Raw genomic sequence first — 144,179 nt, 5'->3', positions numbered from 1 at the left:
CAGTACAGCACAAGTGGACAAGATCAGTTGAATAATTTAAAGTAAAAAAACGCTTTTTTAAATGACTGAATCCTGACTGCAGGCGCTCCATACTGAAGCCAAAACAAGGCTTTATCTTGCGATCCGACTCCTGGTTCAAAGCTGCATACTTCAGACAAAACCCAGATACATGCCAACATACCAGGGGATATCCTGCATCTGACAAGACTGACACTTGCACTCAAAAATACTCTGCGGCATTAAAGTACTCGCTGTAATAGAATTAGCCAACGGTGTAGTTGAAAGCACCTGACACACGAGATAAGGACGGAAACATCCGTCAGCGTAATTTAATTTAAGGTTTAATGTGCTACATCTCCTGGAAGATTGAAAACACATGTGAGAGTTAACACGCTCAGGAAAGCCTTTGTCAATCGGTTCATCATCAGCCTATAAAAACTTCGGGCTTTGTCGACTCGAGTCACCTCAGTGCGCTTTCATTTTGTGCCTCAGGTTTAAATCAATTTGTAAGCCCGGCTGTTACCATCTGTTTTCTGAGTGATGGATTTTCTTCTTTTTTTTTTCATCTTGAAGCAAAATCAACAACAGATACATTCCATGTGTCTCATCCTGCACACCTGGAATGTGAAGTGTAACGCACCACGAGCGAGTAAAGTGCAAATATGAATTCACCCTATGATACTCAACTTTTATATTTATTATTTTTTACTGTTGTATGTACAGTACGTTCAAAGTCCACTTAATGTCATAGTTGTAATAGGTATTTGTACATATTGGTACTGCAAAATATATCACTCATACTAAGAGGGAGGTTAAGAGAGAGAAAATTACTTTTGTTCTTCCACTTTTTGAAGTTGAAGCCGTAAGTCTGTGACTGCAATGCTATCGCACAAAACATGAGGCTTACATTTAATCAAATAAGCTTAAATTAACTTAATAAATCAATAACAACGGTTGCTGTGCTCAGCCAACGGCGGCTCGTCTCTGCAGCCACCCCCGTCACTGGTCTCCCGGGGGAAAAGGGAAGAGCGTGTCACAACAGATCAGCCATTTGTTAAAAGTCAGAGTCACACGCTAATGGCAACAATGTGTGTTTTTTCTCTCCCAGCAGACGCCTTGGCAGCCGATAGCCACATGCGCTCTGCCTCATACCCTGCAATTTTCCAAGGATAACTGGGAAGGCTGTTTCCACGCAAGGGTCACACATAAACACAGGGGCATCATTTGATCGCCGTGAGCGGGTTCAGGAGCAGTTCAAGGGAGAAGCAGGGCGTCATTTTCATAATTAGTCGTGTTCCAAAGTGCTGACGCTGTTTGCCGTGATGGAGGCTTTTGGTTCTGAGCTCTGTCCTTATTCCACTCTGCCTGAATGAGAGCAGGTTGGACCAGTTTCTGTTGCTTCTGTCTGCAGGTGATAGATGTGCTTAAATGAGATGGCAAATTTAATTAAATAAACCATAAAAAGTCTGTTTTCATTCATTTGCTTTCACCATGACAACATCTATTTGTCATTACTCAACTTTGGTCTGGACTGAAATCAACAACATTTTAATTTATTGCTGAGTTACTTTTTTCTTTCATGGTTCCCTGAGGCTGAACTCCAATGACGCTGCATCATCAGTTCTTTGGGTTTAGTTCTAATTAGCAAGTGTTAGCATGCAACACATAAACCAAGGTTGTAAAATGATATGACGCATACCAACATGTTAACATTGTCATCAGTAGCGTGCTGACATAAGCATTGACCTCACTGGACCACTGCATGTACAGCAGCATCCCAGAGCTGCTAGCTTGGTTGTAGACTTTCAGATCATAACTTAGTAAGTTAATCAGTTTTAATCACGTTAGCCAGGTTATTTCTGAAATCTTTTACGCTGCATTTGGCCTTAATTGTGGATAACATTCAGACAGAAATCACAGTCCGAATCGGACTCCATTCTACACTTATGATCAAATACAAGGCACATGGAATCTGATCCATGATCAGCTCAAGAACAACTAAATTGCACCTTCTCAAAGTTCAGAAATTCTGCTAAAGCACAGAAGATAAGTTTTCTGGCCTTCTTTGATATTTTCTGGAGGAACATTATCACCTCTTCCTGGACTGGAGGAAGGACGGCCCTGATTGCATGTAGCCTGCGATTGCAGTTGGATTGTTGATTCGGCCAACAAGATCAGAACAATGAAGCTAATTGTAAATGATTGGGCCTTAAAAAAATCCCATCTGGGTTTCATCTGGATACAAGAGCCTTGAAATGGCAAGTGTAAATGGAGCGTTAGTGTTGTTTACCCCAACAAATCAGTTGCTACCTTGACTCTACGAATCACCCTAAGGTGCTCTGTGGTCTTTATTTCTTTATTGGTGGCAGGGTGAAGAGGACAAAGGGGCGGGAAGGTGCCTCTCTGTCTGTCAGATGTTTTATTCATCCTCCATCTTACATCCAGATGGAAGAAGTTTGTTACGCAGCCTGTCCTACAAATTCTTAAGACGTGGGTTCAGGGTTGGACACGGAGCGGAGGAAATCGAGGGTTATTAGACAGACACCGACCATGGAAAGATATCTCTCTTTTGAGACAGCAGAACAGACTGTGAGAAAGTCGTAAGACAGACAGGGGTTGATACATTTCCTTTCTGGACACGTGAATGCATAACTTCGCTTCACGTAAAGATTTAGGAGAAAGTGTAGGGTCTGGTTAAGGATTTTTTCCGTGCTTCCTTCTCTTCTGTTGCATGTGCAGTAGAAGACAACAAATCACAAGGGAGGCAAGAGGGGAAGCTAAAGGGAGGGCGGAGAGGTTCAGGGTGCTGAGACAGGATGGAGAGGTTACTGCGACCGGGGGGAGCAAAGGGCAGGGAAGGTAGACAACAGTGAGAAAGTGGAGGGAGAGAAGTACGAAGTGGATGGGAGGGGGAAAAAAAGAGGAAGGGGGTTTCCTTCAAGTATCTGGGACAGATTATCCTTGGAAGGCAATCAATCTTCCCCAGGATTTGGACGACTGCAGGAGGGGGCTAATGCACACACACAAACACACACACACACACGGATCACCCCTCTTAACCTTGTCTGTCTCTCTACTTTAATCTCTATCTCCTTCCAACCCACCGCCACCGCCACCTCTCCTCTCCCTCTCAAAAAGTTTAAAGCCAATGGTGGATAATAGTGTTGTTGCTCAAAGTGTTTTTGAACCCGGGGTCCCCCTTCAAGACATATGGCTGCAATTTCGAAAAAATATCGGGGAGCGAGCAGCAGACGGGGGGAGAGAGACAGACAATGTGGTGGGGTTCAGGGCTCTTACTTCTTTGCCATGAGGGTGCATTTAGCCGTGTAAAGAGAATTGCTGGAGCCACGTGAGCGACGAGAAACAAAGATGGTCCGGCGTCTGCAGATGGTCGAGTCACAGTCCTGCATCGTGTCACAGCTCAGGCCTAAATAAACTGTGGCATCCTGGCTGGGATTCTCCGCAAATTTGTAACTCGGCACAAACAGAGAACTGGTTCATCTTCTTGTCTGCCTTTGTTTCTCCTTGACGACTGCTTGTCTTCGTATCTAATGTCAAGAGGCCATGTGTGAATACATTATGTCCATCTAATCAGTTTACAAGCCATGATAACATAAATACATTAATATAATTCAATCAAAGCAGCAGCAGCCGCAGTAAGACGTGGGCCGACAGAGGTCGACTTGTCAAATACTGGATCAAATCATCTCAAGGTGAAAATAACCTGATTACCAGCACTTAATGAAAATCTAATCTTGAATTTGTGCTTAATAAAAATCCTTCAGATGCAGGTATTAGTGTGAGTTAAATAAAAATTGGATTAAATTGATTTCATGTCCACTTTTGTTCTTTGAAAAGGTGGAAAAGTTTGTACTCCCATCTCAGGAAGTTGTATCAGGTGTGTACAAGCCCAAAAGAACAATCCCTGCATGTAAAATTAAGACGTTCATCCAACACAAGCAGCATCTGTTTGGTTTCAGGTGAGAAAATGAGAGGGGGTTGAACATGCTCCTCAGCATACACAACAATCCTCAGCTCAGTTTACAGACCCACTAACTCCAGAGACTTAAATAAGCCGTCATGCAAAGAGAAGCAGCCAATCAGGAGGAAGGTGGTGATAAGCAGAAGGTGGATCAGATGAACTCATTAAGTGAACGAGTGTGAACGAGAGGAGACCCTTGAAACTATATCAATATTTATCGCATTATAGATTTTAATCAATAGCAATATGACAAAGTGATTTATTGTGTTTTGAGCAAAGTCAGGAGTTATAACAGTACATGTTTCTTACTCATATTGGTAAAATAGTTTTCTGATTGTCAAGAATAGTTTTAAAACACAACTCAGGAGAACAAACGGCTTTTAAATTTAAAAGAAATGATAATGATAATTATCAATATCGATTGAAGCTCAAATAGGTATCATACACATACATATACACATCATCACAGATTGAATAATACAGTAAACTGTGGTTTGATCTGTTGACAACAATTCTGTTTCAGTCATTTCTGAAACAATGTCAATCTCAATTGTGATAATTGTGTTACTGTTGTTTTGTGCTCTCCTGGGGACTGTGATCTCGATCTTTAATGTGAGCGACGATCTTCAGGTGGATGAGTTTTCCTGCAGTGCATTTTCACACGTTAAAAACAGCCTCTATCCCCGAAGAGCGGACTCGTGGTTGAGAGGCCGGGCCAGATCGTGCTCCACACTAAATTAAAGCCATGGATGGTGAGTTGAAGGATTCGATTTCTCTCTTCTTGCTGTGTCAGTGTGATTGATTCCCAGAGAGAGAATTTGGCAGGATCCAGCGGACAACAAATCCTTTCAGTGGGCTCACCTCCGAGTGGTGTGTGTTCGGTTCCTGCAGAGAGAGGCAGACGACGCATTTAGTGGCACAAGTTGGAGAAAGAGTTTAGCAGGAGAAATTCTTCGAGCACGATCCCAGTGGTGAGATCACTGCGAGCATCCATATAATATTTTTACCTCATTATTTCTTCCTGTTATGATGAGTGTCTTCAACAGGGAGACTCACACATGCACATATGGACACACACACACACACACATGCACACACACAGATGCAATCACTATGTCTGTTCAGTTGCCAACGCTAAGTGCCCTGAATCTGCAAGATCTCTATCAAATTTGCAGACTACAGAGAGCAATTTCTTAGTGTGATTGTACATGCACGTGTGTGTGTGTGTGTGTGTGTGTGTGTGTGTGTGTGTGTGTGTGTGTGTGTGTTGGTGTGTGTCCTATGAGCCGCAGTCTGTGTTCACTCAGCTCGGACCTCTGCCACAGCATTTGTTAGCATTTCTTTGTACTCAGCCTTAAGACAAACATCTCTTGGCAGATCACATGCTCTCTCTCTCTCTGACACACACACACACACACGCTGCGGTCTCCTGTCCTTGATTGATAAGACGTCTGCTGAGATCTATCTGATCATTTCAACATGCTTGTGTTGACTGTGGCTTCGCCGCCGCTTTAACTCTCCCTTCTTGTGTTTCTTTTCTGGTCTTCTCTTCTGCATCCCCCCATCTTTTGGTGTCTGTCACTCGGAGAAAAATTGGGCCGTTGATTGAGCTCGTTTCTTGTTCTCCAGCTTGCAGGAAATATTTATCCTGTGAACTCTCGGCTCTCTGGCCGGCTGCAGAAGTTGGGACATGTGAGAAATGAAGCTCCCTCCATCGATGCTCTCACTGCAGGTCACTTTGTCCGGGAGACGCCCAAGATATAAATATTTATAGGACAAACGCAAAGTTGCACAGGCTTGCATTTGGTGTGAGGCCTAATGAAGAAACTGGCAGTTTAGCAAGGATTTGTTTTAGTCAGCGGTCACTGTACCATTCATTTACATTCTGATTGTTTGTGGATTAAAAAATACAAAACCTTATTGAAGAACTTTCATGTTCCTCAAGTTTTCTTCAGACAGACTGTGGAGACCACGACTGCATGTAAAGTTAACGCTAAGACAGATGGTGGACTGGAATTAAAAGGGTTTAGAGTTGATGCATCACATTTCAACACAATCCCAGCCAGGTTTCTACAATTTAAATATATTTGTTATCATTTCTTTAAGCAAATCTGTGTTTCAAACCACTAGTAGCGCTGTGGAGCAATGTTTTTAATTGTTTAACTAGTTGAAGAAGAGTATATAATATAAAGTAGTTTAAGCATAAATATGATAAAGTAGACATTTTATGTTTATAATGCTTAATGTATAATGTATCTCCAGCTCCACTCAGATCCACAAATACATGCTGTGTTTAAGTACTGCTGGTAGACTGGGACATCTGGGCCTTCTTTGAATTCATGTGTAATTTCAAAGTGGAGCAGATGTTTTTTAAATAGACAAAATATAGCTCCTAAACCCGCCGATCAGAACATAAACATTTACTAACTTTAGACTCAATACAGTAGCTTATAACTGTAAATATATGGCTTCACAAAAATTTTGCGAGATGGTGGTTGTGGTCGATGGCAGAGAAGAAAACAAACCAACACCTAGCAGCTGTGAGAACGAATCATTTTGTGTATTTTAACAAACAGCCACATTTTGAGTTACCTTTTGCCCCCCCCCCGTTAAAACTGTCATCTCATCAGTCACGTAGATGTCTTCGCGACGCTCTCTGTTTGTCTGACCTCTCTCCCTGTCACTCAGCTTGTCAGTACAGTTGTTAACCACCGCCACTCTTTATTTTTTTTCTCCGACACGTCAAGCTCGACCAAGGCACAGCAGAAAGACAACAGACAACAGACAGACGGACGGAGGGGGGGACTGGTTTTGGCCCGTCTGCCTGTCGGGTTTGGCGGGGGGGGGGGGTTGTTTAAAGTGGACTCTTGGCAACGCCATGAATCATACGCTGCTGCCTTGATAGATGTTTGAGGAATATGCCCCATGGCCTCTGCAGTCTCCAATCCCCGGGCCTTCCCCTGTTTCCCCCCCGACGACTCCTCTCAGCTCCTCTCCAGTGATATAATGACAAGCCCTCTAATGTGACTCCCTCTTCCTCTTTCATCAGTCTAAACTCATTCCTCCATGACAGACAGACTGCAGGGATCCCCATGAAAAGAGGCCCTGAGTGTATATAAATATGTATATTTTTTTTTTTTTTTTTGTGTGAGTGTATTCAATCTGGACTCCCCCCTCCTTCATATCCTGGTGAGCCCAAAAACTATTTCTCTCCATCCTCATAAATCCGCCAGAGAGCGAGACGCTGGACAATATTTCAGTGACAGACACAATAACCATGTAGCAGCAGGACTGTGTCCTAATGACGGATACTATCATTGATGTTAATGGTTGTGAAGATATGAAAAAACGTTTTCATTCCTCAGCTTTGCGACTTCAAAGCTCTCCTCGTGATAAATCAGAAAATAACTTATTCACTCCCTGCGTTTGTGAGAGTGTGTTTGGTCTTCACAAAGACAGAGAGGTGAAAACATATGAATGCTGCAAAAAACAATTGCAATAAGTCTCTAAGCAGCTTCTCTCTCGGCTGATATACGAGGTACAAATAAAGGCCTATACCTGCAAAGTAAATATGATGCTGTGTCTGTCTTTTTTGCGATTAGCAATTCAACAAGATATTAATTCTGACTTTTATAGAGAACCCATAGACTGAATGTCAAGAGAGTTTGTGTTGATAAGAGCTGATGATGGTGTCAGGTGTAAACATGATCACATGATCTTACATGGGGATTTGTTGCTGTTGTGAGACCGTCTGTGCAGAGAACCTCCCGCTGTGCTGCGCATGTGTGAAAGGCAAAGTCTGGGTAAACTCCGGACCCAATTATCCAGACTTAACACGCAGGTAATGTCTGCAAACGGCTTTGGATTCCTCCTCTGGGGATCATGAATGTCTGCAGAAAAACTTATAGCACTCCACTTAAGGTTTTTTTTATGCAAAATGTTGTAGCTGTTGCCGCAAAGGTTTGTACTCAATTACCATAATAAAGCCATTTAAAATCTGCCTCATCACCAGTGGAGTACTTTTTTACGAGCTGTACGGTGCTGTTTGTATTCTCTTGGTCCAAGCAAACTCGTTTCCCTCTAAACAGATACAGGAACAATGGAAACTGTGAAGCGCACATGAATCTCCCACGGCTCACCGGAATGCATCTGATGTGAAAAACACGAAGTCGTTGGTGTGCAGCGGAAAAGGAGACAGACACTTTGGAAAAATATGCGACGCGATATTAAACAAAGCCATATAGTCAGCTTTGAATGAGGAAAAACATTTTCACGGCCTCGTTTAAATGTCACGTTGCGGCCCCGGCCACAGTTTGTCATCCGACTGAAGCCTGCGACTGTCCCGCTCAATTCATTTCATGTCGCTAAATCCTTTTTCCACTTTGTCTTGTGGTTTTTCCTCCTTCGCTCACATCTGTCGTTTTTTTTCCTCTTGTATCTTTTTCTTTCCTCCTCCTCAAGTGCTACAAAGGAGTCGTGACCCTTCTGTCCACACCCATATTATTAAAGCAGCTCTGGCAATGACATTGACCCCGTCTATGAGGCTGTACGCAGCTCATCACGAGGGAGGGGAACTGCTGAGTAAGCACAATGACATTTCCTCCAGCTGAGTCCAAGATCAACAGATCTGCACTGTGATCAGCCCCGTGACGTCGACAATATAAATCGGTCTTCTAGCTGGGTGGCCTTTAAGACGCAGGAACCAAAAGACAGAAGTCTGTGTTTCAGTCAAATATCACGGACGAGACTTTAAATCTCCAAAACCTGATTTTGAGATCAAAGATTCTTCCCTCGAGACATTTTTCTGCGATGTCATACCGATACAGATTATCTCACTCGGGCACGGCGACTCCATCGCTCTTCGCCTCTCATTAGGTAGACAGACCGACCTTTGACCCCTGTCTGCTGACCCGCTCCAAGGGTTGTGTGTCTGGGGTGTAACGGTGAGCCAACAAGCGCCATGAGAGTGAGACAGTTCGCATCTGAAGTGTCTGGAAGAGGGATTTGTTCCTTTTTTCACCCCACTAGGGTTTCTCATTTTTGCACTTATGGTAGCGAGGGGGAAGGGGCTCAATTTTCCTCCCATCTCATATTCCAAATAGATAGCTCTGTGTGTGTGTGAGAGTGTGTGTGTGTGTGTTTGTGTGTACGTGCCTGGTGTCCTTGTTCCTCAAGGTCTGATAATCCACTTGTCAACTGACAGTACACTTGTGAGTGTGTGGTCGTGGTGAAAAGACTGCTGCGTCTGAGTCTGTGTGTGTGTGTATGTGTGATGTGTGACATTCCTGCCATACCAGACGATCACGCAGATTAGGAGAGAGATGGTCTGTGTGCGTGTGTGTTTGTGAGAGAGAGAGAGAGAGAGAGAGAGAGAACAAGAGAGTGGCGAAAGTAATATCAAACAAGAGGAGGGAGAGTGAGATCAACTATGTAAAGTCACAAATTCATTCCCTGCAGTCCTGTTTCCTGTTCCTTTTCTAAAAATGATAGTAAATATGTGCAAATGTAGAAAGAAAAAACGTGATATATTAAATCCTGAAAGGGAGGAAGTCTGTTTCAATGTCAGGTTATATGGCGCTCCATAAAAAAACACTCTTACCATAGTAGAGACCGGGCTAAAGTACTTTTAAACCGACATGGAGCTTGTTCACTGGTTTTGGAGTCGTCTCTTTTTATAACTCTTGAATGAGCAAATGACACAGTGTAGAGAAAATAGAGCTTTGGGCTCATAAAGGCCGACATGTTGTCAGGTCATGAAAGCTGCTGCTTTCAGGCATGAACTGGAGTCCAGACAGTTTCCTGAAATAGTCAATTGCTTAGAAAGAGATTTTCGGGAACTTCTACTGCAGATTATAATGTCCAAAATAAGTGAGCAGATATGAAAATAGTTCAATAAATTTCACAGCTAGCCAAGGGGCATGTTGATGATGCTTCTATCACGTGACCTGCGAAACTGGAAGAAGGATAATTGCGCCGACAAAGACTTGAAAAGATCGAGAGCTTTTGGCCAAAACCAATGTCACATGTACTGTTAACAGAAACACAGTGGAATTAAACATCATGTCCTGCCGCCCACCTGCTCTAACCGGGCGCCACCTGTCGCTCGAATGTTCCGCATGTTTTCATGTTGATGTGAACGCGTCACACTCGAACAATCTCCTGCTGCGTTCTCCATATATGAAAAGGTAAAAACATTTCAGTCTCATCTCAGTTCATGTCTGAAAATGGCAAAAAAAATTTAAGTAGAAATGAAGTTCTGCAGATTTGTCAAGCTTAGGAATTAGATCTAAATATCAGTTTTTGTGTTATGTCACTATCCATCTGATCTGCAGCACTTTATTCGGTTGCTCTATAATTTTCGAAAAAGAAAAAAAGCTCCATCCTCAAATCGCTCTGTGCTCCTTAAAATTCGCAGGATACTCGTTGTTAATCTCCTCAAGCTGTCGGCTGAAGAGCGAACGCATCTTAAACCAATTATGGGCCTCGGCTTCATTAAAACAAACTTGTGTGTGAAAGGACAAATGAGCATAACCCTGCTTTAAGCCAAGGTGTTGCCAGGCAACCTGCCGGTAGGCCTCATGTGAGTGGAGGAAACCGGATCCTCAAACACCGGAGAAAACACACTTAGTCGTTTCGTGTCTGTTTTGTAACTTAAGCCAGGGATGCAAACGCACACATGCACACACAGCACTCTCAGTGGTCAGATTTATGACATCCTCCGGCATAACAAAGACGAATGGTCGTGCATAGTTATGTGAATAGGAAGATGAATGGTGAGGCTGTAAAGTGCACGGAGAGAGCACAGCTGACATTGTACGTCTCACCCGGCCGGGCTGCGTGCCTGCCGCCATGTTCCATGGATCAGATTCTGTTTTTCTGTTGTACCACTATCAGTCTGAAGGAACCTGCAATGTTTATGGTGCGGCGTTTTCACCGCCTCATTTCTTCCAGACTGTTTTCTCTCTTTTGTGCATCGTGACCTTTTGATGATGAATTTGACGGGGATGAAGTTTCAAAGTGAAGTCAAATCACGAAGCCTGAGTTCGTGGACAATTCGAACGCGTTAATCAGTCGGCTCCACTTTCATGATCCAGCAGGTTCGTGTCCTCAGCCGTATCGTCCGCATCTTCCGTTCCCCATAACAAACAACTCTGCATTGATTTAAAGTGCTCTCGGGTATCCAGCTCACTTTTTACGGCTCCGTCTTGTAAATACCACATCCTCCTCCCATTGGACGGATAACCGCCTCTTAAATCAAAGCAATAAAAAGTCTTCTTTCCTGCATTTTTCATTTAAATTTTCCCTTTCTCCCGTCAATGTCTTTCTCCTCTCCTGGTCCAGATCGCCTCGTCTTCATCCACCTACCTCCTCTGTCTGAATTCATTTCGCACACAAAGCCAGAGAGTTTCTGGACAGAAAAGTAACGCTCTCACAGCCGACTGAAGGGGAGAAATACAGCCCTTCCAAAGAGTTCTGCAGTGAGCCTCTCCGCACTTACTCAGAAAGCCAGCAGGAGGTCTGGGCCCATGTGAAAAAACATTTTCACAGCGCTTTTCTAAAAGTCGTGAAAAAACACGGACACAGTGGTCGCCCGAATGGATCCTTATTAACTTATGTGTTCCAGTGGAGCCAGGAGTTTGTGGTAGGACGACCCCAAGTGAGACGACTACAGGAATCTCTACTCAGTGCCAAAGTTTTTGGGTTTTCTCGGGGAAACGTTCTCATTCTTGATTGTTCTGACAGTCCAAACACTTCAGATCGGCACAAAAAAAGGAGTTATGTATGATATAGTGTTATGAATATAGCTCCACTCAGACACAGGGCAAATCAAAGTGGTTTAAAGCCAAGAAACAAAAAAACAAGAGGCAGCTGGTGGCCACAAGGCTGGACTTCATCTTCCCACTGCAAGCAACACCAACGCTTGTTCAGCGAATGTCCATTCACATCCTTTTGATGAGTGACCGGGGGAAACTCAGCCAATGTGTGGAACATTAACAAGCTTGTTAGTGCGGAAAAAAACAGGATGTACAAACTGAACTTTTCATGATAATCACCCGTCGGCAGCCGGTTCGATTTTAGACCTTTTCTTTTATATTTGTCTCTGGATCGTTCAGCTGGAGGAAAACAGTTAGGGAAATTTATTGAAGCCATTCGGGACGGCAGAAAACAATGTTACTGATATTAAAATGGAGAGGGCACTATTGAGATTATAAACATCTTAACCATTTTTTTTCAGTTCGAACTCTCATAATCTTCAATGGTTTTAAGAAGTGAATGTGGCTCTTGAAGAACTAGTGATCCTTCTGGCAAAATACACTCATCTATTTCCTTTCTGGAATGTATGAAGATCCTATCACTATGATGTCTGTCCCAGAAATGTGTGGCTCATAGACTTTATCGAAATATGGACAACGTGTATTCACTTCCTCCCACTATCCAGACATAAAGCCAAAATATCCCAAAAATGTACACCAAGTTGCATTTAGAGCCGAAGCAGTAGCGATTGGCAGATGGAGTAGTGGTAGCAAGGTCCTGCCTGAATATGCACTTGACCAATCGAGAGTCAATCTCCGCTGTCAATCATTAATTTTCATCTTTAAAAAAAAAAAAAATGTACTTTTAGTTTTTAGTATGCGAAACCAAAAAATAAACACGCAGCTAAGGACACAAATCGGCCTCTCACCCTGGACATTTTACTATCCTGTACACACATTGTAATGAGATTGAGCACTTGTGGAGGGCCAGTGTCCTCAGGCTTTTCTGAGTCCGTGTGAGTGATGTACTGTGGTGGTGAAAAGGCCTGCCACAGAGATAGCATCAGCCCTACCTGCAGACTTATTATACAGCCCATCCCAGTCCATTAGTCCTTTATCTCTCTCTGTCTCTCAGTCTTTTCCCTCTACGCCTCTGCTTCGCATTAATCATTTTTATATGGTGGATAATTTGTACGCCTCCACCTATTTGACTCTGCCTCTCTCATCGTCAGCTCCCTCTTCCTCCATCCCGAGTATCAAACCAGACATTTCTCACTCGGGTAACTACTCAGACGTAATTGTATTCCTGCTATTTCCCACTTAGCTCCCACTCGATTATTTCAAAAGTTATCACGAGGCATGTCCGACCTTTTTCATAATTTAGCAGCAATGTGGCTGACTCGTACAAATTGCAGCTGATAATTCAAATCCAGGGAGTTGATACCCTTGGGTGCTGCTTTTTCTTTCCTGAATCACATTAACTCAGACGTTATTCAGCTCGTATTCAAAACGTATATTTAATGAAATATGCGACGATCAATAGCAAATGGGGTGACTTTCAAATTGTTCACATGACCTGGCTGAGGTTGGGCAGCCTATAATTCAATGGAGAGGGAGTTGCTGGACGTCCCCTATCACCGAATCAGAGAGATAATGGCCACATTAGCAGCCTCTCAGAGACGGAGGAGACACAGCTCTGCATTTGTCTGGAATGTGGCACAAATAACCCAGATAAGACGAAGAAGGCCTGGACAAGACACAAAGAGAGCTACGGCTACGCACTAATCATATCTTTGTCTTTTCTTTTGGGTTTCTTTCCCACACGACCATCCTCATTTTTCTCCTCCTCCCGGCCTCTCCAAGACGTCTGCCCTTTTTACCTCCTCCGTGAGTTTTGTGTCTTAGTTCAGCTGCGACAGAGCCGTGTCACACTGAATTATATATTAATATATTACAATATTACAAGATATTAGTAATTTAAAAAAAATTGAAATCATAATATTAAATTTATTACATTTATGAATTAACTTGTGTGAGAACCATGAGTTCGACACGTTCTGGATCCAAAATCTTGAATACAAATCTCATGTTTTCAAAAGAAGGTACAAAAGCCCTTTGGATATCACATAACCCATGTTAACCTGACAGACAACCACTAACAAACATTTCCTTCTTATTCCAAATCCTTGTGGATTATTACAAAATAATGATTTATTTTTGAGAAATGCACTGAATTTGTCTTTGAGGGGGCTCAGAATATTCCTGTCTCTGCGAGCAAGTGGCAAGTCCGTTGCGTGTTAGAATCATGCAACGGACACAATTTAATTTATAATGTTACACCTTTTTTCTCTAAATATATTTTTTGTGTATGTCTGTGTGTGTGCATACATGTTAAAGCACATGAACTTGTGTGTCTGTGCCCACAGCTTGAGTCTGCACACTTTGTTGGGGGGAAAACATAAGTAAATCCTGGCTAAGCAGACCACATCCTCTTCATCCTAAAGCCCTGCAGGTAATGAGTCCGGGCTGGTGTTACCTCTTAAAGCGGCAACAGGAGATGACATGGGCAAATAAGATTCCCTGGCAACCAGCCCTTCCTACTACCTAAAGACATTTTTCTGGCTGATGGTGCAAAAAGAATCGCTAAATTGGAGCGACTGGGTTTTTATTCGCATTTTACTGTTCAGCATATTAACTTGTGGTATTATTCCAGCCAGTTAACCTGTATATTAACCAATGGGAACGTTTTGTATAAAAGTTTTCTGTTACAGTATTTTATTGTTTGCTTGGGGAGAAATCCCCCCCAGTGGACTTTGTAATGGGAAACAGAGGTACGTGTGTGTGTGTGTGTGTGTGATCACAGATGTTAAAATCCTTGTCATCATATTCGGCATCAGAAGTTGGGGGGGGGGATCAGAAACGCACATTAAAAAACATCCTGAGGGGAACACAAATTCAAAAACATTCATGGGAATCCATCCTGATGAGGGGAGCTTTAAATCAAAGCGACAGATGTCAGCCTCACGGTGGTGCTGCAAGAGCAATCTGTGTCTCACCAATCACAGGAGAGCCTATTACAGACAGTAGGTACAGACATGTTCAGGGGTTTGCCTTTCACATATGAGGATTGCAGCAGGAGATTGTCCATGTCCGATGTGTTCAGGACAACAGGCGTGGAATATTCAGGCGTGGGGGGGCATCTTGGTAGCGACGTGCACATTCTCAGCACAGTAACATCATGCTAACTCAAACCCAGTCAACATAGCTCTATGCATTGAAAAGTCAAACAAATGTCCATTGTCCCAAACGACCAAACTCTTCAAACAAAGGCATCATTTTTCCCCGGGTGCAGTGCTTGCAAACTTCAAGAACTGCGTCATTCGAATATTTGACGGAATAACACTATTTTGTTTCAGAGCGACCACATCCTCTCTGTCCGCGGCGGCCTGTGTCCCATCCCCTCGGTTTGATTTCTCGCTGTTTGTCTTCAGCTTAGCGGTACGACACTCCGTCCACATCCTGTCTTTGAAGCCCGGGGAGGGAGGGAGAAAGAGAAAAAAACACAGAGAAAAGGACATGCATGTGTTGTTTGGTTCTCGTGCATGTGCGCTGGAACCGAGACACTGTCCATCTTCGACATCGTCTGGGTTCGCGCCAGGGACCTGTCAAAATGAAAGCTTCGAACACATCATCGAGGTATGCGATGCCTCTCCGAGCGCCAAGTTCGTCCGATGGAAAAACGCTCCAGAGCCAGCATCACGGTTCCGATTAATGTTGTTTATGGCGCAGCACGACGCAGGTATCCCATCGTGGCTGACATTTCACATTAGGACTGTAAGTAAGTAATGCCAGAGTGGAATACTTGTTGAGATGAGTATTTTTTTTGTGTGTGTGGCAACAGAGATGCCAACTGAGGACAAGGCAGCGGGGAGGAGAGCGGTGCAGAGGAGCGCTGGCTGTTAGCGGACATAATGGAAACCAGGCCCTGCTGGGTCGAGAGGTAATTAAACTGCACAGCACAATGGCGTCACCACTTGTAAAGTCTTCAAGAGCAGTTTCTACCTCCTTACTCGTCCTAACATTCCTGTGTATCTGTAAAAAGGGATTAGATTGAGTGTGGGGACAGAGTGCATGCGTGGAAAAAGAAGCGTAATGCCCAGGAAGTCCCTGGATAAAGATTAATGTCCTAAGGTTCACGAAAAACGCACATAAGTGCTTCGACCACTTTTGCTGTTGTTTCAATTTTCCCATTTTCTAGTTTCTTGTCGATGGTCATTATCGTCCTCACGAGAACCCCTCGAACACACACGTCAACTGCAGAACCGTAAAGAATGAGACTTTTCAATGCCAAGAATTTATTTGTGTTATTGAACCAACAGAATCCCTGCCAGCACAGATTGGTTCCGCATGAAACTTACTGTTTTTCATATTTTCTCGTCAGACAGACTCATAAATGTGTTTAATGTTCTTGCATTTTAGTTTTTTTGCAGCAGAGCCCAGCAAATGGACGTCTTGCAAAGCGTGTCAGCATCCAACATCCAGTTGTGTTCAGGGGGGGGGGGGGGCTCCTCCAGCAGTGTAACACTTTACTGGGTGTCGTAACAGCTCAGATTTACGACATTCGCGAACATTCTCAAGCACAAAACATCTCAGAAATCCCCGTGTTTTACATTTAGATTCACGCTGCAATATCCTGAGAAGAAGAGGGACTTCGGACATTTTAGTTCATTGTTCATTCCTTTGATTTCCCTTATATCATACTTTAAGAAAACAGTCATATTAAATCATTTGACGCTTATTCCTAAACTGTAAACTTAAGGGACTTGACTTAACTAACTAAACTACCACGTGCTTACACTTTTGACTCGGTGTTAAGCTGCATCATGCTTCCCTCGGATGAAACTGACACCCAATACCAGTGTTCCCACTGATTAAACCGTATCACTTCCACTTTTCTCCCTCACACACACACACTCGCACGGTCAACGCGAGGGGCCTGCATTGCACCCAGAGGCTCCGGTGTGTATGTGTAAGCCAATCACCCCAGGGTGGGTGTCAGGGTTCAGGGGGCATCGGAGGGGTGCGGGTCACGACCTGGCGTGTCACGCTCTAATTGTGATTGTCACGTTGATGGAGAGGAACGAGACTGGAAAATTAGCAAGCTAACATAAATTTTAACGATAGGTACGAGGAGCTGGGCATGTGTGCGTCTGGTTGTGCGTGTTTGAGCGTGCGTGTGTGTGTGTGTGAGAGATAGAGAGAGAGAGAGAGAGAGTTTGTGTGCACAGGGGCGGAGAAGAGTGAGTTATTTCGTCCCCGGGCAAACGGAAACCATTGTTTAAGCCACAACTCTTGTCTCCTAAGTGTTTGCTGTTGTGGGAATGCTGCGGTTTTTCAGAGTCACAGAACGAGAACACAGATTGACGCTAACAGAAACAGACTTGGAGTGAGGAGCACAGCAAGGCAGATGGAGGGAAGTGGACAGCGAGAGAGGAAGAAGTGCAGAGAGGGGAGAAAAATATGAGAACAACGCTTACAGAATGAGAGAGAGAAAGACAAAGAGCCTGAAAGAATTTGCCTGCAAACCAGAGCCGGAAACTAAATAAACCAGAATTGCTCAAACCTCCAACAAGGCCCAACAGTCTTCTTCTTCTTCTTAAACCACATTTAAATGCACTAGATCTGCACCAAATTGTACAAACTCACAAACATGTGTCCCTTAAAAGGCCTGATTTCAATGTCTCCACAGAAGTGATGGCCAGTGGCCGGAAGCACCAAATTTCCTCAAATTTGGTGCAAATGTTCACTTCAAGAATACACTGGAAGTTGGTGGTCTGAGGTCAAGGTCTCTGGGATTTCATGTATTTTGTGAATGTGATATATATGGAATGTATATTAGGAACAAAACACTAACACTCGGACTCAGGGATGAACTGATTCAAATATTTAGGTCAAAGGTCAAGGTTACTGGGCCCTCACAGTGAATGTGTTAACTAAGGAATGCTTCCTGAGAAACCTTTAAAATTTGGCACAAATCAGTTAATGCATGAGTCTGAGTGGTCGAAGGTCACGAGGGTGTCACATGTTTTTGACCTCTTGAATATGATATTTTCAGTCTCCCAATTTTCACCAGTTCTCATTCGGACTCCAAAATGATTTGATTCGATTTCAAAGATCATTAGTCTGCAAAATATGTTTGTAAAAAATGTATGAGGCTTACAACCACCGAGTGATATGTCTACTTTTCATCAAGTTTATTCTCTGAAAATGTTAAAGAACGTGAACAAAGATTCCCGGACACAAACATTGTAATAATACCACCAGGTTGTATCCGTCCAGTAGCTTTTGCGTAATCCTTCTGGGATAGGAGATGCTCAAATGAAAACATAAACTCCCGGGCTGAGGTAACTACAGTCTGCGAGAGAAATGAGTGACAGATATCATAAAACAAAGAGGGGGGTCCGCATGCAACAAAGGGCAGAGAGACTACCCAGTAGAAAAGGTGAAAGGAAAGTTCACAGGTCAAGCTGCAGAAGACACAACGACAAGAGAGTGATGGATCCTCCCAGGCGTGTCGCTCTCTCCCTGCAGTCTTTCCATCTCCACCTCGGGCTGTGCGTCTCCCCGGGCCTGCTCGCCGCTGGAATTTACAGACCAATGGGCCCGCTAATAAAACACATGTGGACCTGCAGAGGAATGGGGAGGGACGGCGGCCTGAGAACAGCCCCCTCTCTGTGTCCGAGCACTTACATATGTGCGTGTACCTGCGGCGGACTCCAACACATTGACCTGCTTGTAAACATGGCCACCGCACATTCGGCTCTTGTTTGTGATTCCTTCATCTATAACTGCTGCTGCCTTTGTTTCCAGTAACCTAGTGAATCTCTGAGTTTGATGGCACTCCTATTTCAATCGGCACCAAAGTGTTTCAGCTGGACCTCCACAGGACATTGTTCTCTCTTGAGCCACATGTCTAGATTTACAGATTAAGGTGATTTGTACCTCGGCCAAGGAGGACATGAGAAACCCTCACATTTTAGGTATAAACTCTCTCTTCTAGTGTGCTTGTTCTTTTTCTTTGTTTTTGCGATTGCAGACTTGAGGCAGGAAAAGTTACATGCAACCATACATAATCTTGGAATGTACATACACCTCATACTTTACAACCCCTCTGTGATCCCCAGACCTACTACTGAGTCTAAAGACATTTAAAAATATACATAATGGGATCCATTAAAACCATATATTCTAAATTTGTGGATGTGGATGTAACTGATTCTTATTCAGGCAGAGCATGAATACTAAACACACATGAAGCTCTTCCTTATTCATTCACAAACCCACGTCTCACCGTCTACCCTCCACTAATCCGTACATGTGGGAGACCCATGTCTTGGCACTTTTTTTTTCTCTTTGTCCTGTCATATTAGTTTTCCTCTCTCCTGTGATTCATCCCCCAGCTGTCCACAAAACATGTCCTCGCTGGGCAGATGCACTCAAGTCTAATCCCCCGTGTAGAAGAGCCCGCAATTAAATATTTCATATACTTGTCTCCAGAGGAGTGTGCATCTGTGTGTCGCTCACGGAGGAACAGGGAGGGCGCTCATGTCTGTGTCATGTGTGCGATATGGGCTTCAAGCGGAGGGAGATCCCGCTTCCAACTGGGGCCCTTCTGAGTTTTTGCGAGACTCCAGGGGGCCGAGTAGACGGAGGGAGTCGGAGAGCGCTGTCACCAGAACGTCTCCAGCTCAGCCCCTCTGCTCGTTAATCTGCGGGTCCTCAGAGACGTGTGTCCGTGTTACAGGAAGAGATCTCAGCCGCCAGAGTTATCCGTGTGTCCAACCTGGATTATTCACAGGGATTTGGGAAGAGTATTATCTTCAGTGGGAGAATTTGACTTGATATTTTATTAACCACAAGTCCAGGTTTGACGGTTTTGTGTAGAAGTTTTAAAATAAAGTAGCAGTGAAAACAGTGACCCCCCATTTATAGAACGGCTCAGGTTCCAGATGTAGATATTTAGCGACAACTACGCTGACCTAAATATACTTGTGACGTCTTTGTACCTTGGACACTTTTCATGACTCACGGCTCTTTGAGAAACTCTCTGACAGCAGCCTCAAAGAACCTCGATCTGCTCCGACACTGATGTACGACCTATCGCAACTTACATAACTAGCGAAGGTGTAAACAAAAAGGAGGCGGCGCAGACGGGGCCAGAGAAAACAACAACTCCTCCATTGTCTCTCAAGCTGTCCCACATCGTATGGACTCGTACAGACGGGGGGGGGGGGGGGGGGGGGGGCATGGGCGCCACGAAGGGTCAAATTAAGGCCAAGGCTCGGTCTGTATATTATTAGTATGAGGGCAGATAATGATGGAGGGACGGGGAGGGGGTGTCTGGTGATTAGAGAGACGGCCTTACTGTATACGCAGGAGTTTTGAGCGAAGTCATTTTAGATTAAAGTAAGTGGAAATGTCGAACAACCTGAAAAATATTGGATGAGGTGTTAAAAACGTGGCACATCAGCTAAAGTCGGCCGCAGCATCGCAGAGTAATATAGGATATTGAGGGTTGGCGGTGGAGGAGGGGGGGGGGTTACCAGTAATTGTACAGTATAATGTCTTATCAGATGGAGGAGGGGTCTGGATGGGTCCTCGCCCGCTGGCTGCACATTTTCTTTGTCTAATCTGGGGTTGTGAGGGAAAACAATGCTCCTCTATATAGGACACAGAGATGGACCTATACATTCATTTATCGCCATTAGTGGAAATGAATGACTGGAGAAAGCCTGAGTAATTCATGCTCCAGACATATATCAGGAATTTAGAAAACTCCCAGACCGACTGTAGAAATGACAGTCATTTAGAAAAGACGGGGTTTTACATTTTCGTCCTTGGTGGATTCCTCATCATGACACAAACCTGCTCTGTGGGGCCCAGCAGATTTAGGTCTGGGGTTCCGGGCTCTTTTACGTCTTTGACCCACCGTGTCTGACAGCTAAGCTCCAGGGACTCATAGGAGATCTTCCCTGTGCGTGTAAAAAGGAAATGGGTTTTAAGTTCAAGAAACTTCCCCCTCCTCGTGGAAGAGTTATTGACTGTGCCCACTTATTTTTAGTGTTTACCCCTTAAAACATTTATGGTTCTCATTGAGACTAAAAGCAGTTTATCAGATTGACAGTCACCACAGCCGCATCAGAAAGGGCTCTGAACCCTTTCATGACGCCTTTTTTGTATTTTCACATAACAGCTTCCCATTTTGATGTTCTAATGTAATAGTTATAAAATCATGTTCTTTGTAAATTGATCCTTAAAGTGTGTAGAGTTGAAAGTTGAAACATCCTCAACGAAAGGCCTGGAACTTCCTAATGTCTAACTTGCATTTTGAATCAAATATTAATTATATCAATGTGTCAAAATGTCATGCAATGCTATTTTAACATTTGTTTTCAGTTTTCACATTAAACTGAAGGGATTAGAAATGCTATTTTCTCATTAAGTAAACAGTAAAAATACATATATTCCTTAAAATATACTCTTAAAAGGTAAACTAAATATCCCCTTCTCTTGTTAACTCCTTTTCACTAAACAGTCTCAACCAATTTTCCAACTGAACAGCTCAACCTTTCTTACTTTTCTCTATTCTAAATGAGTTATAGGTCCGTGTCCGAATAGGACAGCATCTGAGTTGTTCTTAAAATAATTAATTGTGCAAGGTTTGTATCACAGAGTCATGGGAACATCAGGGTTGTGTGTGTGTGCATGTGCGTGTGTCATGGGCCGGGCTTGTGTACATGCAGTTTTACATAAACCTATAATTGCTTTCACATCTCTGATCGCTGCCGCCGGCCTGTTCCTCCCGGGTCCTGTTGCCAAAGCGTCAATAAGCAACACAAACACACTGTAACACGCATAATTGATCGGTGTCCATGAGGAGTCATCACCCTGGTGATCTCGATCGGACATCATCATCATCTTATGTCATAACTGTGTCATTCCTGTGCTTTAATTACAACCGCCTCTACGTGATTGGATGTTCCTGTCTCTTATACTCCCAGGTGCAGGGCTGCAGGAGGGCGGCCGACATGGTCCAGGTCATTTTTGTCATTTCCAATAAAGCAAGATTCAGTTATTTTCGGCCTTTGTCACACAGGACATGGTAATGAGATGACTAATCCGTACCGCTGAGGCCGGTGAACCCGTCACAAATGATTTGTACGGAGGCCACTGTGGTCAGACGAGTCCGTGCATTATCTCAATGCGAGATGTCTATTCCAGGAAACGAGGTCAAAAGCAATAAAAGAAAAATGTATTCTTGAATTTTTAATGTCATTAGATATCAAATGGCATTAACCCAGGGGCCCGTCAGTGCTTAGTCAGCACGATAAATCAGGAAGGATAAGAAACATAGGAAACGTCCTCCGTGTCTCTCGTGTGCAGGAATCACTCATTTTAATAACAGCAGGTGTGTATTTCGGCATAAATCACATTATATCTGCGAAGAATATCTATGGCCTGAGGATAGTGGAGTGAAACTGTGACACACGCTGAATGAAGCATGGTAAGATAAACCATCATTGCTACAGGTGCACGTGTATTTCAACATGTCAGGGGATGAGTGAAGCTGCCGTTTGACAGTAACAAGCTGACGCTGATGGGCTTTTCGCTTCAGGACCAAGGAAAAGTCAGGCAGAGTTCAGACACGTCTGTCTGTTTCGCTGGCTGCGCGTCTCGCTCGGAGATGATCGATGTGTTTTCCCTGCATAATGACGAAACCCCGGTGGAGTCTTGCAGGAAAGGGCACGGCCGAGAGTGAGCGGCCCCACTGTGGTGGAGTTTTGGCATTCGAGTGCCACTAAGGTCGCACAAATGGAAAAGGTCAGGAGAGCTCACCGGAATGTGAAGCGGATACAGTCGTTAAGAAAAATTCTGTCCGTCTCCATAAAAGGAGGAATTACCAAAACCAACAACAGGGCTTAAAATCTGTCCAGTCGTCTTTGGCTTTGTTGTGAAGCTTTGATTTGTTTGAGGTGAATTATACATATTAAAAAGAAAATACAAGAACAAAGGCAATTTTTGTATATTTCTCCCGATCAGTTCCCCCTCGGACCAGACTAATAATTAGTATCTGAAGAGGAAGTAAATGTCAACACATCCCCCGGGACTCCAGGAATAGATGAAGCTGCTGAGCTGGGGACGCAAACAACATGACGTGATATTGACCTTTTGCCAATTACACAATGTGATTATCTGGCTGTTGTAACAGCAGCAAGCGGGAGCAGCGAGAGTATAATAACGTGGTAGAGAAAAGAATACACTCACAGATACCCGACTGACTATGATACCTCTTATACACCAAAATCTGTGGGTATGTATGTGTGTATATATATAGATATCTATATATGTCATCCTGTTGTCCTCCTGAGTGGATCGATTGGTCTTATTGTGCTCATGGTGATATTATCTAACCTCAAAGAACATGTGACTGGATGGATTCAGCTGATGAGGACACAGTGTTGCTAATGGAAAAGCTTGCAATATAGCAAATTCTACATTGGAGATGCTTTAAAGGAAAAGTGTGAATTTATCATCCGAGCAACAAAGTACGGTGGACATTACAGAAGATCGCTTCTTTCCCAACCTTGGACAATTTCATGAAATTATCCTGAGCTTTTCCCACGAGCCCCCAAGCAAAATATCAGGAAAATGTCAGAGTGGGCCCATGTGAGAATACAACAGGAAAATGAAAAACCCTCCCTCTATTCTGTTGTTTCTTCAGCAATCATCATTCAACATCACTATAATGACTTTCACTTGATGTACGTCATGTAGATTAGCCCCTTTCACAATCCTGGATGAACAACACCATGAAATCAGGAGCGTCAACTTTCCTCTAATCCCCAGCCCTGATTTCCCAGGTTACTCATTTAAGAAATCCAGCTCATGCGGCACCTTTACTTTGTTGCTTATGGAGATGAAAGGACACTGTGATTTCATATTGTCATCCAATTAATACATTTTCCTGAAAGCGACTAAATTACTCACGCTGGTGTTGACCCATATTTCTGGTGGGAAAACTGCAGACGCTCCTGTTTGTGCTACAGGAGTAACAACATCACAACAGCTCAGGTCTTTGTGCGTTCCTGCCCTCCGATTAATCACTCAACGTACAGGGGATCCACATAACGGACAGCAGCCTTAATCCTGAATACACAGATTATAAAACAAAGGGCCGACTAATCCCGGGGCGCTGCCGAATCTGGAGCGTCACTTGTTAGTGTGCAGCAGCTCTTTGTGTTAATGAGCGGCACTGTACACCACTTTCTCGGATCTGCTCCACGTCAGCCACATTACACACAATGACTCTATTAATGTGGTTGACGTTGGCTGACGCACCGTCGGGCTGCAAGTTGATATCATCCGCAGCTTCCTTATAATTAACCTGTTTGATTTAAAAATGCTTTCTGAATAAATATGCTTGATGTGATAGATGTGCGGTTAACGCCGGTTTTCCAGCCCAGAAGACGTCGGAGTAGCTTCAGGTCATCGGGTGTAAAACAGGCCTGTTAGTCTCTGGGCTCTTATATTGACGTTGAGCTTTGAGCTACAGGGGGTCGCTCCACTTTAATGAACACTGCTGCAACAGCCGGCCGTTACACACATAGAGACATACATAGCATGCACACAAAAGACAGCATACATGGGCCATGCACAAAGAGAAAAGTCCATGTGAGCGTGCACAGAGTCACAGTCTATCAAACAATCAGGGTTAATCAAGCTCGCATGATTCCACCCCCCCTTCACTTGCTGTAGTCGTTGAGGGTCCTCGTCTTGCCCTCTACCATTTTCATGAGGCTTTGCGCTTTAAACAATTAGCTGCTTCTCTTACTTTTCTCATACATCGTCAACTTACCCCCCCGGTTACATTTGCTACGCACGTCTCGTAAAGACGTTTACTGCAAGTGTGGCCAATTTATCCCTTGAAACTCTGAGTATATTTAGCACAATGGGTTCTTGTTTTCTGAAAAGCTGCGTGGACAAAAGATGGATTCTCCTTTCTAGCTGGCAACCGTCAACTTTATCAGATGATATCGCCACTACGAGTTAATTACGCTAACAATAGCATAGTAAGTTGGATAATAAATGGGGGTTGCCTTCTATTGGACACTATGTCCCTTTGCTACATATCCATTCCAGGTAAAACAGCAATTGTTCCAGACATCAAAATTTGCATTCTCATATGATAATATGCTGGTTAGTCCGAGCATTATACATAGGATAAGGAAATGTGAGACCATTTCATGATACCGTTAGCTGGTTTTTCAGATAAGCTTACATAATCGAAAATTTTAACCTATTACTGCACAAAAGAATACGATAAGAAACCGAAAGCCATGGAAATAAGGCTAGGATAAACTGGCATAGAGTTCAAATTTAGTAAGCTAGTTTACTGGCCAGTGTTTCACTGCCTACAAGGGAAACCAAATCTTCTTGATCGCCCCCTGGTGGCCGGCTCCATTGTAGTTAATGGCCAAATTTAAGCGTCAGGAGGAAAAGTTTAGTAAATGTTGACAGATCTTTTCAATATTCCAGGATATTGCTTAGTGTTGCTTAGGTATTATCAGAGGATGCCTTCCTTCCTTTTAAGTTGTGCCAGCTGACAGAACATGACATTAAAGTGTGGAGCTGCAGGGGGCAAAAAGATACAGGCCGCACCTTATGGTCATTTTCCTCCCTCCTTTCTATATCTAACCCCCCCTATCCCGGCTTGTAGAGTGGCTGTGCTGCTACAGTATATGGGCCGTGTGCTTGGCCCAACATTGGATCCATTGTGAATCAATGGGGTGTGAGTAACAAGCCTGGGCTTTCTGTAGGACACAGCTGAGCATTAAGTGATGATCTGCAGTAAACAAAGGATCAGAGTGTGTGAAGGACAAACTGTGGAGGAGTGGAGCGATCACAACATACAGTGGGCAGGTCAAAGACAAGAGGATTACACACACAAACCACTCTTCATCAACATCTTCTTATCGAAGAGCGCTTTTTGATTAAACCTGTGTCAAACGGGTAGCATTGACAAATTGCATTATTTAGCTTATCCAGGGCTCGGATTTCAATTCAATTCAGAGAGGCTGAAGGTTGTCAGGCAGTCTGAACCAGCATGTGTTTTGGTGTTTTCTGCCCCCACTGCCTAAGTCAACAGAAATCGGGGCCAGTAAGTCAATGAATAGTGTCTTTATTCCACTCGGATTGGCTGCAGCTTCGACTCCAAATATGTCTCCTAGGTGGTCTCGGTCTGAGCTCAGACTGGAGCAGAAATGAATTACTCAGTGATACCTTGTGCTTTTATTAAAAAATGCCAAGATTAGCTATGCATAAAAACTTGTTTCGGGTTGCCTCGAAAAAAAGCAGATTTGGAGGGAGCTCAGTAACAACATTAGGGGGCTGTGATGCGATTACCAGACTCTTGGTCGGAGCATAAATGCGACTCTTAAAAAAGCAGCAGACGTACGATTGTGACACTTCTTGGTCACAATTGGTTTAAGTGGCGGAGGTGTCGGAGCTGTAGGGCACTTAATCAGTCATGATGTATGGTCCTCTGCTGGAATGGGAGCTGTTTGGCAGGAAATGCACATCCATCAAACCACCAGCCAACCCATTTAGAGTCCGACAGAACACTTTAAGCGGTGCATAATTTGATTGACTTTTGCAATAGGAGTGTTTCCAAACCAAATTTGGAATGATGGCCTTTAAGTAGCCATCCTTTGTTTATCTGTATTTTTGACAGTTGAAGGTCATTTAAAAAGGAGTCCATTTAAAGCCGCACTGCCGGTCGAGGTATAAATCTTAATGTTAATCGTAATGCAGGAAATTTCAGTCCTGGTCAATTACTGCTTAATTACTGTAATAACAGCAGTGAACAAACATTGAGGCGCTACCGCTGATGTTAACTGATGTTTCTCTTTCCAGTGCAAACCATAGACCGTGTATAAAGATGGACGACATGACAGCTCCACAAACGTGAAGCCAAAGCGTCTCCACCTGCTGGCCGGCTTCAGTATAGGCGTGAAACCCCACCTCCCCCATGTTAATTGGTGGGACATGGACCAAACTAAAAAGTAAAATACTCATTTCCTGTGGCTGCTACACAATAAAAAGATCCATGTTTACAGATTTGTGTCACTAGTAGTAATTAATACATCCCAAACACAGTAGTGTTATTCAGTAATCAGGCTGCTAAATAATTCTTAAAAAAATTGACTTGTTCTGAATTACTTGTGCTTATAGACAAACTAAAAGTAGAGCAGTAATGATAACTCCACCAAAACTGATATTTAATATACAAAGAGATAATTACTGCATAAAAATCAACTAATTGCTATCTTAGAATTAAACTTGTAAAAAATAAAACTGTATTGTAATAATGTTTAAATATCACTTAAAGTGCATTACTTTAACAACAATTCCTTTACTTTTAAATTAAAAACCAACAAGAGCTCCAGTGTTTTCTTAAGTGTTGGAGGGAAACCTTTAAATCTCTTCTTCTTCTGAGAACTGTGGACAAGAAAAACAGGAAAGTGCGACCTCCGTAATTTCTGTCATTTCTGTGCTGCTCCAAATCATTTCAGAGGCGTTTAACGTTAACACACGTGACCTTGCGAATGTTTTTTTTTTTTGGTTGTGGTGGACTGAGGTCAGGTCTGTGTCGCGTCCCCGGGCTAATAGCGGGCTAAATGAGCCGGCTGAGTTGCAGAGAGGCCAAGAGTCCGTCCAAAGAGCTGATTAATTAGCACACCCGCTCTCTCACAATGCAATTTATGCAATTAATAAATCTGTTGAGACGAATCAGATTATGTTTTTTCCCCCCCTCCTCGGTTGGGCTGTCAAGTTCGATGCCGTGTCCAAACGGTTGAGTCAAGCCTGTAGGTCTGGTGTGTCGCCACTGGTTCTCCTGAGGACGGCTGACCTTTGACCCCGTGGTAGCCTTGAGGTTACCATGCGTTGACCCCGGCAGTTACAAGGGTGCATTCCCACTGAGTTGGGTTGAAGGCCTGCAATCCCCCAAGGCCACGTACACAAACATATGTGCGCACATTCACGAGCAACACATGCGGCCGCATTTTAAATACCTGCCGAGCTCCACATCTCCGCAGCTGCTGAGTCGGCGAAAAACAAAAACGGCCTCGTTTCAATAATCAAGTTTGACTTTGAAGGTTTTTCTTTCTTTTTTTTCCTGTGAACATTAAATTTCCCCCAGAGTCACAAAGTCTGGCACGGCTTTATTAATTAGCGCAATGAGCAGCAAGTGATTTACAACCAGTCTTTGGTGTCAGAGTTTAGAGTTGTGGCAATAGGTATCATTAGTGTGCGAGACGCTCTAAGTAGTGGCCATATACACATAATGAAAGCTTTCATTAGGAATCAGGGAGGGTTTGGTTGTGCAAGTTGTGTGTCAGCGTGCGTGTCCCTCCGTGTTGTGGCAGTGGGACACACACCCGAGAATGCGTGCATGCACTTGTTCCTTTGTGCGTTTCTCTTTAACACCAGGGTCCGTTTATTTGGCAACAAGCAACAGGTTTCATCAAACCATGGCGACGTGCACACAGTTCTCTCTCTCTCTCTTTCTGTCCTTCCATCTTATCATCTCACCGGATCGTCCCGTCCCAGCATCACCTTCACTCACCATACCTCTTCTGTGGAAGCTCAGAGTGAAAGCACTGTATCACAAGGCGCCCGTCTGCCTCACCCCACATCACCTGTTCGGCTCATGTACTTAAGTACTTACATTTTGTTATAGACTCAAACTGCCATCAACTGATTCATGGTCGCACGCTTGCCGTGTGAGGCAGATACACAATACTCTGGGAAGCAGGTTAATCATTTATAATGACTTTACAGGTAGCCAGGGGAAGTGCGGTGTGTTACTTTTTTTCTGATGTGATGCAATTGTGTTGATTAATTTGCAGAAGATGTTTTTATTCCACCCTTTGCTTTCATCATCTCTGCATTCAGCTTAGGTGATAAAGATTGTGATTCATACTACTTCTAGATCATTTAATTATCACCTGAGTTTGAATTTAACTTTCTTAAACTTAAGTTTATAATTTAAGGTTTTGGTTAATGCGTATAGTTATGACTGTGTATACCTTATAGTGCTTCTAATCTATTGGCACTATTTCCGTATTAATTTTATATACTATATAAACAAATACTCCAAAACATTATTGAACTAAATCCACAAAACCAGAGAAGCACATTTTTCTACGTTGCAAATACCTGAAATATAATTGGAATCTTTACAATCAATTGCCTTTGCCAAAATATCAGATTTGGCATAGTTATCTATGGACCCCAAAATACTACTCTGGAGTAAATCCCAGGGATAATTCGTGGAGGCCATTGTCAGTCTTGCCATGGTCTAGAACAAATATCTCATAGCTATTGGATATATTGCCATGAGGAAATTTTGTGCAAATATTCATGATCCCCAAAGGACCAATATTCTAAAGTTTAGTGGTCCCCTGACATTGTTTGATGTAATGTTATAAATTAACATGAATTCATTTGGTTCGAGTAGGACCCCCTCCTTCTATCAACAAATCTCATGTACGTTTTAATATCTTTTACAGGCCACCTGCCTCCTGACTCAAAATCCAACCACCTTCTCACGACACCTCCTTTGTAAGATGTGAATTTATTCAGCACCATCACACAGACGTGTTGGTATCAGTGCTGCTTTCGCTGCCTGTGGATCAAACTACACGACAAGTTTCAGAAAAAAACTCTCCAACGCCCACTGCGCCAATGCAAAGCGGCCAAATAACTACAGACCACAGCAGTTCATCATTAACACTGCGAGTCTCTCCGGGTGGGTGTGTGTGTGTGTGTGTGTGTGTGTGTGTGTGTGTGTGAGTGTAGACAGTGGGATCTGTAACCTTATGTAACGTGTGGAGCTATATCCTGTAGGTTTGTCATCTGTTTGTAAATTAATCATTAAGTACTGTCGCTGCACTGAACCATCACTGGACTCCCTATTTTTTCAAGCTGTGCTTCAAGCTGCTTCTTTTTCATGATACTAACGCCTGTGTTTAGGTATAAAAAGGAGATGTCGACATATTGGATGATTCTCTTTATCCATCATTTCGTCTTGCTGACTGTATTTTTAATGGATGGGCAGGAAGAGCTGTTTGGAAATGTAGAACCTCACTTGCTGATCGGGTTTTCATGGTCACATCGCAGCCGGTGCTACTCAGTTACATGATAAAAATACAATTTTCAAACTAAAACGTAGGCGTACGGATATAGCCTGCAATGCTACTGCCCTGATTTTACTGTATCGTGCACTCACTGTGAGCCAAACTTTTCACCAGCTCTCAAGGGAAACAACCAAAATTAGACATAAAAGATGCCGGGGATTGACTCGCGTTTGGGACAAAATTAAGAGTTATCCACAGGGGCATCTTCTGATGCCTTCAGTCCCCGGGGACTCATTGATCTCAGCAGCAGGCTTCATCTCAATTCCTGTCTTCCCTGCTGCTGCATGCAGATGGTTGTGCTCCTTAAAAAAAGCACCTTTATTAGAGAGGAAGATTTGAGCTGAGGTAAAAATATATTCTTCTTCTTCCTCCTTCTCTCTCCATCAGAGTACACTCACACAGACTCCGTGGGAGTTGGCTGCCGTGTCGGCTCGATACGCACGGTGCCAAGCCGGCAGCCTGGTGCAGCAGCGACTGTGAGTCATAGCTCGCAAGAACACAGCAAGGAGCCATGGCACCCAGTCATTAACAACACACACGTATGCATGTACGCACAGACGCCACAGGGGTTCCGGGCAGAAGGATGAAACCAGGTGCGGGGCAGATGCAGAAGATTCACAGATTCAAGTTAGAATCAGTGTGGATGAGTTTGGCTTCTCTCTGTCTTTTTTGTGGGTTTGTATATTCTGTCTCTTTTCTCTGTTAGTATCCATTTTTTCTTCATCCAAACCCAGCGAAAACAAACAAATAACCGTTTGCAGAACAGGGCATTAGGAATCTTCGTGATCGCTTTGTTTACTTAAAAGGTGAAGATGCGATGTGCTCGGTTGCAGAAATCTATGGTGGTGTTCGTCACACGTAAAAGGCCCACGTCAGCATTCATAGATTGCGTTAAAAGCCCCTATTAATGATCTACAGACATGATAAAATGGAATAGATGATGATTGTTCTCCTGTACTCGGGCAGCCTGTAAAATGTGAGCTGTGGTTGAGCAGAGCACGACACGACCCTGGTGGCTACATGCCTCATTGGACTCTAATGTAGCATGAGGCGCTGCAGCACCATTCACACTTAGAGGAGGTGGACTTATCACACATGAAGAACCTCTGCACCAAGTCAGACAATCAGACGTTTTCACTTGGAATCCACGCTATTATTTTGAAGATCGAGTTGAAGACTTTGCTTAATTTGTTCGGATGTTTTTGATATTGATTGTGGATCAAAGGAAACTGTGCTCCGTAGTGGTCCACGCTTTTAAAAAATACAATTAGCAAAGGCAGAGCGAGCAGGAGGCAGGACATGACACACACTGCAGAAATATCACGTTTTAGTCATCGACAATGACATCGGCCCATATTTTCTTTTCATTTACCATTAGTAACTATCACTTAAGTTGAACCAATCAAAATGTTGTACTTCAAACACTATTAAAGATGTGGTCACCAGTGTCCTGTAACAAAGATTTACCATATGCATCCTCCCATTGGTCGATAAAGTCACGTAGTTTAACAATTTTAGATTCTGATCGGGTGAAATAAAATGATCCGCTAATATGCAGAGTCATAATAATACGTTTTTTTGATGTTTTTATGTTCCTTGTGCTGCCGAGACAAGGTCCTAAACAACACAAGGGTTCCCAGAGGTGGCATCATCACTTCCAGATAATTTGAGTGGGAATGCGCTGTGGGACTGTAGGTGATGAAATGAGATTGTTCCCTCTCTCTCCAGCTCTCTTGCTCTAGTGCACACAAACACACAAACACACACACACACACACACGCACACACACACACACACCTGAGCCCATCGGTGAGTGTGTTATTCTATCCCCAGCAGCAGCAGCCCCAGGAGAGCTCGGGCAGGTATAGCGTTACATCACTGACACACTTTACCATTAGCAACAGCTCATTAGAGTAAACCGGCGCCGCTCTGCCCACTAATCACTGTTGGAGAGGTTCTGCCGAGACGCTGTTACTTCACTGAAAGTTGAGCTGCCAGTGTTGTTGCCTTGTGAAACTGTGCTAAGATCAAGTTAAGTGTTTTCTGTTGAGGAAACCAGAGAAAAGACGACAATAAATCAGCATGTTGCACATCTGAATTCAACACTCAAGGAGAGAGAGTAGATATCAAAAACACTTTGTGATTTCAATGTAAACAAATATTGCATAAACTAGTCCCGGTCTTATTTACAGAGAATCCCGTAGAATAACCAGGTTTCATATTTTTATTTGAAACTGCACTAGAATTGCACCAGAATCCGTGGATTGTTGTCTGAGATATCAACAAAAATGTTGGAAAAACACATCCACCCCCTGGTCCGGATCTGCACCAAATTTTAAAGGAAGTTGGCAGGTGCAGGCAAACAAACCAAAAGTCCAAACTCAGAAACAATCAGCAAAAGTGTAGCAGGAGAAATGTACATTTAATGTACACACAGAGGGAGGCTGGGTAACAGCCTCAGGTACAACACATGAGGAAGGTGCAGACAATCACAGGAGGAAAAATCTGCTAAAGAAACACAAGGAAAGAAGCTGCAAAGAACTAACAAATTAAGATAGATATAACCCCCCCCCCAAAAAAAAAAACAGTCAAAACAAGATTGATTCGAGTTCAAATACTCAACACAACACATAACAAATACAAGATGCCAAATAGGAGTGCACCACTGTAAAAAAAGGTTCCAACCTTGTCTGTGGGAGGGTAATGTTGTGATTGTAGTTATTTCTTCATATTTGTTGTTGTGTCTCGTGATTTGCTGTTATGATTTGTTGTTGTGTGTTTTGTTGTTTGTCGTGTTTTGTTATTTGCAAACGCAAATCAAATCAAATTATGAGACAATTTAAAGTACTGATATATTTATTCCTCTTCAGTATTGTGTATAAGTATCTAAAAACACATGGAATATATGGACATTGGTCTCTGCACAGCTGCTGAATAAATGAAAATAGTGTTTGAATATGGAATGCGTATTTATACAGCTTATATACATAAACTAAATGTATAGTATTCTATAAATCATATTTGCACACCATCCTGGCAACCCTCTGCCAAGTGTTCCAGTGTTTGCTTGCTTTAATCCGTTATTTGTTGATGTGTCCGTCCATTGGATCTCCAATGCAAAACACATCCTTGTCCATTTACGACACGTACAAGTGAAGGGATTCAGGGCCAGATTACGAGGGTGTCCGGACTTGGCAGAGTCAGCGCTGCTTTCAATACTTCCGAGAGATGGATGAGAGACGACAAGAGGGGAGGGCGGGAGACAGAATGATAGATGGACCGGCCGCAGAGGAGGCATACTCGGTGGACGTGAGCCAAGAGCTTTGTCTGCAGGGGCAACAGGGAGGGATCCGGTCCTCCTCTGGAGAGCTCCAGCCCCTCCTCATGACCCTGTACGTCCCACTTGTATCTCTCCCATTCCTCATGCCCCCCCCCCCCCACCCCACCACCACACACACATTTTTCCTTCACTTTTTATATCTCTCCCCCTCCCCTGATATTCCTCCATCTGTCTCCGCTCTCTCCTTCCTTCTCGCCGCTCTCCTCCCTCTCTGCTCAGCTCCTTCACAGAGGTGACGACAGAACTTCCCGGGCACGTGTTGCACAGACGGAACCTCCGGAGCCTCTAGACACACACCAACACACACCAACACACACCAACACACACACATGCTCAGCCGTGCACAGACACAGGACACATGTTGAATGGATTCATTCAACATCCCCAGACCGACCTGGGCTGATAGAACATATAGTGAAGTCAGTGGCCAGTCAACATGTAATACAGAAAGATTCCTTCATGAGTTGCTGTCACATCCTATTGCCCCTAGATGTAGTGATACATAAATACAAGTGTTCCTATAGTAGAGAGGCCTTCAAACTCAAATCCAGACTAATCCCTGTTAAACAAAGCAACATTTTCTTCCCGCTTGGAGTCTGCTTGATCTTCCAGTGTCTGCATGGGTTTTCTCCAGCTTCCTCCCACCGGCCCGAGACATAAAGATTGGGGTTTAAGTTCATATGAGACTCTGAAACGACCATAGGTGTGAATGTGAATGGCTGTTTGTCTCACTGGTGACCTGTCCAGGTTGTACCACCACCTCTCACCCTATGTCAGCTTGGAATGGCTTCCCCCCCCTCCCCCCCGAAACCCTCACAGAATGTCATGTCAGTCTCCTTTATATTTTTGCACATTTGTGTTTATGTACAAACGTTTTTTTCTTATTTACAATTAGTTTTTTATTTGCTCTTACAATCATTCAGTGCCATTGCAATTTACTTATGACATTTTATACAAACCACTAAAGTGAAAAGGTGTATATAAAGTACATGCTTAGGATATTTGTATTCTCTTGTTTATCTCATTCTGACCTGCCTGCTGCTGTAACAGCTGAATTCCCCTGATGTGTGGATCAATAAAGTTCTATCTCATTTTATAAGCGCTACCGATAATGGATGGATAGATGCTCCCTTGTTGGGAATAAAATTTGGATTGACACCACTGTAATATCTTTCTCAGGCTTTTCTAACTTTGCAGGGCTCTTACAAAAAAAACACACCAGAGGAAAGAAAAACTGGAAAAAGCATAATATGTCTCCTTTAAATGATTACCAGTAAAAACGTTTTTTCGATGGAAGCTCCCATAATGAAGCCAGGTAATGAACGCTAACACCATCATCTGGTTTTGAGCTTATTTCTTCCTTCCTGATTTTCCCTGATTAATGGAACTTGGAGAGCACAGGATCCCATGTGTAAAGATGATCATGCAGATGAAGAAATAATACTCGTCGATGTTTTTTTCTTCTCTATCTGGATTATGTCTTGTAAGTGTGCTTTCTCTGGCAGTAAGCACCAGCAGATTCCGAGCATTAGACGTCGAAACCATGGCTTTGAACACCACACGGCCACTGGAAAAGTCCTGGACTTTCGAATACTTTTGCTGTCCTATAGGGCGGCTGATATCGGATATGCAAATGCATTTTAAACAAAATTTGGAAAGGATGGCAGTCTCTTGAGTAATCCAATCTGCCGAGCAAAAGACATAAAGCAGGGAAGGATGCGTCAAGCTAACTCAGTGAACTCTAAGAATTAAATCAATATGATTTGGGGCAGGACTCCGTGAAATTGCCAGATACATCTTTGTTGCCAGAAAGTGGTTTGTTTCTTCTCAAAGAAAAATAATGGCCGTATTATCAGGCCGGAATCTACGCTTGTTCTGTGTCTCGAAGCTCGTGGGAGCCTGAGTTTCTGCAGGACCAGGTTGATGCACATTTCCCTGGGTGTACTTGATAGGAAGCCATAAAACACAGCATACCATCACCACTGTATTTATCATAACCTATATGTTATGAGGGCCGGATCACTGTGTGTATACGTTCCGTGCATATATCATCTGAAAACCAAACACAGCGAGGAGTTTCAGTGAGGGCGTGCTGCTGAGAGCGCTGAAGGGAACGTCCGTGTGCCTGACATGTGTTTCTCGTTGGGTTTCAATTGAGTTCCAATTGCCAATCCGAGCCAGGTTCTCACCTCCAAAGCCTCCGGGCTTATGTGCGAAGGGAGATGTGAGACAAATATGGAAAAATAGATTCATCTCGTGTTGCAGGGGCCGCTCGATGAGAAGTGGAGTGAGCGTAATGGTTCGGACCACATACCTATATGAATGACAGCCAACAGGGGGTGTGGAAGGAGAACCGTTTTTTGGACCTTGTGGAATATTTTGTGAGATACACTTGTCAGCAGTGAATATAAAGCTTTGAATAAATGGAAAGCTAATGCAGGCAGCAGGTTAACTTAGCACAGGCTAAACCATTGGTTTCCCACCTTCAGAGGCTGAGAAAGGTCCATGCACCCCCACCCCACAATTTGTATTAGTAATTCGCAAATAATTCAGGGAAGAAACTTATAAAAAGCATGCAAGTTATATTATTTTTAGGTATAATTTAATAATATTTTCCCGTTGTTTTGAATGCATCTGCCTGCATGATCCCTGCTGCGTTCTTCATGTACATTATCACAAAAGCCCCCAGAAAGTTTTCTAAAAAGCTGTATTTCCCAAAATAGCATCTTTCCTTCACGTCAAATGAGGCATTCCAAATGACAGCTACTCTTGAGCCTCGACTCACATCGCGAAATTAATACAAATAAGGTAAATTCGGCAACTTGGACCAAATGATAGAACTGACTTCAGGCTGATAACATATAGTTTTGTATAGTGGTTTATAATCAAACATTTCTTAAGCTAGAGGAAGACACCAGGTCGTCCGGGACATCTCAGTTAAGGAAACTTCAGAAGAACGTTTCTCATTGAGTATTTTCCCAATATTTTATCTGTCTTTGACAAGCGCTGGTCTGGGGTCTGAAGGGAGGCTTGGATTTTTTTGGCTCCACCTGTAACAGCGGCAGGAAAATTCATTTCTGGACTGTCAAAGACATTTGTTCTCTGTGACCTCCCAAGGCGAGAGTGCAGGCCGAGGTCTTTCCTTTCCTTTCCTTGATCCTTCATTCTCCTCTCCTTTGCTTTCACACTCCCTCTGATCTCCACTCCTGCTCTCGGTTGACATACCCCCTGGATTTTGTCTGTGTGTGTCCCTACGTGTGTGTGTGTGTGTTGAGAGAAATTCCTCAGTATGGTCCAGGAGCTCCATGTTGTCACACACTTCCTCCCTGGGGCCGAAACCCTGAGGAGGAGGAGGAGGAGGAGGAGGAGGAGGAGGAGGAGGAAGAGGGAGTTTGCTTGCTATTTGAAATATTTTCAAAAAATGCACAAAAAAGACAGGTTTAGGCGAAACCTTTGTTCATGCAGAGGACATAAAATTCAACAAGAACTTCTGGTGAGCTTGATGAATGTTAAAGATGTCAGGCCGCTTTCTTTATTAGACTGAAACATACCATTAAGGCCCCCCCAGCTCGACCCCATGTCGTTCTATCTACGTGTGTGTGTGTGTGTGTGTTTGTGCGCATCGTGCCTAAATGCCCGATGTTTGCTTTTTAGCTTGCCTCAGTAAGCTCTCAGCCAAAAGGCTCATTTGTTTAACCCCCACTCACTCGCGGACCCACAGAGTCGAGTTTGTGTTCATATGAGCTCCTTCTCGTAAACCGTGTCGAAACAAATAAATGACACAGGAGTGAGTTTGCGTTTGAAACGGCTATCATTCACTCATTCACTCCTCAGAGCAAACACGCCTCACATTCAATCTACCTACAGTTTAGTTTTGGCAAAGCCCAAAGGACCAAGTGACGGAATTACATGATGTCAGATTATGATTCGGGTTGGAGGCTGCACAGCTTTTAATGAAACCAACGTTGCATCGGTTTTTAAATGCACTTCTTTGTTTTACAGCTTCGGAGTTGATCGTGTTTGGTGGTCTTTGGGTCAACACAGGCTTAAAGATTACACAGCGTCGTATAAGACAGGTTGAGCATTAACTCGGAGAATGAGGTACTCACTTTAAGATCTATATACAGAGAAGTTAATGGCCAGACCTATATATGGTCACAGGGCTGATCCTGGCACAAGCATGACTCACCGGAGGTAGATGGCAGATATGAACCTGCCATTTGGTGCCGATATCAGGCGGCATTTTCCTCACCTCCCGCTTCCTGTTTTCAAAATGCCCTCCACACTCATCAACAACAACCTCCGAGTTAGCAACCGACACTGTGGAAGTGGCAAGTTTTGACGCAGGTTTAGATCGTGCGATCGCATGTTTGACATACATCTTCAGTGGCACTTTCTTTATAAAGAATCAGCCTCTGTAATGAAAGAGATCACCTGCCCATGTGCAAATGCTCCATCAAAACAAGTTCCCTCCCCCCAGCACTGTGTTACAGGGGCCCCCGTGTTGCTGCAAACTTGGCTTCGCTCCGCCTGAGCCGATTGTGATTGGTTTGAAGAAATAGGGACATGAGTTTTTTTTCCTCCACCCTTTGCTGAATGATAATGGGTGAAGCTGCACCATTGTGCAGCCTAACATAGAGCTTTAGAGATACTGCAGGTCAGGCCATGGGAGACTAGGCAAGGGACTTTTAGAATTGAAGTTGTTAACACTTTGGAAACTCACCCAGATAATCACTGAATAGATCAATAAAATATCATACACAATAACTGTGTACGATATTTTACTTACACAGAGCACATGCTTAGTCAATCGACATTAACGTTTACTCACACGACTGATTATTCAGCATCCACTGGACGTTTCACCACATGTGAGGATCCAAAGCCTAAATCTTGAGTTACAGGACGAACAATGCTGCTGCTGCTGAGTTTGGGATTTCAATGCCTCGCAGTACAGTCCTGAGGGGGAAACTGCACTCCACTTACACCGTCCTACATTATAGATGTGGTTGGTTGGTTTGTGTGTGCTGGGTTTTGTGCTTGTTTGCGCCTTTGTTTGCTAGTTGGTTAGTTAGAGGGTTGGTTGGTTGGTGTGTTGGGTTGGTTGGTTGAACAAACAATAGGTAAAGTATTTACCCACTTGAGATTTACAAAGTGGAACAAATGGAACACAATCAAGGACAGTGGTATAAATGTGGACTATGATGGTAAAACCAACAGCTTTGCCAATCACACAATGAAAAAAGGACAAAAGTAGGAAATCCATGAAATAATAACAGTCATAAATATTAACTATCTAGTTTTTTCGCAGCAGCAGCAGATTTTTTGGCCCATGAAACTCTGATCCAAAACCAGATGTTTAACAGCAATCTCAAATGAATCTGTTAATTTGCGATAAAATGTTGCAGACATGCTCGACATGTATGCCGCCTTTCCTAAGGGGCTGCCGCTAAATCCCTCATGTAAGTCAGGTGACTTGACACGCTCAGTAATTGTGTTCAGGCGACATGGTGACCTCCATCTACTCAAGCAGAGCTCAACAACCACCTGACCTAATATGGTCAAACACTCGAGAGGTAAAGCACCCGGCTCTCAGGGGTTCAAGTCCCTGACGAAGTGCCCAGGTATGCCAGGTATGGTAACTGAACTGCTGGAGGTCCTGTGCAGGTTGGTAGTGCGTGTGTGACTAGGTGTGCCCTGAGCAGTGAACAGTACATCCCCTCTGTGGGATTAACATTTAACCAGTGCGCTCATTTGCTGTTAAGCACCTGTCTGCAATAACACCGCACCAGTGAGTCAGGAAGCTGTTAGTTTCTGTATGTGTACGTGTGCGTGTGCATGTGCATATGTGTGTCTCTGCAGGGGGGGAAACCAACTGTTGATCTACTTCATTCAACAATTACCACTCAGAGGTGGCAGGAATTCCAGAAATGAGAAAAGTCTGTGTTCCAGTCCTTCCACTCGAAGCCATTTCCTCTCATAAAAATACCTGAATTAGTTTAATTAGTCGGCTAAGCCGTTCTCGTGTCATACCCCGTCTCACCCTGGAAAGTCCACTTGTCATATTGAGTTGTGTGCTCCTGCTTAAAAATGAATTATTTGGGGCATTTTGGGCATGCAGGCAGGTTATAGGTGCTGGGCTTAGTGACACCTGGACAGGACACCTGGCTTTATACAGGAAACGTACTGTTTGTAAAAAGTTTGAATAAGACATTTTTATCATCACTTTTTTTACTTCGTTTTTTTGCTAAGAGTTAAATGAGCAGCTTGATACCACTCTCTTGTCCGTCCAGTCAATTTAAACAACTGCTATGAAGCTGCTTAATAACACTCTTTTCTGCTAATTTCTCCTTAATGGGATTAATAAAGGATTATCTTATCCGCTGATCAATTTATAAAGTGCAACAACTAGCCAAGCTCCGTCACAACCAGTGTGAAAAAATACTTTGAAATACAAAAGTCTTTTCTCGACTCCAGTAAAAAAATCTTTCCATCAAGAACGAGACATCTTTGCCTCTTATAGTATGCGGTCACAATAGAATTCGAAAAATGTCCTTGTTTAGCCAAGGGAGATCCTTCCAGTAAGTGTAACCGAAGCTCCCCTGACTCGGGTGAACTGCATCTGATGACAGCGTAGTGATAACAGTGCACCCCCCCCCCCCCCCCCCCCCCACAATCCCCCCGACCCGTTCTGCCTGTGGCTACAACGGAGATGACACAGGTAGATAGACAAATGAGGGGGGGGGGGGGGGGTTTGAAAAACAACATAGATTACAGGTAGATAAACGTGAAGAGTGACAGCGACCGGCCAGACGTGCATGGAGCTGTTGTGAAATCCTCTTATCTGGATTTGTAAAAAAGAACATTTGCTTTTGTCTTAGGAGAAAAGACTTTTGTTTTTCAGCAAGACAGATGAAGAGGAGGATTCAGTTCCCTGTCTCCTCCAGATGATGTTTTGAGGACGAGCGGACCAGTAAGAAACGCAGCCCGACTCGATTCCCACACCGTGATTGACAGTTTTCCTTTAGGCCAAAATCTGGAACCACTTACCTCATTCTAAGAGGGGGTTGGAGGTTTTAGAGATGGGTTATACCGGGTCAAAGTGAGGAGGGGCCTGGTGGGTAATGAAACCAATTTGTTTTCCTGCATATTGCTTAAAGATATCAAATTATTTTCCCAGCGATCTGAATTGTAAATGGTATTCCAGGCTTTTTATCGCCAGATATCTGGTTTTGAAGCTATTTGTCAGTCCAGCTCAACTTGATCTCCCCCGTCCGACAGTTTCACAGGGTTAAATGTCACTTAAATGCAAAATTCATTAGTCACGATTACGACACGCTCTGAGGTTATCCAGTTTTTTTAATGACTGGATATCACCTTTCTGACCAGGCCTGAAATCATAAGCCGTGTTTTTAAGGTTTCGCTCTGACTGCTGTCAAATATATTATCTCCCGGACCAAGTTAACGTTTCCACATTAAAGTTAATCACCAAACATGTGCAGAGAAGAGAGAAAAATCATAACTTTTATTTCCCGATCCCGTAAATTCCTGGGAATGCTAACCAGGCCACGTCAGGACAGCTGAGCCTGGAGCTCAGGTGAGATGCTCTTCCAACAACCTGATCGGCCGATAGGGAGATAGCGGTCTAAGCCATTCATCGCCCATGTTATTTTAACTACCGCCACAAAGCGCGCAGTCCCACATCAATCTGGATTGTTTTCAAAGCAGTGTTCCAAAAAGAAAAGGAGAAGAGGAGGAGAAATGGCAGTGATAAAGGACAGGATCAGAGACGGACAAAACGCTGCGCCCCAGCTCCGACACTTTTCATCCGCCGCGCCGCATTTCCACGCACCAGAAGGTGCCAGGATTTACCGACCCAGAGGGCCCCCCCCCCCCCTCTTTTGTGCTCTCCACGCTGTGCTGATCCTCGTTTCCTCTCCGGCCGCATGTGTCGGCCTATAGGTTTACCTTTTTATACCCCGCTCCCTGTGTCTGCTGTAAATAGGCTTAATGTTACAGATGACTGTGTGCGAGCACAAAGAGCCGGGGCCACGCACAAAGGCCGACTCTATTTTGCGTGGAGGCGAAGGGAACAGGTGGAAAGAGAACGACAGGGACACTGAAGACGATAAGGTTTCCCGTTGGAAGGTTCAGCAGCTATGTGTGTTATTCATGTGGGTGGATGCATATGAATGTGACTGTAGACAAAAGCTGCTCAGGTGAAATTGTTTTTGCACGAATGAAACAAAAACTGTAGAAACTATAGCACTGCACATTTTTAGGGTTTGGTGAGCTATAGCCATGTTACGATGACAGTAACTTTCCCCTAGAACAAGAAGCATTTGCAGGAACTTCTTGAGTTTTTGAGTCTCCACCGCTCAGACCAGGGCCTACGACTAGACCTATATTATATATTTTTTTACTTGTGTAATTTCCTTTTTCGCAAATGATGGTGAACACAATATCCCATGATCCCATGCAGCTTGTCGACATCACAGTCCAAGTTATTTGTTATTGTTTTGATTGAGACACCCCTAGTGGCCAAAGTTATGTATTGCACATTTAAGATCTAGGTAAATCTTTTTCAATCCAAAAATGTGCCCTGCTCAGGGATATAACTTTATGAAAGTATCAGTACCTTTAGGATGGCTAAATGTACCTGATTGGTTTTAGCTTTTTATTTAAGCTGCCATTTTTAAAAACCTGTAGCTGCGTATGCCATGTTTCAATCGTTCTCGACATATCAACAATTTGGAGCTGCAGAAGAAAGCCTATGACGGATGGACCGGTGATGAAATCCAGGCCCTGATGAGTATTTTTCCTGAGAAGGATTATTCACAGGGAATTGGAAACAGCGGTGTGTGGTGATAAAGTTTATTATTTGAAGATATCCTCTAAGTCTGAACTGAAGCGTACTGTCCTGCTGACGAACAGCGCCAATGCCTCTGGATAAGAGCGTAGCTGCAGAGACGAGGGTGTGTAATGCAGGTTGTAAATCAAGCTGTCAGAGCAGCAGCCAGCCGGGTGAACGAGGGCGTCCGTGGGTCCCTCGCTGTGTGGGCCGGCTGGCTGGCAGGGACAATAAGCCATACTGTTTGACCTGCTGGATCTGTCCCACTGCCAGGTTCACGGACATTCAAACGAGCTCTCTCTCCCCTCCCCTGACTTCACAGCCCAGGCTGAAAATTCAATCCGAGCACTCTGCCCCACAAATCAGGGACTTTTGAACATTTTGAAACCTTATATTTCTGGACACAGATCCACGTCTGTGTCGAAAAGAGTTAAACATTTGACGGGCAAGGACGAAAAATAGTGGAATGGGTTAGGTGTTTGGTTCTTGTTTGTGCTGCCAGGGGGGGTCGTCTTTCAAACTATGACACCAACTTTGTGATAGATCGGGTGCTTGCTCCTGATTTGGTCCTCCGTTTGACCTTCATCGGGATCATGCTTTAACATGGAGCTCTATTGCTATTACATTGTTTTCAGACATGAAAATTGGGGACAGACTTTTTCCTGAGGTTGGCCCTCCACACATGAAGAATGCAGCAGGAGATTGGCTGGGTCACACGTGTTCACAACAGCAGGAACATTTCTGAAACATTCAGCCGAAGGGTGGCACTTGGACAGATCAAGCATGGGGCAGGACAAGTGTTATAAATTCCGATGTGGAAAGCACAGTGTCGGAGCAGACTGGCATCGCCAAAAGTCCTCGAAACTCATTCAGTTTCAGAATCTCCTTTCATTTCAGGGAACTGTCTATACTGATGCTCTTACAGAATATGGTGGATGTGGTGAAGATGACTCTTTAGCCTCTTCCTACTCCTCTTTAGGAAGCACAGACAAATTATATATTTTGATCAGCCGCCAACAATAGTGGGTGGGGGAGTGAAGGGGTTAACGTCAGTAGCTTGTTGTTGAACCTAAACCTCTGTCATTCCTTTTCAGAGAAAGCAGCAGGCGAGCGTCTGACACTCGCTCAATTGCACACTGATTAATGACCCATTGAGTCTGCGAGTAGAAAGGAAGCCGCTCTGGATTATTGAAATACTAGACATAGCTACACAGGTTCATGTGTCAGGCAGCGCTTGGAATAACACACGGTGCAGTAAATAACACCTTCACACATCCTGACCAAGTGTCAAGTTTGGAGTTTCAGCACGGACGCCACTGTGTGTGGCGCACGGCTGCATCCACGCCTGTCACACACGCCACCAAGAGGAGCGTTCAGCCGCCACCTTCATAACCTTCATAAATCAGATCACACGGCCCATGTAAAAACCCTTGTGTATAATTTATAGAGAGGTAAACCCAAAGGAACTTTTACTGCTGTATTGTGATGGGCGTCTCAGTAGCACAGTCCCTGATGAGTTTACAGTCACTTTATTACACTTAATGGTATTTTAACACAGATTCTGATGAGAGCACATATCTTTTGGACTAGTAGACTATGTATTCTCGTCAGGGGTGGATCCAGAGGCAGGGCCATGGGGGGGCAATGGCCCCAGATAGAATCTTTATGGCCCCTAAAGTGCCCCTGTCCTGACAGGGGTCACTTACAATACAAACTAAAATGTCACAATTTGCGGATCATTGTTATATTTCCCAAGCTTTTTGGAAGTACACAATGCACTTTTGAACTTCGCTTAAAGTAAAATATGTTTGTCGAGGAGAAATACCACACCGGCGACAATCCACAGGTGTAGTAGTCTCTGATTGGTGGAGATCGCTGATACCATGGAAATGTTCATCACAACCACAAACTACACTGCAACACTTCCTTGACTCCAAGGTTTAAATTCAAGAGGAAATGGTTCATGGGTTGTTTAGTTCCTTCACTCTTAAAATAAGTATGTACACAGTCTTGCAACTTTGTCTTTGTTTTGGTCAAGTTCCACGCTTAGAGCTCTTTTAATTAGTATTTTATGAAACTTCAATGGAGAAAAATTATGGGAAACTTACTTCTGGAACCAGAGACGTTGTTAGGTGGGAGGCGACTTTTGTCTCCATAAAACTAACAGCAAATGACTTAAATGTGCACCTTACTGAATCAGGAATTGGGCATGGATGTTGGATTCGGCCCTAAATTGCGGGCCCCTTTATGACCCCTGATTTAGAAAGATCCTCGATCAGCCACTGCTTTTTAGTCATGCCTCCATAAAACTCATGGGGTGGATGTATATAAAATTCACTGTAGTGAGCAGAGGGGGAGGCCTGTGTGTTTGTGTGTGTGTGTAGGGGAGGGAGGGAGTGAGGGGGGGCGACTTTGAGTTTAAGCCAATAGGCGCACAGCAGCGCTAATGTGATTTCTGCGACGCTTTAACTTGGTGCCAGAGCTGCGCAGCGCTCAGCCCTGAAGTTCGTCCCATCGCTGCGTTTGTCTGTCCGCGATCATGCACTGAAATCCCTCCTGTCCATCCAGTGAGGTGCGTGTCGTGTTTGCTGGATGTCTCTTCCTCCACCACCGCTACAGTCGTGATTATATTTTTGGATAAACGGAATTATTCGAGTATCCTACTCCTGGATCAAGTTGTGTCCTCTGAGAGGTGAGTGCTCCGGGTCTGGCACAGGGCTGCTCCTCTTGTTTTCTGTAGAAATGTTCCAACCTTGCGCTTCAACTCCATGAAGCTGTTTGTGCGGAATACATTTGTGATTTAGAAAAAGAAAACTTTGTGTAGAGAGGCTTGTTTGCCTGAATCTTTTTTGGAACATTCCTGCGTCAGAAAAGGGAAATAGTTCGTCTCTCCTCGAGTTTAAGGGCAGACACAGAGAAACGAGAAGACGAGAGGTGGTTGAGACTCGAAGACACGTTTTCCCTGAAGGAGAAGAGTGAAAAAAGGGAATCTGTGGCTGCGTCCGGGGGGAATGTGTTTGCGCGCTCTTGTGCGTAAAGACGCACTTAATGGGGGGTTGCATTTTGGTCTCCAGATGTGTGGACTCAGCTGTTGCTTGTCACTCAGGTGGTCTCCCCCCTCTCTTTTCTCTCTCTCTCACTCTCTTTTACGATCTCCTCAGAATCACATCAGCGTTGACAGACCACAGCCCCAGATCCTCAGAAAACATTAGAGAGCGAAGCCACATCCCTTCAGCCACACAGAACTAAAGCGTTCTCTCATATTCAAATCACACTGAAGATTTAAATCCACATTTAAAAACAGGTGTAACTTTTTTTTCTTCAGTTGCATGCCTTTTATTGGCATCTTTGTGCACAAGTAGTTTGTAAATTAGTTTTTAAAAAAGGGCCCAAGATGAAAGTTAGACACTGATCATGAGCCCTGTACATGATGACGTTTTACAGTGAAGTGGGATCTGTACTGAAGCCAGTGGTGGCACCTAGCGGTTGGGGAAGTTGGTGGAGATGCTGCAGTGAGTGAGAGCTGCAGCCTTTGGGATCTTGTTGTGTTGTGGCTATTTCTTTTATTGTTGTTGTAAATACTCAAAAGTATCCGAGGTCAGAGTTATTTAAAATAAATAATACATCTTTAGCATTTTAACAACATTTATTCAATCTAAACTTAGCTCAAACTAAACATGTCTATGCTGAGGTTGTATTAAAGCAATCAAAGACTGCAGGGCAGTTTTTGCTGATCCAGGATCAGTGCAGCCAGAGATCAGGTGACATGAGGTGTGTTCCCCCTCAGTGGGAGGCCAGACTGCGCTGGGGGTATACATGCTGCAATGCTAAGCCTTTGTTAATGAGTATGTATATGTGTGTGTGTCTGTGTGTGGTACAGAGTGGAAGTGCTTATGTTACTTTGCTTACACACATGTGTGTTCTTAAGTGCATCTGCATTACCGACTCTGCTTGTGGTAATGCATTTGTGTGTTTGTGTGTGTGTGTGTGTGTGTGTGATAGGTGTTTGGGCTCTAGAGTTAAGCTGATGTTAATTGGTCAGCCATTTGGACCACATGGGAGAATCAAGTCAGGCAGTAGCTGAGGTGATCGGTATGTTTGACGTCAACAGTAACACGTGTGCAACAGTAATAAATTAAAGAACTAGTTCAACGTGGACATTTATATAGAAGAAGATTGATGCCACTCTTGTGTCTTGGCTTATTTTATATACCCCAGACATTTTCCCGAAATATTCCTCAAGGGCTGTATGTGAGAACGCAAATTTTCGACAGACAGGTGCAGTGTAAAAATTTGCCAACATGACTGATTGCCAATTTTGTCCAAATTTGGTTTCCGCAGTAATCATGTCCTGCATCCTGCATGTTCAGATTTTCGGGGGGGGGGGTAGGCAGAACAAATGCAAACCAGTGTGTAAAGTTAGTTTTAAACACGTTAAAGTGAAAATGATGAAGACTCAACCTTTCGGGTTTCTGGACTGGACATGTAGCGTCACAGAATTTTGAGTCTGGCTTTGGTAGAAGAAGAGGATGATGGATCATGACTTTCTGCTTCATATCTTTCCTTTCTTTGTTTATGGTTGATTTCTAAACCGACAGACACATTTCTCGCTATCTTTCGATTGCACTTCTTCGTGGGTTCTCATGTGCAGCCCAGATTCTCGTCCTCCAGCAGGGGTTTGAGTGCCAGAGAGGAAATCCAGCCTGGAGATTGTTTTGATATTGTTGGACTCTCTCCTGGAAAACCTTTTTTCTGCTTCAGCGACCAACGGTGCTCTAGATTGAGAGCCTCTGGCCTCGCCACTTAAACACCTCATATGATCACTGCAGTGAAACTGTTGTTGAAAACTCAATCCAAAAAGGAGATTAACCGGGTTTAAAATAGCATGAGGACTAATTTTGCAACTTTTTAATGGGAAGCTTAAATCCTGGTTTGCTAAATTTAATGTCTCTGTCCCTCTCAATAATGAATACACAGCAGGGGCGTCTCTAGGGACGGGGCCAGGGGGCACTGGCCCTAGCTGAAATCTGATTAACTCCCAAAGTGCCTCAGTCCTCTCTTTAATCTTTAAAAGTAAATGTCACTTACTAACAATTTGTTTCTAAATTTTTACGTTTAGATGTGTGGCTTTGAATCAAAGCTATAGAGGAATGTGTTAATGTGAACCTTAGTGAATCAAGAAGTGTGCATGGATGTGGACATATAATTGGGCCCTTTGTAAACTATGGCCCCTTTATGGCACTTCATACAGAAAAATCCAAGACCTGCCACTGATTTACAGTGTTTTAGAGCATTTTCACAAATTTACAGTCCATAAAATCATAACCATAAACTAATGGTGTATACATGTGGGATTGTTTGCTGCTGGCTGATTCTGGATCAGTGGGGGTCCTGCAGTATTTGCAGATATCTTGTGTTTGAGTTGGAGCAAAGATTTGGCAGCAGAATAAATAAATGGAACTAATAAGAAACATAAACATTAATGTGACGTGTGTGTGTGTGTGTGTGTGTGTGTGTGTGTGTGTAAAAACAGAAAGCCAAGTCAACACTGTTATGTCTGTACGGCTCAGACCAGCCTGTGCACACACAGGCAAGTTTGTGCTGTCAAACTGGAATAAATCGAGTGTGGGGTTGCGTGAGTGGTTCCAAACCATAGGAAACACACCCTCACACACACAAACACACACATATGATTACACACACTCACATTTGCTTGCCAAGCAGCCATCCCCTGTAGTTGTGCTTGTGTGAGGGGCCAAAAAGTGAAGTGCCAGTCGCTGAACAGAAGAATCGGTGCACAATGAAAAACAGAACATTTCTTGGAAGAACAGACATGTAATAATTATAGATTTAGACTGGAACCACCCGGTTCTTCCAGCTATCAGGTGCATCATCCAAATCCTTAGTTTATATAGTTTGGATAAAAACACTAGGTATGTACAAAAATATATAAGCAAACCTTTGTTTTTTTCCCCCATTCAGTGAAACAGAATAAATATATGTATATACACACACACATATACATATGCTGTACACAATCAAATTGTGAAGTAATAAAATATAAAGTCAAAAACAACGTTACAGACAAAATAAAAATAAACTTATTTATATAGCACCTTTATGAACAGAGTAATGACTCAAGAGGTTAATTAATAATGAAAATAACCATTAGCTGCAGCCCTGCATTGAAATATTTTGGGCTTTTTCAATACGTGTCAAGGTAAAGTGAGTTTTTTGGTCATGTGATTTATTTCTGAAAGAAATATTGCTCTATAAATGGTGAAAGAGAAGCTTATATTGCTTATAAATGTGTGGCGGCTCACAGTAACCACAAACCATGGCTGTGCCGAGGGGGTGAAGCGTGCAGTGTGTGAATGTGTGTGTGTGTTAAGGGACAGGGGGGCAGACCCTTGATGTGCGAACGCTAATCGTGATCCTTAAGCTCATTGAGTGGTTTCAGAGCGAAGCCTCCGGGCCGCACTGGCTCCACAAGCCTGGTATTATGGTCAGCTTGTGGGGAGGAAAAGTAATACAGGGCTTAGGCAGACTATCAGACACTGAGTAATGGACTCCGGGAGGGAGCTGCACTCCTGTTTCTGTGTCAAAACTTGCCGCTGAAATCAAGTCGCCCGCAGCACTCTGCTCGGCGATGCAAAGAGCGAGGTGTTGTTGAAAGTTCCCAACTCGTGCCTGCAAGTGAGAGTCAATTTGGCACCAACTTAATTACCCATACACACAGCTCTATTTGATGATGAATAAAGCCACACACATACACACACACACATCTGCCCAGACACTGCCAGTCGCCAGCCACGGCAGCGATGGAGACATTAAAGGCGACGATTATTAGATGATAATAATTAAAAGGCTTTAAAGCTCAAGGAAAGGTAAACAGTATAGATAGAAGCACGGCAGTCTGGTATAGGAAGACAGGAACAAACCACATAATTACTCCCAGTCAAATGACCACCCTGAGGCACAACACAAATGATAGCCTTCAGTTTTGTTTTTGATTGGGTAAAACATAAAAGGTCTCCATAACAGATTTGGGGCTTTTCTCGGGTTCAACATCACTCAGATTATTGCCGGAGTGATGTGAAAACCTCCGACGTCCACTTCTCGTGATTGTGTCTCACAGTTTCGATGCTTTCAGATGTGCACTGTAGTCTGGAGGTTTTCCAGACATATTCCAGAGGGGTGGTATCTGAGAAAGTGAATGTCCGGGTCAGCTGCTATGGGCATTTTCTAGAATTATTGTTATCTGCTGCCTCCTGCATGTTCCTGACATTTTCCATATCTAAAAATGTATTTTACTGTTTGGTGGGTTCGTGTTTTCTCTCCAAACCTCTAAACCGACGAGAGAACATTATAATGCAACCTCTGCCTTGGTATCTGTTGATAGTGAAAATCTGACATTTTTATGGCATGCAATCGAGAGTGAGATCAAAACACAGCCTCCTTCCATGAAAGCAGTTTGACTTGCAGCTGTTTGCATCATATAAATTTAGAAAAATTTCCCTTTTAAAATGTAAGCAATGTCTACTCATTTTGATAGAAAGCTGTTATCGAGACATCAGGGGGGGAAATGTAGCTTCATTTAAAGAGCGATTAAAATGCAATTGTTCATAAATACTCCAAAGTGAATGTATGTAGGGGGAACTTCTTTATATGCGAGTCTGGGATCAGGATTTTCTATGAATGCCTCAGGAAAACATGACTTGGCTTCAGTCCTCTCGTCCTAAATTGGTCTCATGTGGTCTCATGTGTTGGACATTGTGTTCCGGAGGCCGAGACCAACTCCTGAGCCCAACGTCTCAACTCTAATCAGAGACAGTCTTCTCCTCTTGCCTTCCTTTCCCTCCTTATCCCTTTGGGAAACTCAGATCCCGCTATGATGCCGTGAAGAAGACCTCTCGTTATTTAGGCTTTGCTGGTTCACACTGGAGCAGAGCTGGAATAATGCTGGTGATGTTAGATAGTGTGGCGGCTTTCTAGAATCAGAGTCGCGATGTGTAACACAACACCGTCGGCTTCTGATCTGCCATGCCAAGCTCTCTCTGACTCTACCTCCGCTGCCGGCGTAGAGCTGGAACAATGCGACATCCATTCAGTGGTTGTACTTTTCGTACAGAACGGCGAGGCAGAATAAAGACCCGACATTACAGCTTTGAACAGGTATTATAAAGGGTCGTCTTTTGCCGTTTCACCTCACATGGCACAGGATGCTCTCATAAATCTGTCTTTTCCTTTGACTAATCACTGTCTGTTAAAACAGAAGCAGATGAGACACAGATTATTTTTTTTAGTTTTGTGAAAATATAGGTAATACTGTTTGAAAAGGAAATATCTACACTGAAACGTATATTTAAACTTCCCCCAAAACCTTGGCTGCTGGGTGGTCGTCTGTCTCTGCAGAGGTCTCTGAGGGACATGGCCTATCTGTCACTGTATCTGCGTGTTGTCCCAGAGGAACACCAGGCTCTTAATCCATCCAGGGGGGGAAACGGCTCGAGCCAATCTGATGCCAAACCGGAGTCAGGAAATTGCCTGTTATGATAAACACTGTATAAGTGAGGGTGGGGGGAATTACAGGATTTTCACCAAATTCGCTAAAAGTTTCACATTCACTTGGGCTTGAGAACTCGTGTCCTCGGTAGAAATTTGTCATTGAAGTTGCAATAATCACTATTAGAGTAACAGTAGATGAAATGACTAATATCGTTCAAGCAGACTCAATCCGTGGTTATTATGTTCAAACCAGACGTTCCTGGACATTAAACGTCTCTTCAAAGGGAAACCTGCACTTTTACAAGAGGTACACCATCTTTTAATAATCTTTTCCTCCTTAAACAAGCTTCCGACTCGTGGCGAGTAATCAAGCGGCGGCGTATCCCTCAGCCGGGACGACTTCATCTCCCTGAGAGGGAGGATGTAACAGATACGCACCACAGTGATTAGCTGATGAAAGCTCGGGGCTTCCCGGCTGCTCTTTGCAAAACCAATACAAACAGTGATTTGACTGTTGTATGGGTTTCAGGCCTGTGAGATTCATCCATTCCTCTTTTTTTCCCTGCCTGTGAAAGTGAGCTTAAATTGCCACTTGCATTAATGAGCTAGTAAATAAATGTCTTTTGTGTTTACTCTAATGACCTCGAAAGCCAGACAGTAAACCGGGGGGGCTTAAGCGCTCATTATCTCCAACCAGCCACCCGTGAAATCCAACATGTGCGGGGTATGTTTGTGTGTTTTTCATCGAATCGCACATGTTTTTGTTTATTCGATACTGCATACGTCTTTTTAGGAGTGTGTGAATGGGAGTGCACTCCCATCAGAGAAGAAAAACTCTCAGGAATCCCCCTCAGGGATGCTCAGACATCTGGTTGTGGACGGGCAGCTTATATCGCCGAGTAATATGTCCAGTTAAGCCCCTCGAGAGCCGCCGCCATGCACATCATTACAACCCTCCTCTGGCTTTGCCTGGAACTTCACTGAAACCCTATCGTTTGGTTCAGATGAGTATAAATACGCTGTATATCCTTTTTTATACTACTTCCTCCCCGGGTCCGTCTCCCATCTGTTGTAGATTAGCGTCCAGTGTGTGTTTAGAGAGCTGAGCTTGTCGCCCGAGCAGGACTGATAGCAAACCCAGAAGGTTTTAGTCAGCACTGTCAGGTAGGTCTGAATTAACAGAGAGGCCAACTGAGGTTACGGCTGAAAACAAAGGGCGAGGGGACGGGAGACGGACAGCTGAGAGGGTGAGGCGGGCCCCTCGGGCAGCTCAGAAAACCAAACGGTTCGTCTGTTTACCCGTGAACCTCGGGCCCGCTACTCGAGGGTCGGTGTGGAATGCCAACAGCGGCTGCCCGGCCAAATTCAACCACTGGTCTGTGGGAGAGGAGGAGGACAAACACCCCGCAAACATGGCCACTTTCCCTGTGATAGGGGAGCTTATTTAAGTGCAGAGCTCAAAGCGGCTTTCATATAACACGTAGCCTCGATATCTGGCGCCCTCGTGGCATCCAAACCCGCCACCAGAATGCTTCTGCGGCCGTGCTGAGCTCAGCTGATATGACTCAGCTGTTCTTATCTGTCTTTCCTCGAAATCTCCCTCAATCGCTGGCTCAGTATCCCATATGAAGCTAAACAAGAAAAAAAGCACCTTGGGAATGTGCTGTGGAACTAAAGGATATATGGTTTCACACACACACACACACACACCCTCCTATGACACTGTGCTGCCTTGAGAACTGTGCCGGCCAATCGAGGCCAAGCCGCAGCTCGAGTGTGACAAGTGCTCAAGGCTGCAATCTCGGTCCGATGCTCTGTTCCAAGCTTGTGTTGTGTTTTCAGCGCTAAATTATGGGAAAGTGATGGAAAGTGAGGGTGCTGGTTGTGTAGTACACAGCAGGTGTGTGTTTGTGTGTGTGTGTGTGTGCTTGTCTTGTCAGTTCCGCTTGACTGATGTGCCATCCCTCCAGGATCCTGTCATTAAGCCGCTGTGTACACAACCCCAATCCGTGGCCTACATTTATCTCCTATACAAATTCATGAGGGGATTCACACACACATGCACACACACAAACACACACACAATTTCCCAAGGATATTGTGATGCAACCTGCCTGCTCATCTTGCCTCATTATATTGTCATATTTGGCTTCTCTTCCAATTTGCTTGTATGCTAAAATGAAGTTAGACTGGCATAGCCCTTCTGTTTCTCTTGGCCTGAGATATGTGGCACCCTGTAAATCAGCAACATTGACACATCGATCATACGCCTCTTTATTTGGAATGGGAGCAGCCTCAGTGCCAACCTTTAATTTCCTGTTAACAAGAACAAGAGAAACTGGTTTCTCATCTTTTATGTTGTCTTTTGGGAACATGCATGCACTCACAATTACAGTACAACTTACTTTTTCATTAACAAGCAACTATTACATTTTACTTTTCGTCTTTAATTTCGTCTATTTCACTTTAATGGCTTCACAGCAGTGTCCCAGTCGGGACCCTTGTGAATACATTACCATTCATGTGAAGCTGAAACTGCAGTGATGCATACGTTTTCCTCAACAAGAAACGAGACGTCCTGGTTCTTGATATTTTTCCTGTTTCACTCGTAAATATCTGCCTCTTTCTCTTCTGTCGAGGATCATCTTGAAGCACACACTGTGAGACAAGGTGATCGCAGCAGGCCGGGTTCTTATTACCAAGCTTCAAACAAACACACACACACACACACACACACACAGAAACCCACACAGCTTTCACAGCGGTGGTTACAGTGACCTCTGGCTTTTATTAAAGAAGGAATGCATCACTTAACAATATCAAATTAATGTTGGATGGGATGCACAAGACTTTCTCTCTCACACACACACACACACACACACACACACACACACACACACACACACACACACACACACACACACACACACACACACACACACACACACACACACACACACACACACACACAAATGACAAAGGGGTCCTATTGTTCCCTAATAGCTATTATAGTTTTACAGCAGTGTTTCTCACTTATATTCCAGTTCCTTGATAAGAGTTTGAGAATCCCTGCAGCTCCAAAGCACTGTCACACTGTTGGGAGTAGAGACAAAGTCAGTTCTCTCATCATTGAAAGCAAAGACAATGGAGGCTCACCTATGATGCCTGGCAAAGCATAAAAATAAAAATCATGAATAAATGTGCACATCCATGGTCTGTATGTGCTGGACAGAAATCTAAAACACGGCAGGAAGAACACTGTGTACGGTGGATACTTCCTTTTAGGTGTTGTGCTGTTTATTAACGCCACATTCCTGAGAAAGTCTGGTCTGAGGGAAAGAGTGAGACTTGACATGTCATCTGTTACAGTATAAATAATATATAAATCTAGAATTGGCACTCAGACAAGCGAATAATTCAACCAAGGCCCATCAGTCCCGTTAAATTCAACCAAACAGCATGAAATTGCATTTTAAATCAAGAATTGTGAATTATTCAATGAGAAATGGGTCGAAAAAACACTCTCACTGGATCTCCCCCTTTGTCCAGAGCTGCATTAATATTTAATGGGTTCTTTCTCGACTGATTTCCCATTTTGCCAGCAAGCTCTGAAGAAATGTTTTTTGTAGTTGTTGCATAACCTTGTTTCAAATAGACAAGAGTGAAAATATAAAATCTTCTTGGGGGAGGTAATAAATTAATCTCACCATAGGAGCAGTGCATGTTCTAACAAAAAAAAAGAATCATACATGGCTCGAGAGAAGCTGTGTGTGCACTCAATAGTTTAATTAAACAGTTTGTATGCAAGCAGACTTTGTCTTGGCAAAGCGTTGTAGCCTACGGGTACATTGAGGCCTTGTATGAAGTCAGATTCAGGTAATGACATGTAGTAAGCGGTTGAAGCACGGTCGACTCTGCCAAATCGTGAAAAGTAATGACTATAATAATGAGGATCTAACTTCTAGGAAGTAGAAGGGAAGGATCTTCGATGTTTTTGACAACCCCATTTAGCCCTGAAACAGCATAATACCTCAACAGTCTCCAATCAGCCTGTGAGCGGTGAAGGGATTTACATTAAATCCTCCTGAATGTTAGAATAATTGGCGACATGCGCAGGGATACAGTCAGGAAAAGTAGCGTAAATTAAGATTGACAGATACATATGTACAGTTTAACAGTAGCTGCAGTGAGGCAGCTATTAACCTGGAAGATAATGAGTATCTTTATTGATCTTCTGATCAAGGCCATATCTAAAGTTTTCCCGCCTTGTCAAGGGGTACTTCTATCAAGAAAGAAAATTCAAGTTCAAACATTTATTCCAAACTGTAATAACCCTTTTTAAGCTTTACCTACAGTCTCAAAGCGCATCAGACTATGTGACACGATCCAGAAGAGGGCACTCACTGTCACCTTCACCTAATGCGTGACACAGATTTCAAGTCTTGTCAAATGATTTATTTTGGAAAAATCGACAGCTCTATCTTGCGGATGTTGAGATATTTAACTTTTGACCTGCTGGTGGTGCTAGGTGAAGAGGCGGCCCAAAGTCCGGCCCAAAGTTACGGACCGGCTAGATTGCCCTCCTCAAAAGTCGTCATTAAAAATTCACTTCCCACTCTGTTACTTGAAAATGGTGGAAGTAGAGGTCTGAACAAGAAGCTTCTCAAGCCAACCACTAATAAAACTCCAATCCCTAGTTACCTGACAATTTCCTGAATTTTATAGAGCTTTTATTGGCGGTCCTATTGTCCCAGAGGTGTGCAGGTAACACCCGGCGGTGGTTAACAAATCTCAGCTAAGGGTTTTATGACCAGAAACCTAAATCACACTCCACTTGGGAGTGTCAGGGAATATTAACACTGAGCTGGTGAGGCCACAGAATGGGACTGCCACCGATCTGATATGCGGCAGCCAGTCGAACTGGTGGGCCTTGTTGGCGATGGCTAAAGATCCATTTCCTGCTGTGAATAGCTGCTGAGAGGCGTCTGTCTGAGTGAATGGGGCTGAATCATAATGGATGTGAATTGAGACGTGGATCTAAGGACTTTATGTTAAGCAACTTTGACTGACATGGCTTGTCTGGCCTGTGTCAGTGGAACTTAGCTGATTTAAAACAAGTCATGACATGAATTTATCAAGGCTGCTTAGCATAGAGGGTTTAGATAAACTAACAACAAACCAGTTCCTATGACAAAAGGCCATGCAAAGAACTAAAAATGTAAAATATCTACTGTAAAGTCTTCATTAGTTTCACTTTAAAAGTTTTAAAATACCCCATGGATGATTTATGAGCTCATCAGCTTCGGTTCAACAGTTTTAACCATGGTACAGAACTTTTTTCAGGATTACTCAGAGAGTAGAGAGGTCTCGGTTTTAAAGTATCACTGTCAACCGGTGTCAGATCCGGTTCCCTGAAACCTTTTTGATGGCAGAATTGTTGGGGTATGCATCCGACAACTTTGGTGACTTTCAAATGCATCCACCTGTCTTTAAGGTTCGTTGAGTCTTCATGTTATTTCTTCCATCATGTGTGCAACCAAGTCCAACTCTGTGAAGCCTTAGTGTGCACTGTTACCCCCATTTGTATGATTTGTGGCCTTTGAGTGGCTTTTTGGAAAAGTTACACATTGCTCTTAGCATTGACCTGGTGATTTTTCTTACAAACTTGCATCACGTATACTGTCCCTGTTGGTTAGAATAGATATTTTCACAATATTGTATATCATTATTTTTGCACTAAGTATTACTTCTACTTCTGTTTGAGTTTGCCTTTTATGTCAAACTGCCCCCTCAACAAGTTTGGACATGTCAGTGTCCTTGTTGATTTCCGTTTCAATCAACCAAAAGGACGTCTCCCCCCTGATATTTGCATTCTAAGGGAGCAGTTAAAGTCCCTTCTTGCCTCCTGGGGATGAAACAGTGTCGCTCGTCATGTCGGGTGTGAACTACTTCAAGAAATTAAAATAAAGCACATCACTGATGGATAAGAGCAGGTTTCCTCAGAAGAAACGGCCAAAATAACAGTTGAGTTCTGTTCCAAGGAGAAGTGAGTCTGTGCCTGTGTGCGTGTGTGTGTGTATGTAGTATATAGTCTTTGGTATAGTAGTAGATCTTGGCTGAACATTAGTTCAAAGCTTTTTGCCTCCATTGAAAGAAAAGTCATGATCTAAAGGTTTCAGTCTAAATAACATTGGACTTTCCTAAGTCTAGGGATAGACTGATATTTGTTGGGCAGTTATTGTCCTTTTACTGGATTAATTCTAGCATTTCTGGATGTTAATGAAACTGTGCATTTGTTCTATGTGCGCATCATGTGTTTGTATTTGTAAGGACGAGGGTATTAAAGGTCACTGCATAAACCTGCCATTAGTTAGCTCTCGCTCTTCAGCCTCAGACATGTGAATGAGACCAGAATATCATTCATTCAGAACATTTCTGATAGCTTGTCAGGGGTCTGATATATCACGCTTTTGCCACATTATCGCTACGATCCATTAAAGCTGATGCTTTTATTGTGAAATGAGGAAGCTGCAGGGTAATCACATCACAGCGTGATCTCATACAGAAATCAATATGAACGTTTTTCCTGTGGCAGAAAGGGCTGGCATCATTATGTTCTTTTGCTTTAATAGATACTAACTGACACCTATTAACAAAACCCCAAAAGAATTTGCTCCGTGTGCACCCTCTCCCTTTTATTTCTGAGAGGAAGCAGAAGAGACAGCAAGGTCAGCCGTTCTCTTGTGTTTTCCAACGAGCTGGGGGTCTTTGGCCACAGGCCCAGGCCCGGTCTGAAGGGCTGGTATCTGCCTATTGTCTGGGGGTAAAGCCACTCATCCTCGGACATGTCCCCTATTCACACAAGAGCATTCCTCACCCGCTCATTGTTATTTGAATTAAGTTCTTGTCTGTCGCTTGAACTCCTTCCTCCTAAAATAGGATCTCCAGAGCTTTTGAAATGTATATCCAGATTAATATCTCAGGAAACTCAATGCACGTCTTTCGGAGGGGTGAAACGCAAAGTGGCTTTTGCAGAGCGGCGCCAAGACCCCTGGAAAACTTGAGTGCTTTTCTGAAAGGTCTACCCGCCGACTGGACTGCCAATCTCGTCTCTCTCAATTTCAAATATGCGTCGGCTTGCCAGGAAAGGAAGGCCGCGTTGGCAGAGCACATAAGACTCATCTATCTGCACACAGGGAATCTTTCACTCCATCTCGATCCTCCTCTTCGTGGTAGTTAGCGGACTAAGACGTGTCTCATTCGTAACAGTTAATTTGGCGTGTGACAAGCAGGACCGGTTGCCCCTCGCTGCAAGTCACTTTGTGGGGTTGTCAGGGGAGAGGACGTCTTTGTCTGCCGGACAATTGAGCAAACTCATTTGTCATTTTAGACCTTTTTAAATGAAGCCGTTCCTGGTGACAGATGATGCACAACTTCTCCAAATCAATCACATCGGACTTCCTCTGAAATACCCATTGGATTCGTAGTTTTCATGTCCATCTACTGGTTTTTATTAGTGTAGCTTTTTTATCTGCAAAACGATAAACATTTTTCATCATGAGGGATATGTCTCAAAAAGACTTCTCATTTTAAGTTTTGCTGCATTGTCATGGGTTTCCTGAAGTGAAGTGCTCACAAAAACGCGTGACAATGATCTGCAGCAACCCCCCCCCCCCCCCCCCCGGTGCTCATTCAGATCTCCCAAAATAGGAAGGGTTGAGGTGTGGGGTGGGGGGTTGGATGTTGGAATCAGTGAGAAAACATGTCTCCTGCGTGAGAAATTTCCTGAGATGGATGAGGTTGACTCAGGAAGAAGCACGGTCAATATTTAACCAGTAAGACACCCAGCGAGACACAAGGAGTTCAGTTTTACAACGATAAATCATTAGCTGCTTTTAAATGATCTAATGCAGCCATTTTCTGATGTTTTAATATGTCGGAAAACAAAGACTGAAATCTTTGTTTTAACCATGGATCATATGACAGGTGGAAGATCGTCAACCCCATGCTATTCCTTAGCTCAACTTTAAAGAGCTCTGTATCATCGCAGCCCCGTAAACCTAAAGTATACCACATGAAGCTAGTAACAATCAGATTAGGAAGCAGAGACAACAAGACACTGGTGTGACAAATTTTGGACCAGGTTTAGGTAATCAGGACGATCAGGAAGTGAAAAAACCTGAAACAAGATATTAGTTTAGAAAAAAAACAGGAAATGAGCCAAAAAAACATAAAGAATAAAGAGTTAACTTGACTAAAGTGAATTGAACTTGAATTATTTTTACATTTTGCACTTTACCAGAGGTCTCGCATAAAAAGTTACAGACATTTGCATTTTCTGATTCAGGGAAATTACATACTTCAGTGCATAATTGAAAGCAGCTATATCGTCCATATCAGAATGGACAGACCTCTAGTTTTCATTGTGTAAAATTTTGTACACAAACTGTTTTGTTGTTGTGATAATTGTGCTGCTGGGCTAAAAACATTTTCATTATCCGGCACATGATCTAATTTGCAGCTGAGTACAAATTAATTTCGACCTCAGCTCAATTAGATGAGCTGCATGAGACCGGATGACCCCAGGATCCATTTAACGACAGAGAGAATGTGTTGCAGTGTGCAGACACTCGTTTCATAAATAGAAAGTTTGACTTGGAGGTAGATAAAGAGCAGAGTGGAGCTGACCAGAATAAAACTGCCTCTTTTTTCTTTTTAACGCTGCCTTAAAAAAAAAAGTGGAATGCCAACTCTTCTTTTCTTTTTTTTCTGCTGCAGGTAGAAAGGAAAGTGAATTGAATGTTGCGTGATAAAAACAGTGGTCTGGCTTGCAGTACAAAACAAATCCGGAGGAAGACAGAGAGATGTAACGAAAGAAAAACAAAGAGAAAAGAGCTTGAGAGACGATTGGATATGTCATATGGCTTTCAGGGGTCCTGCAGCCAAGTTTAGGGGCGGAGGGTGGTGCTGGTAAAGGGGCTAGGTGTCACTCTGGCGGAGGAAGGGGGGTGAGATAGAGAGGGGAGGGGTGTTAAGGCTGTGTTTGTGTGTGTGTGCCTGAAGTGCAGGGCGATTTGCTCTGGAGGGGGAAGAATGAGGGAGGGGCCGACAGCTTGGCTGCCCCGAGAGCTGCACACACACTGATCCACTCACTCTCCCACACACTCACAGGGATCAGAGACACTGCAGATAGAGACGTCACCTCGCCGCCCTCCCTCCTTGCTCTTTGGTCCTTCAAAGTTTTGGACGGCTAAATGAGTTGTTGAGAGAGGACACCACCCACCCCCAACTTCACCACAGCTGACTTTCAGAAAGCCTGAGACATTAGGGGGGTGAGGGACACGTCCAGACTGAGCGGGACCTGGATCTGATTAGAGCTTGGACCGGCTGAGCTTGATGCTGCAGACATGTAAGCTCGGCGGGACAAGGACATTTTTCGGAAGCGGATGAGAGCTTTATGTAGAGGTGGAACCAGAGATGCTTTTCCTTGAGGTAAGAGGGACACGGTTGTGAATACTTCTTGAAACCCAGATAGGTTGTGGGAGATTTTCTTGGTTAAATTATTTGAGAAAGAGCTGAAGAGACTTGAGCTTGGCTGAGAGTTGATCCTGTATGTGTGTACTGCTTTATTAGTGCAACATGCTTGAGTGATTGTCTTCCATCTTGTGTTTTTGTGCATGGACAACAGTGAAGGGACTGTGTGTGTATGTGTGTGTGTGCAGGTGGTCCCATGCCAGCTGTGTTAAATCCCCCCGTGCAGCCCCTGACACCCATTTGGCCTTAAAATAACACTCCAGCAGTCAAGGAGCAATGACCTCGGCCTTTGAACTCCACAATTTAAAGGGTTTTTAAAGTAAATCCCACGATGTTGAAGAAAAATATACTTTTTTTAACCATTATTAGTTCCAATAAGCTCTCAGTATCTCCATATCTGTCAACATCTGGTTACTAAAGCTGTAATGCACCAGTTTTAATAAATATCTGCTTATAGAGAGAACATGATACACTTTGGCACAGTCTGTAAATTAGGATGTATTCCTTTAGTTTGCCTGAGGTTGTATTCATTTGAAAATAATATGTGCTGGACTAATCCCTCAGTGACGGAGACCTGCTTAGAAAGTGACAGTAGAGCAGGAAAGGACACACACGGTTGAACGTCTGTTTCCCCCAAAAAGGTTTCTCTTTTTAACCCCTCCGGCCTCAACCTGTCACATCTCCGTCGTGTGTGAAGTCTGGAGCAGGAATGGGTGGACATTTTGTTTTTGTTTTTCCACAAAGAACACCTTTGTGTTATTGCCAGGAGGTGACATGGTGAAATGTGAGTTGCTGCGTGTGTTGGCTCAGGAATCTGTAGTCACCGTTTACCCATTACTTGTGGGATGAGAGGCCGGAGATGTGAGGGAAGGTGGCGGAGAGAAATCCTCAAATGCCCGACGCCAAACTGATTCGATTAGTCATTTAATCGATTAGCGATGGTTTGGAATATTTTTAGCTTCTCTAAATGGAGGATTTGCTGCTTTCATTTTCTCACGCTCAGTAGTAACCTGGATATCTTTGCTCGGTCAAAACAAGTCTACAGAACATTTCGGACATTTCTTGTGTGTTGATTATTTGTGTAAATAATTGCCAGATTAATTGGTAATGGAAAATAAGGAGTTATTTCAATAACTCAGCCAGATTCAAAGTTTCAAAGATGTTGGATTGGACAAGGAATCATCACCTTTAATTCAACCAGTCTGGTTGTGGCCATCTTGTCAAAGGTGGTGTGGTTAATTATATTCATGCTTTTGATGAAGCTGTGTGGCCCAATGCTTCAGACGTCACACGTTCCTATTAACATATGTCATGCGTAAATTTAGCCGTAAACCAAACTTCCAGCCATGTTAGCTAAAACATCAAAGGAAACATTAATGGCTGCCTACTCCTAAATGCCAAGCTCTGCAAAAAAATGTCTTGTGAACAAACACTTTAATGTAATAAAAAAGAAAAGAGAAGTACAGCGGTGGATGGCAGTGATGCAACTTGACGTTGGTAGCCACCCGCGAATTAACAGAACGAAGAAAAAGAATATAGAGAAATCTATTAATTGCACCACTTACTGGTCTTGACTAGGTTCGTTGAGATAAAGCAGAGTAGGCAGAGAAAAGACTCTGAGTGATAACATTATCTGTCCCACCATAAAACCTGATAGATTAGTCACGGAAGAACAAAGCAGCAGTCAAATACCCTTTTGTCCCATGATAAGAGCTTTGGTGTTTGAATCTTACAGATTAGAAATGCTGTTAAAAAGTCTGTGTTGTGAAGCCCTGGGCTCCTTTCAACTGTATGCTAATCCGAATGCTAATATTTCCCCCTTACTTGTTACTGCGGTTTGACTGTGTGCTGAGGTGTCGGAAGCCCGGAGGGCGAGCTGTGCAGACAGGAGTTGACATTTCTGAGAAGATGGGGTTTCACTCCTGCAGCGTTTGGGTTGCAATTTCAGTTGCAGCTGACCTTTGACCCTCCCCAGCTAGAAAACCCTGACTTCAGGGTTTAGATACGTCGTCGGGTTTTTCAGAAAGGAAAAAGGTCGACAAGCACAAAGTACAGTAAACTAGGGTATCGATTTATGACTTACAGAAGTGTCAAAGTACTGATATAGACATACCGTGGACTTTTGTTTTTCATTGCGATCTTATTTTATCTGATAATGACTGTTCAAAAATGATTAAAGGGAAGGTGGGGTCAGTTAAAAAAAAAAGGATTCTTACAGGCACAGGATGTATTATGGGTCTTGACAGAACCTATCAAATTTTGGTGCGGCGCCGGATCAGTGGGAGGATCCTTGAATTCTTTCCCCCACTTTTTTACACATGGCGAAAAAAGGCAATTTCTCAGAGAATAACTCATTGATCCTGACGGACAAAACCCTTAAAACCGATTATTATATCCTCGGGAGGGTCTTGGTATATAATAAAAAGTCAAGCATAAAATTTAGCCCAACTTCTGCCATTTTCACACAGACCCCAAGTAACTGATTATCACCTGGAACAAGCAACATGTTATAAATACATTGAACTGACTGCTCTCGAGTCAAAGATATAATGATGAGTCAATGGACGTAATAAAGACCCTAATGTCCCTGATAGTTCTGCTTTTCAAGTCCTTGGGTTTGCAATGACCCCTGTGGGAGGTTTCAGTTTGTTTTCACCAAACAAGTTATTCTGGTGCCAATTTACACGTCAAAAGACCCAGAGGCAAAACACAAGTGGCTTTTTCAACGCCTTGCGACCAAAGCGCAGATATCAGGCCAAGGGGGCTCAGAAGAACATGGCCACCGAGATAAGAGGGCTACTGCTGCAGGCGGGAGAGGCGCTCCGCAACGGGACGAGTTAATCCCCGTTCATGTTACAGTTCAACTCTTATCAGCTTGTAAAAGTTTGAAATGCTGAAGAAAGGCTCTGGTCTGAGTGGATGAAGACAGTTTAGTAGATTTTGACTTTCTGCATGTTGCCGCCATGTTACACACCCTTCAGTGCTTTGTAGCTTAGTGGATCAGACCAACTGATATTTCTGCTGCATCCGTTTTGAGTCAAACCATGATTTTTAAAAGAACTGCCTGAATTTACTAGATGTACCTTCTTTCATATGACCCATTTGTAGAAATGCAGACGTTTAAAGCGTCATCTTCTTGTGTCATTCACAAAAGACAAGATCAGTGCATTCAAGACTGCCTTGGCCTGGTGGTCGTCTGTATTAGGTGCATCATGCTGGAAAAAGTCTTGTGTGGATTTTCCAGTATTTCTCATCCGAGTTTGTGTGACATGCCCTTTGAAGATGGACAAACACTGCTTTTGGGCTCTTTATCAAGTATGATAACGGATAAACAAAGAAAGTAAAACACAGAGCCATACATGGGATGGAAAATCATATTAGTTATTTCTTGAATGTGACACAGTAGGCTGGGATTGTGAAAGGATGGGAGAGGTGGAAAGAGTTTGTCTTTTTCTTCCCTTTTTATCATGATCCTTCAACCTCCAAGTCATTGCTGGGACAAAAACTATTATCTTGTTGAGAAATACAGGGATTAAAGTAAATGAGGAGGTGTTTACAGTAAGTGCAAGTTAACTAAGTAGGTAACCTCGAGCTTTGGGCACAATTATGAAAATGAATCAAGCAAACAGAGGAGGAGGAGAAGAAGAAGTTGGGCTCTGTAACTGCCTTTCCTAAATCCCCTTTCTTTTACATTTACAGCGCTCAAGTGAGATGAATCTGGAGCGCAGTGAGAGAGGGGAGCGTCTTCCTCCTCCCCGAGGACTGGACATGGAGGCCCGTGCTGGTGGAAAGATGGGGAAGATATCTGTGGGCTTCCAGAGGAGCTCCACCTCCGACGACGACTCCGGGTGTGCGCTGGAGGAGTATGCGTGGGTGCCACCAGGACTCCGGCCTGAGCAGGTCAGAACCTTGACGTGTTATACTTGAACTTATCAGTATAGATAGAAAATTATACCCTTCATCTCTCACAGAATGAGGGTATACACCGGTATGCTACTAGCATGGGATTTTAAGTATACATACACGTTGTTTAAGTCACTTTAGCAGTAGTACTGAAGCTGGCTATGTTTTTTACAGACATTCAAAGATACACATGTTCAGCTGATCTTCATTCAGACATAGAATTATCACTAAGCTTTAATACAAGCAGTCTGTGATGTAGGTAGTTATACTCATACTTTAGATGAGGCTGTGTGGCCTCGAACATCACATGTTGTCGGTTCAAACATGAAAAGGAAAGACGAGAGATCGCTTCTTCCAATTCCAACAGTTTTGCATACTTTCCCTCACCACATTTTAAAAGATTTGGTACACATGACAACTAGTTTAATTTGATCCAAGTTTCTGTTTCTGCTGTCAGGGGAAATCAGCCTCGGCAAATATTGACACTTCCAGTCTCACGCCTGTCTCTTGTGTGTGCAGAGATTTCACACTCAGGCGCCTGTGACTGAATGGAGATTGATATGTTTGGCCCACAGTGTCACATGAGGACAGACTCTCCTCTCCTCTTTGGACTTTGCCCCTCCTCCAGCTTTTCTGACAACACTGTTGCAGACAACATGTCTCACTTAAGCCCCTTTTCCACCTGTCAAAAAAACCCACTAACACCTACTAATATCTGGCTTTGGTCTGTAATGGGAATTGGTCCAACGGTTTCACTCCGGGGTCAAATGAGTCTACAGTAGACAGAGGTTTTTTGAAATGCACTCTTTCTAGCATTGAACTTTTAAATGATCTAAAACCATTGTCACAGGTCACCGAGGTGCTTTCCTCTTTGGTATTTCCTGGTAAAAACCCTGTGTATACTTGCTAATTTGGGTTCTTTGGGTCTAACTGAACATACTTCCTTCGTCTGTAGCATGAGAAACATTTCACATTATTCTGGAAACTACTGATTTCACCGTCTGCTGGAGTTCATTCCTACTCTTCTTCCGTCCGCAGGTCCAAATGTATTTTTCCTGTCTGCCAGAGGACAGGGTGCCGTACGTCAACAGCCCCGGAGAGAAGCACAGGATTCGACAGCTCCTCTACCAGCTGCCGCCGCACGACAATGAGGTAGAGGTAATGAGGGCGAGGCGGTGACAGGGTATCGGGGGAAAAATCCTGATGTGAAAAAACTTTTTTAACCAGGATTCCTTAGGTGGTTTGTTTAGTTCAAAACGTCTCTGGTATTAAACCAAAATGTTCCCGTAGTCATAGTAAATATTGCACACTATACTTAAAGTTGTTAGTGCATTGAATAAATGAGTTCTGGGATCAGCGTTGCATCATAATGGCAAGAATTTAACTTTAACGGTAATTAGCCCCAACTAAACTAAAGCCAGCAGCTGAGTAAAGCCTGGACAATCTCCGCCGCCTTTTCTAGTAAAACTAAAACAATGGCCGCATTCTCTCAACTGCTTGACTAAAAACTGAAAGAGAAACCTCCTGTGACAGTAAAGCACATGCCTGCCTCTTCTGTATTATGGCTTTATGGTGTGTAAACCAGCACTGCTCCTTTCACATCTGTGTTAATAGAGTTTACATTGGGAGCTACGGCCGAGGGGTTATCACCAGAGAAGAGGGTCGGTGGGGGGGGCTTCTGTCTGACGGAGGTGGTCTCGGAAGACACACAATGGACATACAGAGACACAAACACACACATTGTTTTTATGATGTTTGTCGGCAGGCCTTGTGGTTGAGGAAACACAGTGCCGCAGGATTCCTTGCATAACAGTGGTTAGCAGGGATAATGTGTGTCTGTGTCTGTGTCATCGTTTACTGTTGTTTAGAGAACAACCGAGCTGGTTGCGAGGACAGTGTTGCTCTTTAATCCGTGGCCGTCATCACCAAACACAGATGAAGGGGTTGCGCCATCCGTTCCGACGCAGCCTCAAGCGAAATTAGCTCTAATGAACACCCTTCTCCAGCCATACATGCGTGATACACAAGGATGAAAGCTTAAACCATCAGCAGTAATGGCTGCATGTTTTTAAGGCCCATATTGACTCGTCCACCTTTTATCTGTAAATTTACGTCTTTCTTTTCTGTTTGTCAACTCTTTTCTTTGACCAGGTGCGTTATTGCCATACTCTGACAGAGGAGGAGAAAAGGGAGCTCCACATGTTCAGTGCCCAGAGGAAGAGGGAGGCACTGGGGAGAGGAACACCCAAGATCCTGCCCCGAGCTCTGCAACACACCCGCTGTGAACATGTAAGTCCCACACATGGATCCCTTGGAGCGCACATACACTCAGACACACGCACACACACAAACACCACTTGCGTCATTCAGCTCTCATATAGCCATAAAGTAAGCAACCGGTGGGTCTGAAGTTATTTATATCACAAAGCAGCTAACACACACCGCCCAATCCCAACGCGAGGAAGCCCGAGGCGCAACCCTGATTGGCTAATGCAACGGTTTTAATCACGGACATAAACGTCCTCATTAGGGCGAGAGAGGAAGCGGGGGAAATTGGGGAGGCTCATGCTCAAGCCGTGCAGAGAAGCCGGTTCCTCTTGAGGAATTCGGCCAATTTCCTGCCGCCAATTAATAGCTCAGCGTGACGGACGGTGAAAAAAAAGAAATGCACAGGTTAATAAGTGATTCTTGCATAGCGTTCTGAAATCCTGGCTTTTTCCAAACAAGTCACAGTATGTGGCAGATAAATCCTCAACTGCTTGTATGACTGCAGGCAGCTCATCCCAGTATGTGCTGCTGGAAAGGAGTTGGGAGGTTGCTGTGGGCAGGGGACATTTTTGGGAGATGCATGATATTTCTTTCTGGGATTTTGGTCATCTTTGCAAACCTGGCCCCTATTTTGACATCCGGCTTTAAGTCATAGCAGTTTACGTAACACAGCATCGTAAAAAATTCAAAGATTTCCGATCTTTCATTTGGTGATGGTGTTTCAAACAAAGCATGCAGTGCCATTCAAACTCCCTTGATCTTTCTTTTGTATGAAAAACTTTCAACACAACAAAATTAAATATTAGTGTTATGTAGGTTCCGGCAAATTAGACCGTGGCCAATGAGAAAACCTCATCCTCTGCCAGGAATCCAGCAAGAGCAGCGGCTCAGCCACGGCGACACCACACACACACACAAACACACACTCGGAAACATGTTCATACACTCGTGCAATCATTGTGCACATGCTCAGGTCGTCTAAAAGATACATCGCAGACACAAGGGCATACGCACATATTTACATACATTCACACTCACTTTGTTAGGCTCCAGTTTCCTGCTGCTGTAAATCCCCGGGACATGCAACACCCCCCACGTCCAAGGCCCCGCTCTGTGCATCCTGGTAATAATGCTTAACAGCTGGGCATGCTATCCCATAGCTGCACAGGGTTATATAAAGACTCATGATTGCACGTTCAGATGCGTTTTGTTTGGATAGTCTCTGTGGAGTCATACGATCTTAGGACTCAAGTCCGAGGCCAGCGTATTCTGCCTTGGATTATTCTTAGTGACCACAAATGTCACTTCCTTAGCAACACCCAATGAATAACTGACTGTTAGACCAGAGTCAAACAGCCCCTGATTGGAGACCATTTGTAATATAGTCATGCTCGTTGCCTTAAAAAGTAAAAATGGCTTTGTGTCTTTGTTGTGAACTGTTGCTGTGGTCATCACTGTGGGGATACTAATGTGTTTGGAATGGATCGTGTTCCTCTGCAGCTTACAGTATGACCACCTGTTTTTTGGCCTTCATTGTTATAGCACCACTGCAGATATATTCTGAATACTTATCGCAATGATCTCTCTTTTGTTTAGTTTGCATTCCTCATGAATCACCGGCATCAACTGTGTCGCCTCTATTTTAAAAAGTCACTCCTGTGTGCGTTTGTCTCAAGGTAGCGTAAATTATCTGCTGACACTCAAGGTAACCCGAACCCAGCTTTATAAATAATGACATACGTAAGGAGATACACTCTGTGATGAACGAACGTGCTCTGCCAATCTGGAATCTTGAATCCCCAATGTTAATTTTAGGCCACTGGAACTTGTGCAACAACATGCCAGAAGCATAAATCTCATGGATCATCTGTTGTTTGTGTTGGAATCGTAGTGCAGCGGAGGCATCAACGGAGGGGAGATGGCCATTTTTGCATCCAGAGCAGGGCCGAGCCCCTGCTGGCACCCAGCGTGCTTTGTCTGCGCCACGTGTCAAGAGCTGCTGGTGGATCTGATCTATTTCTACCAAAATGGCAAGGCTCTCTGTGGAAGACACCACGCTGAGCTTCTCAAACCAAGATGTTCTTCTTGTGACGAGGTGAGGGGCAATAATTGAAGCAGCGCCCACGAATCCTTTTGTGTTTTACAGTGAACCGTGGCAATGACAAAGAGCTCAACATACTTAACAGCAGAGTGTGTGTTTCCCCTTAGATCATCTTTTCAGACGAGTGCACTGAAGCGGAGGGCCGTCACTGGCATATGAAGCACTTTGCCTGCTTCGAGTGCGAGATCATGCTCGGTGGGCAGCGCTACATCATGAAAGATGGCCGGCCCTACTGCTGTGGCTGTTTCGAGTCCCTGTATGCAGAGTACTGCGAGGCCTGTGGTGAAAACATAGGTAAGTTATATTTGTGAAGGTCAAGAAAGATCTATGCTAATGCTTTTGCTACTGCTATTATGCTCATCTCTTCATCTAATTACCTTTTAGGTGTCGATCACGCCCAGATGACCTACGAAGGTGTACATTGGCATGCCACCGACCAGTGCTTCTGTTGCGCACAGTGCAAAACATCCTTGCTGGGCTGTCCCTTCCTTCCGAAGCAAGGTCGCATTTATTGCTCAAAGGGCTGTAGCCAGGGAGAAGATATTCATGCCTCTGACTCATCAGATTCTGCCTTCCAGTCAGCCCGCTCTCGTGAATCGCGGCGCAGCGTCCGCATGGGGAAGAGCAGCAGACCTGCCGAACAGTGGAGGCAGTCGCAGCTGTTTAATCCCCCTCCGACCATACCCACGTTTGAGTATAAGATTGTGAATGGTGATGGTGACGGACAAGCCGCGGGCGTCGTTGATGTCATGGGACGGAAGCTGGCCCATCTCAGCCTCGAGGAGAGGTTCTGGAGGGAGCGGGAGGAGCAGGATGCTTGTGGCGAGGAGGACCCAGAGGAATGGGCGCAGCATGAGGACTACATGACTCAACTGCTGCTCAAGTTTGGGGACCGGGGGATGTTACACCAACTTCAGCAGCCACCCGTGAAATCCCCCACCCCCAGCTGCGACAGAATTGGGCACATTAGTGTCTCTGATCCCTGGCTAAAGCCTGATTCTACATCGATGGGGGTTGCCGCCTCTTCTCCCACCCCTGCCAGTCCCACCCAGAGCCAGACTTCCAGTCAATCCCGAGCCAACAGCCTTAGTCCTGGGCTGATAAGCAAGAAACACCTGCCTGAAATGTACTGGGCCCAGTCCCAGGATGGGATGGGAGACTCTGCCTATGGGAGTCATCCTGGTCCTGCCAGTGCTAGAAAGATCCAAGAGTTGGAATTAGATCAGGACCAATCCGGCCCAGGAAGACAGGCCTGCTGGCCAGACACCAGGCAGTGGTATGAAGACTCCCTTGAGTGCATCGCTGACGAGCTGAGGAAGGTTGAACAGGGGGTCGGAGACTCCATGGACTCCCTGGCACTCTCAAACATCACTGGTAAGGAGGCTACTGTTTGATGGATTCAGTCATATTGTACTTTCATTTGATTCAAAACATGATTTTAAAATGTGCTGCTTTTTTTTAAGGTGCATCAGTGGACGTCGATGGCAGGGAAAGACCTTTACTCTACACCCTTGCCATGCAGGATCCCTCGATGGCAGATGACTGTGAGAAGATGAGCAACATGGGAACCTTCAACTCATCTCATCATCACCATAGTAACAACTCATTGAACCTTATCCTGGAGAAGGGCGACAAGGAGGAGGTAGCATTGGCCTGGGGGGGTGCACCAGGAGGATACCATGCACTCTCCCCACATTCTGAAGGTCTCCCTGCCTCCTTTGTCCACGCCCCAGCTCTGAGGAGAAGCAAGTCCCAATCCAGGCCTCCTCAGATGGTTAAGTTCACAGAAGACACGGTGGACAATGGATACAACGATGGGTTCGATGTCAGTATTAGAAAGCATCCCATGAGCGAGAAGCCGCAGCGGAGGGTGTACTGCCCAGAGGAGATGGGCCGAGAGAGAAGCCACTCTACAAGCCACAACGGGCGCACCAGGCAGCACCACCACCGGCCAGGCCGACACCACAGGAGCCGCAAAGCCCGCTCGGACAACGCCCTTCACATGGTTCCCTTGGACAAAGCCCAGAGGCCGTACGAGACCCAGCAGCAGGGTCTGCTAAACCCCCCATGTGGTGCCATGCTTTTACCGCACCCTTCACACAGGCTGCCCCTGGCCTATTCCCAAACAAGATCTGACTTTATGCTTCAGGGTGCGAAACAAGGAGACCCACGGGTTGAACATTTAATGGGTCTCCACAGAGATGAGGAAGACTGGTGCTCTACTTGCTCTTCTTCGTCTTCGGACTCCGAGGAGGAGGGCTTTTTCCTGGGTCAGCCAATCCCTCAGCCTCGACCAGTTGGGCGTTACTACGCTGAGGACTTCCCGACGAGGGTGACGGCACTCTCTTCCCAGATTCATGGCTCACAGACTGGTCGAAGGAAGAGCCACCGCTCTAAAAATTGCATCATCTCTTAACAGTTCAGTTCATCACATTGTGACCTGCACTGTACAACGTAACAATATGAGACTCTCTGATGGATAACACAGGTCAAGGTTTTAGAAAGGCCGTCTTAAACAACACATGAGCACAAACTGTATATGTGCCGACATAAGGACATGTCAAGAGACATATCACTTTAGGTCAAAATCTACTGAGAGAAGACATTTTTAATTGTAACTGTTGAGCAAATAAAAGACCAAATATGTGCAACATACCGTTAGATTTTTTTTTTTGTGTATGTGTGATTTTGGCCTCGATACTGGGCTTATTTAATTTGTAGCACTAATTAGATGCATGGACATTTGGAAGCCTTTCTTTAACTTACAGCAACTGTGGCAGGGTGGAGACATTTTTCTTTTGTTTCAGCAATTGCAATTAAGTTGTTTTAAAACGTTCACGTAAGTTTTGCAGCGATATCTTTGTGTGCATTAAAATGGCAACACTGTTGTACACAGAGGTTGATAAAAGTAGAAAATAGACTAACCAAATAATAATTTAATGCATAATAGTACAAAATGATGATGTATATACTAAGTTAATATTTTAATACTGGTATTTTTATATCCGTGTTTCAAGAATTGTTTCTTTTGAAGTATATGACATATAAAACAATAGCAGTTGTTACAGTTAACGAAGAGACCTCGATAATATTTTAGGAGAAACAACAAAGAAGGTGCCACATCATGAGCTGTGAGCTTCACAGTAAAGTGCCATGTTACTCGGTAACGATGTCTATTTTCACACATTTATTCCAAGATGCTCACTGTTGGTGTATAAAATATAAAGATAATGGCAGTAACACCCGCATTGTTTCATACTCAGACCAAGTGTTCACTACCCTCGCTCAGACATAACCACCTGAATGCTTTGTGCTGTAAAGATGCTTGTAATAAATATTTTTTTCTCAAAAGATTCAAATATATGTTTTGACATTCTTTCTCAATTTCATATGCTGTTTGTCCCCTATTTTTTGAACACATTTTTAATGTGGAACAGCTTATGGGATTTTGTGGTGGATCATTTTAAAATCATGGATAAACATGGTTTTCTATAATCAATGATATTTCACAGCATTAATTAAGTATTAATTTGTTAACATACAAAACCCTTGTGGAGGCTTAAAATCATTAGAGCATGCATTTTAATTTATGCACGTCAGATGTTTACTGCAAGCGAGACATGCAATGAACGTAAACTGCTGCCTTAAATATTCAAACATTTGAAATTAGTTTATTAGATGACAATAAACAAATTGTAACTGAAATCCTGTTTCCTACAACCTTCAGAGACATTTGTGCAAAGCCTTGTCTCAAGTAATCAAAATAACAAAAGCTATATATGCAGGGTTTTTTTCATAAGGGATACAAAGTTTGAAAGACAATGAAATGAACCTGAACAGGCATTTTCAAACAGTAAGAAATTTATACAATAACGTTTAACATTGTTGTTGTAAATTGTAGCAGCACCGAGTCAAATATCACATAATAGAAAGTCACATTGAAAAAGCTCAATCAAAATCTAGTCTGGCTTTTCTTTTGGAAACGTCAGGCCAACATCACGCCAAAGAAAGAAAGGTTAAGGAATGAGAACCATTTTAACCGTTTTCACTGGGATGTGACAGAAGTGGCCTTTTAAATAGACAAAATGTTTTGTTTTTGAACATTTGACATAAAAACAACTCGAGAACATTTCATAATCAACATCTTTCAACAGAGGAATTGAATGTAGAAAACCAAAAAAGCTCTTTTCGCAACTAACACTGATCGTCCCCCAGGTTCAACACTGCATTGTCTCCATGCCGAGGTGTTCTTCAGGTTGCCGTACTGTCAAGTAGCTTCAGTCCAGCAATCCTCAGTTTATGTCAAGACATCCATCGCGTCCAAGAGTAATTCTTATATTTAGTCTCAATTAACGACATGTCAGTAAGAGGAGCTGTGATTCACCGCCGTCTTTGAGAGTTTATGGCCTGACGTGGACGGCGTGGTCGAGTCGCAGACGGAGGGCTCCGGCTGCCGCACGGCCTCGTCCAGCTCGCCGATGAAGTGTTTGAGGTCCTCGAGGCAGCGCTCGCGGATCTCCCCGAGGTTCTCCCTGAGGGGAACCTGCAGCTGCTTCTCCAGGTTGGGGTCTTTGGCCACCAGCATCTTCACGACGATGCCGAACGTCTCGCAGTCCTGCCGGTACACCTGGACATGGACAAACAGTGTGAAGACCTGAGCTCAGACACATTTACACACCCATTTGCATGTAGCTTGAGTTCAACAAAGTGTCGACAGGCAGAGGGTTATGAGGGGATGAGGAGCTGCTTCCTTCCTGTTCCACCTGTCACCTTGGTGTAAATCCTCCAGAGCCTGAGCCGGTCACTCCGGTGTTAACACGCATCGTGTAGCGTCAAACGATAAACACCCATCCCCTCAAGTTTAATGAGGCCCTTCATATAGGACAGGGCAGCTCGAGATGCCATAAAAGCCACTTGAGTGGAGGCTCGGAGACATATAATAGGTGTTTGAGGGACAATGAGGAAGAGGTGCTGGAGTCTTGTTAGGGAGCTGGGATTTCACACCCAGCCTCAAATATCACATAAAAACAATGGAGGGAGCCTGCTGCTTCCTCACAGAGTGGTTCGATTTGTCAAACACTGAAACAGACTTGTTTGAAACATGTGTACCTTAACATTAGCTCACAATGAAATAGACATTTCATTGTAATACTTCCCTATCACATTCTGTGGATAAATCCCAGACCCAAGAAATGTAAATAAATCCTGCACCTTAATCCTGCTGAATAAAGTATTAGTCATAACAAAGAAATTCCAAAGCACCACTTTATGGGGGATTATAAGGAATAAAAAACCCTCAACAATCGTTTTGAATGAAGAATGAAGAACTACCAAAATCCAAGACAAGAATTAGACAACTAATTGGACAATGCAGTTTTCTGTAGGAATACAAATATAAACTTCAGAGAGTCATACCTCTGTATATACCTCATACACTACTCCTATCTCCATCTGTCCCTCAACCATTTCATGACACACGTGTTTTTCCCTCTTCTCATTCTGTCCAAACTTCCATCTTTGAATCACCTCTCTTCTCTGACCCAGGGAAAGTGATTGAATTGACCAACCCTGTAGCTTGTTACATCGAGTCTCAGAGCCGCAGGCGGACGCACAAGGGCACTTCCAATGACAGGGGCTGTGCACGGATGTGTGCGTTTATGAATGAGCCCGGGCGCTTGTGTGTGTAAAATTAGGCCAGGCCAGGGTGGGTTTCAGCCATTCACTGGATGCCAACAGTGGCTTCTGTGCTGCAGGGCGTTCTAACTCGCTGGCTTATTTATAGACTCCCACAATGTTCCTAGATTGGAGAGCGTGCTCGGAGCTGAGGGGAGATCTCAAATAAAGATCTGGTGGCCAACAGAGTTAATGTACTAGTGACAACAGTTGGCAGCTTTCCAAAATCGGATTAAACAGACACACCAAGGTTGTTTTCAGACACAAACTCCGTGGAGGCTGTCCAGGTCAGACGCGACAACAAAATGTACGGAACATTCAGGTGAGCGTTGGGGACCTGGTAGAACAGCAGGAGGCTGGACGTGAGAACTGACTAGCAACTGACTCTGACAATTGCGGTTTTGTATTCAGTCCCACAAGAAACCTTCAGGAAAACATGTTGAATTCAGTGCAAAAGAAGGAATTTCCTCCTGACGATCAATAAATGTCCCGTGGTCTAACTCAACAGTAGACAACAGTACATCTATCTATTCTATTCAGCTCTTCTGAGGAAGTGTCCATCAAGCACGCTTAAAGAAACCTCTATGGATGCTGGGAAAAGCTGTTCCCAATAACAATATGCTGAAATGATACATCCTGTATTCGAACGCACTTCCTGAAATCCCTCCCTTGTTGTCCAATAGGGAAGGAAGGGACTGGTTCTTGACTTTTTGGGTAGGGTCACTCAAGACTCAAAAAGGTATTGTTCTTTAAATTCAATTTATTCCATAGCTGGAAAAAAACCTAGTGGATAAACAGTATTTATTGAAGATGGGAGAATGGGAGTGAGCGAGTGAGGCTGCCTGGTTTCAGAATTGAGAGAAAGAGAAGAATGATAGATTCCAGATTCACCATCCTCACACATGAACCTTCACTGAGGCTGGAACTGTCTGACTCGTTTGTGTTGCAGCCAAATATATGTAGATTCCTCACAAATGAAATAAAACTCCCTTTATATGAAAACTGAGGTTACGAGAAGTAAAATGTAATACCCTTTATTGCCTCTCATGCCCTGTCACTCAATATAAATGGTTGGTCGCAGCAGCAGCCAAAGTTAACTATGAAAGAGGTTGAATTTCTGCGGAGTGATTTCAGCTCTGGATCTTAGACTTTTTGGAAGAGCTACTGGTTAGGAGTGTGTTTGTGGTCGTGTGTGTGTGGATGAGATTGCGAGATCCAGATCGGGTGCAGAGCCAAACATCTGGCCGACACTTTTCAAGTGGCTGAACCGCGAGCGCCTGATGCCGCGGAGACGCTGCGGAGACTTGGCAGAGCACGTGTGAAAGTGTGTGTTAAAAAGTGTGTTAAGAGTGATTAGCCGCATGTTCTGGGGAATGATGGGAGAATTAATAAGAGCCACCAGACAAGTGCTCGTAAATTTATCGAGGGGTTTATTTTGTGGGGCAACTTTGGCAGGTGACCAAGCACGACGTGAAAGAAAGTTTATCAGGTTTTGATTAAAGAGAGGAAATGTTTTTCTAACGTTTTCCCTCAGATTTGTAGAGAGAATAAGCAAAAAATGTAGATCTGATTACTTCTTTTCATGGGCTGATTGTGTTCTCACTCACAGTCATGACAAAATTCTGCTTATACTCACTCCAATCACAACAAATTGTACACACTCATAGATATCAGTTCACTAAATATGCTAGATTGTTCCCCCATCAAAAAGCTCAGGCTATTCCCTGGGAAATTGGTGAAAATGTGAAAAATGTGATGTTAAAGTCAGAAAGAAGAACCTGGATCTGTGCCATACTTTAATGGGCTCTTTCTTGGCCCATGTCCCATCCTTCCATCAAGTTTTGTGGATATCCATTCTGTAGTTTTTGTGTAAGGTAGCAATCGAGGCTTGTCATGACAGCGTGAGGACAGCCAAGTCACACGCAACCGAGGAAACGCCGCTTTACTGAATCCCATAAAAGCCGAAGAGAGGAAAAAGAGGAGGAGGGAAAAACGCTGGAATAGTCCATAGAAAATGATAGTCATCTATGAATCTGAAATCCTGGAATGAAAACATGAAACTTCATATCCCTGTGAAAATGGAACATGCTGTTCCTACCACTTTAGGTCTTTCCAGAATTCAAGATTATAGCGGCTGGTGATGGGGGGGAGGTGATGACAGCATTCAAACATTTCCTAATACCTTAGCATGTGAAATAAAGCTCATGCACCGCAGTTTAAATGTTACACGGTTCGTCTTATACGAGGAGCGAGAGGAGTCACAGATGGTGGAGAAATAGACAGGCTGTAAAATGGGCCAGAGGCTGCAGCGTCAGCAACAGTGTTATAGCAGCCTGTGGGCCCTGTGGTGCAGCTTGACTTGAGAGCAGAGTGTGTGCCCCGGGGCAGAGCTGGCTCAGGTTTAATGGTCCCAGTAAAGCGGTGGTGGCGCTCACTGGTGCAGGAATTGCCTTCATTAGATAACTGAGCAGAGCTGTAACCTGGAGCCTTGGGTGGTTTTAGCTCTGTTAAATGCTTCACCCCCCAATTCAGTGTACGTGCAAACCTATATACCCGGACTAGACTGTACTTGTGTTCCTGGTTTCATTTATGTGTTCAGGTATATGTGTCCTCTCCAGATCACTGTGTGCAGGTCGGTGTGTGTATTTGTAAAGTACCTGGACTTAGCCTTTCACACATGCACAGCACAGCGGGGGGTTCTCTTTACAGACAAATCTTCTACACGTATGGCACCGCTTTTTCACCAGAAGATATTTGATTCATTTTTATTTTTGCCTCTGATGAGCATTAGAAGCATCATCATTACCCCCCCGCCCCCCTCCATGACTGGTGGACAGAGAAGTTAATTTCCTGTAATAGGTGACTGTTCCAGATCGGCCTGTCCAGTAAAATAACCCATGTGTGAGTCAGAGAACCCAAGGTCACCATATGTATCGGATTATAAACTGGAGGTAGAGCGTGTCTCATGCATGCAGTGCTGAAATTTATTGAAAGGTCTTACAAATTACTAAATTGTAATGGGAGGATTATAAAAACAGCGATTTCCAAGAGCTGCTGAAGAAATAAATGATCCAATGTATTTGTTTTACATGAGTACTACTATGGAATTGAAACTGCTGTGTCCATCCAAACCGTTTTTATCAGCTCTGACAATAAATGTATGTATTCAATGGAGCTGAAATGTTTAAGAGGCTGTAATATACCAGAAAACTCACAGATTTCCAGAAGTAATGTGCCATTTAAACTTTTTTCCGGTTGGGAGAAATGTGCTGGAAACGTACCTTCTCTATCTCCTGGGCTTTAACTGCGATGGCCTGCGCTCTTTGCTCTTGAAAACTTTCAGCGGACATTTGGCTCTCCTCCACCACGGGAGCTACCAGGGGGTCCTCTTTTTCTGGAGCTTCTAGAGGATGGTTCTCCTCCTGAAAGGTTCAAGGAGAGAAAAGACTGAGTTAAAATTCCGTGGCGAAAGTTTCTAAAAAATGTTTTGAAGGGGAAACATTTTAAAAGAGAAGGGGGGGGGGATCTTAGAAAATGTTTTGATAACACATAAAACCATAATACAGAGAAGACTGATTCCATTAGTTCCTTTGATGCCAACTCAGAAAATCAATACACCAAGATGACAGAAATGTCATGCAGAGAAAGGGAAATGTTATAGAATGTAGGTCAGCAACTTATAGGCGCATCGCATATAGTCAGTACAATGCAATGACCTGAACTACACTGACTAACATCGCAGGAAAAATGTGGTTGATGAAGCGAAGTATAAATAAACGTAGATATCCTGAAGAAGCGGCTCTGGCTGGAAAGGCCGACTCACATCTACAACAGGTCAAAGACTTCAGTGGATTAAATATATGCGCTATATCAAATGACATGCCCTTTATATCACGCTCTGTTATTACTTAGCGGATTATGACAAGAGCTTGGCTCCAACACCAAGCCGATTTCTCTTTGTAACTGACTCTTATATCTTAAGAGCATCAAAAGTCTAGCCAGATAAGCCATGGTGGGCCATCTAATGAGAAGACTGGAAACTCTAGTACCCACAAGTACGACTGAAAGCCAAAAGAAAAGCACAGGGGGTGAAACAAGGCCAACTTGAATCACTGCTCAATTTTTTTTCTTTACTCATTTCCTGATACCATAACTATTGAATGCAGGGGAGCAGAACTGCCCAGCCATGACTAAAGGTCCACTCATACATAAAGGGAAACAAGCCACAGGGTTCGTCATACGTCTAAGATGGTAGAGGGAAGAAATTACAGGAGATGGTACATCACAAAGTCGAGTGTGGTCTAAAATAAAAAGGCACAGATCATAAAAGCATCATCCAATTATTCCTCCCTCAGATTCCTCCCCTGAAGCCAAGTCCTGTGTGTTCACTTGTGTGTGCATGTATGTTAAACTGTGTTTGTCAGTGAAAAAAGAAACCGGTCCGCGTCTTTCGCTTCGTACAAGCCAACCTGGGAGGGATGTTTTTGTTTCAAAATAAAGCTTGGCTTGGATTTGTAGAATGTATATAAAGATGGGACAGAATGATCGCTTGCCAAAAGTGAAGCAAAAATGTCTCCTTTGCTGCCACCTGGTGGCTGCTAGCAGTATAGGTCCTAAACCCTTCCTCCCCTATGTTAATGGATAAAATCCATTAACACATATATATATATATATATATTATTTTCTTTTTTTACTAAGACTGGATTTGCCAGCCATGTTATTGCAAAGCTCAAACCTTCAAGACAAAAGTAAAAAACCTTTTTAGGAACATCATTGTGCACATAGTGTGTACAAAAACACAGCTATAGGAAAAGTTTGGGGATTATTATAACCACCAACATTTATTAAACAAGCTATTTGGTAGATGTTCCAAAGGATGAAAGAAAACTTGTTCCTGTTATCGCGCTTTAATTGTCCGGAATTTATAGCTTTGTACTGGAATGAAACCTTCTAGTGACCTTTGCAGTGCCCGGACAAACTCCACACCCATTAGACCACCCTGGGTCAGGGCCAGAGCTGGTGCCGCTCTGTTGGTGCCCCCCTCTTTTTGTCTCTTCTGTCTGGGGTGGCTCCAGAGAGCCTGCAAGTGTTTGTTGAATCCCAGCAGCAGGCAGTGGCCGCAGCCATTAGTGCAAGCTTTACTGGGGGCACAGCATAGGCTCTTTCATCTAGGCCAAGGTTATGGGTTTGTGCCCCCCTAGAACCGAGGACAACAATGCACCCCGGGCTGGATCAAACACAGAGGCAGACGCTGCAGTGTGTATGTGTGTGGAGGGGTGGAGCACTTAGTAAAAAACTTTGATCACAGCAGTTGATAGGGTGGCGGTGGGTGGTTCCTTAAAAAAAAAAAGGACATTAGAGGAAGAGGAAAGGAGTTCTCCTGTGTTGTGAGTTAAAAAAAAAATCATCAATGTGCCCTTAAAAGAACTTATCCATTAAGAAGAAATAATGGCAACTTTCAAATGACCTACAGAAGGATCTTAAAAAGATCTAAAGATGCCTAATGAGATAAATAATGATGCTCCCTCGGCATTAAAGCAGAATTTAACGACCAAGTTTAACAGGCTTTTTGATCAAAGTGAATTTGTGACTTGTAAAAAATATTACAAGTTAAGCACATTATGAGGTCATTAGGTGGTTAACCAATGTCAATGACTCTCCTTTTCATTTTAGACATTTAAAGCAGCTGCTACAAAAGCAGTGCTGTTAAAAAAAAAAGGAGGAAAGAAAATGGGTTTTAAAAATGTATCATCAGCCAGAAAGGAAATTATATTAAATTCTTATTTATTCTAGTGATCAGAGACAAGAAAACATTTCCTTTGGGAAAATAAAACTTCGGTATTTTTATTTTATATAAGGCTGTGTGTCTTTTATCAATATAGTGTACAGTGGGAACCATAGTAACCAACTAACGTGTAACGTTTGTGTTTCAAAGGGAATTTCATCAGATTTAAAAACTGCTAGAGCAGTTTCTACCACTAGAATTTGGTCATATTTGGAATTAATGCTCTTTCTTCCCAGACACTTGGTCATGTCTCGGTCCTTGAGAGCAGAAAGCAAACACAAAATCAGAGTTTGTGTTGTCTCAGTTTAAAAACATACAATTTAGCACTTAATTCAAGTGTCTGAAAATCAAGCAAACATGGTCTTGAGGTCCATCAATCTACATAGTTAAGACCAGATTTAGTGGTTGTATAGTAATTTTTTTCAACGCACAGTAAAGTTAACCCTCAAACTGAATGCTGCAACTACACAACCTTCTTGAAGGGTAACACTGAAGTCTTTACTTTCTCTGCCAACCATACCATATGTTGTGTGTGTAGACACAGGCTGGTGATATATAAATTAAGACATTTCCTGTGACTCCAACGATGCATATCTGCTCCTCACAACCACAAGACCTACGACAAGCAGCCGACAGTCCCAGCTTACAAACATATTCTTTCATATTCTTCATTAGAAAAAGGAAAAACAGTCTAAAAACGCCCCAATGAGATCCGCAGGGACTCGAAGCAAAGATGCTGTGATAACGTGGTGAGTGGGGATCCAGAGTTAGCCTCTTCCCTTCTGGGTGGCCACAGCCAGACACATCTCGCCTAATCACATCTGATTCTATTTACACTCCCCTGCGTAGTTATCAGCAAAACAAGCTATTATTTTCAAAACAGGCAGCGGGGGGTATCCACCTTCAGGACTTACTGAAAACAGTAAAACTTATTTTCTTTTTAAAACGTGGGGATCTACTTATTCGTCGTCACTCGAGCTCCCCTAACTCCCATTAGTTCTGGTGATTGAGGTCTGCTTACACCACAGGTAAACAAAGCCCAGGCCTGGTGGCTTTCATGCTCTGTGTGAGTGCCACTTTAAAACCCATTAACACACTTCAATGGGACTCAATGTTTATTAGAAGGATGGAATTTAAGAAGTTCCAGGTGCATCCTGCTGTACAGTGACAGGGTGGACAAAAAGCGACCTTGGGTCTCTTGAAAGGCACTATATAAATGAAAAATATTATTATTATAAATAGAGCGGTGCACCGTACATTTACATTTATGACTGAATTTCTGTTTTTATTGTTTTAAGACCAACCGGTTTATATTCATGAACAGTGATGTGTTCTTGTTCGTCCTATTGAACAAAAAAATGTCAAATTCAAGTGCAAAAACACAAAAGGTATCTTCACACATGACCTCAAGTTTGCATTTGACATATGAAGAATGACAGTTGGGTGTTCTACGGTCCAACGCGTTCAGGCGAGGGGTTGCAGAGCATGCAGGAGGAAGGACATGACGTAAATTCCACTGTAGAGATCACATGCTTTTGTTTACAGCTTTAACATCGGCCCTCGTCTCCAAAAGCTCTCAAATCTCATTGTCTTTCCATTTTGACATCTTCTTTGTGTTCTACGCCTATTTTTCGGTTTTGCATCCACCACTACATCACTTTCTAAATGCTTCATCATCGCGCCCACTCACTCAAGGTAAATCCACGACATGCTTTCCAGCTTCAATCTCACATTAGCTTATTAGGACATTATCCGGAGTTTCTACTCAGGTGCTGCCAAGAAAACCTCTTGAGAATGTCAGGAGCAACTGACTCGGACATTTGTTTTCCAACATGCAGCCCCTCCAGATAATTTCAGTTGATTATCAGCATGCCTGCAAACATCGTATTACAGCAAGCAGTAGTCATCTGCCTCCGCTCACCTTGTTTGACGTTGCGCTGTGTGGAGAGCCTTCTCTCGACAGGCCGGGAATTTTGTCTGGAGAAATGAGAACAAGACCACAAGAAGGTTGGACATGGCTAAACTTGAGCAAGGGACAATCTGAAAGTAAAGTAGAGGACAAAATATACTAGAGAGGAAGGAAACAGCAAGAAGTTAATGGAGGACAGTGGACGACTAGTGAGTCCAGAAAGAGAGTGTGTTTGAGGACTTTAGGAAACAGGGGATGAAGTTTAGTTTCAGGATCCAGACAGGTACCGAGGCTAGAACATCAGGAACAAACAACAAACATGGCGTTTGTCTCCGAGCTCCAAACCATTGAGAGGATTCACCGGCCATCTTGATAGTCACCTCCTATGAACAAATACGAGCTCTAAGCACTTTAATAAGAAGAATAAAAACGTCCATGAATGGAAATCGCGGCTTCAGGAATATCCATCAGACATCCTATCCCCTCTCCATCTTCATCCCCACACGACCCGGTGGCATCTTTATGAGGCCTGAGAAAGTGGCAGACAGAGTGGGGAGGACGACTGCGGGACACATTAGAAACGCTCCCTCCATTTCACTCGGGTTACACAGACTGGGAATAGGTTAAGTTTAACGATTGTAACCTTTGACTATTACTGAAAACAAATCCTCTGCGTATCAACTCATTAATTAATGTTGGGGGGAAAAAATGGCCGATGGTGCCGAGACTTTGCAGAGAACGGTAAAAAGGAGTCGTGCTGAAATCGACTATTTCCTCAATTAACCTCTCTTTCTATGACATCTCTTCTGTACTTACCAGTCATCATGGTCTGAGAATAAGTCTCGTCATAACCTGTAGGAAGACCAAACCATAAGGTCACTGGCTGTGAACATAATATCAACGCTTGTTTCTCCTACAGCAAACACGAAAAAGCATGCTAACTGCTCCGATGCACCACTAAAAACAGTTCTGCTTTACTTTTAAATAGGTTGTCGTCATTTCAGTCATTGTTTACTGCCATCTAGCAACCGTTTGGAATTTCCCCTTATTAGCATGACGATGATGTCACATGGTTAAGTGAGCTTCGTGAGTAAAAAAGCACAGATCAAATGGAAAAAGGAGAAAAGGCCCGGCTGAAGATGGTAGCAGATCTGAATAAACAGGGAGGTCAGAAGGTTTGAAGCTTCAAATCCTACAAAGAACATGCAGTGAGATACTTTAGCACTTTTCTGTTCCACTTGATTCTGATTACTTTCAGGTAACCTTGAGCGAAATTAGTTTCCGTGCATGTGCGCTGTCAGCAAGATGCTAGTTTGAGGATTATGAGTTAGTCAGTGAACCTATTCAGATTGATGCTGGACCATAGACTATATATAAAGATGGACGACATATCTCCACTTCCTCCCACTATCAAGAATTTAAGCCAGAGAGCCAGCATTGTCCTCCATTTGGAGCCAGTATGTGCAGTGGTGATCGGGTGGAGGGAGCGGATGGTAGCGCGGTCACATCAATAGAGACGCTTTGGCTTTGTAATGTCGGCCATCTTTATGTACAATCACAATCATCTGTTCAATCTTTGAATATTGGTCCAGACCAGAAAATTCAAATCAGAATCAGAGCAGTGTAGACCCAGTGAAGAAGTGCTAATGCAACTCCAAAACAGGAAGTAGAAATGTTTTTTACGAAAGACCTCATTACACCAAAATCACAACAAAGTTCTAATTAAGAAACAAAACAGATGATGCAGTTTAATTCAGACCTGGGTGAAATAATGTCCGTGTCATAAAGGTTTTCTTCTTAAATTGGATTCCTTAGGTTATATTATAGGTGCTCTATTATATTCTTTAGTGTTGAACTTGAATTTATCGATGCTTATAACTATCTAGAGGCCTTAAATGAATTATTTCCTCCATCCCTGCATCTTTCTCAAAATTTAGACATCTTAGAGAAAAGAAAGCCAACATTTGTCTGACATGACAAAGATGCGAAGAGACATACGAGGAACAATAGATGATCTCATTCTTCACCCAGGTCCAAGCTCGTGTGCACAAGACTCCATGTACAGACCCGTGGTGTCATTTCCGCCCTGTTGAGGAAAGAGCGCCCCCCAAAGGTGCTCGGTGACACCCGCGAGACCATCGGGACCGTCTGCACCTGCAAAGCCAGCCGGCCAGATTATCAGTTGTGGATTGACATTGAGTAAAACCAAAAAAATAAAAACACAATAAAATAATTTCCTGTAGGTGGTCGTCCGGATGTGAAAGAGCTTCACACTGCGTCAGCTAACGGGGAAACTACTACATACTCTTGCCTTGCTGTGAAGGAAAAGGCAGGTTCTTGGCCCTTTCTGGTGAGTAGCCTCTGCTGCTGACGCTCGAGCCGGAGCGACTGTGGGGGGAGCGTGCCACCTCACGGCGTACAGGAGAGCGCTCTCTGGGGGGGGGGAACGGGGCGGCCTTTCTCCTGTAAGGGTCTCTGTCCTCCCTGGAATAGAAGAGGAACGTGTGACCTATTATGATTATGATAAGACATTTTCAGTTCTGCACCAGTCTCCACTACAACTAGAATTGTTCTGTGGAAACAAGGCACATTGCTGCCATCTAGTGGTGCTTAAAGACTACTGCACGGGACTCATGCTACCCAATGATACCAGTTGTAAAACTGTTCTCAATGTCAAAAATCAAAAAATGTTCTCATTGACTCTCTCCATCTTCAAATCCGGTATCAAAACCCATCTTTATAAATTGGCATATTCAGTCCGATCGATTTTTCCATCTGGCCAACCTACATAATCACTGTTAATTTAGTTGTTCTTTCTGATACATGTATTTTTCTTGTTCTGCCTTGTAAGGTGACCTTAAGTGCTGTGAAAGCCATCTATAAATAAAATATTATCATCATTATTATTACCCTCTGTCCAGGTTGAGGATGGCCTGGACTAGTGTGTCCTCTCCGCTCTCTGGGAGCGACCTGGGTGCCGGGTACATTCCTTGGGTTCGCACGTTATGAGGAGGTGGAGCACGGGCACTAAGGCAGTAAAACAAACAATTTACAGTTAGAAGTAAATACACAACAAATATATAAGATGAAAGATGAGAAACATCTGGTAGAACAGTGATTGTAATAATCATTTGATTTAGTGTTTAAGCTTGTGCATTTTCCTCAATATGCAAAAATGTAAAAATAAAAAAACCCAAGGAGTCACATATGGATTAGACTTACACACAATATATCTACGCATATAAGGTGAAACTCATCCAGTAGCTGGATCATGACTCTATTGTCTATCAGGATTTGACCTGACTTGAAACATTTAACCAGGCTGAACAGACAAGTTCTGGTTCAGTGTTGCTTAAACAAAGAGGATCTTTTTCCTAGTGTTACTCATGTTTAAGAATCAGAGGGTCAAAATATGCATGAGAAGCTGCCCCTATAGAGCTTTTTGCTCCCCTCATGCTCCCTTTGTGACCCTTTCCCAAACTCCCCATAACCTCTCTACCGACCTCTGACCTCTACTAGGACCGAACTCACCAATCAACAGGCCGGAACTGACCTCAGTGCCCCTTCACAACTCGCAATCATTGCTTGGAATGAAAGCCTTTGTATCCTTGTGTGTCTGCCAAGTGGCAACTCTACATGGTGTAGTTTCTTCTGTAAAGTGCTGCCTCTGTGTAAAGTGTGACTTTTTGCAAACAGGCAGGGAGAGCTGCAGAACAACAAAGCACCATCTCAACACAGCCCTGCCTCCACACACCCAATCGCTCTGCACACAACTTACACATTGAGGTCTGTTGTATGTTGTATAAGAATATTGCTACTGGTACCTAGTAACACACAGGACAAAAATACTTATCTTCTATTATACAAGTACAGTTTCCCCATGCATCTGCACACGTGTTTGTAGCGAGCTATAGCTAGTCACAGGTCATCTACTGTTAGACTTGCTGCCCCTGATGGAAGCACAGGTCAAAAGACAGTCAATCTGTCAATTTAAATCTCCAGTCTGAATTCCTGCAATCCGATCTGCAGCTTAAGTACTGACAGTTCTCAGCAAACATTACTCCTCTTAACAGTTGTATAATACTGGGGAGCCAGACAAGACTTGAGGCTTGAAGAAATGTGAATATGGTGTGACAGGCCAATATGGATCAAAGCCAACCATGATAAATGACTGCTGCCGTGTAAACACACCTATGAAAACAGGAATATTGCAAACAGAGGCCTAATGAAATCTAGCCCGAGCTGAAGCAGAGGACCGAAACACAAAAGACTTTTGGCACGCCTGAGAGGAGAAGTTTACCCAAACTCCATAGTCCGGGCTGGGTGAGGCTCCTCTCTGGGTACTCTGTAAGGAAAATCCTCCTGCAACACACAGTTGAGAAAATGTAAACATAAAATCTGTGAGCGTGAATCTAAATGCCATTTCTTGTGCATGATTTGGATGTTTCCCAGTGTAAACCAACATTATTTTTACTTAAAGAGGTTCATTAAACCTCCATTCTTCTCCAATTACTTCCCTACAGTGTACGTGATCGTATCTCTTGGATTCATGTCTGAAAAATGTTTGTAAGAATTTCAGACAGGCTGAGTATTGACAAAATGCCCCAGAGTTAGTAAATAAGCTATAAAGATAAATGCTCAAACAAAAAAATCAAAGCCATTATAATGCTATTTCACAATCAAACAAGGCAAATGTCTGACACACACTCTGGCATGAAACTCCAACTCTGTAAGGGCAGAGTTTAAAAAATATCTAAAGTTAACCATTTACTGTAGCACCTGCAGCTGGCGGGTTATATGTGTGCATGATTAACCCATGTGGTATGCATCTGCCATTTGATTCCGGATGTACCTCATTCATTTGTATCCACTGCCTTAGCTCATGTGCATTTCACAAGTGATGCAGTCATGTGTGACACGTGGCGCTCACCCTTCTTGGAGGAGGAACGGCTCTGCGTTCAGCAGGGAAATGAAGGTTGTCGCCGTGATAGCTCCTCTGATCTTCATGGTAATTCCGGGGGGCGCCGCCATTCGGGAAAAAGCGGGGTCCTCCTTCGTACTCGTACCCACCCCTGGTGTAGTCATCCTCAGGTCTGACAAAGGGCCCCCTCCTCTCAACTGGTCCACCTGCCCGTGGGTACGGACCCTGCAAAAGCACAGGTCCATTTGATGGATTGGACATTATCATGTACTTTAAACCAGTGAATTTCCTTTTTAGCTTTATCACAGATTATTTTAACCAGTTGCTTAAAAGCCACTTTAGCTGATATGGAAAATAAATTCATGAAGACATTTTTCTCAGTTAACTAAGCTGTGATATTCTCTTTCCACATTGTCCAATAAATGACTTGCACCACCTTCTCAAAAGATATAGTATTCTTCAGTGTTTGTATTATGCTATGAAAAAACAAAAGGTTATTATACATCATATTAGGAAAACTAAACAGATCCAGCAGCTACTGGGTTCACACTCACTGGTCTCTCGTTTAAAAAGCGTTCATCATACACCTCTCGTATGCTCCTTTCTCTCCTGTACGTCACTGCAAAAAGGCAGAAGGTGAAAGATGATGAGTGCACTTTACATTTCATCCCACACAAACATAAATAAAAAACAGTTACAAGTGATATTCAGATGCAAAAGATAACATTACATTTTGTCTGATGATGTTTTTTCAACAGTACAACCAGTAATGCGAAAACACTTTCAAAGACATAATCTCTAAATATGAACCCAAACCTTGTATGTGCCACTTGAAAAATATCCTCTAATAAATGACCATGTTTTGTTTATTTGTAACAGTAGAAGTATTTTCTGGTTTTGTTTGAACTGTCAGAGATGGTTAAAAACTTACTTTTGGACTCTGTGTGTTGTATAAGATGATCAGCACAATCTGCAAAACACCAAACAGCAAATTAACACCATATATTAGCTAATAACTTTCGTGCCTGTATTTCTAAAGAGGTCTTCACAGACCAGCTGAGCAGGGAGACCTCTGTTTGCATGAAATGAGACAAGACGAAGGAGCAGTGTTTGCATTTCAACACGAATCCAGTTACTGAGCTTGTTAAGGTTACTTTCTGCACAACACACTGACCCACAACATCCATTTGACTAACAACCCCCGCACACAACGCGTTGAGACTCAACTGACCCACCCGCAAAACAAAAATGTCAGAAAAACAAACGCAATATCTCCTGTTTAGCGGTAATTCGCTCGTAGCTTCTGTGTCTCCATGGAGAGCTAGCAGCTAGCATTACTAATTAGCTAGCCTCCATGTATGCTTCAAACATCCTCACGTTTCATTCCACGCATCGCTTAGCGTAACGCTACCGCAACATTTAAAGCAACGTATAAATGTGTATATCGATAGAAGTGCGTGTGCTAACCTACACTGAAAATGTGGTATATTCCACGCAAAATAGCTAAACACAATCCGACCCTCCTCGATCGGATAGTATGCGTAGCCTCTCAGGGTGGGACAACAGGGTTTTCATTGGAAGAGAGGCGATTGTACGTCATAAACCTGCGACGTTGAAGTATGGCGTTTGTTGCCGTTTCCTAGCCGTTAGCTTCCTCCATTGAAATATTACGATTTTAAGCGAATTCAAAACATTCTAATGGTGGCGGTAAGTTGTTTGGTTAATGAAATGTTCATATAATTGGCAATCAATCGTTTGTAGTAACTTGATAAGGTAAAACGTGACAAGAATTAATGGTGGACTTAGTGAAGTGTAGCGCAAAGGCTAGCTAAGAAGCGAGATGTTTTCCGTTTACTCTGACATTTTGTGACAGTGTTTTTGTCTCTACAGTGTGCTGTGTGTGTCCAGGATGAGTGGAGGGTTGGCACCGAGTAAAAGCACAGTGTATGTGTCCAACCTGCCTTTCTCTCTGACCAACAGTGATCTTCACAAGGTAATTTATATTAATAATCATATCTGTCAACCACAAATAAGAGTAAACTCATATAGAGATGGTGTTATTTGTGTCATTTCAGCTGCTCACCAAATATGGAAAAGTTGTCAAGTAAGTCCTGGTTCTGTCATGATTGTTAATGAAAACCAAACAGTGTCTGGTGCAGATCACCCATCATATTCACTTAAATGCTTCTTATGTGTTTCAGGGTCACAATTGTTAAAGATAAAGACACCCGGCTGAGTAAAGGGGTGGCGTTTGTTCTCTTCCTGGACAGAGATTCGGCTCAGAACTGTGCAAGAGCAATAAACAACAAAGTGGTGAGTCTAATTTTGTGTTTTCACATATTGTGTGCCACTGATTAGGTTGTTATAGCAATATTTCAACTATTAACCTTATTTTGAATAAGACATTATTTCAATTGTGATGTTTACGTGAGTTGCTCATAGAATGGTCCATTCATATTCCTGTTAACATGTTACATGGCATTACGTCCTACTACTGGTATGGGTTGTTGAAAATGCTGCGTAAACTCCATAAAGAGATTAAGACATATACATGTCTAAATAATGCTACTAAGGTGGAAATACTCCAGATCTCTTAATTATTGCTTATTCAGAATATTAACATATTCAATTTAAGGTAACCAGAAAATATTCTCTTCTGAATCTAGTTAATATTGAAATATTGTTTTCCTTGTATTGTAGCGTAGGCTTTCAGTGTCCTTGCTATTGAGGCTTCTTTAATTGATATTCACAAATGCTTTCATGTCCCAGTTGTTTGGCAGAACGGTGAAAGCGAGCATTGCAGTCGACAACGGACGAGCGACTGAGTTCATAAGGAGGCGGAATTACACCGACAAGACCAAATGTTATGAATGTGGGGTGAGTGAGGATCAAACTTTGTTGAATCACGATTGCAAGTTATTCATTTTCAGTCCTTTCTGAAAGGGGGAAACATAAAATGTGGTGTGTAGAAAATATCTCAGAAGTTTGTCTGACGTCTGACTGTCATTTTATTTGTGTTTTTGAATAAAATCACAGGACACAGGTCATCTGAGCTACGCGTGCCCCAAAAACATACTGGGAGAGAGGGAGCCCCCGAAGAAGAAGGAAAAGAAAAAGAAGAAAATGGCTCTAAAGACTGAACATGTGTAAGTATTTACTAAAGCCAATATTGTGAGATATTGTAAAGTTGACCGTTTTTCTAATTCTTACCCCTTTTCTCCTAATAGCGAAGAGGAAGAAGAAGAAAGTGAAGAAGGGGGAGAGGACCCGGCTTTAGACAGTCTTAGCCAAGCTATAGCTGTTGAGGTAAGTGTGCACATATACTACAGAAAACATTTAAAAAACAGTGTAGACATCTCGTTCAGGTTTTTGCGTATTATGCTCTGAATTATATCTAGTTATATTTGTCTCCTTTTTTGTCCTTTTGACCTGAACATCACTTGTAGCATCCCTACAGAAAAAAACATGTTTACTTAATATGTATCATTGTTTGAGATTGAAAACAAAACAATTACAATTTGTCATATTTCTTCTTCCTTTTATCCCTCCAGCAAGCCCATATTGAGGAAGAGGAGGAAAAGAGGAAGCAGACACGTATGTCTCAAGAGGCGAACGCGTCAACATCATCGGATTCTAGGAAACCCAAGATTAAGAAGAGCGCATACTTCAGCGACGAGGAGGAGCTCAGCGACTAATAATAAGGAACATTCAGTACATAGCCATGAAATAGTTTGGTCCATAAGGATTTAATTTTCTGAGTTCTTTGTGTTACAGTGGGGGGGGGGGGTGTATAATAATAAGATGCTTCATTTTCAACCCTCCAGAGCCGAGACATTTTTACGTTTTTATAAAAAACGGTGGCATTTTTCTTTGGTTGACTGTTGATTGTGTTTCTTCCTGTATGTTTTTATATGTCAGTCAATAAATAAATGGTTAGTCCAGCTTTCATACAAAATCAGAGGAAGAATTTTGAAGAAATTCAATAATACAAGTTAAACTAAAGTTTGGCAGGCTGTCGTGTTGGCAAGACCTCAACCACCTATTCATTGCACAATATCTTACACTATGTAAATTTAAAAAATATATATTTATAGAAGCGCAGGAGGTGAATACATTTTTTTTTTAAAATAAAATTAAAAACAAATTAACAAAATAAATGAAATTAAATTTAAAAAATAATTAGAATAGGGCCTCACTGTCTGTCAGTGCTCGGGCCCTAATAAAGCAAATGGCAATAGGGTAATAAACAGATCTTTTATTAGTTTTATTTTTGTATATCAGTAATTTAGTACGTCTGATGAGTAAAAAATTGTATACTTTGAATAACCTCCTGCTACGTTTTCAAAAGCGAGGAAAATGATTATCAGAATTGGCATCAGCACATGTGAGTCTTTGCAAATCCTACAAATTGCAACGTCTTAAATCACTGCAATCCGGGTTTCAGTGCGGTAGAATTCCATCTACTGACGTTAGCGGTGGATCCACTTTGTTAATCCCTGAAATGAGCCAGGTTTTTGGGAGGATCTGTGGAGCTCGGTTGCGTCAGCACGAAAACAAAGCGAGGGATTCCCCGATGTTTTCACGCGTCTGTGCTCACGATGAACCTGTGCGGCGAGTCTGCGGTGTGAGAGCAGACGCAAAGATGGAGGGATGTGAAGGGACAATGTTCAGGCGCTGCTGCTGCAGACGCAACATCAGCTACTGTCTATTGCTGCGTTTGGGGGCTGTCGGAAATGGCCGCGATGATTAGAAGTCACAGATATCTTTTGAAGCCCTCATCTGTACAGATTAAGTTACTAATGTTGTGTGTGAAAGGCAACGTAAGACAATGTAAGCCATTTCTATCCAACCGTATGTGTTATAATTATAATCAATAAATGTTTGGTTTTGTGTACTGAGCATTATTGGTCCTAGATTCTATTTTATGGTATCGACTGTATATAATACATATATAATTATGATTGCGTTTAATTTATATGGTCGTCTTTTGTGTTCCTACATGTAGTCTTTTGTCCCAATGACTGATTTAGATTTTCTCTTCTGTATAATCCATTAGCAAGATAATTTAAATCAATTGGGGCTATAAGGTGAATATAATCATAAGTAATTTATGTTCTTATAAGAAAAGGTCAGTTCTTAAATAGTTATTAAGGCCGGCTTTGTTTTTTGTACTGAACGTTTTTCACAGACTGTATACAATAGGTTAAACCATTCTTATAAATAATTTATAATATACATGTATATACAAGTTCAAGGCCTTCAGTTTTTTCAAATCTTTCCTGTGTAATCTGTAATCTAGAATATTCAAATCAAATAGGTCTGATGTAGGTTGATGTATGAAACAAACCTGCAGTGTTTTAAAACCATCCCGCACAATGAATTAAACAACAACACCAACAACCACACATTATTGCCCTCGGTGGATGGGGAAAAGTCCGAGCTTGCAGCGGGCACACGAACGCCTCATCGACTCACCATGAGGAATGTCAGCCTCGGGACGCAGCGCGGCGCCTGATTGGCCCCGGCGCGTCACGTGACCGTTTCCCAAAGCGGAGTTTCCGCGACAGCTGGAAGCGGAGCGGGCACGACGGGCGCATCGCTTCCGTTTTTTTTTTCTCCCCCTTCCGCCGTGAAAAGAATCATCGTTGGAGAGAAAGAACCGGAGCCGTGCTCGTCTCAGCACCTCCAGAGGAACCCCGGTCTGGCATGGGCGACAAGCGGAGTCCCACAAGGTAAACGCGGGGCCGAGTGCGCGGTGCTTTCAGGGCGACGACGAAGAGGGTTGAGCGGACATCGTTGGTCGGGGGGTGGGGGGAGAAAATGGGGTTTTCTTCTTCTTCTTCATGGTGTCGCGCGCACTGCATGTGTGTGTGCGCGCGTGTGTGTGTGTGTGTTTTAAAGAGCTCATCGCCAATTACAGTGTTAGATCACAGCGCGCGCACATGATTTCCCCCTTAAAAATCCCACAGGCTCACCGTGATGTTTGCTGTCGATAGTGTCCGCGGACTCACTCCTCCTCCTCCTCCTCCTCCTCCCTCCTTCATCTGGGTTTTAATTTTCTCCTTATTATTGTTTTAAAGGCCGAAGCGTCAACCGAAGCCCTCCGACGAGGGGTTTTGGGACTGCAGCGTGTGCACGTACAAGAACACGGCCGAGGCTTTCAAGTGCATGATGTGTGATGTGAGGAAGGGGACTTCAACAAGGTAAGGATGGATGTGCCCCTTTTGCACGAGTGTGTGTGTTTGTGCTGTGGGGGTGGTGGTGGGTCCTTTGGGACTATGATACATGGCCCTTGATAACGATAATATCACGATACAGCAATTCTGTATTTATTCTGCGATAAATTGTACGACAGTCATCTAGCAATGCTTTGTGACAACTGTGTAGCTGAGGAATAACACAAAAAGGACCCTGAACAGGGGCAGAGCAGGATTTGTGTATTCATTCGCTGCAGGTTGCCGTCGGTGTGAAGCCATGTACTAAATAAATTGGTGAAGTCTTATCTTAGTGCCTCTATAGTCTCTAACAAACACACTGTAACCTGTCAGTGTCCACACGTCATTATTCTAAAATAAAAAAATAAATAACCAATAAATGGCAAAAAACTATAAAAGCATCCGTAAATATTGATATTTGGCTCAGCATATCGATCATTTCTCGAGTCAGTACAACCATATATTGATATTTTGGTCCACCATCCATTTGAGACTGAGGTGATTCCCCACAGGGACATTAGTTTGATCCCTATGCCACCCTCCCCCCCTTTGTTTGCCCCCTGTACCACAATAACTATTTTAATTTAACACATATTACATTTAGATCTATATTTTCTCAGATTTTTACATTCAAACGTTGTGGCTCTGTATCAGTTTGAATCCCTGTCCACGCTAACATGTCTAAAAACACACTCAACGCAACCACTCATGTATGCGTTCTGCTCGGGTCCCACTGGAGACAGGAATTGTTTTCAGATCGATAGAATAATAGCTCATCTCCCGCGCATGTAAGCAGTTGTGTCATTGTAAAAGGAAGAAGGCTACGTCCAGACCTAAAACATTCAGCAAGCAGTTGCGAGTGCCAGCATCATTCTATTCCAACATCTCTGTTTCTGCCTGTCCAGATTAAAAGTGTTCAAACCAAAATAGGGCCAGCGGGGTTTTCCAAAACGGTTTTTGATCGTCTCTAAAGCTCCAGAGTACTATGGACACCAGGAGAATCTGTAGCTGAGTTACTGTTTCAAATGAAACTGTAATGTGGATGTAGCCTTAGATTCTGAGTGTGTTTCCCTTGGACGGACAAAATCAGTCCGTGAACATAAACACTGGTTTACAGCATGTTTTCTCTTACCAAACCCAACATGTTTATCACTTCCTTCCTCATCACACCTCCTCTACGCGCCGCATTAGTCTCCATGTTCCCTCGCCGACACTGACCTCAGTGAAATGAGGGACAGCCGCGGCGCTCTCTTGAAAGCGCACACATCAATCTTGTTGCCCTGGAGATATGTGTAAGGGGGGGAGGTGGGGGTGCTATACAGGTACTCAAGCATACAAATGCACAGCATGCACACACACAGTCCCCCCCCCCCCTCCTGACATCAGTGATTTGAAGCAGGAAATGACTTATTCCTGAGTGGCAGTCATTATCCGGATGAAAACAACAGACAAAAGGGTGAAGGAGAGGAGTTGTTGCCGTTTCCTCTCTGCCTATTAGAAGCAGAGTGTTGTTACGTTATCTCCTTTAACCCTTTGTTAATTATCCTCGTCTGCTTTAACGCAACTTTACTTTTCCACGGATTTAACAAGTACAACAATGTGGTGCACTTCTTCGTTCATATATCTGTTCAGTGTGTGTGAGTCTGCGTTTCTGTGTGTGCGTGTGTGTGAGTGGGAGGGCCAAGTTGTGAAAAGAGGTTGTCAGAGCAGCTGCCAGACAGACAGCCATAGCTCATTACTATGCAACAGCTTAATCAGCCCGCTGTCAGACGCACACACACACACACACTGATGTTCAGATGCACTCAACATGCAAATTTTACACATGACTGCATACATATTCGCACACAAGTGCACGTTCCAGATGCACAGACACACACACACTGAACACACAGTTGCCGCTTACACAAACAAAGAGCCTGAGCAGCAGACATGATGTTGTCATCTGGTCCGGCTTTAGTGCAATCGAGTTTTGATTGTTGAGGATGCTTCAGAGATCGTGGCGTGCTTCAGTAACAAACAAGCGGCCCACGGGGTTGCCAGGAATATCCACTGAAGCTTGGACATCCTTTGTCCTCCCCCATCTGGACATCATTTTGTTGTAGTTACGTAGGCTCTAAGGACGCAAAGGTTTTGGAATTCTCCTTTACACCCTTGAAACCCAGCGCCAACATCCGCGTGAAGGTCTTATTTAATGTTAATAACTCTTCTTCCCGTCTGCAGTGCTGCAGAAGCGTTTTAGCAGTAGTAGTGTGTTCACGCTCTTGCACAAGGCCGCACGTAAGCACTCGAAACACGGGGGCGAACGCTGCAGCAAAATGGCCACACAGGTGGTCGCAGCTGTTAATGACCGATCACAGCAGACGAGTGCGGGTTTGCTCCGCTGAGCAAGGTGTAGGCGCTGAAGGGCAAAACACCACGTGGAATATGAAATGCAGGACACGGCAAATTCTCTCACTGGTTACTAAACAAGCATGACTGAGCTATTACCGTGATGTAATGAATTCACATTTCGCACAGGCAGGAGCTGAGCGTCCGGTGGTGAGAGGAAGTGTCCCATATAGCCTGAAGGTCACGGGTTTGACAGCGAGAGTGGGTTCTGTGGATTAAAATCAATTTATCACTTGTCAGAGCTTGAGAGCCTTATCGTAATACATGAAATGTCACTTTTCCCGACAGGATCTGAGTCTCTTCAGCAAGTGTAAGAAGTGATGGCTTCTTAAAAAAGAAAAGGGGGGGACCATTTTGAGATGAGATAGAGAAGTATTTTCAGAGGAAGAGAGTTTGCATGTATAGGGTCAGGAGATGAAGATGAATGCGTTATGAATTTTAGGAGGAGTCTTGCCCCTACATCTGTCTGACGATCCTAGTTGACGGGCAGATCAGCAGAGTCGAAATGGAAGAAAGAGCGACCTGGCTTCTGAAGCTCGGAAGTCAAATTCGAGGAGTGGATCAAGGCATGAAACCGAAATCGTGTGTTTAAACATTCTCTCCTTCCCCAAATCATTTCTGCAGATTAATATGGAAAAATGTGTTGCTCCTCTAGATCAAGCTGCAAGCTTAGGATATTAAATTAAAGCTATCATAAAGGAGCTCAGATCACAACACGGCTTCATTACCTCAAGACTTTGCTGAGGGAAAAATGGCTGTTTTATCTGCTGTGACTCTTTGGCCCCGAGTCCCAGCCTTTGAAAGCCGGTGTGATAGATGAACGTCACAGTACAGTGGTGTGGTACATAAAAAGAGGCTGTTTGATAAGTGCAAGGTCACAGGTTTGATTCCTGCATCAGCTGAAATAACGAGATAGAAAACAAACCTTGATAAAGCTTAGTTCACACAACAGTATCTCAGCCTGATTCTCCAGTCACCAACGACTTTGAAGCTTGCTGACAAAAGCTCCAGGTCAAAGGCAAATGGATTTTGATCTGCAGTGGCCACGATGTGTGAACTCTTCAAAAAGGAACGATTTCAAAGGCGCAGACTCCGACTAGAGTCACACAAACTCATTGCAGCTCATACGAACTGCTCTAGGTTTTGGACACCAAAAAAGGAATGCCTTTCAGGTAGGGATCGGTCTCCGTTACTTTTCGTTCTGGCTCGGACACAAAAATACGGCTCGAGCCACTATGCGTTTGATACAACTGTGATGTCCGCCAAAGTGTTTCTGATCCTCCAGCTCGATTCGTCATTCTGTGAGCAGGATGTGACAGAATGGTAGGAGGCTCATTCAAACTCACTATACTCAACATAATTTGGAGTATGAACACACAAGACAGCACGTCGTGTAGTGTGAACTTGGCTTGAGCAAGATAGTGAAGGTCCCCGCCCCGTTCAACCATGGAGGTTTGTTCTGGATTAGGGCGTCACCTTGAGGTTTGAAATACAAAATGAAGGTTGAGGCGTGTTTCATTTGTCTGGTGTTTTGAACAAAAGCTGAAAATGTCAGGTGTGTGTGTGCGTGTCTGTGTGTTAGTGAAGGTGCTGACAGAAAGCAGTTAAGCCCGAATCTAAACACCCTCCTTAGGCAAATACTGCGGGGTGTAATGGAGCAGTGTGTGTGCGTGTCTCACCTCAACTCTCTGAATCTGTTCGCTGAGCTCTGACTCGTCGGGCCCACCAGGGAAAACAGTCGGTGTGTGCACGCTCTGCGCTGAAGAACTTGTTTGGCAGCATCATATTTCTACAGGTCAGGACAGTGAGCTCGATCAGGTTTCTGGAGTATTACTTCTCCCTCTCGTTTGTGTTTGCTCTCTCGCTACCTTTTACTCAACCGTCTCTCAGCAGCGTCTCCGTCCCACGCTCCTTTCAAAAGTTCAACTCAACCTTGGGCATCTCCCGGTGACAGATTGACTGATGTGAAGGTTTTTGGTCGGCTCCGCCTGAAGTGAGCACAAGCGCCTGCTGGCTGGCTGGGAGCCTTCGGCTGCTTAGATGTTGTTTTATCATCCTCCGCACAAGCTCACCCTCACAGTTCATGTGCAGTGCCACACACTCAAAATTGACCTGTTACTGTGCATTTGGCGCAAATCCAGTTCGTTCTCCTACTCACAAATAATGCAGCTTTCAACATGACAGTCTGAATTATCCAGGATGTTTTATTGAAACATTAATATCAAAGAATAAAACTGAGGAAGAACAGCAGCAGGGCAATGCATTAAGGGAAGTGCTTAATAGCCAATACCAACATGTTTGGAATCCAAATAGTTTTTTTCCACAGCCAAGGAGGTTATGTTTTCACCCCGGTCCATTTGTTGGTTTGATTGCAAGCCCAATTACACAAAACTACTTGATAATAACCACAAAAACTGGTGTAAGGATGCGGTTGTGTCAGGGAAGAACCCATTAAATGTTGGTGCGGCTCCAGATCAGGGGGAAGATCCAGAAACTTTTATCCCCTTTCTTTTCCATTATGAGACAGAGAATGTTTGACACTTTTATCAATTTCCGTGGCAAAATTGGGCACATATAGGGAAATTATACACATCTGTTAAATTAGGGGCTGCTTGATTGAATTTAAGGAAACTGTTGGACCTTGGTGGTGGTATGCTTTTGACTGCTAAGCGCTAGTTTATCCTCTTCTGAAAGGGGTTGTAGTCTCCCTAAATCCAGGAAAAGTCAAATATCTTGTATTGTCGCTTTAACAGACCTAAATTTCAAAGTCAAAGCAAAGAAAACTTGCAAATCCTAAGCAAATATTGGGGATTTTCATCTGAAACACGATTTAAAAGATCAGCTGATTACCAGTCTAGCTTTACAGCAGTTCTTTGTCCCTCGTCAAATAATTTCCGATCAACATAAAAGGGTTACCAACAGCATATAAACGAGATAACTGAAAAGAAATCATCACAAAGTGATCACAAATCCCCCCAAAAAAGGGAGCGCAGCAGAGGAATCACAATGTTCCGATGCAGATACCAACAATAAAACTGTTGCCGCTTCAAAGCCTTTTTCTCATGCAGCCAGCCAGTGATTGGTTTCAGCAGATATCCATCATAAACAAGAGATAATCATCAGCCCGCTGGAGTCGTCTAGATTCATGGGAAATGGAAACCGGGAGCTGAGGCAGAGAGAGCTGATTCTCAAAGTTGTGTTAGAATCAATTTGATTTGCGAAAAGTATAACATTAATTATCTATTTTTTTCTTTTCTCTCAGATTAGCTGCATTGGGGAAAATAAGTGCTTCTTCTGTGGAATAGTAATACACCATATAATGCTGTATGCGCAACTGTGCATATATTAAATGGGGCCTGGAGATAAATGTTTCATTGAAATTCATAGTTTGAAGTGCAAATTCTCTGTATTTTAATATTATGAAACTGCCTATGTTCATGTTTATACTAAAACAACATGAATTTGAATGAAGATGTAAAATCAGTAACTCCATCTTTACATCTCTGTTATACTATTAGGCTGTTTCTTAGACATGTAGTGAACTCTGGACTTTTTCTTGAAAGTCTTCCTTGGGGCTGTATATGAGAGAGGAAACACCTATTGACTATTAGTAGATGTTTTAGGTCCGGTTAACATTTTGGCTGATCTAAATTACCAGTTATCTGAATATGAATGCAGAGATTGCACGATGCCTTTCGTTGAACGTTGGATTATGCAAATTATCATGCAAAATCTGTTTATGGTGATGTGTGAGTGAGAATGTAAATGTCAGAGTCAGTTGCATTCAAATTTGCCTGAACCTAGCCCCATAAATGTCTGAGTGGGCGTGCTGATGACATTTCTAACACACAAGGCAAACCCTAAAGTTTACAAATATATCATATAGAAGACACAAAGGAAGATGTCCAACAGTAAAGACAAAGACATTTGAGACCATTTGGTAATAAGGGTTACAAAATCAGTAGAGTTTTTGTCATGTCCTGCCTCATGCATGATCTACCCAGTTCCCTCTTTGTTGTGAACATGTCTGACGTGGACGATCTCCTGCTGCGTCCTTCACATTTGAAAGGCAAAGTCAGGATAATACCCAATTTTCTGTTCATGTCTGAAAACTGCCTCAGCTTCTCGGTTAGGTTTGCCCTCCTCCACTCAACAGCCTTTTAAAAGGGAAAGAGCGTATTTAACGCATTCCACCTTAACAGATCCCTATTTGGCTGCTGTGTTAATTTCCCCACAGAGAAACACATCGCTGGCAGATATCAACACATTTGACTCCCACCTCATAGAGTCCGTGATGACAGACAGGAAGTGTGGGGAAAGCGAGTGTGTAGCAACGCTTTTATGAGCCACATCAAGTCTGCAGCGGAGATAAACTGCCATTATAACGGCAACCAATTAAATAGAGGATGTGAAATAACAACACAGATTGCATCTATAAACAGGTATAATGCATGTAAACCAAACCAATCAGTGTTTTATAAGCCCATCTGAATTATGACATCCTCTGTAAGTCACACAGTGGGCTCAGTGGTGTGGGTTTACTGGTGCTGGCACTCGCACAGGCTACAAAACCGAGCGTACACCAGGGACAATGAAGCTGGCTGTTATCACGTCACTGTGGCTCAAGATTATGGCTACACGATAAGCCTGTAATTACTATGGTGACACTGATTCATGACATACTGCTATGTGTGGATGTGTATGTGTGTGTGAGGAGAATGTTGTAGAGTGTGGCGAGCAGGCTGTAGATGGTGTCATAAACCACAGGACGTGGAGAGCCATCTGTCTCTCTCTCACTCACACACACACGTGCACGGTGATAGCAAGTACAGGCAGGGAGAGACATTAATCATTGGGTTGGAGGAGCTCCCAGGAGCAGCCTACAACCTGCTGATAGAAAACGTGACACACACTCACACTCCTCCACCTGAACCGAGGGTGTTCAACAGGGCATAAAATAAGCTGTTTCGCAATGATCTTACAATCATTATCCCGGAACTGAGGGATTTGTCTATAGCAGCACACACACACACACATTTATCTTAGTGAAGACACTCTTTGTCATTATTTATTCCTTAGCTTGTTACCCTAACCGTAAACATCAAAACTAAATGCCTCACCCTTACTTTAATCCTTACCAAAATTCCTAATTCCAACCCTAAAACCAAGTCCTAATCCTCAAACAGTCACTTATAAGTGGGTCAGAAAAGGAGGACCGTCCAAAATGTCCTCACTCTGTACATCGAAGGCTTAAAATGGTTCTCACAAAAGATATCTGTGCAAGCACACGCGCTTACTTGCAGTCCATCAGCTGTCGTGTGGGCTGTTTGCTCATCACCCACTGTACTCGACAAATGTGAGCGAGCCGTCCTAACATCTGCAGTCCGCTGCAGCCTTTTGGATGACACCAGAGCTTTCTGTAAGTGCCGACCAATCAGCCAACTCCTCATATCAAGTCCAGCTGGCTTCTTTATGTGATTCATTTTGTATATTTGACTGCCTCAGCCGTAAAACAGTGTGAGCGTGATGATTGAGAAGCGATCACCTCTTTCTGTACCTGTCCCGCCCCCACACGCACTATATGAATGTGTGTGTTTGTGAGCATGCTGACATGAGAGGTTGTATTCTGCCGAGTAGACAGCAGATTGTCATCTTCAGTGTTTGGCAGAATATTTGAATTTCAACATAAACAAGACAGACCGGCTTAATGAATGAACAAATGAAAGCATTCCCTTTATTTACCTCGTGCTTTTTACAGTATTACCATCTCAAAGAGATACTATATAATATACTGTACAATAATATTATTGGGCCTGTTATAATACATCAATATTGTATGAGCAAAGAACAGTACAACATACAATATTATAAAACAGACAATGTTGTCCGATAGATGGACCCGATAAGTCCAGCCACCCAAACAAGGGCCCCCTTGAAGTCAGAGGTCAGTGGTTTGATCCCTGGCTCCTCCTCTCTACATTCCCAAGTGTCCTTGGGCAAGATACTGAGCCCCAAATTGCCCCCAACGGCAGCTGACTGTGTGTGAATGGTGGGTGATAGTAAAGGTCCTGTGTATAGAAACGCTGTGTTCCTTTCTGCCTGAATGGGTGAAGGCGACTTGTCCTAAATAGGGCTTTGGGTCCCATATAAATACTTGTAAAGACATGCAAGGTTTCCTCTAAATACTGCTCCAACTTTTAAAACAAGATGCTTGATTTGTACCTCTTCTGTGGACTTTATGTCCTTGTACAGACATTTCACCCTCTGATGGGGATTCATTACAGCATGTGTTCAGGTTTATTATTACTGTTCAACTAGATATGTAGTAAAACTCAAAACAGTTGGCAGATGTTCTTTGGCAATCGGATTAAACCTAATATACCAGGAGTTTGCAAAGTCATCTGTATTATAAAGTCTGTTATTACCACATTTGTATATTTGGAAATTCCTGGCTCACACACGGACACACCATCTGTTCCAAATGCTGATTCACAACAAGCAGTGGTGTTGACCCGTTTGTCCACTGTGGCAGAAACATAACCGTCTCATAATGTGACCGCCCACTGAATCGGTCATGTAGAAACATTTTCCAACTGTGACAGGATCCGAACCAGAGGCGTTAATTTCCTGTAGTGTTGGTTCATGAAGGACTTTAATTATTTATTCTCCCCTGTTCTCGAGCGCAGGCCAGAAGTGAGGTCAGTGAGTGCATGTGGAGGAGGGAGAGGAGTGCTGAAGGACAGAGGCGAGTGAGATAGCGATAATGATGACGTGTGGGTGCGTGTGTGCGGATGACACATTTGAGAAGGGGGGCGGCCAGAGTTCCCCCCCTAGGACCACGAAGCGCTGAGGGATCAGTGACAGAATGTGACAGGACCAGTTAATCTTTACTAGGGCTGTAACAATTCTCCTTGAACCTTGGTCTTTAATTTGAGCGGATTTCAAACAAAAAAAATCGAGGAGCCGTATGGGAGAACGTCAATTTCTGTCTCAGTTGCTTTTAAAATATTCGACCATGTGACAATGTCCAGCGACCGAGTGGGCACGTTGATGATGGATGCAAAACTGAAAACAAACAGAACACATATCTCAGGATGAACAAGAGGACTTTGAGAGCTTTTGTTAATGAGGACAGATGCCGGTCTTGATGTGCTGTCAACAAAGATGCACGTTTTCTTTGCGACGGAATTTTTTCCGGTTTCGGATATGTTCCTTTTGTTTTGAACAAGTCTGGCCAGGAAAATCTCCCGCTGAATTATTAATATGTGAAAGACAAATTCCGGTCATGAGCATTGCATGTCTGAAAACGGCTTTGGAGTGTGACTGTTTTCCTGATCACATTCTCCAAAATTAAAAGCCTAAACCAAAGCAATTGTGACTTATATCCACTGTTGTCTTCACCCTCCCCTCTTCAAGGAAATACAGTTGGGTTTGTGGGGTTAATCCCTCTCCGTAACGTCCTAATTTCCCAGTGTGGGACTCCATTAGCTGCCGTGGAATAGCATGAGTAGAGGACGTATCGATTGGAACAACAGTTCCAACACGCAGTATTAATGTCAGAAAGAATAGGCCGTTACATTAGGCACAGAAATTCTTGTTGCAATCAATAGACACAAACGCGCACACATAGCCTCTGAGGCCTAAGTGCTAAGATAATAACCATTTGATTGGGTTAACAGAGGCAGCTCTGTTTAGAGCGGCTGCTTTGCCTCGCCATGGTATTAGGTTGTCTCCTCTTTCACCTCCAGCTTATTGAGCTGGCTCCGTTGGTGAGAATCAATTTCATTGTAATGCATGAGGAAAATAGGAATTAGAAAATATTTTTACAGCTAAAGCCTCATAGCTCTTGGGCACAGACAGTCTTTGAGTCTTAAAGAAAGGATCATTATTAAGCTCAGATTACTTTTTCCCCTTAATGAGACATTAAGCAAACACCAAAGCTGCTTTCAGACATGTACTGAAGTCCCAAGGTTTTACAGAAATTTTCTGGAAGGGCTGTATGTGGGAACACACATATCTGAGTTGGTTGCGCCAGACATTTTACATAATATTTCCTGGCAGCGACCAAGTAAAACGACCGAGTGTACAGCAGGATAATGTCAGGAACCTTCATCGCATGCGAGTGGGCGTGTTCATTTTCCGAGACACAAAAACAGGAAGCTGAAAACCAAAAGAAAATAAATATTTCAGGGAGTAAAAGAGCTATCATACACGTAGAAGACGCAGACAGATATGTCAACTTGGAAAGACGGCTATATTGAAGAGATCTTTGGGGGAAAGGGCCGATGTCGATTTGTTGTAAACAAAAGCACGATCCCATGACAGTTCATACCTATAAGCCGCTGTACTGTGCTCATTTGCTGCACTAATAGGCATCAGTGATTCAGTAAATCACACCGAATTCATCAAACAAACAAACAAACCAAAGAGATGGTTTTGAACGAGGCAGATGTAGGCTTGTTTTCTTTTGCATTTCGGGAAGCTGCCAACATTTGTCCCGGGTGCAGGACGCTCGATTGTGTTAGGAGACAGCCGCTGCTTTGTTTGCAAGCTCCAGTAAATTCAAGAGCACCAGACACCGCCTTTGTTGCTGCCGGAGGAGTTAACGGATGTCAAGGAGAGTGCCGCGATTCGCTCGAGCTGGAAACAAGAGGACTGTGAGAGGCTTCTGCCTTTTTTTTTTTATAAAAAAGAAGAAGAGTTGTCAGCACTTCTGTAACGTTATGCTGACAAGACAGACATATTAGAGGATCTCTACATCTCCTCCCTATCAGACAGTTATGTTGGCCAAGAGACCCATTTGCATTTCCACACAAGTCTCTGTAGCGTCCCTGCATGTTCTGTGAGGGCAGTAGTAAGTCAAGGGGAGGAAAAAAAAAAAAAAAGAAGACGACTCTAGGAGAGACGCTTTGAAGCCCCAATTTAGGTCATCCCAAAACTGTTAAACAACAGCTTTGCCCACAGAACAAGACGGCAGCCTCGGCTTATATTCACCATGTCCTCGTAGAAAATGAACTAAACGCCTCAAAGGCTTGATTTCTTTGTGTCGCATAGCTCTGCAACTAGTTCACTCTGTACTTGTGCTGTGCTGCACCCTTATAATGACATTAGGCAAGTGCAAAAAGGACATTTCTTTTCACGGAGCACCTTGAAGCGTTTTTGTCATTTCAATACGTTTTCAAAAGGGTTCACACACAGGTTAGTACACTCCACTGAAGCCGTTTTCCTTTTCGGGACTGTAGGAGTTTTAATGCTTTAAATTCTGAGTGAGATATTTTTATGTTCTCTGAGCAGTAGGTTTATTTTCAAATATCACAGCATATGGGGATTTGGGTAAATATATTAGTTCTTATTAAACAGAAACTGGCTCGTGAAATATGAAATTGGTTCCAACAGCTGTTGTTTCAAGTACAACTGCTCGACAGAGCTCAGAAAACAGACACGCTGTGCTCCTCTGCTCTTCTCATCATGCCCGATACTTCATCTGCTCACTGCTGCGTGTGTGTTTGCGTGCATGCATTCATGTGTACAGACATGGGTCTAACTGTGTTGCATGTTAATTGCATGCCTTTCATTTCTTTTGATTTGTACATGCATGTGTATTTAGGTGAAGTATCTGCAGGCTGTGATGTGCATAAGGGCCTATTTGTGTGCGGATGCTGAGATGTGGAGACTCTCAACAGAGCATTTTCAACACTCACAGACTCAGAACACTCGACAAACAAAGAGAAATGTGATCAGTCCTGATGCGTGCAAACTGTTACAAGACCAATTGCATAATGCATCAATTTTTAGACCGCTGATACTCAGAGGAGAAGAATGTGACTGAAGAGGAACATTTGGCGAAGCACGTTACACTGTTTGAATATTTCACATCAGATCCATGTTCTACATTTTGTAGAGCCGACAAGAAAGTATTATACTTGGACAAAAGCCCCTCACACAACTGATTGTGGAGGAAGTGGGAAGCTGGTGAGGGATTGTGGGGCGACAGTAAAGACTGGTGCTTATGGAGAAGAATTGGCAGGAGACTCCACTTGATTCCCACTGAATAATATCAAACTGAGGCGGTAGCTGCACAGGGGTCTTAGAGTGTCCACATACAGAGACTGAGTGACAAGTAAGACTGCAGTTTCCCCGCCTGCTGAGAACCGCATCACCCTCACACACAAACAGCTATGATGAAGGCTGCTTGCAAGGACTTTGAAAAACCTGACTGTTTTGACAACACACTGACACAGGGTTTATACTGGTGCAGCCGATGGAGAGCGAGAGAGAGCTCAGCACCAACTCTGCTATTAAAGGACGGCACGAAACACAAAGTTAGATCTGTCATGTTTATTGTGAAGAAAAAAAAATGGTTCCATTATAAAACTATGGCAGGCTGCCGAAGTCTAAGTAATTAATGTGAAACCCTGCACTGTCTACACCCAGCCCTGGAGTTATGAGACAAAAACTGTAGTGTAGGAGATGTTAATGTTTTTCATTTGGAAAGAAAGGGGTGAAAACACGTTGGGTGTGACCTTCAATGAAAATGTGGCATTGTACTTCCAGTAATGGCTGAGCTCCTTTACGTGACAGCATCGCATCATTCGTAGTTTTAAGTTTCCTCCTGAACAACCATACATGCACGTGCATTTTGAACACTGTGTCCTTTTCACACTTAAAATTCCCGTCACATCTTTTGTTTTCAGCAAAACGCATCTCATCTTGTCAGTGTGTATCCCTGTGGGTGGGTGCCAACACAAGCCTGTGCAGGTATTCTGCATATCTCACAGATGGCTGAATCCTGGGTTTTATTCTGAATGCACGCTGAGAGAGTGTGGGTGTGTGTGTGTGTGTGTGTGTGTGTGTGGCCACTTGCTGCCAGTGTTAAGAACACTTCAGCGGCTCCATTCCTAACCAGCACTGGCAGTGATTATTGGCTCTTGATTATGGTGGTACGTTAGATGGAGCCAGGTGTTCACTGTTATTTTCCCTCTCATTAATCTGCCACATTGTCTCCCCCCTCTCTTCCCTTCTTCATGTCTCTCTCTCTACCTCCCCCCTCTTGCCCCTGGATCAGGAAGCCTCGTCCCGTCTCTCAGCTCGTCTCACAGCAGCAGGTTACTCAGCAGTTTGTGTTGCCCTCGCAGCCCAAAAAGGAAAAGAAGGAGAAGGTAGAGAGGGAGAAGACCGACAAGGAGCCGGCGCTCAAGAAGAACAGTCACAAGAAGATGAGGTAAACAAACTGACGGTAGCAGAAATCTGATATTAATGATAGGGATGCATTCATGAACACTAAAATTCATAGATGCTTCTTTTTCCATCTCTTACTCAAATCCTTCTCTCAACCTTCAGGCCTAGATTGAAAAACATCGACAGGAGCAGCGCCCAGCACCTGGAGGTGACGGTTGGGGACCTGACGGTCATCATTACAGACTTTAAGGAGAAGGTCAAGCCCTCGCCCACCTCAGCCACGTCCTCCAGCGCCGCGTCATCGGTGGTCGACCACCACAGCCAGAACGGCTCCAGCTCAGAAAACACAGAGAAGGGGCTTTCTCGCTCCTCCTCACCCAGGGGAGAGGGGAGCTCAGTCAACGGAGAGTCCCATTGAGTCCCGCCACCCCCCCTCAAATCCTCAGCCACCTCCAGCCACATCTCATCTGCAAGTCACTGGAAGGGAATCCTACTTTTACTTTAGAGCTGCACACTTTATCATTTACTTTTTTGCTGGAATTGTGACTCCCAGTCTTTGTCAGAGCAAGGTGCCAACCCATCAGCTTTGGCAAATTCTCCACGTTTAGAAACTGACCTAGAAACCCTTAGCGCATCTTGGATGATGCAGTAGACTACATAAAACAAAAATTGGACAAAGGATGATGAAGGGTGATGGACCTTTGCATTTTTCATCCTCTATGGTTCCCTTCAGATGCACCGGCCTCTCAAGATTTCCAATATTTTTACTGAACAAATGTGCAGCCTCCACCCTGGTATTGTGCTCAGTGGCCGGCAGAGTGACCCATTCGTCCCCCATGTGGAATGGAATTCTCAGCCACTGCCTGGATTCTCTACCTACCTTGTCATAAACCTGAACCGTCTCGTTCCCCAGTGTCCTCACACTGAACTCTCAATGTGACAGTGAACATTTGCTCCTGATCTTGACACTCCAAGGATTTGACTTCAGGACTGCGTCTGCTGAAGAGAGACTTCTGACACAGCAGAGTGGCCTCACTGGTGGAACCGTTTGTTGATTTCCATTATGTTCGGAGCAAGGTTGTTTCGTTCAGTGATGCTCAACATGTCCTCACAATGGCACCTGGCAGAGAATGTACAGCACATGATTTCAAAAGGGTAATACCGGTGTTAAGTTTGTTTTTTAAATTTGCGCCTGAGTCAATTTGTGAGTAATTTTTTCTTTTATCTTAGCGGCCTTTCATTTTATTCAGTTTGTAAACACCCACTAACAAACCTACAGTGCAAAACTTTTATCTCCCCCTTCTGGCAGTGAAAGTAATGACAAACATCGTTGACGCAAACATAACGTCCTAGGCACACCAATAGTTTCTTTCGTTTCTATTTTTAACCAGAGTATCAGAAACTCAATAGGTTTACGCTATAGTTGTTAAAGCCAACTCCTGCCTTTTAGGCTCGGCAAACCCAATCATTGCTAGCATTCTCTGGTGTACACTGAAATACAGTGAGATTTACCTGGCACTGGTAGACTTAATCAGCTCATAGTTTACTTGTTCCACAACAGCTTGAATGTAACAGACTGCTTTTTCTATACGCAAGTCCAGTGCTCCAGCTTTAAGTGATAATTTTGATATAAAACCGAACGAAAATAATTGTAATTTTATAAGAAATTTGAAAAGTTGATTATAGAGAACTCTCTGGTGATGTAGCCTTTCAATCATTGTGTTGTTTTTCTAATTTTCTCACAGACCAACCACTGATCCTCCCCGTCAAGCAAAACAGTTCAGATCGAGAGCCTAGCTCTCATGCAGCAGTAGAAGTTCTAACCAGCTACTAGATAACTAAAAGCTATTAACATAGTTCAAAATAGTTGACGTTATGCTACCTAGCGAGCATGAAACAGAAATTAGCAAGTGGCTGGTTGATGAAGTCTTTTACATCAACTAAATAAACAATTACTCCAAACATATTTAAGAAGCTGTTATGTTACCTAGATAGAATGAAACTAATGTAAACAGCTGCTTGCTAGACAGATGGGAGCAGGCAGAAGAAAGCAAAACATTAGCTATAACAGCTTAAGTCCATAATATCTCAGGACTGTGTTCCATGAAGTGAAGTTTTCCAATATGACAACTCACTGCAGCTTTTACAATCATCCAAGTTTTGTAACTCATCACTGTCGACGTTAAGCTTCTGCAGAGACGTACAGGAGAGAAACCAACAAACCATTTAACAGAATCCAGAATAGAAAGTCTTTTAAAGGCAAAGATGGCAGTCGTAAAATACATAAAAAGCCGGTCGTCTGCTTTCTTACATCTGAGCGCGTAAACGCATTAAACCAATCTTGTTGCACTGACCTCAGCTTACAGTTTGGGGCCGCAGCTGTTTAAACTGCTACTGCGGCAGATGCAGTTGGTTGGAGAAGGGATAAAAGTGGAATACAAGGCACCAGGGATTGACTCGTGATAGAAGTTGATACCTTGCGCTTGCGTCACAGAACTGTAACTGAAGGGGGAAAAGTGACCAAAACCTTTTTTTATTTCCGGGCCAATTCAATATATTCTCAACATGCAGGTTTTTATGCCCCAGGGTCCATTGAAAGTGCAGTTATGGCCGTCTTTTATCATTTAGATAGGGGACCTGGTCTTGTTAGCCTGAAATAATTACCCTTGGGCATTGCCAAGATGGCTTCTCTGTGAGACTTTTTGGTCATACTTTTCTCTTGTGACATTGAAAATACATAATTTGCCTAACTGGTTACCAATCCTTAATTTTTTAAATGGTACACAGTGGTAACTGTCAATTACAGGACTTCCCATAAAACGTTATATGGAGGTACTCACGATGACAATTGTTGTAGCCTCGATCTCATTTGCGTTTTATTTTCTTCAACAAGAGCCAGTTTCAAACCGTGTTTGTCTGAGTGAGGTTTGTTTCAGAGACATGAAAGAAACAGTCAGTGAACTGGAAGATGACAAAAAGGCACTTTGGCCGTACATGACGCCGGTATTCTCCTTTTAATCTCTGCTGCACCTGTTCAGGGTCCGAGTGGATAACCAGTGGGTGCTCACACTGTTCTGCTGCCATGCAGGACCCAGCTTGGACAAGGCAGGACTGAAACTTGGGAGTTTGGACATCTGGACACATTTATGAGCCGGATCCGGGGACATCCTGCGGTGCGATGGGACTCAAGAAGCCGTTTGAATCCTCCATTTTGACGAAGGACAAAGAGGAGAAACTTTATAGAGTATACTAAACTCCCAGCAGAACAATTATAGATCAAGCTAACTACACATTAACTTATAAAAAACCTGTAGAATAAGTACACAGATAAAAGTGGATATTTCTAAAAACAATATTGTACTACAATGTCTTGACGTGGCTTTATTATCCATCATATCAGTGTTATTGTCAATATTTTTTACTTTTAAACATTTTAGCACACATTCTGAGAACTGTCACAGCATGATAATATTACGGTCTCGGTATATTGTGGGACGGGTTATGTCTCTTAGTTCGTTAGTATCTTTTTGATTGTCGGAGATGTGCTCTCGCAGGTTCACTGCACTAGCTGGGACTAGGTGGGTGGACTCGTGGGAATTTGTTCGGACAGACGTTTGTTATTTGGTTGTTACAAAAGTGGATGACACTTAAAAATGTGTTGGTGTCACCTGTTGATATTGTTTCCTGTTTGTTTTGCTTTGTCATGCTCAGTGTGTGAACTTGTTTATTACATGTCTGAAGAAAATAAGAAAAGTCGAAACAAAGATGTCCTCTTCTGATGCACACATTTTTATGATTTTCTTTCACACACACAAGCTGTTTTCATACATAAACTCATCGTCATAATTAGCCTGCAATTTGATCATTTGTTTAACGTTTACAATAAATTAGAGTAGCACAAAAACAGATTGTGAATTGACTTCTCTAAAGCAGTTTTTAGACATGAACTCTGGGATGAAAACTGGGGCTGAGTATTGTCCTTTCATAGACGAGGAACGCACAAGGACATGTTCACAACAACAACAGGAAAATGTCCAAAGCATTCAGGTTGGGGTGAATCGAGTAAAGCATGTAGGCAGCAGGGCATGACGTTTAAATTCAACTGTTTTCTGTTTGCAGCCAATTGACAGACGTGGGCCCTCGGCGCCAAAGGCTCTCGATTCTTTCCAGTTCTTTCCTGCAGAACCACTTGTATAACAGATCGTGTTCGTGCAGGTTCAGAGTTTTACATAACAGAGCGTGCTCATCATGCAAAACTATTGATTTGAAGTTTGTTTTTAACCATGCAGTAGTTAGATCAGAGCTCTGGATGACAATTGTATATAAGCATAGGAGTAGTTAAGGTATGTTTTACCACACTAATTAATCAACCACTGCATCAGTCAATAACCTCACCCCCCCCCCCCCCCACACTACATGCAAATGCAATTGACGTGCAGCCCTTTTTGTCCAACGCAGCCACCTCAATAAAGACTAGTCACTTAAAGCCAGGCTGAATGGTCTTTTCAGGAGGTGAAACCAATTCAAAGCTGCAGCAGACACAGACTGGAGGTTAGGGGGGTGAGGGGGTTAGTGCTTGGGGGGAGGGGGAGAGGGTCAACACCGCTTATCGCTCCCTTCCCCCCACGTGAGGGTCTCAACCTCCTGCCTCTGCTGCATGAAGAGAGTCAAGTGAAGCGGTTTGAACGAGAGAGAGAGAGAGAGAGAGAGAGAGGAGGAGCCGGACGTCTGCGGGGGCCTTCAGAGTAAGAGCACGGAAAGTGGGGCACAGAGATACAAAAGGTCATTTTGGACCAATAATTTTAATCAGTATTTTATTATTTTTGTTGCTGTCAATATTATTAATACAATGAAATGTCAAATATAAGAATAAATTCCAATTTTTCACTTCTGGCAATACAGGAGGTTTGAATTTGTTAAGAATCAAGAATGAATTAATTTCAATGTTGAGTGTTGTCCGTTACTATATAATTATATAAGTGGCTGCAATTTAATATTTTTTCCCTCAATTCCAATGCTGGTATTGAACGGAAATGCCCATAATCATACTTCCCAAAATGGTTATAGCTCTTGAGCCACTGACCCTTGGCACTAATACGTTCTTTCTGAAAAGAAAAAGTAGCTTTAAAAGTAGCTTTAAACTGCAAGTTCACATACAATAAAAATCTGATGCGAGTAAAATATTGTGTTGTGTTTATACTGCATTTTCGTACCACCCCATTAATTTATGTCATTGTGTTTAGATTTGTTACTGTATTGTAGCACAGCATACTGCAGAATAAGTTCGACTTCAAACAGTTGACAGGTAAATTAAATCTTCAAAATACTTTAACTCAAGCGCTTAAAGTAAATATAGTTAAAGGGATAGTTCACCCTAAAATTAATGTCCGCTGTCATGATCCTCCCGTGTCCTAGACATTAAGGCTAAATAACGACCTAGGTTCGAGTCGAAAATGAAAGACTGGGCCTACGGACACTTAGTGTGACCACAGGAGCAGTATGCACCCCATCACAAAGAGAGGCCAGACAACAGTTCCTGCTCCGCAGGCTGCGGAGGCTCAACATGGATTCTAGAATTCTGTGCAATAGATGCACCACAGAGAGTATCCTGACTGGCTGCATCACCGCCTGGTATGGCAGCTGCACCGCAATGCTCTGAAGCACATCACCAGGTCTGAGCTGCCATCCATGGAGGACCTCTACACCCAGCGGTGTAGGAAGAAGGCCAACAGGATCATTAAAGACCCCTATCACCCCATCAATAAACTGTTCTGCCTGCTGCCATATGGCCGACGGTACCGCACCACCAGGCTCATGTCCCCCCATGTGCATGTGTGTGGGATTAATAAATGTATCTTATCTTTCTTCAGTTGTTTTAGATTTAGCTGCAACGCTATTTACCCCTGAAACTCCAGAAGTGTTTTGTGGACTCAAACACCCCCCTCCTATATCTGCATTGTGGTGAGTAGATGGGTGAACTGTCCCTTTAAAAAAAGACATGCACGACCACTAGAGGGTGTAGTTTTCGCTTCTGATAATACTGAACTAGACTTTTATTTTCTAAACTGCAACCGGAAGTGCCTCACCGCTTCTCACGTTTATTATGAGTGCTGAGTTTCTGTGTCATGACTGTCGTCCCGAGTCGCGTCTTTAAACTCCATCATGCGGCGCTACGGCCGCGCGCTGACGCTGTGCACGGTGTTCGCCGTCTTCTCGGGCCTGTACGTGTACAATAAGCTGCTGGACACGGACGCGTCGGTCGGAGGAACCGGGCCGAGGAGCGGCTTCGCCCCGGTGCCCGGAGCCCGACGAGGGGCCGCGGACAAAACCGGGCCCCGAAACCTCCACTGGTACAGTTTGTGTGTCTTCGTGTTAAGGTCTCCATTGGAAATGTAGACAACAAAATATATGCAACCGCATTTTACTTTATAATAGTGCACGCGCGTGTTTGTATAGACCGTGCACGGTGCTGGGTATGTGCAGGAATGTGACGCTGCTTGCACTGAAGCTCACGTCATTCAGCCTCAACTTTTTCTATGGCTGGAGACAAGTCACGTTTTAAAACCATTACTTTTACCATTACCAAACCATTACTGTGTTTCCTTTTTAAAATGATGTGTTATATTTGTTGCCTCCGATCTGACATGTTATTGTGTTGATTTGCTGGTTTCATCTGATGTTTTGTTTTCTTATTTGTGAAGCACTTTCTAAATGCCATTATAAAAAATAACAATGACAAGTAGATGATTGCTGGTAGGCAGGAAGAAGAAGATAAAGTAGATGCACCTTGAAGTTGGTTGACACAAGCTAATAAACCGTTTGGTGTTCACACCTCACTGTTTATGTATCCAAGGCTTTGAGGAAAGGGCTGGATGGGAGGAGCTAATTAAGTTTCCATTAATTTTAATGATTGGCCAACAGACCAGGACCAAAAGCAACAATTGGTCGTAAATGGGACCAGAGTATGATGGTATTTGTTTTCTTAAATGACACACCTCAGTGCTTTGAGTAGTTTAAGGCAGAAGAAAAATGTTCCTGAAGATTAACTTCACAATAAAACAAAAAGTCGGGCTTGTGTAGATTGATAAGTTTTGGTTCTTAACAGACTCAAGAGTCAAGGAGGTGTCACGTCCTTGTATTTCTATGTATGTGCAGTGAAATGCAGCTGGCACTCTGTGGAGGATTTATTACAATCACATTATGCTGTTATGTTAAAATGGCGTCTGGTAGCTTGACATTTGGTTCATGTTATTTCCGCCCCAAAGAAAGATAACTAGAGTGTGAGTTTTGTGTTATATAACCTATGTTTAAATGGTGTTTCCTTTGGCTTCAAGGGACATACAAAATAGACAGACACCCCGATGAAGCCTTCAGTTTAGACTGTGCTTGGATATTCACGATGCAGGATTTCGAGTTAGGACTCAGATTACCTTACACAATAGTCTGGAAACTTGATAACTTCAACTATTATAGGAGGTGGAGGAGACTTGTGTCCTCGAAATATCTCTTAAGCAAATAACGTACCCTGAATAAATTACTGGACATGTGTGTTTTTCCCGTAATTTGTTGTTAAACTTCTGTTTGTGTGAATCTCTCTCTTACTCAGGTACGTCATGCGTCAGCGGGGTCATGCGGAGGCCGGCGGCAGCGTCCAGAGCCGACCCGAGCCCCCCATGCACCTGGCTGTGGTGGCCTGTGGGGAGAGGCTGGAGGAGACCCTCACCATGATCAAGTCCGCTGTGCTCTTCAGCATCAGACAACTCGAGCTGCACATCTTTGCTGAAGATCAGCTCCACACCAGCTTCATGGAGGCTGTGAGTAGGAAACAGTTGGCATCTCTAGATTTGACAACAGTGTTAGGGACCTAGAGTTTGTGTTGACCATGTCCGTGATTGAACACCCCCGCCTTTGTCACAGTTGGCGTCGTGGCCTGGATTCATCCGCTCCAGGTTCAAGTACACGGTCTACTCCATCAGCTTCCCCAGTGACAATGCGGCAGAGTGGAAGAAACTCTTCAAGCCCTGCGCTTCTCAGAGGCTCTTCTTACCCGTGAGTTTCAGACAGACCCCAGTGTAACTCTGACCTGATTCTATTATTCATTCAGTTTTTATGTAAAAATCTGAGACAGTGGCTGCAAAAATATAAATTTAGATTTGGGACATGAATTAATACTAGCTACATATTTAAATCAATGAAAAGATACATTTTGATATAATATATTCAGGAACACTATAGTGAAATGTAGTGTCATGTAATACATACCAATTTGATGCACCAATCACAACACTGCAGAGCCTCCACACTATCTCCATATTCTGAGTGACTAACGTCTGGGTCCCTCTCCACTTGTGCAGCTGATCCTCAAGGACATCGACTCGGTCGTGTACGTGGACTCGGACATCCTCTTCCTGCAGCCCGTGGACCGGCTGTGGGCGTTCCTGCCCCGCTTCAATTCCTCCCAGTTGGCGGCCATGGCCCCCGAGCACGAGGAGCCCCGCATCGCCTGGTACAACCGCTTCGCCCGCCACCCCTTCTACGGCAGGACGGGCATCAACTCGGGGGTCATGCTCATGAACATGACCAGGATGAGGAGCACGTTCTTTAAGGTACGGGCTGAGAGGGGGGAGACTTTACCTGGAGTGTACCACCATAATTGGCCACTAGATGTCCTTATCCTGCTGCAGTTGTCCACCACGGAGCCAGTCGATGCACTATCACCCACAAAGTTTTGACTGTTGATTCTCGTGTGTGTCGACAGAACGACATGACGTCCGTGGGACTGCGCTGGGGGGAGCTGCTGATGCCTCTGCTCCAGAAATACAAACTGAACATCACCTGGGGGGACCAGGACCTTCTCAATATCATTTTCCACCACAACCCTGGTGAGGAGCAGGAACAAGCCCCAAGTTAAAAAAGGGGGAATTACAATGATGTTACTATATAGTCAAAATTTGTGTTTGGCTTCCGTTCGCAGAGACGTTGCTGGAGTTTCCGTGCAAGTGGAATTACCGTCCCGATCATTGCATCTACGGCAGCAACTGTGCGTCTGCCGAGGAGGACGGCGTCTACGTCCTGCACGGAAACCGAGGGGTTTACCACGACCACAAGCAGCCCGCCTTCCGAGCCGTGTACGAGGCCATTCGAAAAGTGAGCACACCCCGTCGTGTTTGTGTAACCGAGGTTCGAGTCCATACTCGATCACCGGGAGTTCAGAACAAATCACAGTTCGCTTCTCATTTAGCCAGGGCACAGATTAGACAGTTGTATTGATATGCGAGAAAAGTGAGAAGTAAAACACAGAACTCATGAAAGGGAAAAAAGAGCAGATCCATCTCCCTTAATGTTATTTGACGTTGTAAAATTAACTACCCTTCCATTAATTCGTTAATAACTACATTTTGTCCACACCTCGTAAAAAATGGCCCTTGCACCTCCGCTTGGCCTGGGTGATCAATTTCTTTTTATTACTGAGACGAAATGAAGACATAAAGAAACTCGCAGTGTGCGTCTGATCTAATTTAATAACCCCAAATGTCAATAATCTAAAATATTAACTGGGGGAAGAAAAAAAGTCCAGTTTTATTGTCTGTTCCTCTGTATTTATGGCTTTTAAAAAGGCTTTGTCTCCGAGTTTTATGTCTTCACAGCCTGCAGCGGTTATACAGGCAGATATTGATGGTTGAAGAGGAAGAGCTAAGGAAGCTTGATATCGTTTGATTAGAGGATCTGACTCTTTTGACTGAAAAAACTTTGTTACCTCTGTTAAGGTCAGTGTTTGTTAGATATCAGTTAACAGGTTTACACAAGAAATACTTGACAGATTTCCACGATTCTTTATGGAAGGATGCATTGTGGGTTGTTTGGTGTTGGACATATTGTCGCTGGGAAAAACACAGAAAGAGCAACTCCTCTACTGGCAAAGGTAAAGGAGTTAATCTTGATTTTTAGCAAGTAAACCTGCTTTTGATGCTAAAGAGACATTTCTGTCCGAGCATCTATTTCACTTCCTCAGGATTAAAGATCATACGCCTCCTTCATATTTTCCCTGATGACCCCCTCATTAAATATAAACTAAAAACAGTGACTGCAAGAAACTCCGTCAGCCCGTTAATGGCTCTCAGGTACATAAAAGTAGAAATAAGATGTGTTGAGCCTTTACAAAGTGCCGCAGGTGTAATCTAGAGCAACATCTGATGGGAGACTACCTCTTCTGACCCCCCGCGACCCCCCTGCCCTCCTCCAGCGCTCCGTGTCCTTCCCCGACGAGGGATGAGATGAGATTTTGGATTGGGTGCCGACCCTGAACAACTTTAAAAGAGAAACTCATTCTTGTTTTGGGGGGGTTCATCATTTTAATTTGGGTCACTTCGTAAAAAAATCGTTACAGGCTTCAGTGTTCAGAAAACACTTTAGTTTCTTTATTCTATTCATTGCTGCAGCAGAAGGAGATTCACAGCCAGATTCAGTCTCTCTGCTGTGGACTTTGGGATTTTTAGCCATGCACAACGTATACAGAAAACATATACAACCCACTACAGGGACTGGGAAAGACTGAACATACACAATAGGTCCCCTTTAAACTGCTGGTGACATCATATAGTCTACTAGACTGTAAAAATTCCGGCAGACGATCGTAGCGAGCGCTAATTTCCCCTGTGAGGATGTTTATGTGTTGTTTACCAGCAGCGTAATGATATCGACGACAGGAGTGGCATTTGCTTAATGAAGCCATCACCGTTCGCCATCTCATTGCTTTCCTATTAACTAACTATTGGACATAGATCACGGCGAAGGCTGATCCATACCTTATCTATGGCCTGCAGTTAAGACTTTATATGATCGGGATCAATTATGGCAGTCGACACACGTGCACCTGTCCTGACACACCGGCTCGATGAGCGTGGAACCCCGACACGAAGACCATAGCCTGCGTTAAAACTGTTTTCCCCCCTAATAGCCTGGGTAGGTGTTGATACTTTGATAGATAGGTTATTAAGTCTGGTTTGCCAGGAGGATGGAGGAGTATGGATTGATTCTGCGCGTGTTTAATCTCACGGGTCGGACACTTTCATCCGTTTCAGCTTTTGCGTGCGCAGCAGAACCTCAGGGAATATGCGGACTGAATAACGAACAGGATGGGACGACTCTGGCAGCTCAGTAGAAGAGGGAAGGTTCAGAAACTGGGAAATAGGATTCAAATGCCCAGCAGAAGTAAAAGAGCAAAGATGGAGATTTTATTCTCCTATTTTTCAATTTCTGAAATGGCTGCTTATCTAGTGTAAAAGTTTAAGAGGTTCAAGACTTCAACGTAAAGCAGACAAAAGTAAGGAAGTCATAAAGAGAGGGGCTTATGCTTAAATCAGGCACTTGTGTAAAGCAGAGACTGAATCTGGCAAATGGTTGAGCACTTCCTGGAAAGCTGAGGCCTCGGAGGTGAGAATCACTGTTCACATATAGAGCACAGGCGAGGAAGGACAGCACAGTGTTAACATTGACAGTTACTGTGACAGCACTAAGGCGCAATATTTGATGTACAACATTTCACTTCAAACCTAGAAGGATATAAGTGTATTTAGTTTGTCAATTGCTCAACCTGAAGCAACATTTTCCAGAACTTTTCCCGCTAGTCCCTTGTTTAAAATATCCAGAAAATGTGGGATTGAGCCCACGTGAGAATACTGTTGGAAAATGTCTGCAAAACTGAAAAAATAAATAAATGAATACGACTTACTCAGAATGAAAAAGAGGAGCCAAAGAAAACGAAAACACAGACGAAGATATTGACATTATCTGGAGATCTTGTCTGAAAATCTTTAGAGAAATCAATTCACAAGCTGTTTTTGTGCCACATGTATGTATAGTTAAAATTTGTAGCTTTAAAATGAGGCTAATTTGAGCAGACCATCGTCAATTAAGTGTTGACGAATGCAAAATCATTGTCCATGCTCTTCATCCTCACACAAAGGAAAGGGAACAGAAGCAGCGGTGCTCCTCCCTGTCCGTCTGCCCGCCCTCTCGCCAACAGACCGCAGCAGTCTGTCCGTCATAAAAAGCACCTTCTCCTCCCTCCGCTGCCAAAACGCAGAGCCCGGGATGCGGCAGTTAAATTTTACAGCCGATGGTACATCCAGAGTTGGGAGTCTGCACATCAACAGCCCCCCCCCCCCCATCAGCCGCACAAAATCAATACACCAACTGTAAATGCAACTTTATGACCGGCGGGTGCATGTGTGTGTGTGTCCACTCTCGTAAAAACATTCTCATTGTGACCCAATATCAGGGACCAAACCGCAAGCAAATGAGCTGGCATAAAAAAAAAAAATGGTAATTCCTCTTTGATTTCCTTGGAGCATTGTAAAGGCTCCTCCGTTATTGGGAAGACATCAAATCTCGCCCGTAATACACGGTTATCACTGGACGTTAAGCCCATAGCATAAAACCGACTGCAACAACAATGTGGACGCCTTTTTTTTATGTTTTACCCGGCTGACCGATCAGATTAGATGTAGAGCTCCGGCCGAGTCCAGCGAGCCTCACAGGTTTTATTTTTTTATTTATCCACGGGAAGACATCTTCCGAGGCCAAATGCTGCCCACAGCTGCACTTTGTTGAGTTAGAGAGGGGATCTGATCGATTCCAGCAGAACAGCAGGGGGTCAAGAGGCGCCCTCGGGGGAGTTTTGACACTTTGGATCCTCGGATGCTCATTTTGAGCTTCCAAGAATACTGCTACTACCTTAAGGCTACCACCACTCCTATTGTCCAGCTTTCCTAAGAAACAGGAATTGGATAGGGGAGGATACATCTTAAACTGGAATCACAAGATCAGATGGATGCACACAAATCTTCCTCATATTTGAATTACAGCACTGGCACGTTCAGTTTATGAAATCGTTTTCTGGTGCATCGTGTTTGCTTTACTTGTCCTTGAGGGATGTTAAAAAGTGTGGCAATTTGAACTGATACACGTCGGTACAAAAACCAATCAAGGGACGGGCAGGAATTCTCTGTAGACCTTTACAATATAGATCAGGGTAAGGATATAAAAGCATTTCTTATATATCTCAAGTTTTTAAATGTTTCAAGGAGCAGAGTAGCCTCAATAATTGTGAAATGGAAGAAGCGTGAAACCCCCAGCGTGCTCCCAAGAGTCGTAGAGGCCAAAACACTGGAGGCTGTGCAGACACTTGAGGACAGCTGACAACCCGAAAAAGGAAAAGGTCTTGAAAACAGCACAGCCTTCAAAATGAAAGAAGCCTTTTGTGAAGGAGGTGGGCGATCAGCTCCAGAAAGAGAAGGAGTGAAATGAAGATGAGGAACTTTTCCAAAGAGTAGAGGTTAAGTTGGGCAAAAAATTAAGGGCATTTAGAATGTGGAAGTTTTCAAAAGAGAACTGATGAAGACACAGCTCCTCTGCCAGGATGAAGACTTCACATCTCCACTTTCTCCCACTGTGCAAAAATGGTTCCATCGATAATGTTTCATTTTTGGTTTGGTCCTTGTCCCATCTACTCATATGAAGGAGGTGGGGTTCCTGATCTACACGAAATTTGGCTTCACTTATGTGGACCAGCCATGTTGTCCATTATATAAAACAGTCTGCATGTGCCTTCATGAAATCTATCATCTGTACATTTTAAGTTTTTGTGAAAAGTTCAGTCATCTGAGTTTTAACAACTCGGATGCTTTAACCAAGCTGCAGCGATCTGAAAACACCACACAAGGTCAAATCTCTAACCACCATTGTTTTTGTCGACACAGTTTCCGTTTGGCGCTGACCCGGTGACGTCTTTGCTGGATCCTCTAGAAGAGGAGCTGTTGAAGACGACCAACACGTACTGTGGTAAATCCTACGCACTCTTCACAAAGACACTGGTGCACAGCCTGGCAAATATCAACAGGAAGGCTCCGCGTGGACGGTGACAGAAAAATGAAAGACAAGACGGGACAGCGGCCAATGGGTTTTTTTTTTTGACAAGCCCAGCCAGCAAGATAAGCAAAATTTCTTTTTGTGGCTGAACCTCCTTCCTTACGCCCTTGTGGGGGAGATTGAACTCCCCCCAAACCGATTGAAGCTCTCCTGCTTTGAACAGCACGTCTGACTGATGTACAAAAACCCAGCCACTAAAGCTTGAACTGGCACTGGTTCAAAAAGACCATGGATGTACTTCTCTACCTTTTGATTCTTAGGAATGAGTCGAGTTTCTTTACAGCTAAATGTCCAACATATGCAAATATTTGAAGTTGGTTCATTCATATTAACACTGGGGGGCGCTAATTCTCCAATCATTTCTTTCGTCAGTGAATGGGAGGAACGTTAGTCTACTTAAATATTTGATGTTCTGGTTCGCCGGCACTTTGTCTCATCAGTGCAGCAGAAACTCTATTGAACCTTTAAGCCACATACTCAATGTATGTCTTGATTTAGTTTTGTATCAAATGGACTTGGTCCCATTTTCTTTTTAGCGATACATATTTCCCAATATTTGGAGTGGATGGAAACCGACTAAAGCAGCAGCTGAAGTTGTCTGAGACTAATGCTCTGGATAAGAGCGTGATGTAAATGCCTGAAATCTACTGTAAATGTAGTGTAGGCCAGTTTGTAGCTAAATACTAAATTTAGCAGTCGCTCTAAACTTAACTGCAAATTTTTGCATGTTTTTATATTTGACTGACCACTGGAGATCCTCTCTCAGTGCCTTTGGCTCTCGACTGAAGGTGCGACAGTCGCTCTTGACTTTCCATATTGGAGAACTAATGAAACATTGTGAAGCACTCTTATTAAAAAGAGACAAACCGTATAAGAGAACTGGACTGAAGATGCACTGGACCACTTTCAGCCTTCAGAAACCACTTCTGGGATTGTTCTGCATTTATTGAAACCTTCATTGTAGTACTGTTTGCTCAAGAAAACTTTTGGTTTATTCTTTGTTATTTTATATGTTACAGAAGTTGCCTTAACCTCGGAGGCAATGATATAAGTTGTCAGTTTTGTTATGTTGCGTCACATAAGTTTGTCGTTTGCTGTTTTGAAATGAACTTTTTTACATTTCATCATGTTTAAACAAGAATGTTTAAATAACATTGCTGCTGGATAATTAGTCACCTCAGACTATTGTTGTGTCAACCAGACCCTCAGATATGATGGAAATTCTGCAACACAGTGACCACTTTAACATGGATGCCGATATTCAGACTGCTGACCTTATCCTTATGTTTTTTTTAATTATGGCATTAATAGAATGTTCTATTCATATTATTCCAATTTAAAAGTTGACTCACATCATTACGTCCACTTTTCAAATACACACGTCCGCTATTCTAGCCTGAAATCATACGATGTTGCAGTTTACCATTTTCTGTGATTTTTTTATAATTTTGCAAAAGCTTTTCCTCCTTATTTGTCCTTGATTAGCTGATGTTGCATGTTGATGTAGCAAAATACTGTGACCTGATGTGATAAAGATGCTTCTTTCAGGTTAAAGTAATAATAAAAAAAGGCTATCCATGTAAACTTGGTCACTGTTTAGCTGCCATTCATTAGCGTTTACAATGCAGAAAAACTACTATTGAACATGTGAATAAGCTACAAGTTCTCTCCTCATGCCAAAGTATTTTGTTTACTGTTATTTTTTTGCACTGGTGAATGTATTTTGTACACTAGGGTATGAAATGTTGTAAATATCTGTTGTGACTGTCAGTGTGTTGGATACAGTGAAGATGTCCTTTGTGACTTAACTTCATTTACTTGTTTATTTGTCACTACTAAAATTGCGATGTCTTTTTTACATTAAAGATCTGTGTTGTTTTTCTACAGCATTGTGTTATGTTTCACCACCAGGGGGTAGCATTTTTTCAAATGTCCACTGATGCTTTTTTTTTTAAATATGAGTATTTGTTTTGACGAAGGAAAAGTATTTTTCATCCAGAAGGAAAACGTCAAGAGAAAACTAATTCAGATTAACAACAATAATAATAACGCCTTTAATGATATAGCAACTTTCAAAACAGCCTTCACAAAGAGAACAGATAAAAACAGACGAGAATCAAATGAATAAAACGTCATTTAAAATGAAAGATGATTTAATTCATCATTTAAACAACTAAATCTTTGGAATGTTAATTAAGTTTAGAAAAATGGAATTCTAATTGCAATAAATACATTTTGGCTGGATTCATAATACAAATTGTACTCTAATATAAATATAATATTACTGCTATCACTTGTTTACCTTTAAGACAGTTATGGGAAGAATTTCGTGGTTTTAGGTGACGGTCTGTGATATAAAGCATCTTTTATGATTTGAATCTCAAGGACCTAACTTAAAAGAAGATTAATGCCATGTTTCCATCAGCTCCTCGGCCGGATCAATGGACTTGCCAATAATCTATGACCGGGCCGCTCGAGATGCTGCACCGTCCCTGCTCCAGCTCTAGGTGCTCATAAAGTGTAAGTGATGGACCAATAACGCCAGCGTATAGATGTCCGCCTGTGACACTGCATGGCATTGACTACGGGAATGAGTTTATGCTTATCCCCATTAGGTGGGGGATACAACCGTCTGTTTATGGTTCCGGAGCGAGTTTGATTTATCGCGGCAGAAATGTCCGTCATTCATCACTATATATCGTTATGAGAGCTTATCAATTACCTTTATTGACCCGTGTGCTTAAATGCAACACGCAACAGAGCAGGTCCCCGGGGGAGACAGGGGGAGACAATGGCTTGAATTGAGCACCACGTTGAAAAATTCAATATCGTCCGTCCTCCCATGGTTTCATTTTCCTGAAACTACATGTTTTATGTTGTAATAAATAACCCCGGGTTTTATTTCTTTTGTGCCATCGCGGTTGCAAAGAGAAACTATTTAAAATAAATACGTGACCTCCAGCATTTACAGCGGGGTCAGGGTGAGCGAAAGTAGGGGACATTGAGGAAATAATTAAATGTGCTTCAACGCGAGTGACAGGATTTCTGACGGACAACGGGAGGAATATAAAAAAGAATCCAGGAGAGGTCGGCCCTTCTCCTTCCCCCATTGTACCGGGACAGGATGGTGAAGAGGAGAGATGAGTGCAAGGACAGAGATGTGATGAAAGAAAAGAACATGGCTGTCATAGCCAGTGTAGCAATTAGGGCACTTTGCCGCTGCAGAGCTCCATCTTTTTCAATATTGCTAGTCTGAAAACAAAATTGTGTTGCTGAAGGAAAACAGACTAGCATACTCCAGGTATATGCACCATATCAAGTACAGTGCATCAGGGGATGAGTAGTGGACTGTTGCACATAATAATAATCTGAAAGGGCAACAAAACACTCACAGGCAACAGAGAAGCTTTGGAAGAGCCTAATGGGCTAAAGTGCAGCAAGAAAAATGTATCCTGTAAATATCTACTGTACATAAAGATGGACAACATGACCACCAAAAGGAGAGCCAAAGTTTCCTGAATGCCCCCTGTTGGCTGGTTTCTACACCTACAGTGGATTCCTACTCCAATGAGACCTTCACAGTGCAACTAAATCTAAAGAATAATCATGTATCATTCACATTTCCACTATAATCATTAAACACATCTCTGATGGTTTGGCCCCTTGCGAGTAAAGCAGACCAAAAATGGTCTGATATCCATTGAATCTGCTCATAAATAAACCCACACCCAATGAATGGATTGACTCTTCTTGCATTCGTCTTCCCCATCAAAACCTGGTACCTAGATAACCCATAATACACATTCCAGTGTGTTGTTGCTCAAGTAGTAGCAGTAGCCTTGAGCTCACATCCTCAAGCCGAGATGAGGAGCCACTGCAGGCCTTGTACTCTCCAAGACCTGTTAGCAGACCTTGATGTGTGGAGGGTTCCACTCTAACCTGCATAACTTGGTAGCGGTGCAACAAGCTGTGAACACATCTACATATCTAAACAGGGAGCAACATTTGAGGTCATGCGTTTGGACCAGTGCTCTCTCCTTTTAGCCCCATTTGGGTCTTGTATCTTGTTTATTCCCATAGGTCCTATATCTGGCTCTTCTCTCGACCCATTTACTAGCATTGTGGGCCGTTTGCCTCTGAACAGGGACATTACCACCGACCTGCTGTGGCTGTAAATGAGGCTGATATGAGCCGTGAGAGGAAACCAAAACAGCAAAGTTGCGCTCCATAAAAACCAAAACATTATAAGCTTAAGGACCCTTAAAACTATCCATATATCCTGAGTGAAACTGCCGACTCAGGTGATAACACTCGTGTTCATATAAATATATTGATAAGTGCAGCTTTAAAAATAGACTGTGCTCCTGGCGCTCTGCAATTCTCTATAACTCATCAAACTGTCCAATCAGCTCATCCTTAAGTCCTTAAGTGAGATATCTTGTTCACAAGAAGGGAACGGACGGACAGAAGACGTTGGCTCTGATGTTTAAAAAACCTCTATAAGGACGCCTTAGCATGCTCTTGTTATTGTTCAAAATTATTGTTCAAAATTATTGTTCGAGTCTGTGCTGTGTTGAGTATACTTTCATCATATCATCCATTTATCCATGAGGTTCTCATCTGTTTAGACAAGGCAGCATCTAATTTTGACAGATTCACTCTATCACACATACATTGATGTGAACGTATAATGAAAACACACATCCACAGCCAGCAAAGGAAGTATGAGGAGTGTCACCACACACATTCACACACTCTTATTGCCATATACACGACTTCTGCTCTGCACATTTCAGCACGTATGTCATATCATAGTCACAGTGGGGGGTCATTTACATGTTGTAATAGGGTCTACATATCACTGCTGGAGGAGATGAGAGAGAGAGAGAGAGAGAGAGCGAGAGAGGCATGCAGGCCTGAATGTTCCCCCACAAACAGAATTTCAAGTTCTGCGCCTCTTATTTACATGTGTGCGACTCCAGGGTACGTTTGACGCCCAGTGAGATGGATTATGACATCTTTGCTCACGCCGACACCGAATGTGACTCACGCGGTAGGCCTCATAAAAATACAGAGAGCGAGAGAGAGATGATATTAAATTTGGGCAGATTGGTTTATTTACTTCACGGCTTATTTGTCTGTGTTTGTCAGATTTCGACATGCCAAACGCCACAAAGCCAAAAGGATGTTGGTCCAACTCTGTGAAATCTCGCTGCATCCGCCGGAGCCAGCGCTCAGGAATGTGAAACCACCGTTATCAGGCCGTCTGCCAAATGTGGTCCTCGTCCTTGATTTTGTCCTCGTCGCATTGCATTAATGCCTTCTCTTCCATTACATCTTTTCATTATACCCTCCCGTACCCTTTTACTCCTCTTCCTAAACTCCTATTTTGTCACATTATTTCAACAGGAATCACAACTTTGAAATCCACCTCAGTGCGTGACCCACTTTCCCCCGATACAGTTTTTGTTTTCTCCCTGCACCCGTCAGAGGGCAGGCAAACTTCCAAAGACGAGCCCCCCCCCCCCCGCGAAAAACAAAAATACCCGACGTGCTCATCAAATGTCCTCGTCCCTTTATTTCCACTGTAAAAAGAAATGGCAACAGACGGTTTTCAAAGACGGATTGTGTAGCAGAAGTTCTCACCTCCAAACATTTCAAGAATGCCCACGTGAGCCTGTGCGTACTTAGAAATGCTATAGCCTTGGGGGATAGGAGCCGCTTCCCTTTGTACGAGACTGCAGGCGCACACGAGAGCAACAACAAGGCTGCAACAGTAAGATGAACACAACCAAGGACAATAAGCAGATGCCGTCTTTTCAAGCACGTGAGGTCGTTGACAAAATGGGACGTACAATGGGGGTTTATAATGGTTTGAGTACCTGGTTTTGATACATAAAAGCATTGCAGCTGCTCTTTGAATCTCTACAGAGGATTAGTCGCTTCTATTTCTAACAAAATAAGACGCCGTGGAAGATAATTGCACTTTCTGGCTGGAAATCATGAAGCTACTGAGAATTACTTTGTTTATAAACATAAAAACAAATTTTTAAACTTAACATTTTTAATTGGCCGCTAAATGTTGAGCTACAGGAAGTGGCAGGTGCATATATTTACATTTTGGACTCATGATGGCTTTTTCTAGCTAGGTGAAACAATACCATTCATATCTCTCTGAAATTACAGTACAAGGCTACAGCTAGCAACAAGTTAGCATGCAACTTTCACAATGATAGTTGACACATGGTGTTAGTGACCTGAAGAAGAGGTGCTAATACAATCTGCTTACAAAGATGGCTGACATAACTGTTCACCAGAAGTGAAGCCACTGGCTGCTGTGCAGGTCATAAATCCCACCTCCTCCATGTAAGTGGATGGAACATGGGCCCCAAAAAAGTTTGTTATGTTCCATAATATTATATTCATTTTCCACTTTTTACAGTCTTTTATGTTAGGCTAATACCATAATGGAAACAGTAGCAACTCATTGCACAGATGGTAACAAGGTAACAAACATCAAATGTCGAATTATTTTAAATACAAATATTACTGGTACATTTCTGCAGAGAATGTTCGATGGGAACACAATAACCACACATGTGCACAATACGTATTCACATAGCAAATGCGCGCACACACACACACCCCATCTGCTCTCTTCTATCTACAGATCCCGAGAGAAAACTTCAAGCTGAAGCAGAGAGGGGCTGTGACATCTGGAATGAGAGTGACCCTGCTGCTTTTATATCCCCAACATCCTCTGACCCTCCTTTTCTCCGTGTTGTACAACAAAAGATTTCCCATTACCGCTCCCTCCATCCCTCAACCTAAGCTCAACAATATTTGCCACCAGAGGGATCGGATCCAGAGACTAAACACTTAACGTGCGCTTGTGTGTGTGTGCGGTGATTTGAAGCGTATGCATGTGTGTGAGCACATGCCAGTCATGTTTGACTGGTGTTTAGTGTAGATTTACCACATTCCAAGTGCCTAGAGCTTATCGTTTCCTTTCAGTCTCACCCTCCACACTCTTTCCCCTGTGAGCTTTTCAATTAGATAATTACGATGGCAGTGAATAGAGGCTGCCTGGACACTGCATACGCTCCATTGTAGAAGCACCTGTCCCCCCACAGACAGCAATTACCTGGTAGGCTTCAGGGGAGTTGCTGGGTATTGTCGGTCTGTGTGTGTGTGTGCGTTAGAGAGAGAGAGAGAATCAGGGACTGTATGTATCTGCTTAGCCTGTGCACGTGATGCATGTGCACTCCCATTTCGAGTCAGTGTGTGTGAGAAAGTGTGAGTAAACATTCTGCACTTAATCTTATTCAGCGACAGCAGTGGAGGGAGTTTTGCAAAGTCCATTTGTATTTGAATTCATGTTTACCATTATAATATCAACCCGTTTGTCATTGTCAGCGAGTGGATTGTGTATATTTTATGACAGCGAGACATCGGCGGTATGAGTGGGAGCAGAGCATCGTGATTTCCATCATGAAGGGCGGAGCCGCTGAGACACTGTTGCCTTCTACAACGTCTACCTTATGAAGCACTTCAGGCCCAGCCTTGGTTTTCAGTGAGCGGCGTATTTGTGGGAAACAGCAAATCATAGAAAATTCAGATTGATCGCTTAATGCTGTGAGCAGGACAGTGAACGTGGTCGGGATTTGCATGTAAACAGTATCTGCTGCGCTCAGCACGAATATTAACACAAGGGTTGATAAAGAAGATTTAACCAACTTCACGCAACAGCTCACACACCATGGCATCGAATCACATTACTATGACAGGCGGTTTACCACAGAAGATAAATAATGGTGTTTGACAAAAAGAAAACTAGTTATGTAAAGTTTTAGATCTATAAAATTGGGACAGCCCACATCAACACATTTCACCTTTTGGGCATTTGCATTTAATAAATGGAAGTGGAGGCTACATGTAAACGGATAATCATATAGGACAAATGTAGGATATAATATGTCAGTAAGTTAACTAATAATGAGGTGAAGGTCAGTAGCTTTCTGATGCTCTCTCTCCCTCTTAAGTTGCTTCTAGATACGCTGAACTCCAGACATTTTCCATCAGGGGCTGTGTGTTTCAATCATACATGAACCACATTTGTTTAACATATTGTAATCCTATAAAATAATGTATTTATATATAAAACATCAATACAGGAAAGACAGTAGCTGCACTCAACTTATACATTTAACCCAATAATGACAATGCAGTGCAATCTTTGGACAACACATTCAAATATCTGTCTTAAATAAGAAACCACCACAGTCAACACACAACTTTCACCCAGGCAGGAGACGTGTGCATTTGTTCAAATTACCGCCTGGACGATCGTGTGCCGGTGCCTCGTTCAGGAAACTCCCTGGTGGGTTAATTTACGCCCGGGTCCGTTTTATAGTGAGGACCTATTGATCTGCCCGGACACACATGTGAGGCTCTACAGCTCTGTTAAGACATGGCAAAATGTCTGCTGCAAATTGTTGCCTGTGCATGCATGTGTGTTTGTGTGTGTCTCTTCATGTCGTTGTTCACACCGTATTATTCTCGAACCTCACATTGGCAAAACACGTCAGTAACACCCCGTCACATCTGTTCCCATGATGATAAAGATGTACTCCGTTAATTAAAGCCCTTTAACGTCCTTGTTTTGTCGTGTGATGGTCTTGTTAAACTGTGAATGTCCCCACTGGGGCTCACACATGTACACAAAAACCACACTAAAAACACAAACTGATTTTGTAACGTGTCTAAAGTATCTCACAACATCAATGTTATTTCTTCAGGTACTAACTGTGACCCACGAAGATGATGTGCCATCTTCCATGTTCCATCAACGCCCTGCTCTGTGCTTCCTAAACGATGTCAGAGTTCGCCATCTTGGCAGAGTTCAGAGTCCCCGTAATCAAAACCCATTCAGACGTTTATCAGTGACGTTTATCAGGCGTAGTGCTCCTGATGATCCAGGCAGAGGATGCGAGACAAGGATATGAGGCCGATGGTCGTGATCAATCACTGATAACATCGCACGGCACTAACGAGGGCTCCTAACGAACATGGAGGAAGGATGTAATCGGGGAAAAGTCATGATTATCTACCGCAATAGATGGATTCAAGCTGTCGGGGGAGACATGGGACAGAGGAGGGAGGAATAAAAGGTTGCCACCAAAACAGTTCCTGAAAAAGATTTCGGCTTTCCCTCTTCAGGCTTCTGATGATTCTCTTCAAATTATTCTTGCTTTTTAAAAAAGGCACATAGGAGCAGGATTTACTCGTTCATCTGTCCCTCCGAGACAGTTTTTTTTTTTTACCCCAAGTCACGAATCACCAGACAGAACCAGCCTCTGGATCCTGCTGCTCAGATGAATTCACATTAAGGACACTCGAGCTGCTCAGACAGGCCTCACTTTGATCTGGAGGTACACGCGACTCACGACTGACAGCTTATGTAAGCCAGTCGCTCAGATCGCCGCAACTCGTGCCGTGGAGGGCAGACACGGAGACACACGGGGAGAGACGGGGGATGACAAAGCTAAATAAAAAAAAAAAAAAGACAGAATGAGGTTTTGAAACTGGAAGGATTTAACTGACGTAGACGCCGTCACGCCGCAGTCAACGTCATGCCCGGGGTGATGGATTTCTCCTCACGCAGCCGCTCTGCTGGTGAAATACAAGTGACACCGTGAACACCCCGACAGTCCAGCAGAATGACTCCGCCTTCTAAGGGCTCATTCATTAAGAGGTTAATGACACGAAATGGCGAATTAATTTAACGTCCGACGGAACATTCACTGCGCGTGAGCGTCGAGAGGGATGGCGTAGCGCTCAGCCGCCAGCCTAATGTTCTCCAGAGTCAAGATGAATGGACCCCTCCCTTCTTCAGTGAACTCCATTTCTTCCGTACCAATCAAGCCGTAGATATGGGCCGTTGCGCTTTTCACCGCCACATTCAATTTATGGCGTAATTAACATTTTGGTGGCAAAAAGAAAGACAGACGGGCCTCCAGCAGAGCAGCTGGTCCAGGATGTGTTGATGGAAAATGATGAATCGAAAATGAAAAAGCTCAGTCATTGAATTAAAAGATTATTGAATAATCAGATTAAGCCACAGCTGGTGGAGAACTTAGTCACCGGCATTGTTACTGTTGGTCCGCTGTCCTTTGTCAACAGGGGAGTAATAAAACAGATGGAAACTAAAGGGATGCATGTATGCAGTGTGATGACGATCTCTGGTCGTAAGTTACTCACGAGCTCGTCGCCATTCTGTTGTGTTTGCAAAGTGGTTAATTTCTTTTTGATTCAGTGACGCCGTAAAAAGATACCCTCTCCGCGGAAGTGAACAGTATTTCAGTTGTCAGGGAAGCTACCGGCGTATGTACTTTCAGCGTTATAGTGGCCGGCGGTGATTAAAGCTCTAAATTTTGGTCACTGGTGATTCAGACTCTCATTATTGCTCAACGGTTATGAAGCCGCCGCAGTGGGGGCAAGGTCATTTCAACTTCCTGGTAATAGACTGCCTTTTTAAAATCGGCTAATTTTAATAGCATTGGTAGAAGACAAATAACAATGTACCATAGCTGCCGTCTGCTGATATTGTACTTCATGTTTTCAAGAGAAGTGTTCTTGATTTCATTGTCATTTCACGTTCCATATAAGAAAAAGGGCCAATTATTAAGGACACCATTAAGTCCCCTCATCAACATTTCCTCTGTTACTGATCAGAGGGAGCATGTGACATATGAGGCACTGGAACAGGAGCCTCTGCTCAATATTGTCCCTGTGCAATTTGTCCATGGTAAGGCTGTGAAATGCCAACAATGTAATATCAAAATATGAGGGCAATCAATATAAAACACAGGCTATTTTTTTTTAATGTTCCACTCAAATCAATAGCGTCCTTTTAGCTACTGCCTATATACGCTCTAGGGACAAACCCAGTCTATTGTTCTGTCAAGCTGTCTGTCCACCACTGGTGAAAAGATTAACGTTCAGTTGGCTATACAGACATGGGCGCACTACAGCAGTTAGCATTGTAACGTTTACATAGATAAGTAAACAAGGTCTTCATCAGCATATTTGCATGATTTTTGTACACTTATTTTGTAAAAAGTAGTTCCAATCACAAGGCCGTCTTAGCTGTCAATCATGAATTTTCACCAAGATGGATCTGGAGTTTCTGCAGTCAGCAACAGTGGGGCAATCAAGGCGTTTTAGCTTCACTTTCGGGGATCTGTCATGTCCTCCATCTTTATATACAGTCTATGCTAATAATCCATCCTGTTGTATGTCTAACTTGACAAATGTTTAGTATTTTATGTCTCTTGTTTCCTTTATGAGCTGACAAACTAAAGCCAATTAATTTCTTCGTGGATATCTCAGGAATGTTCTCCCATACAGACACAGGTGACTTGTCCTTTTATTCCTCTTGTTTCCGGCCTGCTCGGCAGTAAGACCCGGGTCAGCCATGGTCACAAGGACTCTGGAGAAAATAAAAGTGACAAATAGACACGTTTATTTTTTCTATTTTATAGCACATCACATTCTACGAGGTTGTGATGCTTTGCCAGTTCAATAAGACATTAAACATTATGGAAGATGCCAAAATCGGACCTTCACCTTACCCAAGACAAACTCACTGTAAAAGGCACGGTCTGACACAATCTGTCAAGATCATACTCACTCAGAGTTTAACCTGCTGGTGGAAGGCTTATTATTGCCAGTGCACCACACACTGAGGGACCAGGTTTCCTGATGTATCCCAAAACAAGAGTTAAATATTATTGATGTATTTATCGTAAAAACTCATTTTAATTTTGAAACATTGACATTACTTATAAACCAAGGTTTTATATGTGCAGTCGTATAGTCAAGGGTCCCTTTTTCCAAAAAGTTAAGAAAGAAACAGGTCATTAAACGTTCAGATGAATGTTCCAATTTCAGCACTAATGGACACTTAGGAAAGAAGACAATTCAAAAAATGCAATAACTTGCAAAAATTCATTTTGGGACGGAAACAGTCAATCCGTTGTCGTTTCTTCCTCTGCTGCCACTGACAATTTGTGTGAAATGCATTCTGGGATACCTTGATCTCACAAGTCCTGATGCCTTCCCGGATACAACCAGCAAACTAACATCTTCTGCCTCATTCAAAAGTATGCACCATTCTTGTCTGTTTAATTGTGATGTATATGAACACAACACTGTTGAAGTGACACTCGTGCTTGAAGCTTATTGAAGACAGAGGAAGGATATAGATTGTTTAGATTTACAGCCCTGCAGAGGAATAATTACATCTTCTAATTGCGCCAAGTCGGAGCTCTCGAGGGAGCAGCCCTGCTCCACACTGAAGAAAGATTAATAAGGAAATGATGAGACATGGACGATCACAGGATAACACACTGGGAGGGGAAGCTGTGATTTAAAGATTGGGACGAGCCAAGACTTAATCACTTCATCCGATTGGTATTTGAAGCCATGAATCACAATTAGCAGGAATTAGGATCATTTTTAGGGAGCTATGCGAAGATAGTCTCCGTGATTGGATGCTGCCTCCGGTGCCAGCCAGAGATAATTTACTGAAGTGATGATAATATTTTGAAAATCCATAAAGCCAATACGATAAATGAGCCATCGTGGTTTTCATTGAGGCTGTGAGATATCTAAAAAATAAAGCATTTTTACAAAGTTCATTTCACCTGAGCAAAAAACTTTTTGTTGTGGTTATGCGTCATGTGAGCAGAAAGATCCCATTCAGTTACAATGTGTCATCTACACAGACAAATTCTGCAATTAGAGTAAAAACGTAAATAGACACCCAGAACATTTTGGTTAAAAGGAATAATAGAGAATAAGATGCAAGTGTTTCAAAGCAATGACAGTGTGCCATGAATACAGATTAACTGCTTGAGGAGAATTTTCTCTGATAGTCTTAAACTGTAGCTGTTGGTGCGAAATAAGAACAGACTAGATAAGTACTGTGGTATCTTCCCTCATTAACTTTTCATAATTATCAGTATATTGTTGTTTTCCCCCCTCTTAGACAGAGTGATGTCGATTGAAATATAATTTGTAAGTGATTGCACCAGTTACAAACTGCAAGGAAACGTTATATATTTTTAGGGATTAAGGGATTTAGAGGCATCCATATAAATTGCATCACCATCATCTAATACTGACAAAAATATACTTTCGACTCACTCTTTTTCTAGCTGTAAAATAAAAGCATTTTTTTAAATAACAATGGGCAAACAACAAATTCTTAGAATAAGCAAAACCAGCCACACAAACTCAGAGAACCAACTGAAGGTGTTGACCCTCTGACAGCAAACAACCAAATGCACCAGGGACCCAAACCTCCTTATAAAGCCTCCCAGCCTCCGCCGATTGCCACCAGCTGAGGGAGATCCCAGGTGCATGCCGTTGCTCCAGATGAGCTTGGGAACCCGTGACCTGGATTCTCAGCTCCATGTGATCTCCATGGCCACAGCACTTGATAGACTCGAACATCACACTGGGGGATATTTTTCAAAAAGTCAGCCGGACTCTGCTCTGTCTCACGTAAACAGGAATATGGAGATTTACCCGGAATCTGCAGATCTACCGGCTGAATTGAATTTAAAGCCCTTTACGTTCTCTTCATGTTTTCTTCATAGCTGCTGCTGTTGTTGCCTTTTTGTCTCGTGTAATTAAGGATTCGGTATCTTGTGCGGCATTGTCCACATCCCTTTGTCCGCCCGTACTTGCCACTGTGTACCGCATCCGCTCGCCATTGTCTGCCTTAATTATGGCTGAATGGGAGACAATGGGTCCTTTAATTGATGGGCCTTTCTCTCAGCGTACAGGTTCTCTATCATCCCCCGCCACAGGTCCTCAAAACGTCCACCATTGTACCTGTCTCCTCCGTATCTCAATTATTAGCGGACCAAACGGTCGTCCTGGTTACCTGCAGATAAGCCGATGGGCTAATTCAGTTAGCTTGTTATCTCATCGGCGGGAACGGTAAAATGAAAGACGCGGGGAAATCACCTAATTAGGCACTTTGATGTATTGTCCCTTTGTTAGTATTTGATCAGTGAAGAGATTTGCTCGGCTACGAGGCTGCTGAAAGACAGGATTAACAATATGCTCGTGTTTTTTTCTGCTCTCCATCTTTGTAACAATTTTATTTTTTAATTATTCAGATTCTGATCAGCCCCCTTTTTTTGCTCTCGAGGTTCAGAAATACTCAGTCACCCTTTCCACAGAGCCTCTTCACCATCACCTGGGGTAATGTTGCAGGAAAGCTAATCTGGGATTCAGTTTGATAATATGTGTATGAAATATTAACACTTCTCTCTTGCATCCTACACTACGCTGCGAGCTTCCTCTTTGTGGAAGCATGCATCTGATACCGGTGGAGACTCTCGGGGAGACGCATCTCTGTGTGTGTGTGTGTGTATGTGTGAATGACATCGGGGGAATCGCTCAGACGAGCATCCTACTTGACAGTTGCTCGCCGCCAATCCGAGGCAGAGGCACCAACGTCCTTCAAAACCATCTGCCTGCGTTTCGCCGCTAATTGATTTGTCCTTGGAACGGAGGTGTCTGGGAAAACGCTCCGGGGGAGAACGTGCCTTCTGACAGATGCTCCGCACGAGAAGGCGCAACGCGAACCCGAGAAGGGCGGGGCCTCGAGCGGGAGACGCTTCCTTTCGCCTTGAGGCTAAAGAGTCATCTTTGTAATTCGTTGAGTTGTTTAAGCAAAGCGGCGGGGAGCTTAATGGCGAGGCATCGCAGCGGTTTTTACAGCACCAATCTGGTTTGTTTTCCTTTTTTGGGCTTTAAAGTACTTTAAAGTACTTAGAACTTCCCTCGTGCCCTCTGGTAGCTCCTTAACTAAGCCAGCACTTTTCACAGTCTGCAGGGATTCGTGCCAGAATCCAAGAAAACACTATCACAGGAGGGAGCAGCCTCCTTGTGTTATTTGATCAAAAACAGTTTCCCATCAAATGCCCAAAGCATTGAAATCAATACACAGATTTTTTTTTTTGCCACGATAATTAATGCAGGAAGTTGGTAATTCAACTCAAAAAGAAAAAAGTGCAAGTCAAATGTCTTAAGTTTGGGTTTAGTGCTCCAAGACAGATTTTGTTTCCACACAATTGCCCATTAAAGCTCCTTCTTCAAAAGGAACACATGACCATTAAACTGGAAAATTATATGTAGAAATTTAGGTTATGATTTTTATGACATGCACTTAACAAAAACACAACTTTATGGGCCAATGCTGCTGAAGGATACGCAGACGTGCCACAGAAGGCAGTGATGTTACTCAAAGTTTTCAGAGAGGAAACTCATACGGAATAATTCGGTTGCTCCTCTCGTCACAGACCAGGGTAAACCACAACGTGTGATCCGCCGTTATTATCAAAACACATCAAAAAATACGGAAGCTATAAAATATTCATAAACATTCGGGTTCAGTCCGGTGTGACAGAGAATACTTTTAATGAGCAGAAAGTCGAGGGTGTTTGGGGTTATGTGGGAAGACGATTTTACTTTTAACACCAGATTCATGTCTTGATTCGAAACCCACAAGAGGAAGCTTCTGCTGTGGCGCCCCGCCCTTTGAATTACCATGTAAGCTCCAGCATGAGGGACCTGCTCGTCTCCCACAGACGTAAAAATGCCCTGCAATAATTGCTCCGGCTCCAAGGATGTATTCCCCGGTGCTTGTATTGAACGAGGAGGGAAGCTAATGTATTGGTAATTGCTGTCAGAAAAAAAAAATGAAATGCCCACACAGGTAGCTTTTCTCGCCACCATGAGAAATAAAAGGGAAACGTAAATGTATTTTGTGCGTTAAATGCAAAACGGAATCGCTGCCCTGGTGTTGTATCCCTCCACCGACCAGTGCATCCTCACTCTACACCCCCCCCCCAGATTCATATGAGTACAATGTGACCTTGAACCTTAGACCACGGATATCTGAGTTGAGTCCAAGTGATAGAAATTTGAAGGAATAAACTAAAGGCAGTCTTGAGATATCATGTTCAAGAGGCCAAAAACCCATTTGTGAGGCCACTGTCAACCTGACCTTTGACCTCCCAAATCAAACTAAATGTGTGTCAAATTTACACATTCGTAATATAATGCATTCTTGAGATACCGTCTTCACAATTTCACAAGAATAGGACAAATAGAAGGACAACCGGCAAACCTAACGCCTCCTGCCGCCGGGTGCTGCTGACCGAGGAAAAGCAACATTTATACCCTTTGAAATATACATCCTTGAATTTCTACAGCCCACCAAAAGGGCCAAGGTTAACACAGAAATGCAGCTATGGCATCCCTAGGCCATTTGTCATGCTGTTGGCTGGTGTGGCGATGCAGGGTTTTAAAAATGCAGGTCTAATTATTTGATTGTGCTTGTGATCGCTTCCCCACTAACCTGATAAAGGCTGGAACGCCTCTGCTGGGGCTTTGCGTCGAGTCCTCGGAGGCTGTGGGCTACAGAGGAGCCGATTGACCATTTGCATTTAGATTGTGTGTTGACACACAATACAGACGTTTGGCCCCGTGATTCAGATATAGGAAGGCAGACAGAGAGAGCCCGAGAGATAGAGGTTGTCTATGGGGGCCCTCGGTGTGTGTGTGTGTGTGTGTGTGTGTGTGTGTATGTTGTGTGTATGCACATATGGATGCTTGTACGTGCTCTTGGTGGAGGTGGTCCAGCGTTAATAGCAGTGTGTATATCTCTCTACCCCCTGTGGCTTTCCTCGGGCCTTCTACCTATCAGTGATGAAGGATTGGAGGATTCATAGTATTCGCTCCGCTCTAGCTTATTGCTTATTAAGGGGCCGGGGCACCCTGAGGAGAACATGGAGGTACATATAAGGGGAATTTAAAGAGGTTCCATCCAGTGAATGGGTGGATTACATGATTATGAAGAGCCCTGCAGGGAGGTTCTGAGGCCAGTGAAGGCAACCAGGTGGGAGAAAGGTAAAACATGAAAATACAAGTAAACAGAGCAGGAGAGACGGATATACATAACATTTGCAATAACGTTTGAGCGATTTAGTGTTTGGACGGCATAAAAATGCATGTTAACAGGTAGATTAGCTAAACCTCAGCATGGCACGCTCAGGATTAGTTAGAGCTCGTCTTTCACAGTTTGGGCTGGATATCACGTGGATTAGAGCAGGTGAGGAAAAACCAACCAAGCGCTTTATAGAGCTGAGGAGTTGGATGAGAGATTCCTGTTGGTTTCTCAGTACAAGCATCGGCGTTCACATGGTCATTTGATCAATTATTAATCCTACAAATAAATTCTGATATCTGTCAGTCCTGCTGTTTTCTCCAAAGATAGTCTCGAGATTGACAGGTTTATTTCTAAAGGAGCCCAGAAGTGCGGTGTCGTTGGTGTTGTGGTTTTCCAGATTCCAACCAAAACTCTGTCGATCATTTTAAAATGCACTAAGGTCTTTTTTTGTGACAAACCGACATGCACAGTTTGAATAAACGATAAACAAAGCTTCCTCCGCCAGGATGGTTGTATTTTTTGTCTACGTTTGTTAGTTTGATTATTTGTTAGTTTGCAGGATTATACAAAATCTACAGGATGGATTGTTGCAAAACATTTGGGAGGAATGCAATATCAGTCAGTAGAGGGGACTGATATTTATGAGTGTATGGACTTTGGTGCAGATCCCAATAAAAATACAGATCTATTTAATTTAAAGGTTGTTTTCAAGTAATTCATTAATTTGTTTTTATCAATAATTTTGCAGTAAGCATCCATATACGTCCATTTACTTACATTTTAGTCTAATGATGTGTCCAGGAGCTAGAGAAGGAATGGATCATCTGGAAATGCAGCACATGTACACATACGTTGCTCACAGCTTCTTCTGCCTCTTGTGCATCTATGGAAACTTATTCTCACTTTGTCAAACGGCTTAATTACTTATGCAACTATTACTGCATGAGTTAATGAGGAGGCGCAGTCCAGAAATTACAGAAACGTGTCGATGCAGCTGACGGGCGATGCCTCACGTGACAAATCTCTTCATAAAACCGCTCGATGGAATAGCGTGTGCAGCAGATGTAAGTTTGTTAAGTCGGCGCCGGGGAGACAAATTCAACACGCAGGTTTGCATGTGAAGTTTGTCTTTATGAACTGGTGGATATTGACTGATATTTACAGAGCTCCGCTGTGTGAAACTGTTCATTATCCTAATCGATCCCTCGCCCTGCACTTCTGTCATGCTGTCAAATAAGCCGTTTTGGTCGAGAGCTGTTTTCTTTCCTTTTATCTGCGCTAACTTACTTTCCTCGCTCCGGTGAATCTTTTATTGATTCCGACCTTCACAACACTCGCTGCCAAATTCCAGAGGTGCAGAGGTGTGCGGGGGGGGTTTGAAAAGTTCAAGTTGAATTCAGTTCCTGCTTTCGACCTTTATTACTAAATAAGTCAGAGACGCTCAGAAGACAGAGTCAGCAGCGTTGTCAGTGTTACAACTTATTTACAGGATCTACAGAACATGTAGGCCTCAGGTTGCCCGAGGGAAGTTAGATAACAGAGATGTATACGGACTTTCTTTTGAGATGATATGATACATGAATAATTAAATAAACAATGGAAGGGAACCATGGAAGATGAAATGTTCTGCTTTCATCAAATGTGGAAGATCTGTGGGCGCCAGAGATTCTGTCTTTTCAATTCGACTTCAAGAAGCTTTGGTGTCAGATTTTGTTGTTCAAATTGACTGTTGCTATTATAATCATGGTGTTGGTAAATGGTCTTGTATTTATAGTTGCACTTTTCTAGTCTTGATGTCAACTCAAAGTGCTTTAGAGACAAACATTCATACAGTGCATCTATTCGCAGCCCTTTGTTATTCTTTGGGGAGGCCATTCGGGATTCAGCATCTTGCCCAAGGACACTTCGGCATACAGATGGGTCGGATTGGGGATCGAACTGCCGACCTTCAGGTTGGAGGACAACCACTCTACCCCCTCAGCCACAGTTTGGATTTAACAAGATGTCAATTTTTGAAAATGTTGATGCCTTGAAATTCCCAGGTGGTACAGTGATGTATATTTGGGGCTTATTTTAGTTCGTATCAGGCTCCAACTTAACTAAACAAAACTTTAAAACTGGGCTTTAACACTTTGTTGAATCCATCTTCAGCTCTGTTGCTACGCGACAGCAGTGACGCAGATCACAGAAAACCTCCGTAGACCCCATCAACTCCTCTGGGATCGGTCTTTGTGATCGACTACATTCGCCCACTGCTCCCCTGTTACTTACCTAAAACATCACAGTGCAGCTTCTCTTGAAGCCGATCAATCATCGAATCAATCACTTTTTTTTTGTCTCCCTCCCTGTGTTCATTCTTCACGGCTTCACAGGGACCGCGTTAAGCAGGGGAGGCCCCATCTGCTCACCTTCACCCGAAACAGATAACCACGCCGTCTCCGTGTTTAAAGATAATGTCGCGGAGCCACTTGTTTTTGAAAATCCTCTTGCCACCGAAATCAATTTGCTTTCATCAGGCCTAATGACACTTGGTTTAGGGCTTCATTTCCAAGCAGGCCATTCGGGGAGCCAATCAACGAGGATGAAGTAACTCGGTGAAAACACTTCACTCTCCAATGATCCATATGGTCAATAGACTTGTGCTGAAAGGGATCTAACGAAGAGGACACTCTAATTGCATATCTGCTCGGTTTAAAATGTGAACAAAATATTTCTAATGATGTGGTATTGATTCATTCATTTGTTTATTTACCTGCGCCTTCATTCTCTTAATAGACTTGAATATGTTTTTAAAACTGTTGTGTGTTTGCTGAAATAAAGCAGTGACAACTGGCACATTAGCTGCTGATAATTATTTGTAAGGATGATAATAAAAAGAAGGCCGGAAACGCTGAATGAAAAAACGACGGTAACACAGCTGTGATGATTTTGGACAGACTGGCCCTCACAGGCAATATGACTCAATGTGTGCTTCTTGAAGTCGTCCGGCGATTTGATATTAGCAAACTAACATTTTTATAACATCAGAAGTTGCATTAACTTTTGGACAAACCAAGCAAAATCCCACTCATAATGGGGTTGTGTGTTGATTGTGTAGGTATATACAAGAGAGGCGGTGGTCTAGTGGCAGAAACTTGGACTAAGGGCAGAGAAGGTCTCTGGTTCGTCTCCGGTTCGACTCCATGGAGAGACAACAAAAGACGAACCTGGATTGATCTGTCCAAAAATCCAAGAGTCTCCCTACCCTGTCTAGTGCCCCTGAGCAAGGCACCTTACTCCCCCAACATCTGCTCCCCGAGCGCCGTACATGGTCGCTCACTGCTCTGTGTGTCCTGCACCAGATGGGTCAAAAGCAGAAGTTAAATTTCCCTACCTGCATGAGTGTGCCTTTGCATGTCTGTGCATGTGTTTGGGATGAATAAATGGATCTTAATCTTAAATATACAGAGGTGGACTGCACATCAGGAGCATAGGGACATTTCCAAGATTAGGGTAACTAGGACTGATATACTGTACACCTGGATGAAGTTCTGTCATTGAGGCAGATATTTAAAAAAATATTTGTCTGCTACCTCACAAATTTTGGATGCGACTTGATCCACTCACCAAATATACTAAAAATGATTTTCTCTCTTGCCGGGCATCCTTCTGGTTCAGTGAGGCAGCATTTGGTGAATAAACCAAGCCTCCACCTTGTGGCACCTGCCGAGTGTGTTGCCTTTTGAATGTCTGCAGGGTGCCTGCATGGGAGAGGAGAACAGATGAGATGCTTTCAGCTTTTTAATGAGCATGAGCACTAAAAAGGGAAAAAATAACTCTTCTTGATGTATGTTTTCATTCGAATATTGGAGAAAACTACTTTGTGGAAACGCTGTGTTTCTTTTTTAAACTTCTGTTCTCTGCTGGAGGGAGCTTTTGATTCCCTCGGAGCCGAGCAGAGAACGTATTCCCAGTACAACCCCCCCCCCCCCCCCCCCAAACCATTGAGCCCACCGGGACGCCCGCAGTAAACCAGTAATAACTGAGCGAGATAAGGAGCCGTCAGTCAGATCAATAGCCCAGCACATCGCAGCCTAATCAAAGGCTTCACCCCCGCAGGAGAGAGTGAAGGAGAATATGTTTGTCTCTCAGGATGAACCAGGTGTCAGATCGGCCGGATTATGAAACCAGCTGCAACCATTGTATTGTATCACCACTGAGACAGGGAAAGAAAGACATTTGAAAAAGGTCTATTTCAAAGCATTATTCTGATGTTTTATACATAACGTGTCTCCAAAATATGTTTTTTAAACGTGAAATCAACCATTTTGTAGGAGGTTTTCTCATGATGTAGAGCATTTGGGGAACGCCCCCGAATAAAAACATGGAGATGACAACTAGGAAAGACAAAGAGCTCCACCCAGACGCCGCCCCTCTGAAAGCTCTGAATGTTTCCCTGACCCGGACTGTGCCACACTCATTATCCTAGACGGAGATCGTTGCCACCTCAAATTCACAGGAAATCTTCTACCTCCACCAGGACCAGCCCCCCCCCCCCCCCCCCATCTCTTTTTGTTCGTCTTCCGTTCCAATTATCTCGGGTGTAGATCTGCATCGGGGGCCGAGGCTCTGAATATTTCATTACGCTTATTAAGCCACCTATACTGTTGCTACTACAGCACGGCATGAGTTTTCAATATGATGTACCTGCCTGGTCAGTGGACACGGACATTTACCACTTAAAGGAGCATGAATTGGGGATTTCCTGTCATCAGTGTGGTCCTGTAGTACATATTGTTTTATTTTGAACATACTTCATGTTAAGATCATACAAGTAAATGAGACCTGGAAGAAACATGTGTGAGACATGTGTGCAGTTGCCACGGTAGCAAGTTCCCACCGATACAGCTCTCAACCAGTCATGAGAGTCAATCTCAGCTGTCAATCATGACATTTCAGCCCATTTTTATACCATAAAATTTGCAAAATAGCATCTTTGAGAAAATTGTATTTGACCTCTTGTGTGAATTTTTGGTACGGTCTAGAGCTAGGGTTTATTACCTATTTTACAGTCAGCCACCAGGTGGCAATGGAGAGGTTTTGGCTTCACTTTTGGGGAGTAGCCACATTGTCCATATCTATGTACAGACTTTGGTTCTAAATCTCTACATCAGCATGACAGAATTTAACACTAGGTGAAGAGTAAATTTAATTGTGAATCAAAGCCAATGATTAAAAAAACAAACAGAGTAGTGAGAGTGGTGAAAGTAAGTGTGTGAAACTGACATTAGTTCCACAGTGTTACATTTAGTTGTCCTACAAGGGGAAAAACACAGTGAAAAGAAATATCCATTTTGTTAAATAGAAGTCTGAATGAGCCATCGGTGCATAATTGAGTCCATGAATAGAAGTTTAATGAATGGAAAATGATCAGTCATTACTCCACCTTAATAAGTCATTTAATCCATAATGAAACACCAGTCTTCATTCTGCTGCAGAGCCGTAATGTGTGATGGCACGACAAACAACGCTGATTAATAAAATCTGCATAACGTGCATTGTGTACAAAAACAGAGCACGACGGAAAGGGAGTTTCCACATTATTTGGCATTTGTCTGTACCCACCACCCTTCCTCCTATTAATATACGTGGGAGCAGCCCAGAGAAACCACAAGTTTACTTCACCGGAGCAATTGGGGGTTAATAGCCGTGCTCGAAGGCTCCCTGAGTGGTAGCTGCTGAGTGGGAGCGACCATTACTCATTTAACACAGAGGATTCCCCACGAGGTGGAGAGATTCCAACTGGCAATTTTCCACACACACTTCACCAACCTCTGGGCTACATTCACTTTTACAGGGTGTATGAATTAAATACACGCAATACCCCACCCATACCCTCATCTTCCCCGGCAAGATTTTTAAAATTATGCAGCACATTAAAGCTCTGTGTTATTTTCACAGGGATTCGGAGGCTTGTATATTTTTAACTGCCTTTTGGAAACCTCCACATTATTGTAAAATTGTAAAGAATTAATTAAAGGTGCATTTTTTACCTAAAAATCACTACCCTGTAAAAAACGGTTAAATCACGTCTGATCATTTTGATTATTTCTTTACTTTGTTTCACCATATCAGACACAGACATGCAGCACAGACACTGATCTCTGTCACGGCAACACTATACACAGAATTAGCGGTTTCCTGTTTTGCAGTTTGTCAACATTTGCTTTGTCGCAGCAATTCTTAATGCTGAGCGGAATTCCAGAGCTTTTATTTTGAAAAGTTGCAAACTTTACTCTGAAATAGCCAACATGCAATACATATATATATAAAAAAATATAACCATTCAAACATACATATAAGCCACACATGTGAAAAGCTATAAAGCATATTCAGTTTCATTTTCTGAAATGCACTGTATATAAACCAGGTAGGATGAAAACAAAGTTACTCTGCACCATAGACCTTTGTTTATAAAAAGATTAGCACACAAACTATAGAAAGTGACAGTATATTGTGGAACTGTTTGAGGAGGACTCACTAATGACAAGGAATATTTCTGAAGTAGCTCCACAACATCAACGCAGGACATGAGAGGAGCCCATTCCAAACAGGCAGGTTTAGAACCGCCGCCTTTCCAGATAATATTAAAGCACTATAAATAAT

The 144,179-nt window shown here is 43.3% G+C and overlaps 5 protein-coding genes across 10 annotated transcripts; 4 read left to right on the top strand and 1 right to left on the bottom strand.

The window, feature by feature from the left end:
- Positions 1-44,701: 44,701 nt before the first annotated feature.
- prickle1b (prickle homolog 1b) lies at positions 44,702-71,854 on the top strand. The gene is made up of 8 exons (XM_062383325.1): positions 44,702-44,879; positions 63,929-64,129; positions 65,171-65,284; positions 66,284-66,421; positions 68,292-68,495; positions 68,609-68,795; positions 68,886-69,875; positions 69,965-71,854. Exons 2-8 carry the CDS (start codon positions 63,941-63,943, stop codon positions 70,915-70,917), a joined length of 2,775 nt encoding a protein of 924 aa, XP_062239309.1. The 5' UTR covers positions 44,702-44,879; positions 63,929-63,940; the 3' UTR covers positions 70,918-71,854.
- A 291-nt stretch (positions 71,855-72,145) lies between these two features.
- Positions 72,146-92,367, bottom strand: pphln1 (periphilin 1). 6 transcript variants are annotated; one of them, XM_062383332.1, is made up of 12 exons: positions 92,265-92,367; positions 87,721-87,759; positions 87,344-87,408; positions 86,799-87,014; positions 86,169-86,230; positions 84,779-84,895; positions 84,174-84,352; positions 83,936-84,022; positions 82,685-82,720; positions 81,881-81,936; positions 77,456-77,596; positions 72,146-73,128 (listed from the first exon to the last, which is right to left on the bottom strand). In XM_062383332.1, coding segments are annotated over exons 2-12 (1,227 nt in total). In that variant the 5' UTR covers positions 87,722-87,759; positions 92,265-92,367; the 3' UTR covers positions 72,146-72,861. The 6 variants fall into 6 exon arrangements, with proteins under 6 accessions (XP_062239316.1, XP_062239310.1, XP_062239312.1 ...); XM_062383326.1 differs by lacking the exon at positions 92,265-92,367 and adding an exon at positions 88,261-88,363; XM_062383328.1 differs by lacking the exon at positions 92,265-92,367 and adding an exon at positions 88,261-88,362 and having other exon boundaries at positions 84,180-84,352.
- On the top strand, positions 88,357-90,816 carry zcrb1 (zinc finger CCHC-type and RNA binding motif 1). The gene is made up of 8 exons (XM_062383333.1): positions 88,357-88,496; positions 88,680-88,782; positions 88,865-88,893; positions 88,991-89,102; positions 89,559-89,666; positions 89,826-89,935; positions 90,017-90,095; positions 90,341-90,816. Exons 2-8 carry the CDS (start codon positions 88,699-88,701, stop codon positions 90,482-90,484), a joined length of 666 nt encoding a protein of 221 aa, XP_062239317.1. The 5' UTR covers positions 88,357-88,496; positions 88,680-88,698; the 3' UTR covers positions 90,485-90,816.
- An 18-nt stretch (positions 92,368-92,385) lies between the features above and the next one.
- yaf2 (YY1 associated factor 2) lies at positions 92,386-111,699 on the top strand. Its single transcript, XM_062383334.1, has 4 exons — positions 92,386-92,521; positions 92,870-92,992; positions 106,461-106,616; positions 106,736-111,699. The coding sequence occupies exons 1-4, from the start codon at positions 92,496-92,498 to the stop codon at positions 106,989-106,991; spliced, it is 561 nt and encodes a 186-aa protein (XP_062239318.1). The 5' UTR covers positions 92,386-92,495; the 3' UTR covers positions 106,992-111,699.
- Positions 111,700-112,660: 961 nt separating this feature from the next.
- gxylt1b (glucoside xylosyltransferase 1b) lies at positions 112,661-122,388 on the top strand. The gene is made up of 7 exons (XM_062383301.1): positions 112,661-112,923; positions 114,180-114,387; positions 114,491-114,622; positions 114,928-115,179; positions 115,332-115,455; positions 115,548-115,720; positions 120,334-122,388. The coding sequence occupies exons 1-7, from the start codon at positions 112,736-112,738 to the stop codon at positions 120,493-120,495; spliced, it is 1,239 nt and encodes a 412-aa protein (XP_062239285.1). The 5' UTR covers positions 112,661-112,735; the 3' UTR covers positions 120,496-122,388.
- The last annotated feature ends 21,791 nt before the right edge of the window (positions 122,389-144,179 follow it).

The sequence above is a fragment of the Platichthys flesus genome, chromosome 23 (assembly GCF_949316205.1).
Source record: "Platichthys flesus chromosome 23, fPlaFle2.1, whole genome shotgun sequence".
Taxonomy (NCBI): Eukaryota; Metazoa; Chordata; class Actinopteri; order Pleuronectiformes; family Pleuronectidae; genus Platichthys; species Platichthys flesus.
The sequence above is the reverse complement of the archived record's forward strand: the minus strand, read 5'-3'. Positions and strand labels throughout refer to the sequence as shown.

Excerpts from the sequence above, each read along its gene's own strand:
- prickle1b (XM_062383325.1), top strand. The coding sequence starts at position 63,941 with ATGAATCTGGAGCGCAGTGAGAGAGGGGAGCGTCTTCCTCCTCCCCGA. Across the intron at positions 64,130-65,170 it reads CAGGACTCCGGCCTGAGCAG|GTCCAAATGTATTTTTCCTG; the intron begins GTCAGAACCTTG and ends TTCCGTCCGCAG. Across the intron at positions 68,796-68,885 it reads GGCCTGTGGTGAAAACATAG|GTGTCGATCACGCCCAGATG; the intron begins GTAAGTTATATT and ends ATTACCTTTTAG.
- pphln1 (XM_062383332.1), bottom strand. Across the intron at positions 84,353-84,778 it reads ATCCTCAACCTGGACAGAGG|GGAGGACAGAGACCCTTACA; the intron begins GTAATAATAATG and ends CTTCTATTCCAG. Across the intron at positions 77,597-81,880 it reads ACAGCGCAACGTCAAACAAG|GAGGAGAACCATCCTCTAGA; the intron begins GTGAGCGGAGGC and ends TGAACCTTTCAG.
- zcrb1 (XM_062383333.1), top strand. The coding sequence starts at position 88,699 with ATGAGTGGAGGGTTGGCACCGAGTAAAAGCACAGTGTATGTGTCCAAC. Across the intron at positions 88,783-88,864 it reads CCAACAGTGATCTTCACAAG|CTGCTCACCAAATATGGAAA; the intron begins GTAATTTATATT and ends GTGTCATTTCAG. Across the intron at positions 89,103-89,558 it reads GAGCAATAAACAACAAAGTG|TTGTTTGGCAGAACGGTGAA; the intron begins GTGAGTCTAATT and ends TTCATGTCCCAG.
- yaf2 (XM_062383334.1), top strand. The coding sequence starts at position 92,496 with ATGGGCGACAAGCGGAGTCCCACAAG. Across the intron at positions 92,522-92,869 it reads GACAAGCGGAGTCCCACAAG|GCCGAAGCGTCAACCGAAGC; the intron begins GTAAACGCGGGG and ends ATTGTTTTAAAG. Across the intron at positions 106,617-106,735 it reads AACAGTCACAAGAAGATGAG|GCCTAGATTGAAAAACATCG; the intron begins GTAAACAAACTG and ends CTCAACCTTCAG.
- gxylt1b (XM_062383301.1), top strand. The coding sequence starts at position 112,736 with ATGCGGCGCTACGGCCGCGCGCTGACGCTGTGCACGGTGTTCGCCGTC. Across the intron at positions 115,180-115,331 it reads TGAGGAGCACGTTCTTTAAG|AACGACATGACGTCCGTGGG; the intron begins GTACGGGCTGAG and ends GTGTGTCGACAG. Across the intron at positions 115,456-115,547 it reads CATTTTCCACCACAACCCTG|AGACGTTGCTGGAGTTTCCG; the intron begins GTGAGGAGCAGG and ends TTCCGTTCGCAG.